The following is a 116,210-nucleotide window of genomic DNA, read 5'->3' as shown; positions in this document are numbered from 1 at the left end:
GGGCCACTACCTTTCCGAAACGGCTTTTAATTTTTAAAATAGGAATGTAAAACGAGGTCGATAATTTTGTAGAGTCGCAGAAGTTATTAACTATACGTTTACTAGCACACTTATCACCTTCAGAAATGTTTAATTAGAATAAATAAAATGTTAATTTTCATAACGCGGGTCGTTTTATGTTTCCCGCCGTCGTCCTAAATGCCGCGCGGTAGTTGACTCACTGTGCCAGACGGCAAAACAGCGAAATGAATCTCCACTGTTATCGTACATTAGACAGGAAATCTTGCATATGTTTGGTGTTTTAACCTCATCTTAAGCCATCGACATATATTTTCTTTTGTTATTAATGTTTTTAAGAAACCTTTAAATTTTGCTCCGGAAAGGTAGTGGGCCTTTAAGTGACATGTAAGTAAATAAAAAGAACATGAATGGATGGATGAATGAATGAATGAATGAATGAATGAATGAATGAATAAATAAATGAATGAATTAATTAATGAAAGAATAATATTTTTACACTGTATACTGTGATAATTTTCGCAATGACTTAATTTCAATGCCTGAACGCGTTTCCACGACAACTTATAACTTCGCGATTTAATCTCATTAAGTTTTGCTGAATCTGTGCTAGAAACAGTTCCACGATTGCGAACATTCCGCGAAATACATGACATCTAATTACATAAAAAAACAAGCTTGGTATAGAATAAACTGTTTACGTTGATGTACATGTAATAACCTGTCAGATTGCATTAATAAATAAAGGTAAACTTTTATTTACAAAGTTCTATCTGTCTGTACGTGGTGCCCTACTAACCATCCCTATCTCAGGTGTATCTAACCCAGCGTCTGGACCCGCCCTAATGTGTGGTCAGTACCACCACCAACAGGTAAATGACAGATACACGTCAAAGGGTTAAGGCACGGTCCGCCCCTTTGATGTTACCGCTACGGCCAGGTAAGGACGATAACACATGAAACACAACAGAATCCAAATGTAGAATATCATACCCGTTATCTGATAACTGGGGAATTTTCTGTGTAAGACGGTCACTGAGAGCGATAAACCTATAAAGAAAATGCCAGTTATTTCATTTCTCCTAGTTCGGCCATTTCTACTCGATGTACCATGTGTACAATCTTTGAAGTGATTGGCCGGCTTACCACACAAAAACCTCGAACATAACACAATGACAAGCCGATAAAAACGAGATTGAAAATAATTTCAAAGTTTGAGTGATAAATGGGTGTTTGATAAGTTTGTGTAGGAAGTTGAGCAGACAAAGTGGAGGCAATCGTACCATCCCATAATCCCCTGTTCAGCTATATGGACTTCTGGGACTCCGGTCAAACGCAAGTTTTGATATAATCCAGTCTACAGTATATTCAATGTAAACATTTCGATGACCCAGGTAAACGCATCTAAAACCATCCTAACACTGATCCTCTGATAGTCTCGTACCAATTCAACCTCCGAATATAATAGTTGTTCAACTAGTCGAACCAAACCAAGATAGTTCTAACTTTTGACCTTTTGACCTTTGCTTTGATGTCCATTTAATTAATAATAATAAGCAACCTTCTAACCCCCTTTTTGTTTTGATTGTTCATATATTCAGAAATTGATATGTATTAAAAAACACATCTGACCTTGGCTAGATTGCACTTGTTCATTCTAAAACAAATCATTCCAGATGTGTTTTTCATTAAAGTTCTGTATAATAAAATGATTTTATTGTTCTAAAGGACTCGCTACAGCCATGTTTCATGCCTTAATATATGTGCAAATAGGTTTTAATTATGACTAAGCGAGCTATTTGTTCTTCATTTACAGAATGCAGGGTGTCCCATGTTCCATAGTTAACATTAAGTCATGTGGAATGACTCACAATGTATTCATACATTGATGGGTTTTTTCTAGTTTAATGTTTCACGGATCTGTTTATCATAATTTGCCCACGCTTTGTTAAAAGGAATTTTTAAAGACAGAAGAAGTGAGAAAGGTAAACAATCAGTCGATTATTTCCGAGAAATGATTAACAACAAAGTAGACCTACTGAATCCAGCAATGAAGGAGATGATGGTGAAAATTGAATGGGAAGGGGTGGGGGCACTTACTGAAATGGCATTACAATAGGCTAAAACAGGATTAAAGCAGAACACATAAAACATAAAGGTTCTAATAGAAATCTACAGTAAAAAGGAAAGGATTATATTATTTTATAGGGAGAAATAATAATACTAACAAAACTGAACAGGTACCCTACTGTCTGTCTAACCATAGAAACTTATACTGAATCATTGTAGAAATCATTGTTAAATTAAGACAAGCATTCTTCCTGGCAGGAAACATGGCAGGTAGGTAAATAATGGATATAACAGACAGAGAGAAATTCTGTCAAGATTTCATTATATTGATGTGAAAATTGTCGTTATACTGTTAACTGTTTTGAACATCTGGTCCCCGATCACAAAACATATAGATAACATACTACCATCATTACTTCTAATTATATTGATCTAGTTCAAATACCGAACCTGTAAAAGCAGGCTCACAGTTATAAAATGTCTTGGCTATGCAACAAAGAATACAGAGCATAATGAGCTGTATTTCAATGATAAGAAGTGGAAGACTTGGATAGATTCAGTTACAAATGATGTGTTATCAAACGATACTATAAAGTTCGTTAATGAAGTACAATTCGAAATACAAAAACAAAAAATCAATCTATTGAATTTACAAACGACATGAAACAGCCTACCACACTCCGTCAAATATTTGAACATTTGGAGATGTGAAAATGAAACTGTTACTAAATATAATATGATTTCCTCTTACAGGGTGTGTAAATCAACAAGTAGATGGTAATGTTAGACTGGAATCAAGCAATTCAGCCAGATATGCTGGAAAGGTAGGGTATCACATGGATGACTTATGTGTTATTTTAAAAGGTAGGGCAATGTATTATATGTATCCTGAAAGCATCAGTATAATTCTCCTTATCCAATTGCAATAAAATGTCATGGAAAAATCATATTCAAATTAAATCAAAGGCTAATAAATTCCTCCAATATTGTAAACCACTTTCTTTTCGAGAAACAATAGTTTGTGTGTTTGTTATTCGCGAATCAAATAATTTACAGTATTAAGACCGATACGGTGTCACAATGTACATGAGAAAAGATAACATTATTTGTCAACACATCTCAGATCAATTTATGACAAAATGACTGAATGGAGCAATATCTTGAATTGTGAGACAGAGATAACCGTTTCATAATTTTTCAGTTATGTTTTATCTGTATAATTTTAATGCATATTTCTTTTATATATAGGGTAAAAGTACACTGCTTTCACATTTAAACTAAGTATACTTTGTACATGTATTCGCTTTTGTCATTAGTAGGGACACTTTCTACATTATCGCCAGGTAAATTTGATGACATTTATCATTGGGCTTGTATGGAGTTGACCATTGCTTCAAAGAGAGACAACTCGTACCGAAATATTGCTTTACTGTATTGACTATAAACTTCGACACAAACCAGTAAAACTCTAAAGGTCACTTCCTTCCGTTTTTGTAAGGAATTAGTTATATCAATATCTAAAGCACACATGTTATACATGTTTGATAATGATTACATTAATGTAGTTAGATTGAGACTTGTTTTATGAAACACGATTAACGTCAATCAGTAAAGACAGTATCTACAGGAAAGTTAAAGAAAACCATTCTCGATTGGTAAATGACCATGTCAGTTAGTTGATATAATATATATGATAATTGCATCTGTGGTGCAAATCTGGAGACTAAATTCCATGATTTTACGATATTCAGAGTTTCTGTTCCAATTTCTGGCCAGATGATACAATGTAGAGAGATAGGATACAATTCGGTGGTCCGGTCACGAGTTAAATTGCTTCATGCACATTAGCTAAACATAAATATTTGAAATTTTATGCCTTAATTTTTCAATTGAAGTATGCTAAAACCATTCTTTATTTGTTTATGTTTTGAATTATTTTCACTACACACATCATATCCTATTGAAAAGTGAGTGCTCGACAAATTCGGTTAAGTGCCAGATATATTATAACGAGCACTCGAGGCTCGATATATGTTGTGGAGGTTTGCCATACTCTAATATGTGGAGCAATGAACTGTGGATTGTACGAGGCGATACAAGAATAATGTTGAGACTTCGAAATATTAAACACAAATATGATGGTTTACATAAAGACGTAAATGTAGCGATTAGTGATATATTATCATAATATTAAATTCAGAAATTAGAAAAAGAGGCTTTGCAATGTTAGATGAGACATGTATGACTTTTAATGCTTTTTACCACCGGAATACTTTTAACAAAAAATAAATGTTTACTAATGATACGATGAATAAATATTCAAATTTTCTTAAGTATGTTTCGAAACGATTGGTGAACTCTCAAACAAAGTAAAGCCTAGTTCAAATTGTGATGTCTACTATAATGATTTAGTAATGGCCAGCGAATCCCCTTATATCACAGGTAATGATGGATCAATGAGTATACACCGCTGTCAGTTTACTTTCGTTTTCCATAGGATTAGTATGGATCATGCCAGGCAAACACCGCTAATCGCTGGTAAAGCCTGTTACGCGATCCGGTCAGTGACACGTCGGACAGATAACATTGACTGACCACTGGTCATAACACCTTACATAGTATAATCTTTGTCCGGACGTTTTAAAGTGTCAAACGTTCAACATCTCGTCTATTGAAATTTTGATTTCTTAAATTGTGTAAATCAGTATTGTAATCAGTTTGTGTAACTGTTCAATATGGGTCCATCTCTCATTGTGATTTTGTTTAAGAATAGTGACATAATGTCTCGTAAAGACGCCATATTATATGATTCTTTGTCGATAGCATATTGTTAAGTGAATCCTTTTTTAGACATTCTGATAATTATATCAAAGATACTTTACAATAATTTGATTTGCATAATTCCAATTCCAATTACATATGGATATAGGAGTGCTGTTTCTAATTCCTAAGAAATAAATATTACATAGATAAATTGATTTAAAAAAAGCTTTTCACGTTTGTATTTTTGCCAAAAGTTAAAAATTCAATATGTAACGCTGCTAAGCCATGCATAAATTCATGATGACAAAAATTTCATTTTTAATCAGAAAATAAGAACAATAGAATTGTTTCCTGATAATGATAGCTTTTGATAATGATATATGCCGTTCCTCTTAATAATTATAATAATATTAAAATCAAAACATATAGCTTCGAAAAAAATATGCATATTAGCTTCGAAAAGAATATATACAATATACTTCAATAAATGTTAGTTCATCTCAGCTGAACGGAAATATTTGCTAGTAGAGCTATTTAAAATAAGCGGTATACGTATACGCATAAGTATACGGATACGTATTTACGAAGGAGAAATCATTATTTTTCTAAATATGTAATTAGACTAATTATATCGTAATTTATTTGGTTGGATTTGATTGGTTGTAATTATCTTAGCGTGTATTACTTAATGTAGTATCTGGACAGCAACCTGTTTTACATAGAATGCACGATCATTGCATAGCTATCGTGTGTACCTGGGTGAACTTACATACCACCGTAAAGGAGCGGAACTGTACTGTATGGTGACTGATTTCGGTCATGTTGCACTATCGCATTGCCGACCCTGCCATGCGACAGTGCGCCAACGAAGAGCGACAATGCGCTAAGCGAAGAGCGACAATGCGCAATGCAACAGTGCGTTAAACGAAGAGCGACAATGCGCCACGTGACAAACACACTGTCGTATGGCGCACTGTTACATAGCGCTTTGTCGCCAGTCGCGACCCTGCGATGCAACAGTGCGACAATGCGCTATGCGACAGTGCGATAGTTTGCTATGCTACAGTGCGATAATTCGCTATGCTACAGTGCGATAATGCGCCATGCGACAATGCGCCATGCGACAATGTGCCAGCGACAGTGCGGTAATGCGCCAAGAGACAATGGGTCATGCAACAATTCGCCAAGCAAAGAGCGACAATACGACAGTGAGCCAAGTGAAGAGCAATAGAGCGACAATCCACCATGCGACAATGTGATAATGCACCAAGCGAAAAGGCAACTCGCTATTCGACAAACACTATCGCACCGTCGCATGGCGCATTGTCGCACTGTCGCCGAAATCTGCCATCATACTAACGACCTGCGTACGGTTTTATTCCTACATTACTATGATTAAGTTTCATATATATAGATAAACAAGCGTACATTTATGACCATGAGGCCTTATATGACCATGACACACACATAATCGTTCAATATATTTGTAAATATTTGTATAATATAAAATTTTAGACGCGAAAATATAATATCTGCAATACATAATGAATAATTATTGCTCCCCCTTCTTAAATACGTATGCGTATAATTCGTATATGTGTACCGCTTATTGTAAATAGTACTAGTAAGGGTAACGTCTACGTATATGCTTGGAATTTTATTAATAAGAAAGTCTAATTCTATATGAATATCATGTATGTTTGTGTTTTCAGGTAGATAAATGAAAAGGTGTAAAGAGCTTTTTTATTTCCTTTGTTTAAGACTACGAACAGAAAATAGTTGCCGTATTTAAAAACCTATTTCGACTGACGAAATCTGTTGATCTGGGTAGTAAATTGCTTCTATGGTCGATATGACTAGTGTATTTAATTAAAGTTTTCATGATAAAAAAATAAAATGATAGATAAAATCAATTTTATCCTTTTGAAAATGACCAAGAACTAAGAATAAAATGCTTCCTGCATTATTATTATAGTCAGTGACTACTGGTATATAATCAGAAATCAAATATTGATTTCTTTTTCATGTTTTAAGAGAAGACATTATCGAATCAACCGCAGAATATAGGGTATTGTCACTACTTACTTATCCAATGTTTCTGACTAGACAACATTTAATCATTATCTGACTATGATACGACCTCTACTAAACAATCTATCGGAGAATACATAAATACCATGTGTACCCCATTCTTAACATCGTCTAGGTATAATTACCATGTATATCTCATGTCCACAAAGAGAGAAACCGCTGTACAATGTCTTGTTTACCCCAGGTATTTAGAGTATTAAGCATCGTTGATGAGATGTATTATAGCACCCAATATTTCTATACAAAACATGACGTTAGTTTGACTGTTAATACAACGATTAAGTAACATGGTTTGATCATTGCGTTGTATTGAGGCTTCATGTTGTTTGTCAGTTTAGGATAGACATACTAAACCATAAAATATATAATATTTTGTATATATATCTATATATATTTATATAATGTATGTAATGATTGAATAGTCATTGATAATGAACATGTGAATGTATCTAATTATTCTTTTTCCCAAGTCATGTGATATCAGGTAAAAAGAAAACGTTGTTTTTAGCTTTTCGACAACATGATCTTTTTTCTATTATGTAAAAATCATATCGAGTTTATCATATCAGGTAATTTTTATTATAATGGTTTTTAATCGTGTTTTTGGAAAATTTTTTACATATTCTCAAGGCGGACTTTCTTTCGGATGGAGATAATTTATACCCACCATTTACCATATATCATCAAAATACATAACACTATTATTACTGATTAAGTTAAGATCACACTTGTCACTTTTTTAAAACAGAAAAAAAAATTGCTGGGTGGCGGAAATACGAAAGAAAGGCATTAAACGTATTCAAAGATTCAAATGTGTTATAAAAATGTATATAAAATCAATGGACATTTAAACATGACACGTGTTCGTTTTATGTCATACAATAACACGCAGTAATGGAAGAAATTTGTCTAGTATACCTGTTTTATGAAATAATTATTCGACATTAAAAGCAAAGTTTGATAATGTAATACCAAATTATCTTTTAGAACCTCTTATACCAATATGTTATGAATTGCCAATTTGGCCGATAACATAATCTAGCTTAAACAAAATGACAATTGTTAGTTCTATTATTGTCACTTTCATTAGCAAAAATACCACTAAGTGCAAAATGTTGTTGTTAAGACGTTAAGGAAATGACAGTTTGCCATTGACACAAACGACTTTTCTAATAAGAAAAAATATCAGTATTTATACAATTTTGTTGTTTACGATTATTTCTTAGGTTAAGAATCAGTTGGTGTAGAAATGTGTTGTTCTATAGTCCAAGAAAAGATTGTTGATTGCAAAACAAAACAAATTTACCTAATATCTATAAAAAAAACTTTGCCGTTTCAATAGCTGAGTATGACGATGAAAAACTTGTGCTAGATAAAACACTAGATTCATGTTGTTTAGAGACCAGATAAGTCTATATTTTTTCGATGACACAAGCGTTTCGAAACAGAAAATATATCAGTATGTGTAGATTTCTCGCGCGTGCCACACTTAAGAAGTCTCGCGACTGACACATCTTCTCCACCGGAACAACTACCACAATTTATCAATACATCCCCTGAAATTTTTGTGGTGCTCCCCATGCCCTGTTTAATGAGAGGATGTAACTACATACATCACACGTTCTTTGTTGGTACTACTGACCACTACCTGGACAATGTCCACTTAATCAAAAGATGTGTTTAAATACAGATTATACACTCGTTTAAACACATAATGAGTTTGATCAAAGCGATGATTTTAAGAGTGAATGTTTTTAAGCTTAAAACAGCCAATTCAAATATGATAAAACAGATATTTGCATAGCAGTAATGAAATTAAATTTCATAAATAAATGAATATAATCGTCAATTAAATCGTACGCCATCTTTATCTTACATTAAATTGTTACTTATGAATGTAAAATTTGGTTTTTGTTTTCTATTATTTAAACTGTTATAATTTTTGGAAACAAAATATGGATTAAAGATAAAGAATATTTAGAGAATAAAATTGTACAAAATGATGTTAGATTAAAAAAAACCCACACAATTAAGAATAAAAAAGGTACAGAATAATTCATAGCAAAACAGTTACCTTATGAAATTAAAAAAAATAATACGACATAAAAATATTATTTCTGACGGATTTTCTTTTCAAATAACAACTCATTAATAAATTCAAGAAATTAACATTTTCCTTTTGTAATGAATAAAAATTAGAATTACTTTCAATAAATGTCCTCTTGTTTGTAAAGATGTCATAAAGTAAAACAATATGATAAAATAAAAGAGTAAATATTATTGTATGTGCGACTTACCATGCTTAGCTGGCCAGGATCGTACGTCCACGGGTAAAGGTGTCCGGAACAACATACTGTTCTGCATATCGTTCTGGCCAAACTGTCCAAACAGAAGGACCTTCTTATCCTTTAATTTGAATCTTCAAACACAGTTAAGTCTTTTAAAAAGGAATTTCTATAATTTGCATTGGGATCTGTCAGTGTATAAAAAGAATGAGTGTATGTAGGGAAACCTTTGACAGATCAACCACGAGTTGAGGAAAGCGCTCCTGCGTTGTGAGGCTTCGGCGCCGTACCCAACTCCTAGATGATGGTACAGCTATTTGATAAACCCTAGAAGTGAGGCCGAAGCCAAGAGAGCAAAGTATGTCGCCGACCGTCCAGACTCGCCAACAAGCACCCATGTTACGACAGAAATTTTGAGCGAGACGAACACACTTTACTTGGAAATTTACGTCACTTCCTGTTCAGTGAATCGACGAAACCACTTCCGGGATGACTAAGACGTCACTATTGCTAAAGCCAAATCATCTTTATGTTCAGAAGTATAAATTATGAAATAATTTAATTTGAAATATTTAGATGATTCAAAACGATTTTTCCCAATTGAAAGATATAATTGAAATAAATCATACAGGAACGCGCTATCGCGAGGATTCATATATATTTTGGGACTGACTGATTTTTACTGGGACTCACTGATTTTGTCTGGTACTCACCATTTTTAAAAGTGGCGAAGAAAAAAATCCTACATAAATTGCTGATAATTGTATCTTTTCATTCATGATATACACTTTTCAGAAGGTTGTGGATTTACAAAATATATCGGTTATAAGTTGCCTCCTTGACTACGTATCGTTTGTGTAATAATTATTGACACTCGTATATCTATAACCAAACCTGCGTGACTTACAACAATACATGATATCTAAAATGTTCTCGGGTATTGACAACAAAAATGTCCTCAAAACTAACAGGAAGGGTGTCCAGATGATTTCAACTTTATTTTGAAACTTATGTAAATTTCTATTGACACAAAATCATACTTAATTCTCAGAAAAGCAGAAGCACCACATTATATCTGATTTTTCTTCCATCGACAAGTGAAAATCAGAATGTATCATTATCATGTATTATTTTCAAAGGTGACAGTCTTGTCATATCAATTTGATATATATAAGAGAGTTATCTACTCTTGAGATATTGATGGTTACGTCATTAAATTTTGTGTTACGTCATTGAGTTGCCTTTACATCGTTTTCTTTGAAAAAAATGACATTACGTTTGTTAACACATTATGTCACCAAACAATGTCTCTACCTACATTCTCTAATATAACTCTGCTATGTGGAATCCAATACCCTGCTCCTTAACCAATAGTTACCCCAGTGACCACCCCGCTCAGTGACGTCGCCATCAGTCACCGTGCTATCAAAAGGATGCGTAATTGTTGTGGTAGTACGTACGAAAGTTTCCGTCACGTGAGATAAGAGAGTTAGACCTCATCTCTCTACTCATCCCCGTGTTTGCTTTCATTAACTGTCCCCTAATTCCCTTTTTGATGTTCAAATAATCCATCTACCTGTAATACTCGTCTTAAGTGTATACAGGGATTCTACCCGTGATCTATCTACCCATCATCCTCCTCCCCCCACCTTTCATGTTATCGTGTCTCCTACTTCCCGTTTTACCGGGGAATAGTTGTTCAGATTGTACAATGTAAGGGAAATAGATCATTTAACCATTTTTTTTTAATTTTGAGATTTTTTCCAGTGAAGGTTATCACGAAGGCATTAAAACCGGTAGTTAAAGATTCTTCTGCTGTTGCTCTTACAAGCATTGCTATAGTTGTTTTATAAATTATTTTCCCTTTTGAAGTATTACTTTATTATCGTATCTAAGGCAATCTTCTCGCTATTACAATTGTTGATATGAAAGATATCTTGAATACTGTTTGAGCTTATGTTTCTTGGTATGGGTATTTGTTCAACCATAGATTCGTCGCAGAAGGCTCATCAAACGCTATCGGGTGCAATCGCGTAACATTGAAGGCAACGTTACAACTTCAATGAGAAGAAAAGTCTACGAAGATGAATGAATCACATCTACGCCTACATCTTCATCAGTCTATACATTACTGTAAGTACCAGGAAGCTATACTATATCGATTTAATTTTCGCGCATTTTCTATATATTCATTGCGAATGCATAAAATCGCGATCGAGGACTCTGACACGCGCATTTCTATATACGTTTTATACAATAATTCGCGAAACATTTGATATCGCGTTCGGACTCTGTCGCGAAGATTAAGCGAAAATGTGCATACCGCAAAAAGTTGTTTACAGTATAATATACCTCATTCTGTAGCCAAAGTTATTGTTTATTTGTTGTTTACATTCGATATATAATGGGTTCAAGCAACAAAGCTAAACATATGATTGCACAATTTTAACACGGTTATATAAATGTAATGTAAACTTTCATTTACTACTTACCGAAACAAAATTTTATCAATTCCATTCATTATGGCCTATTTTATTCATTATTGCTTGGTATGGACAAAAATGTATTTACCCATTTTGTTTCCATGTTTAGAGACATGCAGAAACAATAATTTCATTGATTGAATGTAAATAATGCTAAGGAATATCGGCATGATATTTATTATATTGTTCGTAAATTGTATCATTATTGACTTATTGTGTAATATCAATAACTTCCAATTAAGAAATGATGATATTATCCGAAGTAAGATTATCTACATTATGGTAATCCTTTAACTTTATTGGCAGGTAGACCTATAGTGTAATAGTATTTTTTTCAAATTTAAGTAGTTAAGACCTGATCACAGGATCAGAACGTTTGGTAGGCCTTAGTCTTAGACTTTAGTTTTGCTCAGCCCAGCCAAAATGATGACGGAAATGTTTTTAAACGTCATCAGCCATTGGCTTAGTCTAAGCAAAGAATGTTTAAGACTTAAGATAGTTTCATGATATTGGGAACAAATGTAACATAAATGTACATTTCATAAATCATCATAAAATTGATATAAGCCATATAACATAATACAGGATTTTTTCTTTCTCTCATTAGTTTTGCTCCCTTCTATACACATATTTAATTCTATCTAAATGCGTACCTGTGTTGTCTTTGATCGCGTGATGACTACAAATGTCTTTCCTTTAAGTTATTTTTATAGATATAATTAATATTTCTTTATAAAATTATACAAAACTTAATAACAATATGTTGGTTATGAATATTTTCTAGAATGTATGTAGATTATCCCAACTATTTTTATACCAGAGCCTGGACTATATCAGCCCCTGTAGGAGCTCCTCATGCCTGACGGACTCTATCTTGTGTATCATTCCTTAAAATGTTTTCACTGTATCCTACTTCAGCAAACGTTTGATACCAAACAAACTCGAGTATATTTTCCCTCTTCATCATACCCCGGCGTGTAAACACACACTGGCCTTATAGCCGTTTGTCACCCCGACTGTCACCGCGAGGGGGCGCCCTCCGCTCTAATTGGTTTGGTGATGTGCAAGGAACGCTTGATGGTTGTGTAAGTTCCCTCTGCATCCTAAACTTAGTCATTATTGGAATTAGGTGTTTGGGTAAATAGAAAAAATAAACCCATTTGTTACTGGTATCAAGCATTTACTTAGTATTTTTATTCATTTTTGAAGCTTTCATCTTTTACTTTAAGTATCAAACTTGAAATACCTAACTGAGTATCTTTTTAAGCTTTAGGAGGAGAGTAGTTTGATATGTCGCATTAGATTGTATATTTACATGTACCACGTATTTACAAAGCTGAAGCCAATAAATAACTTATCTTGATCTTCCATGACAATAGACATATATCCATGGATAGTATAGCAAACTTAAGATGTAGACTTGAATCAGCCAAGAGTTGTAAGCATACATGTATATCGTCAATAAACAATTAATGTCTAACCTGCTTGAGCACGTGGTTCTTGAAATAAGAAATATTTACTGTCCCATAGTACCTATGTCTGTTTGTCTTGTATTTTCAGAAATCACCTTATTTTAAATATTGTTCAACCTACCTTTAGCTCAAATGATCAGGGGTGCCAATCTACGTCATTAGGTTGTAGTATACTAAAAATGGCAGCCATTTTTCTCCACCTTACCGGTAAGTTTGCCTTATTAACCACCTTTAACAACCATCAGTATTTATTTACGTGACAACGCTCAAGGAACCCAGACAAATATATAAAACCTGTGTATTGTCTAATATACTTCGTATGCTATCTGATTTTATAGATTACCCCGTGCATATAGTAAAGTCTTGGTCAGGTTGTAGTATAACCGCATGTGGATATAAGCAGAAACGAACGTTTTCTTTGTAATGAACGCTTTCCTGACACCCAATCCTTCCTATTTGTCAATTATGCAACAACATGGCGATCACGAATTTTAGGTACCGTATTGGCGATTATTTACGCAAAATATTTTTTCAGCGTTTTTAGATATTTGCGATCTGGCTTTCAGGATTTAAATCATTATGCTATTTCTCAATATTTCACGGCTCAACTGTGTTGTTATTCATAGCAATGTCCTGCGAAATGGCGAAACAATTGTCTCCGTGAGAGTAGGCGGTGGATTGATATGGAAAGTGATGTGTATATAACACAACATTTTTGATGATCCTTGTGATCTCAAATACAACACCAATGCAGTATATGCTGACTCCAAATGTACAAGTGTTCCAAAACTATAGAGAAACCAGTTCCACTTTTTTATCCGAAATCATTAACGTGAAATGAATTGATAGAACCGTAGATATAGCTTAAAGGATGAGACTTGATTAATCCAACTGATCATTGGTTACATAATTAGCAAATGACTTGGAATTATTGTTGGAGAGGGAACGTGTCATGTAAGCTGCAGAGTGCCTCCTCGCTACGTAGCCGAAATTTCTGTATTAGCATGTTCATATAACAAGATCATGGTAACAAAACCTAAATGTAAATAGACATTGATTAATTCCTATATAACTAAAAACAGTTTGGAGCATGCTATATGGAAATGGTCACTACGCAAGATATCTTTAAAGAATGCCAATATATATGTTATTTTTACCTCTTTTTCCTGTTCTGTGTGATACCAACCGTGCAATGTTAATTCAGTTAATACTGTTAATACAATGGACAGCTAACTCATCTGAAATATATTTAATATGCGTAAAAGGAGCGGGTATGAGTGGCATGTAACAAATAAATTATACAAGTAATATAAGTAAAATCCTTTAATTTTTACATGAACACCAATCATATCCAATGCTATTGTATGGAGCACAAAATAATTTGTGAGTCATATTTGAAATAGTAAAGCAATGATAATTAAGCATTGTAACTGTTGCAAAACATCAATATGATTTCTGACATATCTTCTACTACTGTACAGGTACAGTTAAACCTGTCTATAAAGACCACCAAGGGGAACAAAAAAGGGGTCAATGCAGACAAGTAGTTCATATTCACCTGGTAAATTGTGTTGAAATCAACATTTTAGAACCATGAAAAAGCGTTCTTATTAAGCAGTTGGTCTTTATACACAGATGGTCGCTAAGTCAAGCTTTGTGCTGCTTCAAAATAGAATAACAATTTGTCCGTGGTATTATCTTAAAAGTTTTTTTATAAGAGACGCTTTGACATTTTTCTGTGTATGGAATGGTTACTGCGCACTCTGGTAAATACACTAGCACACCATGTAATGATATAAGCCAATGAAGTTGTCATTTGTAAATAGCCATGACGTAAAAATGTCAATAGAAATTGCTAAACCTGGCGCTCCACGGGGAAGAAGAACTTGGGCGTATTCCCATAACGTTTGGAGGAATTAATGTTATTTACTTACTTTGATCTCCGACACAAACAACTAATCATTCACTTATCAGGATGATGCCAGAGGAACAGTTTATAAATAGGGCAACGAGAAGCGGAGTTCGTGGATCTGTAAAATAAATGTCAAAAGGGATATCCAATACCGGTTTTTAACGTTTTTAAAGTTTCTTTTCATTAGGTATTTTCTCTGCATATCCAATGGGTATTGGCCAAACTATGTGAGGTTATTTTGATAGCAATGCTCATTTTCTAAATTTAAAAAAATGCTATGTTTTGTAACTATGACTGTAATCATGAGTACACCCCATCATATTTACAAGAACTTTGCTTCCTCCACCAACAAACTTTTTTTATTTTTATTTTGGATAGCTATATGACCCCAAAATTACAAATATATATAATTAGTGGGTTGCGCTATTTAGTTGAATCAATGGATCTGCCTGTATCATAATAATTTTGTGTTTTTGCGATCAGCATACAAATTGATATAACTCACTGTTATTTGCTTTCATACGGAATCCGACTTTCTGATTGGCAGGTTCTTTTTCGTCATATACTATGAAGAAAAAAATCAAAGAATGGCGCGAAAACCCAACGCTATCATGACGTCACAATACGTCGACGTTGCGTATTGATTTAGAAAAATAATCCATTGCAAAATCAATGGAACCGTACGTTAAAAAGTATTTTATGTTATCAAATAGTCTGGAAAAAATATTATAAGCCTTGAGGTAACTATTTTCTTACTTCATCGGGTTATGAAATAAATTTTGTTTGCAAACTGTGTGAACCCGAAAAATAGATATTTTGTGTTTTCTTTCATTGTTCATATAAAAGCGGTATAGGTCTGAGTGTAATTGTATTTTGCGTGCATTTTATTCTGTCCAGGTATGTTATTTTGCACTGTCCATTTCTCCCAAGAATACTCATGAAATGCAATGCAACATTTGCACACAAGCTCAATTTGTCCCCTACTTGTGTCCGTATGAATGTAAATAGTCATTTATGAGGTAATTCGTGCTATTGACTATTGATATCACATGTCCTGGTGTATATTTCTCAATCATCGTCTTTTCTTTATTTTTTTCACTCTTTTTAGTTATATACCTTAGATTTGTGTTTATCCTACACAACCCCATTTAAACTTAAATCGGAATAAACAAAAGAAGCGTTATATGTTAATAGATAAGTAATCTGATTTGGATTCTTAAATGTTAAATTAAGCCACAGAAGAAGGAATTCTGTTTTAGTTGCCAAGAGATAGTATTTTGAATTGTAAAACGGAGAATTTTTTTACATGTTTGCTATTTATGTTATTGTATAACTGCAGATACACGATAGACATTTAATGAATTATCAGATTAATATTACTAAACTGACTTCATAGAAACAATTGATATGAGTAAAACCAATCCCTTTTAAGGTTGAAGGATTTAGGAGTGGGCTATCATCATGCCGAGGGTTTCTTTTTATTTTATATTCAACAGCAATGTTTCAATACTGTTTGGATTAATCATCGTTTTGTGGTTTATTTTATCTTAATTTCTACCAATAAATAACGCAGAGAGCATTGAATGTCATTTAGAGAGTATTTTATGATGATCCATGTTGACCAAACGCTTGAAAGCCCCGTTTGATAGTCTGCATTACACGCCGGTAGTCGGAGTGTTGGTGTATTTATCAGGTACCGACTAATCCTTGTTCTACTGTGTGGATATTTATTGGGGGATCTCTTTAAAATCTGCACTTCTACAATACAAGACACTTCACGTAACAATGTTCGGTCCGGATTACAAACATTTGAACGACCTCGCACGGTTAAGTACATCTCTAAAATGGTACCGATGACAAACAATTCTCTTTGTGCAAATTTAAATGTGTCTAACATCTTCGTCTTCTATGCGCTCATAGTGTGATGTAAAACATGATTCCATGGCGAAAAAGTCTTATCGCATAATATACAAAAAAGGCATTTGAAAGGGTAAAACTGTTAACCAATTCATTTTCTCGGAGACTTAATTTCGTGTTTTTATTCCTAATGACATTTTTACATCAAATTCATGTCGCGATTTCTTATCGGGCGCAGAATACGCAGGAATAAATTGGATGCGAAAATAAGTTGGTTTACATCAAATAGAAGAGAATAACTCTTTTGACTTTGAATATATCTGCTTTTAGGTTGAGTTTTCATGATAAAGTCTTGTTAGATATACATTGCAAATATGAACACGCTAAATACAATCAAAAGTATTTGTTTGGAACAAGAATATTTCTTGACGTGCTTATATTATTTTTATTATTATTTTTAAGTTATTTTATTTCTTAAGAAATTATTTGTATAGATGACAACGTGGTTTGGAATATGCTTATAATTTCCATTTTATATATTAATTGGAGAAAGTTTGGAATTCAAACCTTAACATTATTTATAAAGAACACATATGGTTTAACCGTCAATCATGATTCGTAGCAAATGTATTTCCTTTGCCTGTAAATGATAAAAAACTGATGTTACATGTTTTTTCGCTCATGCCAAACGTTTATCATTCCGGTCGCCCTTTCAAATTCCAATTCAAATTTCTTAATTGAAAAGTCTATGTCTTGTGGAGGATTAAACGCGTACTTTTCCTGACCATCCGGTTCTATTGATAAGAAGGCTGCACGATTTTTTTGCTTAAATTTCATCTTATCTCTTTCATAAGATTTGCCAATGTATGAAACGTTGAAAGGCTTACATTAACAAAATTATAAACAAAACGTGCACGTGATATTTACTGCAAAACCTGGTAAGGTCTTCAAGAAGAATATTATTACTATTTGTTTTATTTGCATATATATAACCGAGAGTCTAATGAAAAATCGCACCTTGTCAATACCGTGAGTCAGCTGAAATTTTCGAGAAATATCTTTTTTATTAATAAAAAAGGTCGTATGCAATCGAGTATTAGTTTTAGTAGTTTTTCGAATCAGTCTCAAACCATTATTTCTGAGTACATAAAGTTATTAATGTGAGTTGTCTCCCTTTGATATTCTTTCTCAGCAGGAGGTAGATATTTGAAGAGAGCTTGGGAGAAGAGACATAAATCGTATGCTAGTGTTAGTGTTTGTATCTGTATTGCGTGCAGAACTGAGTCATTCCCTGAACCATATACTTTCACGAGTGGGCTGCTCTCGACATGGTGACAGTATGACTGACATATAACCAAAGTCTATAATCCACTGGTAGTTTTCCGTTAACCTGCATTTACATTCAAGATTTTATTGTTTAATAGGCATGTGCATATTTGCATGGACACGTTATCCATGTCGGGTACATTAGTTGAGAAATCAAGGGAATGGTATCAGCGTTTGTGGCAATTATTTTAAGGGGGTACGAAAATCATTTTCTTTTTGTAAATATTACCATTTATTTAGCAGACATACATATTAAAGAGGTAGAAAACCTTTATTTTTCTAATACTTCGATATAAGTCTAATTACCACTTGTTTTCTTAGCATGAATTCTCAGTTTCATTTTACGAAAAAACCCTTCCCCTTTTTAATAAGAAAATGAGAGGCAGTTGTTGAGACAAAACTCAAAAGCTAAGATCACATTTTTATTTTCTCTTCAGTTAAAGTCGGTAAGTATTTCTAATGATTCTCTTTTCGAATAAAGCATCGTATCTATTAATTATTGAATTTAACCCTTTTACTTCATCCATGAATTCCAAGCTTACATTTCCCTCCCTGGCAGCATGATACCATGATATTTATGATTGAAATGTTGACGTTTAAATGTGAAAAAAATTAAAATAAACATGCAATTTATCGTTAATACGTAATTGAAATAATTGTTATTGTTGTGAATTTTACTTACTTGCTTTGCGTGTATAGAATACTAGTGATGGTAATATTATCATATTGGCACCCCTTTATAAATATGGGGATACATGTAATTGAAATTTATACGGCATCAGCATTTAAAAAGAAATTGTTTGTACAATAAAGAATAGAAGAAAAAACTCTAGACTGTGTAATTCATGATTTTATTTATTTGTTATTCTGTTTCCCCGGAAATGTATAACAGACAAGAATTCGTGCATGAAATAAATAAGATACCACCCAATACTCTGGACCAGCCTGCGTAAAGTGTGTAAAGGGACATTACTCTTGATTTCAGAACATGACAATGGGGACAACATCCAGAAAATGATGCGCCGTGGGGCAATATGTTATTGTAATAGCTAATTACATCACTCGCGCAAAACTTGTCATTCTGGTTAAAATGGTAAAAATAGAAATATGATACTCGATCTGTTAATGAAAAAAAGACTATGTATATATTTTACAATTTAAAGATTTTTGCAAACTCAAAATAACATTGCGTGAACAGGCAGAAATTCTCTGGTATACTCATCTGAAAAATACCTTAATCAGAAAAATTGAGAAAGGGAAATATGATCATGCTGTACATAATATTACCCAGCACACTGTCGACGAATTTAGTCTAATATTTGAAATGAGATTCTAAGTTTGGAAAATAAAAATGTAGATATATACAAGCATCGATAATTTACAAGAATTTTACAAGGAAATACACTTGTAGTATACCAATCATTCCAGATGACAAAGAAAATATCAAAACTATATTAAAAAATGTTACGTTTTCAAACTAGATTTCCGAAGCGGGGAAAAAACTCACATGAATGCGTTCTGAAGCGTTCATTTCACGGTATTATATTTGAAGCCAAAACCAAAAAATGTTCAGATATATAATTTTCATGTTGTGATTTTATATACAAAGCTATACATTTAGGAACTTATTTTGAAAACTATCAATATTTTATTACTGCATTAGATGAATATCATGATAACGGATTTCAAGCGCACGTTTCTGAGACAGATTTAATATATTATGTAATAATTGCACACCCTAAGTAATAACAAGCTTTTATCGTGTAAATCTATATCAGTAAGTACATTGCACCATAGAATGAAGGTAAATTGCACATGGATTTGAAAGGACCAAAAGAAAGCACTTTATAAGAAATCAGCTGGACAGGCATTTGTAACATAATTCACATTGCAGTTATGTACAAAAAAACATCATCAAATAAAGGAACGTACGTCACATATAGATTGGTACAGAAAAATAATTGCAGTTTGCAATAACATACATGTTCAGTTTAAACAGGGGAAACATTTACTTCCGTTCTTTCATACGACATTTCCTATTCTTCTATTCTCCTACACTTATAAAATCATTTTACCTTTCTCTCTACACTCTTTCAATATTAAACGTACTTAATATTTTGGCGCAATTCAATTATAATGCAACATATATCTTAAAATGAAGTTAGCGCAATGGCGAATTTGTACATGACAATAAATAAAATACATGAACAAAATACAGAAAATGCTATAAGCAAAAGTTCTGGTGCGGAAAGCACTTTATCGAAATTAATTCTAAAGTACATATGTTCTTAGTACACTAAAACACTACACATTACGTAGTCTTGTGAAATTTAGTGAAATAGAATAGTCATTTACACAAGACCTCTTGCATATAATCAATAATCTAATATTTTACTTTACGTTTATCAACAGCCAAAGATGAGCCAATGTTACACGATTAATCGTATATACATGGATCTACAAGAGCTAATACAAAACTGTAGCATCTGAAGGTTGCGGTAACCTGCTTTCACGTGCATAATACAAAGATTATTTAGATGTCGATTCCTTTGTTTACTTTTGGAAAAATAATATGTCGAAGACAATTACCATCAAATGTCTATTTATTTTGCTTTTAGTAATTTAATAATAATTGTTTGATTAAAAGTTGTTAAAATAGAATTGTATAATTCGTAAAAATTTGATGGTAAAAACAACTGGAAAAACTATCGACAGGTTTGTCAAATGTAGAAGGAAAAATTTAATTATAAAATTACGCAAAATTACAAACTACTTCTGTGTGTATCTTTGCTTACGGTAATAATTCGTGATATAACGACAAATGACGTAATGTAAAGTTAAACGATAATAATGTACACAAATTGTAACTAATACTATAACAATTCAATTTCAGCTAAAACCGTTATAGAATAACATATACGCTATATACAAAAATGACTAGATTTGGATAAATATGATGCTTATTGTGGTAATGCAACATTATACCATAAAGACAGGCTTGGGAGATTCGGAGATTCATGATATTTAGAAAGTGTTGTGAATACAAGTTCTTATAATTCCAAGAGTTATTAGTCCTTGCAGGTAGGTGTCGATTGTGAAGTCATTATTTTCTAAAAATTACATCGACTATTATGTTATGCCGTATCAATCAACATTTACCGGCAAGGGCAGACAACTCTGTGATATACAAACTCAAAATAATAGTAAGCAGATGATAAGATACACATGTAATGATGAACGTGGGGGATCAGCTCTTACAATCTAAAATTCTATATACACGACTGCTGTTATTTTCCTGTTGTTTTCAGTGTGTCGATGAATCAGTACTGGTGATACTACAGAAAGCCGAAATGATAGATATTGCATCTGGTTATCGCATGGCCGATTAATAATGTCCTCAAAAAGTCCAAAACCTAAACAATTCGAAGAGTGTACTATTGTCAAAGTGTACTTTTTGTGCAAAATGATGCATATTGTAAATCAGGTTACATTGAAAATTATTCTGGAATGATAAATATACCAGACTAGATTAAAAAAAAAAAAAAAAAAACAAAAAAAAAAAAAATTAATTGCATGTGGAACATAGTCTAATTTTTTAAATTACGCTAATATAATACATATAGGCTTAAAAAGAACAGGCTACGTTAAGCATAATATTTACGCATTACAAATGTTTCGTGTAACAAGTCAATTCGTTAGTATAACGATGTACAGCAGTATGTACTCTATATAAATAAAAACTTTGATAATACAGCAAAATTTTACTATATTAGCGATGACCATTGAATCATACCTATTCTCGAAAGTGCATCATCAGTTTTGTATTCTTTCTTTGGTACATAATTACATATTGTTCTACCCTTACGTGTATGTATTAATTGTGAATTCATGTATTTTAGGCGAAGCGTCTGCTTTTGTAGACGAAATGACATGATTTCCGCTCAAACAATGATGACGTCAAAAAATAACCCGCAAGGTAGATAAGTGGGTATCATTCAACGATATAATAACCTCGAATTGCATAAAAGACGGTCATGGAATTGGTATATAAATAATAGTTAATGTATAAACCCGTAAACCATGGCAAGTTAGAGAAGTCGATTTTGTACACAAAGCTAGTATATCAATAAATTTAACATTCATCTGACATACAAATCAGATAACGATTGATGTCTGTAACCTGTAACTCTTCTGAAAAAGTTTTGTGTTTATCTGATCAGGTCGAATTGCTCTACTGATTACCCAAGTTGCTGTATTTTTGACAGATTCGTCCTATAAGCCAAATACAGTCTACCATTTCATGACACTATTCATTATTTTTTCGATTCAAATTGTATATCGAATGTACTTATGTGTTTGTACAGTATTGCGCTAATCAACAGCACATAGACTTGCTTTCAGTTTTGCCATCCGTTAATTGAAGTCCAACTGTTTTCACTTCCAAATCTTCGTTAGCTCTCATCAACCTGATTCGGAATAAAGAAATGTGTACATTTACCAAAAATATGAATATTTAAAAAAGAAAAAGAAAAAAAGCTCCATTATTATTCCCAAAGTAAATGTTGCAGAAATACCATTATAACAAAAATGTAATTAATCAAAACTGATGAAATCATCAAAATCAATAATTACTCAATAATATATAGATGCATTTATGCAAATGTATACCTTGTTAATTCTGTGACGGCTTCTATAATATTTGAACCATCCTTGGCGCTGGTTTCTATAAAAAGGCTATCAAATTCCTGAAAATAGACACCGCATTGCAGTTACATTCTCTGCACCAAATGAACACATATAAAATATGATACCTTTCGTGATAAAGCTTTAATCGATGAATGCATGAAAGAATATAATGGCATATTTTATATTTGATATTTTTCCCCACTTTGTTTATTTTAATAAATCAAAGCATGTTAAATTAACGGCAGAAATTAATACTTTTTTTATTTTTAGTTAACTAACTGTATATAAGAATATTTTTTCTAACCCTTGCAAGTCTTTGTCCGTCTTCATAGTGAACAACCTTCCGCCCTTGTTTCTCACTTGAATCCCTTAAATCGGTCTTGTTAGCACACAACATAACGGGTATATTCTTTGTTGCACTCTCCTTGAATATGTAAAATGCATTTCGTTACTTTACCAAAATCTATTTTTATTAATGAAGGGACATCACTAAGTTTGTATAAGTGTTGCCATTATGGATAAAAAAGCAGAGATTCCGCGTGTTATATGATGTATGCTAGTAGCATCACGAATGGCACAGGAAATTGATGTTGTAAAATTAAAGGCTTTTCTCCATGCCGCTCTAGTGAGTGATATCGTGAATATATTTGTGAACTTTCGGTTCATTTGAGTACCAATATAGCGTTATGGAAAAAATGCTTTACGCTGTTTGGAAAATACTCATCTACATGTAAGTTGCGTTTTTCAAACACTATTTCAAAAGAATCATTGCCTTCTTAGGGACCTTATTTCTATATCTACTGCCCTCTAAAGAACATCATTTCTGTATATAGTACTTTTAATAATTTACTGAAATCTGAGGATTTGTCAGCTCACCCCTATAGATTCCTGCCACTCTCGGATACTGAGGAAGGACCTCTCGTATGTACAGTCGTACAACAGGAACACACCATCGGCTCTCCGGAAGTAGGATTTGGCAATACTGCGAAATCTGAAGAAAATAAAAAATGTCCACATGAGTACATGTATATTTAATTTTTATTAAACCTTATAAATTGTTGAAAAATACACTTATTAAGTATTTTTGATTGCTGAAGATTACAACCCATTATACTTTCCTTCTATATACATAAGAGAAATAGCATCATGCTGTATTTTGAAAAGCAATGGAATATGTGTTACATTTAACATTGTCGTCACTGAACAGAATTCAATTTCAAGTAAATAAAAAGTTTTTCTGTCAAAATGAAAGTCGAATTCACTGAGTATCATACCTTGCTCCTAAAATACCCACATGTCTTTTACAGTTTTAAATGTGTCTTCACAAATTTCAACGCAAGAATGCGAACTTTTTACCGTATTGTACTCCTCTAGCACCAGTGTAAAATGATAAATGATTGCACTATAACATGATTACGCCAAATTAAGTAACCTATTAATTATCGACCATTCAAAGATGCTCCACCGCTGACAAATGGTATTTTTTCACTATCAAAAACAGGAGCAGGGGATTTAGTATTTTTCTTCATTTACAAAAGTTACTTACTTTACACCATTACCACCATTGGAAAGTTTGAGCTTCTAATTTTTCTTTATGTTTAAATTGCAAAATATAATTAATAGCATCCTAAAAAAAATTCCGTGGCACTATATCCTATATGAAATGAAGTACTGAATGCGCATGCACCAAAGGCAAAAGGTTACTGTATATGATTTTTTGTGTGTTGATTATACATATATATACACGATTAAACATTAATTATTGTTCAAGTGATGAATATCATTTATGCTCTGTCGGCGGTGGAGCATCTTTAAAAAATGTTCAGACAGAACTCGAAGACTACAATAGTTGCATAATTAAAATGAATGCAAAATCATGATTCAATTCTTGACAGATTAATTGTTACAAGAAGTTAGTAAATATATACAGAATGAAGGCTATTTTACCCAAGAAACCTTTGGAAAGATTTTCTTTTGAAAATATAAGTCCCACCCCTCGAAGACAAAAACGTAAAAATAATGTTTGCAACCTTCCATAGTTCTACTTTTACTGCCCGTGGCATGCGCTTCAAGAATTGATGTATTTGATTATATATACGCATTTCGTGTAAGTACTTTGTGACTTTGTGCTCATTACAATAAAAAACAAATAAGTTAGAAATAGTTCAATAGTTTTTTATTAATCCTTATAATTGAATAAAACAGAAACAGGTAGTGAAAAAGAGATAAGAAGCCAAAATTCCTTGTACATTCAATTGTTATAATGACGGAAACTTTCCATTTTACATCACCTTATGCTATGCAATCTGTCATCGAGCAAGTGCATATTTAGAAAACAAAAATCCAAAATTAAAAAAAAATATTCACAGGAAAAAATATTGACATGCAATAACAATAGATGTACTTAGAAAGAGGTATTTCAACCAATTCTAAATTACTCAATAGGATAAAGAAAATAAACGACGCAATATTGAAAATGCTTCAAAGTCTTATTTAAAAAAAGATACCTAACAAAAATGTATACATTAGGGGTATGGTTTAGATATATGAACGCGGTGAAGACCACGTCAACATTAAATGTTTACATGCAAGTTAAAGTCATAAGATAAATGAACACAAGCCATACATGATGCAGAGCTAATTGATAATTTTACCGACATTTATCGTTTTCTCTACACTAGTAAATGGATGTAATGTTATATGTACAAATACACATATTGATTGACAGTGATATTACTATAAAGACTAAACAACAAATATCACTAACCTTTCCTGACCGGCCGTGTCCCAAAGTTGTAGTGCTATGGTACGACCGTCTACCTCCAACACTTTCGTTTGGAAATCAACTCCTGTTAGACATAGGTAAGAAGATTTATGAATTTATCTCTACAAATGTTAGAACACTTGTTAAAAAGGCCATAAATAACATAAAATCTGTAAAATGGCACATAGTCTACAATCAATTAACGAGACAATCCACGGCATGAAAATGATATAAGACGAGCCTCTAAACTATAAATATAGCTTCACTACAAAAATAAAGCAATTAAAAAGACAATTGCAGGCAACATGTCTTATTCACACACAATAAACTATGTCTGATTCACACAGTAACAAAACTATTTGAAACTTTTAACATTCTTGAGTATGCTAGATAGAAACAGTGACACTAAAACGGACTTACCAAGAGTTGAACTTAAATTGGATACGAATTTGCCTTTGCACAGTCTCATGATAAAACTGGATTTTCCCGTGGCAGCGTCACCAGCTAGGACAATTTTATACATCCTCTCTGGTTCCCGGCTAACAGGTGGCATTACCTGTCAATTAATAATACCGTATTCGATTCAATAAGCTCCTAGGGCGGTCACAAAATTGGAAATTAAAAGGGTACTTAATAGTACCAGATATTAGCTGTTCTATCACAAAGTAAATATACTGAGTAAGCCATTCATCAATATACAAAAGAAATCAAATATAGTAACCTACACAGTTGTGTTAGTGTCAGTCGGCATCTAACTTAAAGTGAAATTGAAGTCTGAAAACGAACGGGGCTTCAAGCCAAAACTATAGATTTCTATTTACCTACATATATCTACATATTTCATTTATGCCATTTCATTGTTTGGGTGTGAATCATAGCATCGCACAACAGATTTCCTTTATCATATAAAAATTCAGGATGAGAGATATTTGCTGTTGAATACATGAGTAATTGTAAATAATTCAGTACTACACCACAAGGTTGCCCATCGATCTAATGATGTAAAAAAACCAAATGGAAATTAATGAAAGTATGAAATACAGCGTGTCTAAAATTTGAACTTCAGTTATCTTTATGACGTTAAATTATATTATCACACTATAAAGTCAGGTTATATAAAATAACACTGTCAAAGACTGCTATTTTCAAAACTGATGAAATAGCAACGAATAAGAATACAACTACTCTGAATCGGCATGTTACATATCAGATTGTTTCATGACCAAACAGCAAAGTTCTATCCAAAAGAACAAGATGTACCTCTTCTTTGGCTTTTAGCTGCTTCCTGATTGAGCGGCGTCCACCGGATCCTCCCGAGTCTCGACTGGCCTGATTATCTCGACTTCTCGATCTGGCACTTCCTCTTTTGTTCGGTGTTACTGGAAGACGGTTAGCGTCCCGATATTTATATACTCTAGGGTCACGCTCAAAGTGACCTTCGCCTTCAGAATCCTCGTCATGGGAGTCGGGATCCTTATTAACAAAATAAAAAAGGATAAAATCATGTTATAAAACAAATACTGAAATTTACCTTTATTCCATATTGGTGCGGTTTCATGACATCTTGTCACAAAACGGGAATAGGTTTTACGATAAAAGACTTATTGTATAGGTTCTTCACATAACATATTCCCTTTACTGTATATGTTTTAACATAACACTCCTTTTACTGTATATGTTTACCTCATCATCCACGTCGATGAACGCCCTCCGACTGAGTCTGTTCTTGCGAGCGTGAGTGTGTACAGTGATCTGTTCAGGAAGAATTTCTGACTCGGAGTCAATGTCGTTGTGGTCACGAAGTGTCGAGTGCCCACTGTCTGCTTGGTAACAAAAAAAGGTCAACAGTGTTAATAAGCATGAGATTTATACTTTTTGAATTAGTAATTATGATATCACTAGATGCGGTAACTTAGTTTTCCTTCTAGAATTTTTCTAGTCCTTTTCCCAAGGAAAGATACCTTCGAGATTTTGAATAAAAAGAAAACATTAAAATTTAATTGCTTTAGAGATATACGCGGCGTGACTTTTAAAGTCTATATTAGTCTACGATTTTTTTTTAATTTCGGAGATTAAATGTTTGCGATCATCGTAATGTCCCGTGAAATCGCGAAAATATCATCCCCGCGAAAATAATCGCCTTTATGGTATTTTGAATTACTATATAATACTATATAGGTACTTATACTTTCTTTGGTATTCTGTTTCAGTAACTTTACAACTACAACAGCAGAGTTCCAGAGTTATTTTACCATCATATAGAATTAAAATATCAGTCATTACCTGTCAATATTTTTGAGAAACGTTCAGGTAAAAAAAAGGTAGGTTCAAATCTCGGAGGAATGAAAACTGTTTAATGTACTGACAGGGTTTACACAAAGGTACAGGTGAGTATTGGGCACAGAGGGAGGCAGAGACAAACGATCAGTATTGGTAGTCAAACAAAGATATCTAAATGGCGCGTTAGTTTACCGATATATTTACTATATTGAAAGCGGTAAAATCGTGCAATGCGCGTATAAATTAAAAATGCAGATAATTACGACCTCTGTGGCTCTCTGTGTATCAAGTTTCACTTTTAGCTACACTTTAATGATTAAGATTGTGATTGTTTGTAGAGTATGCCGGCGACCCATTCTCTCTGAATAATGTCTTCTTGCATTATTGATACTCCTTTGGGGAAATCATTGTTTATGTATATTGGCATACACATGTAATGTATCAGCCAATGTGTACACAGACTTATATACCACTGTATGTTTGCTCATGTGTTACACGTATTGATTGAGTCATACCTCTACACTCATATATGGGAATTTGTTTTGTATAATTCGGTAAATTGAACATACAGCAGAGTGTTGTTTTTGTTACTCGTCTTTGTGTATTCACTTATCTATTAATGACCAGTAATAATATATTTCAATAATTAGGAAAATATAATTACATTATGAAATTTAGTCAAACGTGCTATAAATGACATCCCTATATAAAGAACATACACGTCAACCGCATTTGGTGCAATTAACTATATAATCGACTTCTTTATATAGGACACTTGTCTATAAATGGCACCTGTCAATAAAGAAGAGTTTTGCTGTGTCCATTTGGTGTTCTTTCAAGACAGTTTTGCATGTACCAATCTGTATAGTATTGCTATCTCGTATTGTTTTCCGATTAATGCACAAATACTCTCAAATATGATTTTATATAAAAGTATAAACAGTAACGTTACTACATAAATCTTGTTTACCTATATCATCACAAATGTTATCCTCCTCACACGTCTCCTCCCTGGGAAGTCGAGCTCGAATTATACGTGGTGACGGAAGAGAACCAGAAATGGAAACGTCGTCTTCAAGTATTTCATCTTCAGCAATGGAAGTGCCCCGACTGAGGTTCAGTGATTTCATACTGCAATAACAATCAACAGGTTCGCCAGTGAAGTTTGACGTATGACGTGATCTTAACGTTAAATTCAAACCATATTTTTGTTCAATATTGCTGTTTTAATTTGCAGTGAGCTCAACCATGGTATATACATATGTAGTTAAAGTCGTCGCAAAACGAGCAATTCAGAAGTTTAATATTTGGGCATTATTGCAATACGCGTTAACGAAGTACAGTTTCGTGTAGCAATTCTCTGTAAATATATATTTCAAACAGACATTACTGTTGTTGACAAATCGAATAAAGCCAAGTATATATGATAATTATATAACGCAACCTCTGCAATTAATGTAAATTTATAAAACAAATACAAGCGTTAGCTAAGATATTTTAATTGGCACAGAAAATTTCAATAAAGCTGATATCGTTATAGAGAAATGTGACGTTGTGATTTTAAATGTTGGCTTTTGTACTGAATGTAAAATACGTGTGGTAGCATTTGTCTTTTGTCCTGATGGCAATGAATACAATGTGAAATGAATGCATAATCACTAGCATTCAGGTTTACGGCAAAATCATTAATACAGACAAAGGACATAAATATGAAATCAGCAGTTTATATAGAAATTACCAAAATTAACCCTATAAGTGACAGTAGGATGTGCAACATATACTTACGAGGGTGGTCCACTGTGTATGTAGTCGCTCATGAGAGATCCGCGTCGTTCTCGCTCTATCATAGACGCATTGGAGGACGAGCGAGAATGGTTCTGTATCTGTATAAAGCCACAGAACGTAACATTAATAATGCAACACGACACAACAAGGTTTTACCTTGGCTGGCAGTCCTTAGTATTGTAACCAGACACCTTGACGTTTGTCTGATAGGCTAATTGATGGATATAATCACACTCCTGATATAACGTGATATTCAGATGTGGGTCGTTAGTGCAAACGACAGGTCATGCAACACTGGTTTTTCATATTGATTTTAATTAGATTGAGAGAAATATATGCATATTTGTTTTTTTATATTTCATTTTAAATTTTTTGTTTTAGTTTTTGTTGTTGTTGTTTTTCTTTTTCATTTGCTGAAGTATTTCGGAGGATAATGTCCCATTGCTCTAATAGTTAAACTTGTAACAAAAGAACTAGTTCTATTCATTGATCCGATGTCTCATTTGGAACAGCGGGAAAATATTTGGTTCATGACATTGAAAATGCATGTCAGTAAAATATCCCTAATGCGATAATGTCACGCAATTATATACCCATGTAAAACGCTTTAATGATAAAGATTAATACTTATTAACATGGTGATATTTAAAACAATTACTAAGACCTGGTTGATATAACGCCATATTTAAGTCTACAATTGTCGATATATTAATAGATGATTAAGACCAATTAACATGCAAAATTATTAAACTTTCTGATCTACCAGATTTTATTACATGCATTTCCCTTCGTTTCACCGCGACAGTACTGCCGGTGTGAAACAAAGGGAAGTAACTCGTGCGTAGTATTGGTTGATTTATAAATCATATTGATCGATTTGGCTGCTTTAATACATATCGTATTTATGTATCTTTGTTTTATTTTCCATTATAATTGCACATCATAACCAATTAATAGATAACAGTAAATTTGATAGCGATAGGCAGCATAATTACTACAGTTTAACTTTAAAATTGGTCAATGTCTAATCCGGATTTGTGCGTATTCCGGCGTAAAAAAGTGTCATTGACCTTCTTAATTTTTTAGTAAAACTGTATAATCAGGAAATTTGTTATACAGACCTAACACACCGGTCCTTGTGATACACAGAATACACAGTTCTATTGTACATACCATAGGAGTAGGGCTATATTTGGGGATAACCCGATTCACTACAGCCTCCCGTAGGTCATCATTTGTGTCGTGTAACTGTTTGTTAGCATCGCTAAAACATTAAAAAATATACTGTATAATGATCTATTAGTCATAATTCGAAAAAAAATCGAAAGAACAAAAATCCATTACTAACATTAAATAAAGTTCATCCGAAAAAGCAACGTTTTCGTTTGACAATTAATAATATATTCTTTACTGAGTACATTATACTGATAAATATAAAAATACACTGTAGTCTACTGCGCTGCTGTACGTTCAAAACATCCAATTATATTACAAGATTTTACGTACCGATTTCTTGTTGTGGTTATCTTATTTGAGTATGTCTTAGGACTAGTATAGTCATTTACACTAAAAGTATGGATCAATTAGGGTAATTTTGGCGACAAAAATATTATCACGAGTCATTTAAACCATTAAATAGTATCAGTGCAACAGTTTCACATAAAAGAAAGTGTATTCCGGTATGAAAGTCGTCTAATATATTATTGGTCTCTCTGTTATAAACGTAATACAAGCATTCTATTATATTTCGGCTCTTACATTATATATAATATGAAAGGTATTAAACGATATCAATATACAGTAATTTATATTCTTTAATCACCATAATGATTATAATTATCACTCACTGTATTATGTACATAACAACACATGCATGTATAAGTACATAATAGTAGATTACATAATATAAGTTAGTGATTTAGAAATGTGTCAAACGTTTATTTAGGAATCTACCTGCTCTACATGAAATAAGATGTCTTATCACAATGCCCATGTCTTCATCAAGTATTCGTCGATAAAATAAAATACTTGCATATACCATGTATATAGCAAACGAAATACCAAACAACAATTAAATAATATATTTTTTCTGAGTAAATATCATTAACAGATTGACCAATATAGAAGAAAGGTAAAAGACCAGGTCCTATGTATTACATTAGAGTAGAGAAGAAGAAGTTATCCATCCAAGAGATCAAGACTTCAGGTTTTATACTAGAAGAGATGAAATCGTTTGAAGTGTGGAGTAAATTGATTTTGCAATTAATTTCTATAACAATAACTGGTTTAACTGTTTCACAGTTTTTTTTTACATTGTCTGTATTTGTATTGCACACTATACGTTAGATGTGTAAAAATACCTTTGTCCAGGGCTTCAGACATAACTTCAGTTTTGGTATTATTCTGAAGTTCCGTAGTTTTTTTGTTTTTTGTTTTGTTTTTTCATTTTAATACAATTAATTTAACCAAAACAAATGTTATTTTGTTTCGCTAACAGTTAGTGGGTAGTAATGATTAAAAGTTTTAATAATATTTAAAACGTGTTACCCCGACAAAGAAAATTTCGAAAAAATATGAACAACTTCATCCCTCAAACCCCAGTTTTAACAAAATTAGACAATTCAATAGGGAGTCTGATTATGACAACATGAATAAGTGCAAAAAACCTTTTACGATTCCTGGTTCTGTTGTGATTCCTGCAATAAGTGTTAGGGAAGTGATAAGTAGATAGCATATGTAAGTTCTAATTTAATGAGATTATACTTTTCACAAAATAGACTAGAACGGATAGGAATGCTAGAATTTTTATGCCAAACATTTTGTTCGTTGGCAGTGCACACATCTTTGAAAATGCGTGTATATTGCAACATGTGTATACTATTTATTTTTCTATATACGACTGTATAACTGCTATTCATCAAGAAACCAAGATATCCTATAAATATCTGTATGGAGTCGGTAATACCGCCAGCTGTGTTACTTACTGTAGTAGATGTAGCTGTCGTGTCAGATTATCCTGTTCCTTCACAATGTCCATAACAGTCTCCTTCTCACTACAAAATATCGATTTTAGCAAAATGATAAATCGGTCGGATTTTATAATAAGAAAGTTTTGTTGGCTGATGCTAGTGGTAGTAAGGAAGGTCGTTAAGAAAGCTTCCTTATAAGGTATCTGTCCCGCGAGAACATCAATTATTTAAAGCTCATATAATAACCATACCTCACCGATACAAGTGGCGTTATTATTAGGTCTTAAATAGAGGCGGTTTATATTACTTTCAAAATGTAAATAATCGAGTGTGTAGACGTATACAAAATGCGATACCTGGTTTAATTGTTGAGCACATATAGGATACAAATTTAGAATCTCTTTATGATCAAAAGCAAAGAAACAAGACGAAGATTTGTGCGAGCACGTTTTCGCATATGTCGAGTAAATACATGGACTAAATATTTGTACAAGACATATTTACACGAAGTTATTTGCACATTGATTCCACATAAAGTAAATACTGTTTGTTCACCGGTAATCCTGTAACACATCTACACTGGTAAATAACAAATATTGTCTTTTAATTATCATTATTACATATGATTCAGCGAGTTTATTTTATAGATACTTATATATTTCTTATCATCATTTTTTGTCTTTATCGACGTCTTTGAACATATAAACATTGTAACTAAATTCGCGATAAATCATGTAGCTACTGTAAGCATACACTTTCTTTTAGTATGCATTCATGTGTTCAAACTTGTCTTAAGAGTTACCGCCCCTGAGTAGCAAACCACAACCTCAATAATGTATAGATGCATATCAGGTTAACTTAATATTTTGTTTAAAGCCCTATTATTAATTTTGAAAATAAAAGTTAAAAATAAAAACGAGTGTTTTACGATGTCAATAATTTCATGAGACGGGTTTAAGCAAATCAATTCGCAACGTAAATTAATTATGTTTTGCCTAATATTTTAACTAGCCAATTACGTTTTTATGGAGGTACCAAATAGAACTCAACCAGTGAATGTTGCAGTCTGCGTTCAAAGTATTAGGAATGATTAAATAGTTAACGGAAAAAAAATTAATAAAGTAATCGAATGGTTTGGCTGAAATACATTTAAATTTTAATTCAATTACAATTAAACTAAACATTGGTTCACATATACAAACATTGTATGTACATTAAAAAAACAATGTAATCATGTACTGTAACTAGGTTCAAAAATCGCGAAAATGTTTTGTAAATACCGTATAGATAAGGTTTCATTTAAAAATAAGTGTAAACTCGGGAATTATTTAATACCCCAAACTTTTATTATTTAATACCCCCAAACTTAAAAGCTTAGCTATTTTTTCTATTTCTCAGCATTAATTGTGTCTTTATGGCTGCTTTGAGCATTATACATAGATAAATTTACCGATTTTAAGTATTGCAACATGTGTTTCAGTGAACTTGACATTTACGTTATTTGACGTGAGGGTTAATTTGCCAATACTAATCCTTCACAGCTTGTAAGGAGATCATTCAAATCGACCGTAGCTGCTAATAGAACAAAACTTTGATAATGCCTATGTTTACGCTCAATTTCGTTATTATTAATGTTCAGACTTGTGTCAATGCTAATTTGTCAAGAAACTTGCAACATGAATGCTTAACAATATTTATTTTTGTTTGTATTAAGTATGCGTCAGAAACATTCTGATAAAGATATAATCTTTATAACTCGTTACCATAACATTTACCACTTACATAATTTACATGTAGCAAAGTATAAAAACATATATATGTAATTACAGAAAATGAAAAATCAGCGCAATTATGCGGAAATCCATCTTTAAACAATCCATTAATTACAATTTCTTACCGATTGAGTTCATGACATTTGTCTGTATAATTGTTTCGGACAGACACCAGTTCACTCCTCACGAGTGCCATGTTTGTTCGGGTGTCCGTTAACTCGCTCTTTAGTTGTCGGTTAGCAGTTGACATCTCTTCTAAACGCTTTTTTAAGTCTAAGAGTTGCGTTTCAAGCTCCTTGTTTTTCTGACCATTTCCTTCCTGATAATTAGGATGGATACCAAGTGAATCATTAGGACATAACGACTTCGTGAATATAAACAATGGAACACCAAAGCGATTATATCTTCTTAAATGTAACCGTAGAGTTACATGTTTAAGTGCATTCTTAAATATTCCGGTAAAAGGTCATCAAACTTTTAATAGAACATACATTATAATACTTTTTTTACAAATGATAAATTAAATGTTAAATTTCATAACCCAAGTCGACTTCTGCTTCTCAGCGTCGCTCTAATCACCTTGCTGTACTTGAGTATCGCTTCACTAAATTACAAATCAGTGAAATTAACCTCCATTTTGAATAATGATTTACACAGGGAGTCGCATTAGCTTGATGTCGTAACTTCACCTTAGACCATCGATATTATAATCTTAATCAACATTTTTGTTCCAGAAACGTAGTGGCATTACATTATACATCTATACATCAATTTGGGATTGTGAAAATGTTGATTATAACGTAATTTTTCTTTAATTGATCCAGCAAAGTACATTCTGCTGATCAATATATATTATTCTCATCCTTTCAACGATTAATTTCTGTAAAAAAGAAATGAATTCGGTGTACCTCCTGCATGATGGAAAGGTTTTGCTGTAATGTAATCAGCTCCTCTTCTACTTCTTTCTTAAGTTCTGCCTTCTCAGCAATAATCTTTTCCTGTTCCTGAAATGGTAAAGGTTATAATGTACTGCATTAGGTTTGCCTCTGAAACCGATTTGACCACTGTCCCTTCTTTAGCTCATCATGGGATAGTTGGTAGGTATTGGTCTTGGGTGGTGGTTAATATCTGGGAACTCAAGTTCCCCTTTACTACTAGAACCAGACAAGAACTATGGCTGATTATTGACGTAAACAGGAAAACTATCTTTGTAAGACTGAGTATGGAATAATTTGTACTTCCCAGAACTGTAGAGTTACGGTTTATGATTTGAAAGGAAAAGGCGTGCTTATAGCCCAAAGCTCTGATGCCTGTGGAACGGTTCATTGTAGTTATAAAAGCATGGTTGTAATTAAACCAATGGAACAGTGCATGAATAGATTTACATTACCAATATTACTGAAATGGAGACGCATTTAAAAAAAAGTTTATATTTTTGTTACATTGCCGAATTGAAATAAACCTGTATTTTAATGTGAAAATTCATCTGTTATCTCTACATATAAAATCGATTAGCTCGTTGACTAGTACAGTGTTTGAAAGTGCTGAATATCAGGGGGAAGTTTTATTATTGACTTTTATACCAGTGCCATTATCATAATGATTATTTTATTAAATTGTGTCTGAACCCAGACCTTAGCTTGATGTGAATGTCATTTGTCCACAATGAACACTAGATCTGCTTGATTCCTTTTTATATTTCTTGAAAAAAAATAAAGAAGAAGAAGAAGAAGAAGAAGAAAAAGAAAAAGAAGAAAGAGACAAGCATATGGATCGATATTACTTTTAAAAAATCCCGACATGACCTCAATATTATACTGTTTTGAAAGTATCAATAGGTTTATTGATGTCACACACAATTCTTATCACGAAACACGTAATGAATTCATATGTCGCGACATTTTATGTGTACAGAATTCTATATTTAGCTCGATATCAAACTTTTAAGAATATTAGCGATTTAGAGTAGAAGTGGTCTGACGTTCATTGTTGGATATGAGTCATGAGAGATACTGCCATATGTTGCTTGCTTAATCTGCAAACGTTCGCAGCTTCAGAAAAAAGTGAAAATATCCATTGCACGTCTGCACGTCATTGTAATACTGTATATGCACATGTAATTATATGTTCCGTACTTAAAACCAAATGTTAAAAGATAACTCATTTTACCTATATTCAATGACAAAGAGTTTGCAGCGGAATGCATTCAGAATTAAAAATTCCTCCGATCCCACGCACAAGAAGACGACATGGGGTGGGACTATTTTTTCCGAGAGGAAACAGCTGATAGAATAAAAGTGTGAGGACAATAACAATGGGTTATACGGTAAAATCGTGTTAATCAAGTCAATGCTGATCATCCATGCGGAAAGGAATGTATCTGGATTTCTGAATGACGTTATGTTAGGTGTACAACAACACAAAAATTCAAAAATTATGAAAAATATAACACAAATAACTTACAAATATCTTGCTTACATGAATGATGAAGTATACTTATAGGAGACTAATTGCATCTAAATTTGAGGGAAATGGTGATTCGTATAATACGCCTAATAAGTTAACAATGAAAATGTAGACCAAACTCCAGGGAAACTCAGTAAATATATCGTTTTATTATCTAATCTATTTCCGTCTACTTGAAATATTTTTACCCTCTACGAAATTGTGTAAAAATCGGTCAGTTATGTATATCGTATTTTCATATTCGACAGCTATTACTTGGACCAAAACTATTAAAGTTAATTTATATATCATTAAAAATCGTTATTTCTTAATACCTACGATATTCTTATTTGTTTGTTTTTAATTATATTTATCTTATCGCATGCACAAACCTTCTGTCTGATTTTCTCTTCCATTTTCTTCATCTCTTTTTCCATTTCTTCCTCCAAATTTCGTAAATGTTTCTCATGCTGATCTTTCTCTCTGCAAAGAACATAACAATTTTTAGAAATAAGACCTTACCTTAAAATGATAACAAATCCATTTTGACCACCTAGACGTCTCTAGTTTCCACTACTAACTAGAACAATACGTTATCAAGCGTGCCAGTAAATGTAAATTGTCCAATTAACTTGTATTTCCGATACAAATAGCCCCATTAGGGAACATGTAAATGTCATGGTAAACTGTGTTCACAAACACTACAAAGGTCACCTCCAGTACATTCCACAGATATGTGACATAATCCGTTTCTTTAAAAGAATAACGCGAGGCATCCTATGATGTGAAACAAAATTGACTTCAGGTCATTACGATGTTTTTCGTATATTTTGCGTATTCGGTTTGGTATTTTAGATTGGATGTAAAACCATTTTAATCAAAAAAGGCTTTAACAGACACAGTCAATCATGTCTATAAAGAACAACAATGGGACATAGAAAGTACATTTATTCTGTGTTTGAATAATTAAGAGTTATCTGCGCTTGCGGGTAGGTATTGATTGTGACGTCATGTCTTTGCGAGCCGAACGTCGTACTTTTCGGAAAAAAACGACGTGAATTGCGCCCACAAAATAATGACGTCACAATGGATGCCTACCCGGAAGGGAGCTAATTTGTTATAATCAAAGACGGAATAGCTAGACAGATATCCCTTATATAGAAGTAAATTATATAGTAAATGACAACAAATGGGGTTGATGAGTCCTTTACATGTGTCATTTATTCAGAAGTTTCCTTTAAGGACAGTTTGACTGTAAATATCAGACAGGTCACATAATCGTTTTGCATTGTATTGAGTTCTATAAAATCAGAAATAATAACAAAACATAATATCACCTATTTTTATTTTTAAATAATAGTCTTTACCTTTTGAAGCTCTTTTCAAGACGTTCGTTTTCCACTTTGTATCCACGAACATCTTTAATGACACCGAGGATGATGGCTTCAAAGTTCTCGAGGAGTTCCTGGTTTTCACTGGCATGGAGGTGTTGATACAGTTCACAAACTTGTTCCTGGCTGAAAAAAGAGAAAGCAGCATACAATTAACGTTCCGATAGAAATGTACAGTTTTGAACAACAACAAATTTATTTAAATGGGTCAGCAATGATGTAAATACAAATGAATATTAAGGCATACCTGGTTAACAAGTCAAAATGAGTAGATGAGTAGCCGACACGGATTTCAGATTTTCTCCAATATAAAACCTATGTAATTGCATCATACAATACATAGATAAATATACTTAATTGATATTGTTTGTAAGTATTATGAACTAGCTGGGGAAACAAAAGGCACCAATCATAATGTTAAACAAAATCAAAATTTCGATTAAGCCACATAGCTGTATACAACAAACTTTGTTGATAATACTAAACGACAAAAACTCGTATTACTGATTCCAATACAATAGCAAACAAGCAGATTACAATTATTATAAAAATATCATTTAGAATTTTGGCTCGCCGGAATACAACTGGTTTCTAGATCGTAAATTTAAACTTAATTTAAATTTTAAAAACTCCGTATTAGATGGGAATAGATACAGATCTAGCGAATACAGAGCTTTATTAGTATTTTCTTGTATGCCGTAAATGTATTTTGTATTATACAATGTACAACGTTTCATAACTATTCAAACAATAAAGCACTTATTCGCATGGATGACATGTTTAGCAATTTTATTGGTTCATCAAGACGGAGAAATTATTGAGCAAACCGGTTTGTAAAATATTCATACATGAACTGCTTTATGCTTATAAACAGGTGTATACGTAGAAACAGGTGCAATTTTGTCATTCATTTCTATCTACATAATTATCATCTGCATTAAAACACTTAAACGTAAACTTCAATTCACTACCAATCATGTACAAAGTCACTTTACTTTGTCCTGATATATTTTTAACAATGTCATCTCTCAATTTGTTTTAGCATTTAGAAATATTTCCTATAATAATATTTGCCTTACAATCAGTAAAAACAATCTTAACTATTCAATATAGATTAATATTTATCATGATAGAGTAAAACACGGTTATTAGCAGAGTTCGTCATACATATGCTACAGACATATTATAGGAACCTTGTTCTGGAAAGCACTACCGTTAAAACCGTAATTCGGTTTAAACGTGTTTATTATAAACGTGCTGTAATGTAAGTAAATTTATGAGGATGATTAAATTAGTTTTTTTGATTAATTGTTGGTTGAAAGACTGAAGCATGTTTTACTTTGATATCTATTTATATATTAGCACTCAGCAGTAAAAAAAAAATGGGGACAATACAGGATAAAAAATTAACTTGATTTATTACCATTAAGTATATAATTAATTATTTCATTGTTTAAATATCTCCAGACACAATTGTTACATGACACCGTGCTTTATTACTACCTGTATATGTATTATTCAGTACCCTACATACAAACAGTTTGTTCACCATTTCGTTTAACCATATCAATCAGCAAGTGTTACTAGAAATGTCCTTGTGTGAAGTACGTTCATAAAAAGCTAATCTATGTCAAGTCTTGAGGTTCAATTGTCAGGTAGATTTGGGTTTATGGTTGTTTACATAGATTAGGATTAAACACCTTTTTTTATAATTCATCATTGTGTTTTGATATACACATCATTAATAAAATTCATTTAAGTCGGATAAGCTGTTAATTATGATTAGAATAGTAAAACGCTATATATTTTTATGAATGATTTTGAGCAAATTTGATTTTTTTTTCTCTCTCGAAGAAATTGCATTTTAAAAATACGTTTTTAAATATCATCATTATGCTATTATAAACTATTTTCGCTCTGGATAGATAACAATAAAGGTAAATTCATAAACCGACATCTGAAGATGTACCAGAATGGTGATATGATTGTTCCAACTGAGAAAACGTCCTATATTTCATCAACGAATACCTCTTTACAAGTATAGGACAAATTCACCTAGCCAATAGTTATACTAAATGGTTATAAAGTATTGAAGTAATGTAATCTTAAACAGAAAAATCCTGATTTGGTGCTGATAAAAGAACATTAGGGTCATTAACAAATTCAGCAATAGCTATATAAGAACATTTAGATAACAAAAACATATATTGGTACAGCGTAGTTCGGCAATCATCTTACAAATCAAACAAAAACTAGTTTACGATGACAATGCATACATTGTACCTAACTTTAAATGAGGGAAATTGAACTTGCTTAAAGCAAATTATATGCAATTGGGTTATCATCAGACAAATCTAATTTAAGGAAAATGTATATACCTGTTTGAATATACCACAGATACTAGTTATGAATAATTTAATTGTCGGACGATGATGTTATCTCACTTGTGAGCCGTGACAGTTCTGCGGAATAATAAATATATATACATGTATGTCATATAAAGGCATCCTTTGTATAAAGTAAACATAAAAAGGATCAAGAAACCTTAGCTTTTTTATACAAGGGAAAATGATTTACTGTGAATCAGTCAGTATTGTTGAATTCAGTTTTCGTGGATGCTTTTTATTTTATTGAAGTTGTTGACACGACCAAAATTAGCATTAGAGTGATAAATATTTTGTGAGCTAACCTCACGCTGCCTTTCTGAAACATATGACGTTATGCACGCAAGCTAATGACGTCAAAATCGATACCTACCCGCGCAAGGGCAGAAAATTCTGCAATGTGTAGATTCAACATATTTACCAGAATGAATCATAAACCGACCAACATTGGTTTGTTGTCAGTTTACAAATAGAGATTTATGTTCGAGATAACTTTTACCTAGATTGATACATACATTTAGTCTTACCATACCAGTTTATTATTGCATAAATATCGAATGTCAACCACATGTTCGGCAATTATTTAACAATTTGTTGTTATATTCAATAGTATACATACTTGCATAGCTATAATGATACCTAACATAGTGAATAGCTGAATACATTTATCATATCCTAAATTCTATTTTTCCTGAAAGTTTCTATTCAGAAACGTATTTTTTACATACATAACATACGTAAATTTTGTAGATGTCATTCTGTTATTCTTGATCGATTGCTCTTTATGTCGTTCATTCTACTGCTACTAATCGTTGAAATTTCAACCTGCCCTAGTGTACAAATCAATATTTATATAAAGATTGCATATCATGGAAGTTGTTTTTTTCACTCTTAATGAAGAGTCTGAAATACCGCTATCATCAAGACGTCCACTAAGTTTTGATCATCGTCTTATTAATTGTAAAGCCATTCTCAGCGACAACCTCTGTATTTAAAAACCGTCTGCTGAAACAGTCTGGTAATTTCGTTTGTGTATTAAAATAACTAGAACATTTGTCTTTGTCCCATATGTTGATATTGTAGACAAATGTGACAGTAAATACATTTCCAATTGAAAATCAATCTTAATGAAGTACTTCGTGTGATTTGGAGGAATATGTTTATCACCGATTTATTCCCTAATTCGAATAAAGATTTATATCAATGTTTGTCATTTATAGACTATATCAAACTTCTCCACCTTCCAGCAATGTTATTCTTAAGATTATAATCTTCAATTCTAATTTACTGTCATAAACGTCTTGCTACATCACTAAGCATTTGTTCAATAGATAGTATATACAGGCTGACCTAGATCGCGATAATGATGTCAAAGTTTTGTAACTATATCGTCTAATCTCTCAGGCGAATTTCACAGATGATCATACGCGACTGACCATAAAGCAGAATTAGTCACAATGTTGTTACGATCAAGCCTGCGGCTATTATCGTTTTGTAAGGTAGATTGTATCTTATACGAACGTGTACCCACTATGCTAGGAAATCAAAACAAATTACATTGGAGCTGTTGTAGTTATACTTGCTACAAAAATTTCCAATACAAATCATCCAACATTATTTACTCTATGTAAAGTTTGTCTTCCATCATTTATCGTCCAAATATATGATGTTAGTAGTGAAATACTATTATTGTAAATATTTGCCTAATTCAGCAGAATATACGTGACAGTTCAATGTATACATGTCTACCTATATAACCGGACCTCGGAATCATACCACTCTTATCATGAACTATGTTGGATATGTTTTACATTCCAAATACCATTTACCACGCCCTGATAATGCTGAACGCAAATTTAAAATATAAACTATTAAAGGCATACGTCAACCTTGTCTTTAAAGATACCAAAAACACAAGAAAATAAGTTATATTCAAAGGCAAATGGTCTTGACACGCAGGTTAAACTGTGTTGAAACAGTACATTTCGGACCCAAAGAGGTCGTAATTAGAAAATGTTCTTTACGCAGAGGTGGTCAATAAGACAGGTTTTAATGTCATTCGCATGATGACAATGTCTCTTCTGACAAATGCCGTAAGAGCTATATTTGCTGTAACCTCGACTTAAAATGCATTAAAATTTAAAAGTATTTCTTTTGAAATATGACAGTCTTAAAACAAATTTATCTGATGCATATGTATATAGGGGTATCCATCCGAAACAGAAATGAGTGGGAGTCCAGGTTTTTTTTAAACATTTTACTTAATCTCAACAACATGACATGATACGTCAGACACGCAAATCAGACATATATATCTATAGTAAACCCAGACCTGATTGACCCTACTCATATAGTATGTCTATTCAAACGAACAGATGATTAGTGAACTTTATATTCATTGGGGCATAAAACAGCAATTGTCTGGTTAGAGAGTACGTGACACGACCCCCGGCTACTAACTTTTTGTACCACAATACCACCTGTCACGGTTGACCATGCTAGACGTCATTTAAAAGAAGTTCATTATTATCAGAATATTATCCAGTCTATGTATGGAATGAAAATTTATTTTACGATGGAACACAAGGTTACTATAGCAAAGCTTGATGAGGTTTTGTATATATAAACATTGATATAAAGACCTCTTTGTGTAGAACTTCCCACATATGAATAGCATGTTTGTAGAGTATTTCAATTATATAAATGTTCCTTTGTATATTTCAAATATATGTAGTAGCATAGCAAACTTAAAATCATTCGACCCAGATGGAAGAATACTTTAGATTTTATAAAATGAAAATTCAAACGTAGTCAATATTTGACATGCTCCTCATATCTACATACTAAAGCCATGAAGCATTTCTACAGTTCGTTATATTGGACCAATTATGTATATGACTTAATATGTAATTAACAAACAAGTGGTAATGCAAACATTAACATAACTATGATCATTTTTGTTTTGATATAAAACATACCATCGTGAGTTCTTACAGTCAGAAAGATCATGCAGATATTCAGAATTGCATGCTAACTTGGTGCACCGCTAGTGTTTCTAAGCCCATTAGTCTTTCCATGTATATATCCTTCAGATCTGGAGATTGTTTACATCCTTCAGATCTGGAGATTGTTTACATTGTAAACAATAATTAACTCAGCATACATACGGCATTCCGATATAGTTTCGTTATGTGGGGCTATCCAAACACTCGAAAGGAAAGAAGAGCTAACAATGGGCCCGTTAAAGATTACCTTAATTGGTTAACCCAACTGTTTTGTTAGTATCCTCATTGAGTACCTGTTATATATTTACTAAATCAGTTTTTATAATCAACAGAACACCATTTTCTTATTCTAAAAAATATTAGAAAAAGGTAAATAGATACAGTGGAACTACCATAACATAGAGTTGAAAAAGAAGCTCTAAAAAGCAGCAGTGGCTAATCCATTTTAAGCATATGCCATCCATTCCATATGAAAGATAAATGCGATAGGTGTTTATCAGGGATGATAAGTTACAAGTCAGATTATAATGTAAACACTAGCTTAGATGTTAGACCAGTGACATCATCTATCTTCTTGCAACAAGGTCATATAATAATAAGTTATAGAAGGGGTCAAACTTTTGGCATGTACTGAAAATGCGATAAATGTAACGAAGATGTAGCTGCAATAAAAAGACTGCAGTATGAGTGGCTGGGATTCATAAGCTGCGAACAACCAACCTCTGCTCTGAAAGTCCATCGAACGTCGTAGCAACATCATTTAATGAATCCACTCGTACCCTTGGCTTTGACCTTGGTGATGCTCGTGGGGACCTTGTGGAAGTCTGAAACCCAGGAGAATGCCCCGATAGGTCCAGAGCTAGGTCTTTCTTTCGGATTTTTCCATCATCGTCACTGTCGACGGCTGAGAACACGATGTCCAGCTCCGATGCTGACAGATTCAGTCGTTCAGATAGAGATTCCTTGGTAAATATCTCGTCTTCTGACTGACCGCTTGATAAGGTTTTACAGAGAAGAGGTAGACGACGATGTACGGGAGGAGTCTTGTTCTGAACTCCCGTGGACATGGGATCCTCATTTACGCGTTCCTCCATATGGTACAGGGCCTCGCATCTTACAAACACTCGTGGAATGTACTAAAAACCGAATTTATACATCACAGCGTTGTTTTAACTGCTGTCAATCGTTGTTGTTAATTTCGGACATATCAGCAAAAAGCATCCAAAGCTTCAAATAGCTTCATGAGCGTTACTCGTCCTTTTCACCTGAATGTTTGTTGTGATCACAAAAAATATCCCTGTCCCAAGACGAACCGGTATACACAATCAATCGCCCAGTGGAAGTTTTCTTAAATTACGTCTTACACTGAGCTGACATATACTATGAACTAATGCATCCTACATCGCAGTATATCCACTGTCAAGGGAAAGATAGTCCGGTCGCCATTGAAGATAAGGTCTCTATTACATTGATGATAAGCTCGAGGCTACAAGCTAAATTTGTCTATTACACTCAATGATAACATTCACTTTTCGACAGGTGCTTTCTCCGTGATGAGTAGGCGTTTTCAATAAACACCCGGCTTGTTTCCCCCAACCACGTTTCTGAACTGTAGGGGTATCCCTGGTCGTACATGTGACAAAATCTACCCGTCCTCTCTTACCTTATATATGTACCTCAGGTAGGTAAGCAATTCGCATACACATCGCTTACAATGTGAGAAAGCTACACAAAATAAGCAGTGTAAATATTAGTTTGTCTATTTTCTATCACGCACTTTAAATGTTTAAATTCAGGTGTTTGCCCTAGAACGAAAGACGTTAGCCAGTGAAGCGTAGCATCGTGATAATAATATTAGAGTAGTGTTTAGAGGAAGGATAGACGATTGAGTCGTGTCTATGACAGGTAACAATCTTGTGACACTACAATTTATGTGTTCTACTTAATCATAAGTTCCTTAAAAACAACAGAGGAATTTCTCCAACATAGTAAGCTTACTGGTAGCACCAAGGTATGGTGGACGATTTCGGACATTACTTAAATAACAAGTCTATCCAACAGGCATAACTTCTCAAAATATGATCAATCTTTTCCAATATGTTGTTTTATATGTACACGATAATCACACAAAAATGTTAAGAAGAGGGTAATATCGGAGGTTTTATAAATATTCTAATTTTTTATTGATCTAAAAAACTGACAATACTTTTAAAACACTGTTCAAGATATTAAAATCCTCGCTTGATACGCACTTAAATACACAGTTGTTACATATGTGAGATCCGGTTAGCGTACATTTAAAGGAAGCCCTACTTAGAGTTATGTAAGTCTACGAGAACCGTCTCAATCACTTAACACCATATGGAATAGGGTATTTACAGACCTGTTAACATATCTAATGTTATGTTCAAACACGATGCAAAACAATGTTGATATTAGCATTAAACTTGAAAAAATAACCACGCGTGACAAAGTTCTATTAGGTATAAAAATATCCAAATAAATTCCGATTAATTGTGTGGAACAGTAATTAAAACTAATTTAACACCTGTGCTATCTGTTCAGTGCTACCATCAGTTTTACTGAAAAACAATGTCAGCAAACATCGGGTTTTTTTTTGTCATTTAAAGGGGTTACATAAAAAGACAGGTCATTAAAAGATAGTGAACTAAAATCCAACTACATGCTAATATTTTACCCTTGCTTTGGATTGTTGTTTATTTGTATCAATTATTTTAAAAACTACTACGAAACCTACGGATTTTTCGTTAATACAAACTTGAGTTATTAAAGAATTAGAGCGGCTCGTTTTCATAGTTTAAGATTAATTTGAAAAAATTACACAATGCGGGAGTTTTAATACTCATACAAGCTTGCAACATTGCATTTTATTTTTAAGCTGATTAGCGATTACCTGTAATTTCACTAAGTAGAAAGTTAGTGATCCATTCATATTGGCAAACATACATGTGTTACATGTGTTAATTAGAACATTCATTTGCATACGCCAATATGCATCAATGACTTTGTTATCACAATGCTATTGGTAATAAGAGGTAAAGTCACATAAAATGCTGTATCGAGCCATACAATGTAAACAATATCAACATTATTGGCAAAGCAGATTACTGTAGTCGTCTGGTGTTGTATTTCACTCTCTTTTTGATATAACAATGTTACAACAATTGGAAATCCAATTAAATTTTTTATACCGAGACTAGTTATCACAACACCTAGCATATTGGATTAATAGCTGACAATAAGTGATGGGAGATATACATGTAAGTTCCTATTATTTGTCAGTGGTGTTAGGCAAACAACACTGCTGTTTTGTTCCATTAGAACTCTTCATTGATGTAGTGGACATCATACAGAAGCTTCGTATTCATACGACTCTGTACATGTAATGATGTTAAAGGGGGAAAAGGGTGATGTTGGAAAGCGATTAAAAGCGAAAATCTGTCAAAATAAAATATATTAATATTTGTGGTGATTGAGATGACGCAAAATATCACAGCATGAATAATTTGGTGTGCTTGTTTTTGTTCGTTTGTGTTTCTTTTAAACAAACTCTTTTAAAGTATGATATTGCCGGAATATATCGGAACATTGCAATGGTTGTTGAACTCTAATCCGCGAAATGACAAGTGATTGGTGAAATATGTCAGATAAAATTATTATTAAAGATTGCAAAATAACAATCATTTCTTTTGAACTTAGTTTTCTCGTTTAAGACAAATTCGTAATATTTGCAAATATAATCGGCTATAATTAAGATACCTATAGATAACACCAGTACGGTAAGTAGATCTTTGTCATTATCGCTTATTCTATGGAGATATGTTGGATGTGAATTCATAAACCAGAAGAGTGTGAATTCATAAACAAGAAGACAAACTACAATGTACATCAAAACTTTAAACTAATCAATATAAATGGCCTTAATTAACTAGATATCATTCGGTATATATCAAATTTTAGGATATTGACTATCCAGTTCATAGAATGCATACCTGTATTACTGAAATTTTACGACACACATACCACGCCTACGACTAGCCTACGCGTATTGATTTCACGACAACAACACATCAATAATGCTAGAGCAATTCGACATCTGCTATTAAATATTCAAAAATAACAAAATCATATTTTTAAAAGAAAGCATTTTCGTCATGCTTTCAAATATAACATTAAATTTGATTGATTTTTTCTGAAAAAAAATAGATGTATTGTTTATTTCTGACCGACCCATGCATGCTATCAATGTCCCTTTATCATTTCCATTCTGTTTCATCTGTATTCCTATGTGCATAAACCAGTGGTGTCAGGTTGTTTTTATTTCATTTCATATTTGTCATTGCATTCCGATGCTCCTGAAGCATTTGTGATGACCAGAATGTGTCTTGTTCCTTTATGGAAACATAAATTACAAAATTAAACAAATTCTCAAGATTTAGCCTAATTTACTTGCTACAAAATTTGATTAGACTGACAATATTATTACCGAAACTAAGATCAAAATGAAACTTTAAAGATCAATAACTGCACCACTTTTAGACCATACATCCCGGATGATTTAGACGATTGGTAACAACCTCTGGTTTTGCTTTGGCCCTTATCTAAATCATACTAATTATCCTCTCTCTGGAGGTATGTTGAATGCTTCACATTTCAGCTTTACAGTAAGAGATTGAACAGAAATATAATTGCCGGACTTGGATCTCCGATCGGTAAGGTAATCATCAGATATAAAATCAAGATTGAGGATTTCGTTATTTGTTACTTTTTTCTTCGTTTACCGTAAATGTACATGTACTTATTCTGGCGCCATCAAAATGTATCTCAAAAATAATTCTGAACAGGTTATTGCAATGATGAATATGCAAATGACAATAATGGCTAAATAGAAATATTCAGCCATAAACTGTTACCAGATTGGACATACAGTTGATATGAAGCCCATCCAGAAGATACAATGGCGCCCGCTTGGGCGTCTTGAATATTTTTATTTCTGACGGATGGGCTTCATATCAACTGTATGTCCAATCTGGTAACAGTTTATCATCTATATTTCCATTACGATCATTAAAATTCAAAAATGTACGTGTATATCTTTTGAATTTCCCACTTGCGCTAGTGTTGACGTCACCAAGTTCAATTAGCGGAACAGCCATAGCATCGATCAGCTTCTGAATATAGTTTCCCACAAAATGGTTTGAAACAATCGAACAAATGAAAAATATGCGATGACAATTTTGAATACATGCTATATTCGCAACACGATAATACTATTGGAAGACCACACAACTTTAAAACCGACCTTTTAAATCATTTGACCGTTATGTACAGGAGTGAGTAAACATTATAAATATATTGTCACAGACGCGACGGAAATGTTCAATATTCATACGCTTGACCATATGGGAGTTCATAGCCTGATATACTCCTATCTGGCTTTACATATATTGTAGATTGAACTGGACACTGAAAGTAGAATGGAAATATATAGATATTCAATTCGCGCAATATATACTCATTAACAGTTTTCAATTCTGATTTAAGCATTTTGTAAAAACATACGAGTTTCAGTCATTACCTCAAATCATCGAAACTTTTTACCCTCAGTATCATGAGTCTAAGACAGATGAAACAGCTATATGAATGATCTAATTCAATATTGCTAATTTGTCCTCCCGACATTCTATCTTTAATAGTGTTCATTTTTCATTTCAACAAATTATATTGCAATTTTGCACCAGACAAGTCATATCCAAACAAAAACTATTATGAAACAATGTTTTATGAATTTAAATAAATATATTTATTGTAATAAATAATCTCTTCAACCTATCAGACACTGTCGTGGAACTTCAATCTGATGATTACTGTTTTGGTTAATGTGTAGGGACATGTAAATAAATACAGTGCCCCACTGTTTTATAAGGCTAAAAGAGCAAGCCGGTAAATCACGAAATAGGTCAGCGTTTAGATTGCTGGCAGAATTTCTGAGTTGACGCGATTTTTCATAATCTTGATATTTCTAGAACCATTGTTTTCAGAGACTGTGTTACGACAGAAGTTAGTTTTATTAAATAAAAAAGAAGTGTTATCAATATCAATTATCTTGTGCTCAATATATTGATAAGCACACACCCATGCCAATGTACATGTATCATGCATTTTTCAGTTTTCATACCCTTATATCATATTCTCATTACCTAATGATGATATTAAATCAATATGATGACATGATATTTAATCTATTTACAATACATATGTTTCTTTGTTATGTTGATATGTGTTACACTAACCCAGATAAAATCTTTGTAGTATTTGTGTCGACCAGCTGGATATAGAGCCCGTCAATACTTAATCATCAGCCTCTCTCTATTTGAAGATGATAATTGATTTCACGATCATGTCGTACGATGTTTATTTATTTGAGAGAAGTATCATCCTCACAAAAACGCTAATCAATTATCAATCTTATCGATTCTAACACACAGTTAGGACTTATAAATGTGGCAATTTAACAATGCGCCATGTACCTTAAATTTTTCTTTACAAGAATTATCATAATGACGGTTGATTTTAATATGTCAATTTCATCTATCTTTATTTTAATTCGTCAGTCAACTATGTCCTGAACATCTGTCACCACGTTCTAAACATAGACTCCAGTGTTGATGATTTGTGTCCTCGATAATGACACGATACTGCAGGCGAATATCATATCTCACTTTCATTACCCTACTTTAATCAGATAATTACAAAAACATTATCTTAACTCATGTAGTTTTATAACTGAGGTCATCATGAAACGCCATTGAATGATTTATTCAAAGTTGTTACAAAACATAACAAAGACATTCAGATATAATATAAAAATTATGTTGCCATATAGGTCACCTATACTTTGAGGCAAATAACCATATTGACGTGGATGTGAATACTCTAATGATTATCTTTGGCTCTAAGCACATCGGGATTTATGTTCATAATATGTGGTCAGTGCAATGCATTCTATATATTCCTTTGTTTAATAAATAAAGCATTGATCTCGAAATAGTTTGAGCTAAAAAAGGTGAGATCAAACTTTTTTTCTTAATTTCTTTTAATGACATTCCAATAGAATTATTTTTACTCTCAAATACAAGTATAACTGCAAACCAAATTCCTTTCGCGTGCGATTTACTTTCGTGATCAAAGTAAATTCGCGAAAGTTTATTTCCATGAATTAACATCTATACCATATATTTGCGTTTGGAGTAACTGGTTGTCGCTCAATAGGTTAACCAAGCTTCAAACTACAAATGGTTTTGCTATAATCTATTCTATCATTTTCTTGATGTCTATTTGAACGCGCTATCTTTCCTTGGTATACTAGACGGAAAAGATTGGCGTTTCCATGTCTAGGTCATACTACGAACACGTAAAAGGCGGACGGAAATAGGTATTTAGTGGGTTCTATACATACAGGATTATTGACAGCTGGAAGGAGGAAAATAAAAACGTATTCTGTTTTTGTATATTACAGAATTATCTGCCCTTGCGGGAAGGTATCACATTGTTACGTCATTATTTTGTGAGCGCAATTCTCGTCGTTTTCTCCGAAAACATTGACAACACGCGCAACAAATGACGTCACACTCAATTATATCTACCTGCAAGGGCAGATACCACTGTGATATGCAATACAGATCATTAAGGTGTTCAGTACTCAGAGTTTTATATCTTGTTTAGTGTTTACACATTAAACATACGAGGAATTATAAAATGAAACCCTTTTTATTTCAATTACAAAAGCGTATTTTCTCAACATTTTGCTAAATACATGTAGCTTGAAGAATTATTTCTAACATATATCAATAAATTATGAATGGTAAGTATAGAGCAAAACTCGTTTACATTGAGATAGTGGAACTAAAGGGGCGTAACTCTAATAGAAAATATCAGAACACCATGTGCTCTGCCAGTGCAATATTATAAACGCTATCTATTTATGGTTTGACACGCGTCTACTTACCGATATTCCGAAGTCTATGATATGTAAACTTTTTGATTTATTGTCGGAAATCCAAATCCAAATTATTTTTATCAATCGAAAGGAATATTTTTTTCTTCTTAGTCTTCTAGACTAGTAAACTAATGGTAAGCTTTCCTGCAACCATAAAATATACAAACAGGTTTTGAACTTACCATGAGAGTGCCTTCAATCCTTCATCCAAAGGACCGACCAAGTCCTCCAGGATCCCATCCTGACTCGATGTCCGCCTCTTCTTCACCTGCCGGACACAGTCCTTGTAACTTCTTCGGAACTCCGGCACGGTGATTTTTCCATCTTTGTTTTTATCCAACAGACTAAACAAATCATCAAGTTCTGAAGGAGCCAAGTCCGGAAAGGCCACTCCTAGTTCTGATTTATCAATATAACCGGAACAGTCGGTATCCAATGCAAGGAAGAGATCGTCTGCTGAACAGTCGTCCATAGTTTAATCACAATATAATCTACACTATTGACTACGAAAGTTGAGAATATCAGAGAAATAGAATCAGTCGTCTGTCACGGGTTGGACACTACCATTCTTGCTTTCATGTTGTTACGGGTACATTGCGTTTTCTCCTTTGTCCTGAAATGCAATATTGCGTAATTATATATTAATCCCACTCAAAGCATACTGTAAACCAATTTATTTTCGCGCCGTCTTATTTTTGCTTTTCCATATGGAAAGGCGCTTGTCAAGAAGATTTAATATCGCGATATTGGGTCATGTAGTTCTACCGTTTATGTGTCCACAGCATTGACATTTGCATATTACAGAGTTAGCTCCCTTGCGAGTCGGTATCCATTGTAACGTCGTTCTTTTGTGGGCGCAATTCATGTCGTTTACTTCGAAAAGTATGACGTTATGCTCACAAACAAATGCATGGCGTCAGAATCAATAACTAGCCGCAAGGGCGAATAACTCTATAATATGCAGATACAGAATTTATTCGCATGTCAAAATAATTGCGTCTCCTTAATTATGTGTTATCAGAAAAAGATGGATTCCAGGCAGTATCCCCAGTATTGCAGTTTGGTGTATTGCAAAAATATTTGAATATGTTAAATTGTTGTCATTTTATTCTCCAATTATGATTTAGTTTTATAATTATTTAACAGTATTTAACAGTGACATAATGACTTCAAAATTCTTGTGACACGTTTGGATTTAAGTTAAGGAATTTGATGTAATTAATATAACTTATTATTTGTAATGGTAATGCAAGTATTTCCTCAAATTATGTTGGAGTCACATCGATTGATTGAACGCAGAAATTGGATTGTGAATACAATTTAGACTATTCTGAAAGCTTGTAGTGTGCAGAATTATATTAAGAAAGGAAAAATGCAAAATTAATTTAAGAGAAATATCCTGTTCCATTACACAGCCGTCTCTACCTATTATATCTAATCATTAATGCCAAGTTCAATAATAAAGCGTTCGTGAATACATACGACCAAACGGGCAAGACTTAAATGGCTGGATATGTGAAAACACCGAAATGTCCCTCTCACTAGATGAAATATACCTTGTATTTATCAAGAAACAAGGAATATTCTATTTATTACATTTTCTCTCTTCCATTTACAGAAGGCCATCACTACTAGTTCCGTAAATGATTATCCCGCCATGGCATTTTAGATTTATTTGCCCTTGCGATTATTACGTCGTATGAAGCACTGCATGATATACGTGGTGAAATAATATCTGTACCATATTTAAAAACAAATGCAAATGAACTGTTTATTTCAAGGTTGATGCTGCAGGGAACATAAATACTATGACTATGAGTCATTATTAATTTGACATACATAGTTTGACAACGATCGAAAGGTGAAATGACTGATTCGGTCACTGACCGACACAGATATTTCAACAAATTTACGATCTTTCAGATATATATTTATTGTTGAATTAATGCATTTAACGCGAATCCCATATCCAATGGATTTAATTGTGTTTTGGTGCTCATACACATAGTGTCCTGCTCACCAACAAATCAAACAATGTGACGGTAAGAAGGTTCTGTATGTAGTTCACTTGGGATTTTGGAGACATAATCTGTCAAACAGAGGGTGAAAATACATGTTATTGACAAAAGCAAACATATTGTATTCTGTATTTGCATATTACATAGTTTTCAGTCCTTGCGGGTAGGTATTGACTTTAATGTCATGTGTTTGTGAGCTTATCATCATACGTTTTAAAGAAAACGACACGAATTTCGCTCACATAATATGACGTCATAATCGATGGCTACCCGACGGGGAGGTAACTCTGTAATACGCGAAGGAAGGGAGGAATCTGCTAAGCAAGGGTATCACACTTTATTTCGCATTAACTATATTTCGCGTATTCAACAATTTAAAGATATTCGCGAATATAGTATCTAAGCATTGATGTCACTATTTCTTTAATTTCATAAAGATATGAAAAAATGTTTGCTAACTGTGTGAATCCGCCTAGCAGATTCTCAGAAAAGTTAGCAAATAATTCTTGTTTCATAACTCGATGAAAAACATAGTGAGATCAATGCTTATAATATATTTTTATGCCTACTTGACAAAATAAAATACGTTTTAATGTACGATTCCATTGATTTTTCAAGGGATTATTTTCCTAAATCAACACGTACCGTCAGTATCACGATAACCTCACGATAGATTAATTATTTGTATACACGAATTTATATGTTGTTATTACTTAACTTTAAATACAGTTATTTGTTAAACATTTTAAATCTGAATCGTGCTTGATATATCTAGGGAATTTACACGTACATTGCTATCTCGAAAATAGAGTGGTTTGCTAGAAACTTTGTCGCATATTTGGTAACAAAACAAATACAAGCAGCTCAATATATTTATAAGAAAATTTTCACTACACTTCAGTAGGCCTGAAATCTTAAATATCCGTTGCCCTTCTTTGTAGGACTATAACTACATAAAACAGAAAAAGGTAATTCTCTTAAAGTTACAATACCAGTAGTTAGATTCCTTTGGTTTTTTTATATTTTATCAATTTACACCAAATACATCAATGTTCTGATTTTTTGCCAAGAAAACGTTGCATTTTACGCTATTGGGTAAAGTTGACCAATTTGATGCATAGTTGTATAAATGTCAATATTTACGTATGTTCAGCAATTGTACAATACGGCTAAATTTATGATGTGAAATTGCTTTGTTGTGTCGTGATGTGTTCTGTAACCATACGCAAAATCACTGAAATCATCTTATGCGTTCCATAATTTCAGAGACTATATTTGGCATTTATTGTAACATGAATAAATTTAAGGACATTTTTTTTTAATCATTAATATCAGTAATATAATAAAGCCCTTTTCACACTGTAACAAGATAGAAGCACATGCTTTTGGCTCTATAAATGGATACTTCTATATAATGTGTAATAAAGTATTACACATATAGAAGTGTCCGTATATCTATAGAGCCAACAGACTGTGGTCGAATTACATAATTTTACATTTTATAGCAAATAACAACCTGTGTAATAGTCGATAGGAAAAGCATGTTGATGGGGTCATCAGTCGATATATCGGCTGAAATGCACCAGTACTCATAAGGTTTGTGTATCGCGTTACATTCTCATATCGTTATTAAATATAAACTGTAAACTTTTAATATTGATTCTAGCTGCACCTGGTGTATAAGTAATGACAGCGACGGCAACTGAGCAGTTGACTGTTCTAGTCTACATATATATTCCAGATTGATAAAATAATTTGAGTGACAACAAGCACCGTGACGTCATATTTCGTGAGGACGAATCTCACTTAAACGATGATATTTTACAATTTCGAAACCATGTCATTGCCCTGTGTGTTATAACACTATAAATATATTCACAAATATTCTAATAATTATAAATACGTCTTGTTTGAAAATCTGATTTGTCTTTTATTATATAATGCAATATGTTAACATTAAAAGAAAAATGTTGCGAGACTGTCAAAGTAAGTTATGATATCAATCCGTTCCCAAAATATCCAAGATTTCATATACATGTAAAATATACACGAACTTCCTCATGAATGTAATCCCAACTACAACTGGTTTTATATTGGTTTTATGATCCAACAAAGTAATATTAACGGAATCCAAACGTAGAATATATCACATATGAGTAAGATATCAGCAAAATACTCATTTGTATCGAATGTACCATTTGATTAGAACCAGCCGCTCGTGAAATGCCTTTTTATCATTCTGAATTTTGAATTTCCTTCTTGAACACCCAAATATTGCTGCATTGCTGCAAACATATATTTCAGTTTTCCTAAAATAAAGCACGTGCATATTTGTATGTCAAAGCAAAGCAAAATAAAACGACCAACACCAGGGAAAGATAAGGAGAATTGTTGTAAACATAATCATATTTATTGTTTTTAACATCAGGTCTATAAAGGTTACCGACACCAGATATAGAAGGTCAATACTCAGGCATGACTCAGAAACACATGTCAATTAGAGATTATTTACCCTGACCCAAATAATTAAAACATTTAAAACTTTTAAAACATCAAAGAGTTTTCCATTTCCTGATTAGTGACCCAACACCTGAGAGAGCCCACTGATAATGTGAATCCACACTTACAGTCGTTTAGCAATCCACAGAGCCGCGGAAGAATTTACACGGGACACTACCGCTTCCGGTATCAAATAAAAACAATCCAGGTATGATCCCGTATGTAGAACTTAGGAAAAGAGACAGGTAAACTCAGGTAAGAGATAAGTATGTTTGACGTTAATGTCGAGTTGTCGATAGAGCTGTTAACTGAGATGGTCGTTATCAGGAGAAATGAAATCGATATCCGTGTCACGTGACCATGATACGTATTCTGTGGAGGCAATAACGCCATATGTTGTCCCACGTGATTCTGTTCTGTAGCAATCGAGTATGTACGATCCGTATCGGTCCACATAGGTGATAACGTTAAAATTGAATTAAAGGTGCTCCACCGCCGACAGAGCATAAATGATATTCATTATTTGAACAATAATTGGTGTTTAATCGTGTATATATATATGTCTAATTAACACAAAAAATAATATAAAAATAATTTATTTTGCTTTTGGTGCATTCGCAATCTGTACTTTATTCCATATAGGATATAGTGCCACGGAATTTTTCGGGATGAAATTAATTATTTTTCATATTTTCAACATGATAGAATAAGAACCTCAAACTTTTCAATGGTGGTAATGGTGTAAAGCAAGTAACTTTTGTAACTGCAGAAAATTACCAAATCGTCTGCTCCTGTTTTTGGTAGTGAACAAATACCATTTGTCAGCGGTGGAGCATCTTTATGTTTGATGTAATATTAATTTATTCAATGTTTATAATTGTTAAAACGAAAAAATCACTTTTGTAACTACATGGATTTGATAAAAGGTATCATTTATTTTTAATATATGCAACACATTTTTGTCCAGGAATACAACCCTACTAGCCCTTTGTCTAGCAAACAATATTCCAGATATCCTATTTTTAGTAGTTGTCATTTATCCCATCAACAGATTCCCATTTACCTGTCTCTGTAGTAATTACAAACCATGTTGCTCTTTTTTCACCTGATACCGACCATGATTTATTACAATCCCAGTTGCCCGTCTATCCAGTCACTATAGACTACTATTTAGTCCTCATAATCTCGGTTGTTCTTAACCTAGCCATCATTTGGACCCACATACCCTTCTAAACAATCATTATAATCCCAGTTATTCTTCTATCTTGTCATCACAAATCCAGTAAATGCACCCATCTGTCCAGCAAAACTATCCGGGATGTTAACACATTTAGTCAGCACAAATCCAGTTACATATTTGTTTAGCTGCAATGTAGAAGCTCTAAAGACTTTTTAACAAAAAATGGTGTCTGTATTTGGCCGAAAGCTATAATATGCTGGATACGCATATTCGTTCTACCCTTTTTCCAGCAAATTCGCCAGATGTTGATATATATACATTTATACAGTCAAGACACAAATCTAAACTGTCCTTCTATCCAATCAACATAATCCCTGCTGGATCATTAGCTAACCATTTACCCGACAATCCACTCATCCTGGACCCAAATATTCACCTGTCTATCAATATCAATATATTAATATTTTTTTCAATAGCAACATATCAAAATTCCAATCGACCTGCTACCTGAACTCAATTTTATATAATGAGCCATTACAACGTCAACATCAATATGGCCAGTGTCCAGCCATCACCATCTATACGAACATTTTAATAAAGTTTCGGTCTCTTGCCATCAAAACGTAAATGTTCTGCTCGCCATTGAATCCTAGATACTCTGAAGTCCCAATGTAGGTTGCCGTTGCATATCTGGAAGAGTACACTGGCCACCAGTTGTTGATAAGACTTTCACAGCAAAGTTTTTTACTAGATTATCTCCCTCTAGTCTAGAATCATGTAGTAGAGACAAAATAATCAAGTCAATTTAGTCAAATTATAGTGATTTTTTCCAATATTCTATAGACTGGTGGCCATTCTACTGGAAGAGTTACGATGATTTTGTTTAATCAGGACTCATGTGATCTCGCCTCTGACGTCCCTAGAGAAAATATACACATAATATATAACTGCCGTCTCGTACTGAAACCTCGTACCAGGTTTGCCTCTTGCTAACGAAATTGCACAAATAATACTCATAATGCTCATACCCTAAATTAACTATATTTGACGAAAAAACCTGGGAAAACAGGAGATCAGTAGTCATTAAATCTACGGATTCAGTGAAAAACTTTGAAACCCTGAAGTCAATAAAAGGTATTTGATACTAGAAGTTGAACAGGAAAAATGTCAAATTTTAGTCCTTTTGACCTCCGTTGACCTTAATTCCTGAGGTATCCTAGTGCAATTTTCAGTATATTACAATGTTTTGCTCAAATTAATACATAATGCTTTAACACTTTTCTCCTTTAAAAACTACATGCATTTACAGAGTTTTACTCTGTACTTATGATTTTCAGACCCTGAAGAGACTATGAAGAGTTTTTTTTTTCATTCTTCTATATCATAGAATTGCGAATTACCCCTTTTGGTCTTGTTCTATAGGCCTGGGAGTAAAGACCGTACAATTTACAGTTACGACTGAATTTGGGACACGGAAGGTTTCAGAAAATTATCACTGAGTTTGGTTCAGTGGTTTTGGAGATCTCAAATGTTACGGCAAACGACGGATGATGCAGGGTGCCGGACAAGAGGAGATAAGGACGCACGTCGACGGACAAGAGGTGAAAAGGACGCACGTCGACGGACAAGAGGTGAAAAGGACGCACGTCGACGGACAAGAGGTGATGAGGACGAACGGCGGCGGACAAGATATGATAAGGACGAACGGCGCCGGACAAGAGGTGATAAGGACGCACGTCGACGGACAAAAGATGATAAGGACGAACGGCGCCGGACAAGAGGTGATGAGGACGAACGGAGGCGGACAAGAGGTATTAAGGACGCACGTCGACGGACAAGAGATGATAAGGACGATCGGCTCCGGACAACAGGTGGTAAGAACGCACGGCGGCGGACAAGAGATAATGAGGACGAACGGCGGCGGACAAGAGGTAAAAAGCACGCACGGCGCCGGACAAGAGATAATGAGGACGAACGGCGGCGGACAAGAGGTAAAAAGCACGCACGGTGCCGGACAAGAGATGACAAGGAAGCACATCGACAAACGAGTGGTGATAAGGATGCACATCGACGGACAAGAGGAGATAAGTTACTTGTAGCCTCCATAGGAAAGCAGTACAGATTTTAAGGAAGGTTCATTAACTTAATATTATTTCCTTAACTTCTGTCATGCTTTACTAAAGGAGAATCCTTAAATCTAAGGAATGTATGTAAAACTGGGCCAAGGTGACTTAAATGTGTGTTTGCTCCTTGACCATCAGATTCGGCCTCCCTTCACACTGTGTCACCATTGCCAGTATAGTTAGATAGCTATTGGGATTACAGTGCAAGGTCTGCTGGCTATGTACGATCCCGCTAGACACATTTGCCTGGTGAAACATGTGTTACCTCTACAGGGTGTTGACAAGTCGATATCAACATTAGTCGCATAACTCAACCACATGACTCACAATTACCAACGCGTAGTTTTCTGTATATTCAATATGAAACATTTTATATAACAGGCTTAAAAACTTTAAGGTATTAATTTTCGATTTGTTTACCTGTCTCCTGGCCCTAGTTTCACAAACTTCGTTTCCTTAACTCAAATTCCTCCAAAACGCATTACGGAATTAAGGAAAGCAAAGCAAGGAATTTTTCTAAACTTCGATAATATTTTAATATGGGGATTTTTAAGTTAATGTAGGTTCGTAAAACTGGGCCCTAATAGTGGAGCATGGTTTCATGTTAAACGCCTCATTAACATCCTCATCATTTCTGAGTGTTTACGATACACAAGCATCTTTTCAATTTGAAGTATTTGTGTCTTCATGTGATAGCGTGAAACAAAAGTCGACTGTAAGGAACTATATGATCACTGTAATATACTGTATACATCAAATTAATCTATCTTCATGGTCTTAAATAGACAATGTCAAAACCCTTTAATGCCTAGCTCGAACAAGAGTGGACTTGAGATATCACTTTGTTGAAGGCATAATATGGAAATAGTGTATTTGAGCACAAGCAAGTACCAGAAAGTAGAAAAATTATGTTGAATTTGGACCAGCATCATTATAAGCTTAAAGTCTAAAATGCAATACTCCGTATTTAACTACGAAGTTCAGAAAAAAAGTAAATAATTGACTTTTTTTCGATATTAAATAGATTATATGAAAATGACAAGGAACACCCAGACCTAGTCGTTAAGACATGTGAATGCTAGAAATAAGACAGCTGTTAAAGATGCTCTACCGCCGACGAATGATATATTTCTCTATCAAAAACAGGAGCAGACGAATTAGTATTTTTCTTCAGTTGCAAAAGATACTTACATAATGTACGTTACATCATTACCATCATTGAGAAGTTTGGGCTTGTTTTCTTACTTCCAGGTAAAATTATTAAAAGCAATTAATTGCGTTTCGAACAAAATGAATGGCACTATGTCCTATATGGAATGAAGTGCTGATTATGAATATACCAATAGCAATATAACATGCAATGTATATTATATTTGTAATTTTGTTTTAATTAAACACGCATTATCACGATTAAACACCAGTTATTGTTCAAATGATGGGTATCATTTATGTTCTGTCGGCAGTGGAGCATCTTTAAACGAAAAACACTTTAAAAAGAACTTATGGAAAATGCCAGACATGAACATGGACACTCAGGCAAATCAAGTGGTAAGGGAGACAAAACGTTTTCGGTGTTGGTAGATTTTCCGTTTGGGTTTACAGAAGTGGAAAAATAGACTAGTACAGTATACTTGCCATATTGGATCTAAGCACATTTGTCTTACTGGCAAAACGAAGGAAACATGGAACGAAGCTAGGGAATCAGATATTTTCAGAGAGATTATATCAAGGTAATATCGTATTTTTTCTTCCTACAGTAAAACCGAGTGCGTGCAGTGTAAATGAGTGTGTTTACAAAATAAAGTATACTTACAATTTCGTCGTTGAGCAGCTAAAGGTTTCCGAAATGTGTCTCGAACATTGTAACTGTGTACGGAGCTATCGAAAACATCCTCAATGCAAGTTTTACATTTCTCGATTCCTCCACATTTGTATTATAAGACGTTCTATCATCTTCGCTTAGAGACCAAGGGAAACCTTCCTATAAGCCATCTTCACTTGTCAAAATACATGATGGCTGTCTGTCAGGTTAGTCCTTTATCTAGAGTCCAAAAAAATATGATAGTTTGAAAACAATATCAGAAACCCTAATCAAGCTTTCGCTAATCAAAACTCAGGTGTCAGTCTGTAATAAAAAAAAATGTTTTCATAATTTGTCCTTTCATAATGAAATTTAACACAAATAGGAAGCAAATATCGAATGTGTGATTAGAAGATTGTCGATTGTCTGCCGTGTTGATGTGTGATCAGCCCTAAAATGTTGCATGTATGCATTGTATGCAAAAATGACCCGTTGGTGGGGAAACTACATAAAACAAACGTAGGATGTCACAATTTATTTCTTCTCTGTGATCTAAAGACTGGTAAGTTTTAAACTATCATAGGCCTAACTAGACAATTGTTTAAATACAACACTAACAACACAAATATCGGTGATAATATTACTGAAAATAATTAAAATATAAAATGTCAAATTCGTACATAAATGTAAATGTCATAATAATAACACATTTATCGACCTATTTTCCGCCACTTAATATCCATTTTATCGCTTCCTCGGGTTGATAGATATCTAATTTACCGTATCCAGCTGAAAATATGTCGATATTTGTATAATATATACCTTTTGAGATGCCGGGGTGATTCTTTTTAAATCCTAAAAACTCTTTGATTTCGTTGTCAGCTCAAACGATACAATTTATTTAAAAATGTATATAAATGAAACATCATCAATCTTTCCTAAAACTTTCCTGTAAGCTTTATTCAGCTTTTTACCAACATATAATTATAGTTCTCCTGTTGTTATCAATAGTTCAAACTAAGATATATAAAACTGTTCACAGTAAGAATAGAGATGTGGCAGACCCATATTTGGCTTTCCACTCTTAATGATGCAGTACATAATGTATCTCATTCTCAGAAACCACAAACATGTAATTAAGCGTAGTCTGATCCCGTGAGTGACCGAAGACTGAGTATTTAGAAGATTTTATATTACAGGAACTTTTCGAAATATCATTAGCGCGATTAACTTTCAAAATCATATCGCATAAACAATGTAAAAGTTTTAAAGATACAATTCAGTGAAGCTCATTCTGTTACATAACCACGAAGCAAAATATGGCTTAAAAGGTTAGAACATTCCTTACGAAATGAAGAACAAAAAAGATTGCCAAATTCCACGACATTGTTACGTATTTTAATTGATACCGTTGAAATTCAAAATCGTATACCAGTATAAATCTACCATTACAATATATATTTTGGTTCGCTAGAAATGTAAAATTTTGTGTTTAAATATCGCCAAATCTTGGTGTTATTCGTGTGTTATTCGTTTACATTATTCATTTTATGCATTTAAAACCATATAGAAGTTCCAGTCTAGTGCTTTTGCCACATTTTCACTCACTTAATCATTTTATTAAAAAAAAGAACTTTTTTGCATTTGGTTTCAAATTGATTTTATTTGATTAAAGTTTCAGAAATGTGGTGGGAAATGTATTTTTTGTATTTGACATACATGTATATGGTTTATTTATATATTCATGTTATTTTGTATTTTAGTACCAATCCATTTGTGACATAGTTAAAACGGGTACCTACTGACATACCAAACTATTTTTCTTACATTTTTCTCAAAAAATAACACTGACAATTTTCTTTATTTACTATTTAGATATACGCAATCTATGGTCACAAAAAGTATCTCCTATTATCTGTTTAGTTTTTTCTTAATATAATAATACCTGCTTATATCGGTGTGATCCAAAATGTACTCTAATGGTAGAATGACCCATGTACAAAATACGCAGTACTCATACCTTCACTATATGCTAATCATTATATATATAAAAGTTATCATAGATTAGTATTTTGTTATAATGAAATACAATGTATACGTGGTAAAGACTTGTTTTTAATTATGCCAGGATTTTTATGATTAAGTGGAGCAGATAAGTACAGAAATATGGCCAAATTGTGCACATTATGATAAAAGCATGAAACTTGACACAAATGAAGTGTAGGCCCCAAGAAATATTTTTGGCCACTGGGCAATCGCGACTTAGCCCTATGACGTCACTGGCAACCATTTTTTTAAGATGGCTGTTGATTTTTTTTTTTTTTTTTTAAACCTCATTACAGATCAATGCTAAGCATTGTTTACTGAATTTTCCCCCACTTTAATCATTGTTATATAATGTATGAATGAAGAATAAAAAAAATCCGTTATTGAATTTTGAAAATTAATAGAATTGAAAGACATTTTTTAGATATTTCCAAGATTGGAAGCCATTCTTTTTCTACAAAACCCCATTAGATATCAATGCAAAGCATTTTTTTTAAATTTAGGTAGTATATGAAGAAAAACAATCTGCCAACCAGAGATATGGATTTAGTAAGGAAAACAAATAAAAATTAATCATGACATATTAACCTTGAAAATTGGCATTTGTCTTTTAGAGATTTTACACTAACATATTACACATCATTTTAAATTTATCAGCTAAAGTCTTCGCTTCTCAATAACTTTGTCAAAAAGTCTAGAATCTTGGCATCTAGACTTTGAGATGACGGGAACAGTGTAACATACATTACCAGGTTTGAGATTTCCCGCCATCAACCAGACACAGGACTTTTCCACGTGGTTTTACTCGCGTCAAACACTACAAAGATGATGAACTCCTTATGTGAATAAAGCCTGTCTGGATGATTGTAAATTATTATAAATGATTTTTTTATAATTATACAATCAAATACTTGACACAGATCAATGAAATGTTGCTTAAAATCATTTAAATGTTTATCAGTGGTATGAAATCTGGTCTAGACATCAACCGGAAGTGCGATTATCATATCTTCCTTTTTCACTGGTGTCCGCCATATTGGAAGCAGCATGAGCACACCGGTGTTCATCGATTTGCCTATTCCTGAGCAGGTACTATTCCAAAATGATATTTTATGAGTCTGTGATACAGAGAATAGTTAACTTACTACAAGTCATCAAAGTAATACCGCAAAAACGCACTTAGATATGTATAATCCGTTACCATATGATACGGAATGGGGGGGGGGGGGTGAGTGGTTGTTATATATTGCAATAAACTTTAAGCTTTACTGGCAAGCTACCAGTTCTCGCCGGGTACCAATTCTTGCCATGGCATATGTACATGTACGATCACAGACGAATTTTGAGACGATTTTTGTGGAAATCAGCATGGTAGTGTCTTCTATCAGACGAATGCTTTATTGACTAAATTTGCGTGTAAATCGTATCGATACAGATGCGATAGCGAGGATTTGTACTCGGCGAGAACTGGTCGTCTGCCAGTACAGACATAAATGTAATTCTCTCTTGATCCCGTGATGATCTGATATTGTGTTTTCCTTTCCAAACGTATTCCATTGGCAAATCCACTTTATTGAAGTGCACTGTGTATTATATTCCCAGTTGATATTCTTAATAAACTGTCTATGTTACTGCGGAATTGTGCTTTTGAAATGCCTTCGTTATGTAAAATTAACTGTTGGTTTAAAAATATTTTCTCCTGGTACAACCTTGCTGTCTCTGAAAATAAATGCTTCATACAATTTGCTGCAATAAATATTTATCGCTTATCCCAATGCAACAGTAAGATGAAAATCATCCATAGAATTAAAATGATAAATTTATTTGATATTCAAATCTATCAATATTACATTGGTACCGAATATTACGATTTATGAATTTTTATGATTTTTAGGCACAGGAGCTGCGAATCTTCTTGAAATCGTTGGGAGCAGATATATCTGAGGAGTCCTCAGAAGATGGAATTCATGCAGATCTTAGGAACATCATAGAAGCTACAAATGTCTGCTGGACAGAAATCAACAATGAAACAGGTTACTACATATCATGAATCAAGTTATGGTTTGAAAATGGCTCGATGACTAAGCATGGTATTCATCTCTAAGATGGATATTTTTGTTTTTTATTGTAAAATTCAATAAGTTTAAAGCCATAAACAAATATCAAAGGCCCACAGTGTTTTTCCTGCCTATATATTTGGGGCCAGAATTCAGCCCCATTCCCAATTGTATTTCTTGTTATATTTTCCCAAATCTATGTTTAAATTTCCCAAATCAGTGAGTTGAAGCGTATTTTATGTGACGAAACCAAAAAAATCTGGAAATCCCAAGTCTGAACATTGTATTTTAGTATACATTCTTATACTTGATTCTTAGAGAAGGATAATTGTTTATTTCTACCTTTTCCAATATTTCCATAAACACGGTTAAACATTTTCCCAATTTCCTACTTTTATCGCACAAAAATTCCCAATTTTCACCAGGTGGCAATTTCCCAAAATACCCTGGAAAAACACTGGCCCACTTTTTGTCTAACATGTTTGGAAATTCAAAATAAACTTGGGTCTGGAAATAAAATGAAGACACTCTGACTAAAAGTCAAGTGTTGACTGAAAGTCAGTTAATTATGAAAAAAGTGTTTTATTAAAACCATATTCATCTTAACATTGTTTTACTATACATATTGAACTATCTTTAGCTATTTTTTGTTAATTATTGTATTGAATGGGGGGAAAAGAGGAAAAATGAACATATCACCAGTTCAAATTAACCATAAGTCGAATATGGTTAGAACTGTTCATACTAACAGACATGCATGTATCATTCTGTAACTGTATTTTGTACAGATCTTGAGATGATCTTCAACAGCATCATATCCTTAATCCTTGTCCTACCCCAGGAAGAGATGGCTGAACCTGTCACCATGTTCTGTGAGAAAGTTGGTAAACAGCAAAAAAGTGACAAAAGAGCACAGAACAGAATTAAAGTGTAAGCATACCAATTTTTAGGACTTTTATTATGTGGTGTTAACATTTCAAATACCAAATTTTTAGTGTGAGCATACTTTCGCTCTATTATTTTCGTTGTCAGGTGTGGAGTCTGTGTACTTCTTTCAGTGACTTTTCTTATATAACTGGGGTTGGTAAACAGCCCCCTTTCCCAATGCCAATCCCCCCCCCCCTATTTTCTTCCCAATTAGAATGAAAAAATTCCCAAATCATATCGCTGAAAAACGAATAAAACCCTGAAATCTCTCCCCTTGTTATTTAATCTAAAAACAAACTACTCTGAAACTGGTGTGATGGTTATCACCTTTTGATAAAATGAAACAGTTTTACAATATCTAATGACCTATAATACCATTTTCAATAATGGATAAATTTTCCCCAAAACTGCTCTTTTTTTTAGCGATTAAATATTCCCAATTTGTTACAAATTTTTTTTTCCCAAAATTCCCTGAAAAATCAGTGACTTTATGCGCAAATTCTAACTGGAAGTCACTACCTTATCCCGTTGGTGTGTTTAGGTAGATTTTGTCGTGATTTAGTGACACTAACCTTTTAAAAACATACCAAGAGATACCTGCCAGCGATGTTCTTCTATGAATTAACAACATTGACATTAGAGTTAGACAATGCTAAACACATCTGTTTTGTGTAAACTTCAAGCAGTGTATCATGCAAATGCTTGTATCGGTTATAATTGTAATTATCAAATAAATATACAAAGAGATACACAAAGTAATAAACAAAGTATTTTTTCTCAATCTAGAGAAATAAACCCTTTAACAATCTCTCCTCATTTTTACAGATTGTCCAATCTGTTTTATGGTCTTGATGAGAAGTCTGCCCTTCGTGCTGATGTGTATGTAGCTATGGTTAAATTAGCTCACCAGGCCGACCTTATACTACTGGTGGATACAGACTTAGAGAAGGTAAAAGGTCGTTCATTCCGTCTTTAGGTGGAAGATTATCCAATTATTAGCTCACCTGGTCCGAAGGACCAAGGTGAGCTTATGCCATACCGTGGCGTCCGGCGTCCGTCGTCCGTCGTCCGTCGTCCGTCGTCCGTCGTCCGTCCGTCAACAATCGACTTCTTCTCCATAACCGCTGGTCGGATTTCAACAAAATTTGGCTGGTAGCATCCTTATGGGCTACTAACTGAAAATTGTACAAATGATGGGTCTGACCCCCCCAGGGGCCTGAGGGGCGGGGCCAAAAGGGGTCAATTTGGCTATTTCCATATAAACGACTTCTTCTCTGAAACCAAGCATGGGATAGCACCCATAATGCAATGGTAGCATCCTTATAGGGTGGGGATTCAAAATTGTACAAATGATGGGGCTGACCCCCCGGGGGCCTGAGGGGCGGGGTCAAATGGGGTCCATTTGGCTATTTCCATATAAACGACTTCTTCTCTGAAACCAAGCATGGGATAGCACCCATAATGCAATGGTAGCATCCTTATAGGGTGGGGATTCAAAATTGTACAAATGATGGGGCTGACCCCCCGGGGGCCTGAGGGGCGGGGTCAAATGGGGTCAATTTGGCTATTTCCATATAAACGACTTCTTCTCTGAAACTAAGCATGAAATAGCACTCATAATGCAATGGTAGTATCGTTATAGGGTAGGGATTAAAAATTGTACAAATGATGTGGCTGACCCCCCAGGGGCCTGAGGGGTGGGGTCAAAAGGGGTCAATTTGGCTATTTCCATATAAACGACTTCTTCTCTGAAACCAAGCATGGGATAGCACCCATAATGCAATAGTAGCATCCTTATAGGGTGGGGATTCAAAATTGTACAAATGATGGGGCTGACCCCCGGGGGCCTGAGGGGCGGGGTCAAATTGGCTATTTCCATATAAACAACTTCTTCTCTGAAACTAAGCATGAGATAGCACTCATAATGCAATGGTAGTATCTTTATAGGTTGGGGATTCAAAATTGTACAAATGATGTGGCTGACCGCCGGGGGGCCTGAGGGGCGGGGTCAAAAGGGTTCAATTTGGCTATTTCCATATAAACGACTTCTTCTCTGAAACCAAGCATGGGATAGCACCCATAATGCAATGGTAGCATCCTTATAGGATGGAGATTCAAAATTGTACAAATGATGGGGCTGACCCCCAGGGGGCCTGAGGGGCGGGGTCAAAAGGGGCTAATTTGGCTATTTCCATATAAACGACTTCTTCTCTGAAACTAAGCATGGTATAGCACCCATAATGCAATGGTAGCATATTTATAGGGTGGGGATTCAAAATTGTGCAAATGATGGGGCTGACCCCAAGGGGGCCTGAGGGGCGGGGTCGAAAGTGGCCAATTTGGCTATTTCCATATAAACGACTTCTTCTCTGAAACTAAGCACGGTATAGCACCCATAATACAATGGTAGTATCCTTATAGTGTGGGAATTCAAAATTGTGCACATGATAGGGCTGACCCCCCGGGGGCCTGAGGGGCGGGGTCAAAAGTGGTCAATTTCCATATAAATGACTTTTTGTCTGCAACTAAACATGGGATTACGCTCATAATGCAATGGTAACATCCTTATAGGGTTTGGATTCAAAATTTTGCAAATGATGGGGCTGACCCCCCGGGGGCCTGAAGGGTGGGGTCAAAAGGGGTCAATTTAGCTATTTCCATATAAACGACTTCTTCTCTGCAACTAAGAATGGAAGAGCACTTATAATGCAATGGTAGCATCCTTATAGGGTTGGGATTTGAAATTGTACAAATGATAGGGCTGACCCCCGGGGCCTTAGACGGCAATAGATGCGAGGTCAAAAGGTCAATTAGGCTACTATTTTCATATAAATTACTTTGTCTCTGAACCTATGTATTGGATAGCATATTTGTATGGTATCAATAGCATCATTGTATGGTTGTGATTCAAAATTAAACTTTGGGAGTCAATTTTGCTTATTTTTCTAATTGTCTGAGTCTTGTGATAATTACTAACAAAAAACCAGGTGAGCGATACAGGCCCTCTGGGCCTCTTGTAGTACTTTGGTAAAATAACTTGTTTCAAACTTCGATCTAGGTGACCCCGAATGGGGCATCGTTAGATCTTGTATTGGAGCGCAACGTAGAGCATCGTAATGGAGCGGAATTACAAGTCTAATTTTAATTAGATTGTTTCAAACTTCTAAATATATCTGTTGACTTGGTGTTATCAGCATGAAATGACAAGGTAAAAGACTACTAAATTTGCCAATTCTTGTTCTTCATAATAATTTGTTCAAAACTTCTCTTTTATATTGTTGAGTTGACTTTATAGTCTATTAGTCTTAGGATGAGAAGGTTAAAGACAGACTTCAACTCCTGTTATTACATTAAAAATTGACTAATTCTTGTACTCTTGTAATTTAAGCTTGTTCAAACTTCCCTTAATATTATTTGTTAACTTTTCTTAAGATTACACACAGCTAAATGTTAAGTTTTGAATCTTATTAAAAAAGTTGTTCAGGATAGATGTTTGTGATTTCAAAAAAGAGAAATTATTATGATACAAGTTAGAAACGATTTCTTTAGAAATTAATTTGATTTTGTTGTCTATCATTATGCCAAAAAATATTCCAGGTGAAGAGATGGACATCTATGTGGGACATTAGCCCAAAGAAATTACAGAATCTACTGAGAAATTTACACGATGCTCTTATAGACTCAAAGTTAAGGTGAGTGAAGAACCCAAACTTTGGAAACTGATGCATGTTCTTGAAGAAAACATGAAATCATTCACACAAAAACGATGAAGAAATTCACTTATGATACAACATCATGAAAATTTCTTTTTAGTGTTATATCCAGCTTTAAAGAAAAATCAGTGATGCTATATTGAATATAAAATGGTAACCAAGGTGTTTGACAAATTATGTCAAATACTACATAACCATGTAACATCTACATGTAAGCATGATTTAGTTTTGTTTTAGTTATGGTATCTGCATTGTTATATCTAGTAGTCTGTATTATCTTCAGATTTCTACAACTATTTTGGTGTAAAGAAAATTTCCAACGGATAACATGAACTTAATTAAACTTTTCAAGGGTTTATTGATTTCATAATTCTGACATAGATTCATTCTCTAAGTTTACTACAGTATTGTGTTAAGTATATCAGAGTGACAATATCATAATATCTGATTTACTGTTCTAAAATACAGTGAACCTTAACCTTAAGTATATCAGAGTGACAATATCATAATATTGATTTACTGTTCTAAAAGTGACCTAACCTTAAGTATATCAGAGTGAAATACTAACTGAAAAGTGAAAGAACTGAACTGATTTGAAAAAACTGCCTTTATTTAAGAAAGATTTTCATGATATCATTTCTTCTTTGGGAAAAAAACATTTTAGGGTAATTTTTCTTCATTGGGAAGACTTCATAAATTGATTAAAGGCCTCTATCATGGTCTATGCAGTTTTCACAATTGTCATCTATGTTTAAGGCCAAAAAAAATTAATTGTTAGTTTTCTCAGGCCACTTTTTTGAAAAAGTCAGTGCGAGTGGCGGGAATATTTTTTATTTTTTATTTCTCTGAAAACAAATGCGGCAGATTTTATTTTTTTTCTCACTTGAAGGACATGAAAATCAATGAAAACATGTGTAGAAAATGTAAATTCTTACTCAGTCTTTAAGAACAGCTTTTAAATATCTCAATCGTAACTATATCCAAATAAAACCAGTTGAAAATACATAATCCTGGGAGGAAACATTCCTCAAATGCTGACATCGGCAGCCATTTTTTACCTGAAATGAAAGGTGCATACTAAAATTGGAGCCAATTTCCGGGTGCGTTTTCGAATGGAAATTTCGGGTGAGTTCGAATGGAAATTTGGGGTGCATTCGATGCGGCGGTCTCAATTTTAATTTTTAGTTATGGGGCATAAAAACCGTTGGTGTGGGGGGAAAATATCGATGCGGCGGGGCCTGAGAAACTAAGAAATTTTTTTTTTGGCCTAAGTAAATTTAAAATGAAAAATTCGCCAATATGTTCGGTAAATTAACTTCCAAACACATTAAGTAATTGCTGGATAAGGTGGTTTATTAATAGATCGTTAAATAAGAATATTCTGAGAATATAATGTGCATCATGAAAATTTCTCGCTGGCAAAATTTGTGGCTTTTGAGAAAAATCAGTGATGCAATAGAAAAAGTACTGGTAACCAAGGTAGACAACTCTTCCTTTGTTGGATACTAAATAAACCAGTCACACTAAATGATATTGTTACCTGACTCTCTGTATAAATGTAAATAAAGCAATTTGGACTAATGTCACACTAATAATTCTGTCATCTTACTTAAATTGTGAACTATGTATTAAATTATAACAGATATAATATACATTTATGGCCGCTAATCATTAACACTTTCTGATGTTGAAACTAAGTTAAACTATATGATGTGTTTTGTTTTACAGTGAAACAGCTACCAAAGTGATGATAGATTTACTAGGATCCTACACAGAAGACAATGCCTCACAAGCTCGCGATGATGCACACAGGTAACTAGACTTAGTGTATTATAGACACACGGTTTTAAGCAAAGATATTGTTCTATATGTATTATAGCAAAGCGAATTCCAAAATTCAAGAATTCCTCAGTTTGTAAAACTTACTTGTAAATGAAAAGTGTTAAATTTCTCTACCAAGAACAAAATCCTAATCTAGCTGCCAGGGGTGCCTTTTGAAAAATGATGGAATCAGCCTTGCTATGATACACAAAGAACAAACTTTGCTAAAAACCTCCTTTCTATGATAGAAACAAGATTTTCAGCAAAGTTGTTAACCTTAATGGTTTAAGAAGTCTAATGTTATCTTGCTACTTCAAAACTGAATCGAAATCTGCCTTTCAGCACCACATGTTGTCGTACAGAGCTGTATGATCTGTAGGACACACTTACTCTGTTAGACTGGTGCTAGATTAATGTGAGAGTATCCAAGGTGTCCGGCACTGTCTACCAGTGGATCCCATTTTGGCTCTCAGACAGTTTAACTGAAACAACAAAGTGAAATTATGTTATAAAAATTGAAGCTAAAACTAAGTGTTCATGGTATAAATAGGGCTTTGTTCTCATTTGTTTGGAATAGAGCCTTTTTTTCTCATTTTGGGAAGAAAATTGTTGAATTGGGAAAGATGTTTTGAGGCTCAAACTGCAAATTCTGAGAATTGGGCTTAAATATGAAAAAAAATTCAATTGGGTGTCCCCAAAAAAGGAAAAGTCTCGATAAATGTCTTTATTTGTTAGTGAAAGGTGAACGGCTTTAATGCCTCATTGTGTGTACACGTGTAATACATATGTATATGGACATAAAGCAAATAAAAGTATATAGCTTTCAATATTGAAAATGAAATTTTACAAGTATAAGACTACTTCACATTTTGTATACAAGATGTAACATGTACAATCCTTTGATTTTGTAGGTGTATAGTTACACATTTAGGAGACCCTAATACTTTCCTTATGGACCATTTACTTACCTTGAAACCAGTGAAGTTTCTCGAAGGAGAGCTCATACATGATGTAAGTTCACGTTCTTTTACTCAAGAATAATGAGTATCACAAGCATTGAGCGACCCAATATGAAATCCTTCTATAAATAATGTAAACATTTCATAATATTCTACATATCAAGTGACTGTTTATTTCTGTATACTTTATAGATCATTACTAGTTCAAGTTAAAGGGACATTTCACTCAGGCTAGTTCTTTTACATAACCAAGAAGCAAAATATGGCATAAATGTATTGTTCTACATTTCTTATGAAACATATAACATAAAATATTGACAAATTCCACGTCATTGTTTAGTATTTTAATTAATATCGTTGAAATATCAAATCGTTGATCAACACGATTAACAGGTACAATATGGACGCTGTACCCATACCCGAGCCAAAGTCACGCACGTTAAACAAATAAGCTACATAACCCCTGAGAAGGTGATAAAATGATTTTTAGGCAAGACAATTCGCCTAATAAGGTAAACTCACTACTGTCAGAGCGATTTTAGCAGTTCTAGACAAAAGTTGCATTACTCTACGAGCAAGGGACAGGGTTCGGCATACAAGAAGTTCGACCACAATGTGTAATGGCGGACAGCGAGCGAGTTTGAACATCTACACACATGTCACAACCACGGGCTTTTCAGGCATATCACAGTAAAACCGACTGATCTAATTTCCATTAGAACTGGGTTTTTTTTTCGATATATGTACAAATTTTAATGTTTTCTTAGACTGAATTGTCCCTTTAATTATAAAGTTTGAATGCCTAAATACCATATTGAAATAGTTAATGTCTTTAAAACATAATATTGTATTTAGTAATAGAAGGATAAAATTTATAAATGTCAGAGAAAAAGTAGTAAAAGTGTATGTGTTTAAGCTGCATATATGTGCCAATAAATTATTGATGTATTTTGCAGCTTTTGACAATATTTGTCTCTGGGAAGATATCACAGTACCAGCAGTTCTACAAAAACAACACAGACTTTGTGAAATCTCTATGTAAGTCATTTATAAAGATATTCCACTTCTAACAAATTGAAATCAACTCAGAATGTGAGCACCACATGTTGTTGTACAGAGCTGTATGATCTGTAGGACACACTAACTCTGTTAGACTGGTGCTAGATCAATATGAGAGTATCCAAGGTGTCCGGCACTGTCTACCAGTGGATCCCATTTTGGCTCTCAGACAAATGATAATTAATGTTATGTGGTGTAGGTTTAGACTTTCAACAGAAGGAAATGTACACAGTATATTTCACACGTCTTGACTAAAACTGAGGATATTCATCCTTGATACTCCAGGGGTCACTGTCACTGTCATCATATCCACCCTTGGAGTATGTCATAGCAAAATTGAAGGCACTTCAGGAGAGAAAGCAATCACAACTACAGGCCTACAGAGGTCTTCTATGATGATTTACAGAGGGAAGTCTTTTGATGTATATCAGAGGTCCAAACACCTGTAATGTCTTTTGTCACATATAGAGCCTTCAGTTTTGCTTTGACATGTCCAATGGCGGATATCACGACAGTGATAGTAACCCCATGAAATATTCGGAGTTTGAAATATTGGTGGTAACTAAACCAGGTGGAATTAATTATAAGAACATGGTACAATTGACATGCTTTTTATGGTTTCCTGAAAGTGTGTGACATTTAGCACATATCTTGTCATTTCATGGAAATAAAAAGTTTCTTTAGATAAACATAAGTCTTTCTTTAATGCCATAACCTTTAGGGCTTCAGTTTCATTGTATATAGTACTGGTAGTAATAGCCTCCAGATTATCATTCAGTGTAAAAAACTACTTCTAAAATTGTCTAAATGCTCGAAAACTCATCCAGTCTGGATTCTGGACACACAAAAAATGTGTAAATTCCTTTAAATATGGTGTGCAAGCTAATTTTAGTAATTAATGAAGCCTAGATAAAATAAAATGCCATGGCAAGGTATGTCGAAAACATGTTTCACATGAGGGAATTTAAGACTAGAGAACATTTTGATTTAAAGGGCCACTACTTTTCTGAAACGGCTTTTAATTTGTAAAATGGGAATGTAAAACGAAATTGATTATGTTGTAGAGTCACAAATGTTATTAACTTACCGTTAATACTACACTTATCAGCTCCTTCTTAACAATTTAATATAAACAAATATAATGCCAATTTTCATAACGCGGGTCGTTTTATGTTTCCCGCCGTCGTCCTAATTACCGCGCGTTGGTTGATTATCACTGCACCAGAAGGCAAAACAGTGACATGAATCTTGACTGTTAACATAGTTTACGCAGGAAATCCTGCATTTGGTTGGTGTTATAACATCTTAATATACTTTTTCGTATATTATTATTGTTTTAAAAAAACTTTTATTTTTTGTTTCCTAAAGGTAGTGGGCCTTTAATAGGGTTCTAGATTTGGATGTGTAACTACATAAATTCTCTGCCTCCAATGTTCTGTTCTTTGTGAAATTGAAAAGAGTGTTATGAGTTTACAACATTGACTTTAAACACAACCATACAGTAAAAACCATATAAAGCACCACATGTTGTCGTACAGAGCTGTATGATCTGTAGGACACACTAACTCTGTTAGACTGGTGCTAGATTAATGTGAGAGTATCCAAGGTGTCCGGCACTGTCTACCAGTGGATCCCATTTTGGCTCTCAGACATTAACAAATCACCACAATCATCCATGTAACATCATAAATTCAGGTGACCTCCACAAAGTTTTTTGTTTGAAAATGTACATTTTTGTTATGTATTGATTCTTTTCAAAATAATGGTAAAACTAAGTCTACATGTACCATAATTAACATTCTTAACAACAAAATATGGCAGTGGAATTTTAAAACTAATTTGGTCATTTACCGGTATATCTATCTGTAATACTTTTGCTATATATTAAAATTCACCATGAAGACAGAAAAGTTCAGAGCTATTAAATTGTCTTCACGACTGATTTCTAGTCTAGGTTAATCCATAGTGTGTATAAACTAAATATTTGAAATAGAGTGAAGAGCACCACATGTTGTTGTACAGAGCTGTATGATCTGTAGGACACACTAACTCTGTTAGACTGGTGCTAGATCAATATGAGAGTATCCAAGGTGTCCGGCACTGTCTACCAGTGGATCCCATTTTGGCTCTCAGACAGTTTAACTAACACTATCAATTCAAGTGACTTGCGAAGTATGTTTTTTTGAAAATTCCCTGAATTTATTGAAATTGTGTATTTTTGCTAATATATTTTTCTTCTCAAAATCTTACTGAAACTAGGCCTACATGTACTTAACATTTTAAACAGCAAAAAATGGGAGTGGAATATGATATAAGCTTTAAACAGAATTCATTTCAAATTTGAAGCCATGAAGAAGAGACCATTAGCATACTATTAAATTGGCTTCAAAATGATCTCCCAGTCTACGTTAATTCATAGTGCAAATAATCTAAATATTTGAAATAAAGTGAGGAGCACCACCTATTGTCGTACAGAGCTGTATGATCTGTAGGACACACTAACTCTGTTAGACTGGTGCTAGATTAATGTGAGAGTATCCAAGGTGTCCGGCACTGTCTACCAGTGGATCCCATTTTGGCTCTTGGACATTCATTCTTAAATTCTGTTTTAAAAAAAACCACATCAAAACAAGAAATTTTAAAAAAATGACATTAAGGTATTTGATTTATGTTTCGTTGCTAGGCCTCTCTCATGAACAGAACATGAGAAAGATGCGACTTCTGACATTCATGCAGATGGCCGAGAACAAGACAGAGATTGAGTACAGTGTTCTACAGGAGGAAATGCTGATTACTGCTGAAGAGATTGAACCATTCATCATTGATGGTAAATAGTATACATCAGAAACATTACAATTTTAAGTACTGGCCATTTCATGTTTTAACATCTCCTGATACAACAAAAATCATACAAGTAATTACTGTTAAAGATCAAAAGTAAAGCGTCTTGCAAGAGCAAAACAGAAATTCTAAATCTACGTATAAATCATAAGTGGTATTTATATGGCATCTTTTATTAGTATAAGACATTTAATCTCAATATTGAAGAGATAAAGAATCTGTCTACATCGGGGGTTTTCACACAATCATTGCAATGTGCGCTAGGTCACAATATAGAATGCTTGTCTGCAAAACTCTAGCACTGTTACAGATTTGAGATGCTATATAAAGATACCAGGTTATTCCTAATGTTGACATTCTTTACTCATTATATGGTATTAGCTAGTATAATAGAATCCATAAGGTGAAAGAGCCATTTTGACAGTGATCAGTTGACATTTCCATGTTGCAGTTAGGGACGTAATATATGGTTTTATATTGGATGGCATTTAGTACTTAGTAGCCTTAAAGTACTTCAGCTAAATTGATTGGTATAGCAAAAGTGACAAATAATTGTAGATCTTTATCTGAATTGGCATTAAATCTGTTAATGAAGGAAAAACAAAATTATGACATCCATATTATTGTCTTGTTATTTTGTTTTTGCAGTATTGAGAACGAAGGCCGTGAGAGCCAAAATTGATCAGATGCAAAAGAAAGTACTGATCAGTTCGACCACCCACCGCACCTTCGGCCGTCAGCAGTGGCAGATGTTAAAACAGCACCTCATTCAGTGGCAAGAGAATCTTAAAGGCGTACAGGCCAGTTTATCACAACTTGATCTTATCAACAATCAAAACAACGCGGCGTAGTCTCTAAAGTGGACATCGTTAGATCTCTGGTCAGATAAAACTGGGCAGCGGTCATTACCCTTTGGACTCCTGACAGCAGCAGGTGCTTGCCTTTGGGAGAGTGATTATCATCCTAACTGATCTGTGAAGGGACTGTGAGGAAGCAGTCTTCATCTACCGTGGATTCAGAATTTTAATTCTGATACACTTATTTATATTATAGGTCTGAGAAAAAAAGACTCAACAGAGAGTACACATACAAGACTTTCACCAGTGCAGGAGCTGGTGTGTAAATTCTCCTGCCACAGCAGTGGATAATCTAGGGATTTGATGGGTTTAGTATTTGTTGAATTCTAAAGGAAATTTGAGACTTTATTCTGGCATTATTTATTTTTAAAAGATCCCCATCAAATATCAGGTGTATGCTGTATGTAATCAAATAGACAACTTAATCTGATTATTTTTTTCAGTCTTTCTGAAAACCGCAATAGACATCTGTGAACGTGAAATGATTTCAACAAAGTGCAAATTTTCGAAAATAAACAATTCAACAAAAAGATATGTTGGTTATCGATGTTGTGTTACCTGCAAGTAGGAAACATTGGTTATACTATTTTGGCGTCTTTTACTACAAGCTTTTGCCAACCTGCAGCTCACACATTCCTATGGAATTCTTTCTTGACATTGAATGTAATCCGACCCATCTACCCTACATCTACGGTATTTTACCCAATAAACGCCATTAACCCATTAAACATCGCTACTTTTTTAAAGCCTCTATAACACTTATGTCACATTAAACGCAGGATCAAACTATGAATACTGTTGGTTCCCTTTTTGATTTATTGTGTAAATTGATTAATGACTAACTCTGCATCAATTCTGACATTTTAACTTATATTTGGTGCTATCAAGCGTCACTTTTTAGCCCACCATCATCAGATGGTGGGCTATTCAAATCGCCTTTCGTCCGTCGTCCGTCCGTCCGTTAACAATTCTTGTTACGGCTATTTCTCAGAAAGTACTAAAGGGATCTTTCTCAAATTCCATGTGTAGGTTCCACTAGGACCCTACACCTATACGGAAAAGTTGTACTGCCATCCGCACTCTATAGATCTGAAACATGGAACAACATCCGAACAAACGATAACGACAAACTTTCCCGATTTCAACACCTTGCAGTTAAAAAAATTCAGGATTTTCCTACGCGCACAAGATCTGACATCGCGGAGAGCATGCTCGGTCCCTTTCGTATTGGAGCAGAAATTGATAAGCGAAAACTACAATTTCTCCATCGACTTATAAAACTACCCGAACGATTACCTTGCAAAGAAAGTCTTTTTAGTGCGTGTATAAAACCTATCTAAACGACGATGTTCCGGAACAAAAAGGATTCATACCAGATATTTGTAATATCTTTTTTTTTTGTAATTTTTTATTTTTTGTCAAACAATACAAAACATCAAACAAATCAGTTTTACATCAATCACATATTCATGAATTATTGATATAGTTATCTTCCATGCACATCTTTCACTCTGCCATTCTTTCATTCATCATTATAATTTCATTGTTTGATTTTTTTTATAGAGAGAGGGGAGGGAGAGAAAAAAAAAATAAAAAAGAACAAAGAATTGGGAAGGAAAGAAGGGATAATGGGATGAACTAGAAACGAGAGATCGTGAAGTATAATATTTAGATGTAGATATATTCTTATATGAAGAATAATGAATCAACTAAATGAAAAAACCATTAAAACAAAAAACAAAAAAGTAAAGAAAGAAAAAGAAAGAAAGAAGGGGAAAAAAAGAAAAAAGAAGAAGGAGGCAAGGAGTTAGATAGTCATTCTATATTTGATAGTTACAATTGAATTAAAAATTACTGCTCAACATCCTGATCAAAAGCAAGCATGACACATGTATGTATGACAACAAATAAATATATATTCTATTTTAATAAAAGATATGTGCAACTGTCAGGGATATGTGAGTTCTATTAGCTTTATCCATTTTTTCCAATCTTTGGTAAATTTTTTAAAAGTTTTTTTCTCTCCTTTTTTATAAGCTATATATTTTTGAACATAATGATAGTCTTTAATACAGTTTAAAAAAGCCATCACATTTAAAGAACCATGTAAACATCTTGTTTTATAAATATAGTGTTTGATAAAAAGAACAATTTCATTATCGATTCTTTGATATATTCCGTTATGATTAAATTTTCCGAAAAGCATAGTTTCTTCATTAATTGCAAATGGTATAAACAGAATATCTAAAAGACTTTCAAAATTAGCTAAAAAATCCTGAACTTCAGAGCATTCCCAAAATAGATGAGTGATTGTCTCCCTTTCTAAAGCACATAACAAACAATAAGGATTATTAGAGAGACCAATTTTACAAAGATAAGTGTTAGTTGTTAGTATATAATGGGAGATTCGGAAACTGAAGCCACTGAAGTTTAGTATTATTGGTAGAGATGAAGGGTATATTATATATATCTTTCCATGTTTCTTGATCGTAGTCAAAAGAGGTTCCCCATTTAGCTTGACCAGTTATTACAGTATTGTTTTTGACAAGTGCTCTATAAAAATCTTGGACTCCACAAATGTTTTTTCAGTATAATTTCAAGACTAAAGGAATAATTGGATAAAATAGTATTTCATTTGGTAAATTTATATTATTCAGATACTTTTTAATGCTGGATATCAGTCCATTATATTGAAGATAATTACTTATTACACCATAACTATTACAAAATTCATCATATGTAAGGAATGAACATGGAGAAACACTTTTTAACAGGTCTTGTATAATTGAAATTCCCTTTCTAAACCATGATTGGTAGAAAATCGTTTTATTTCCAACAGTAATGTTTTTATTGTACCAAATTGGTGTCTTAAGAACAGAGTGTTTTTCTGCTTCTAATTGATTTATCCTTTATTCTTAGTTTGAACCATGCTGTAAATACATCCTTCCAAAAATCATTCTTACAATTAGATATAATTTTATTCAGATATTCACTTCCACAGTTTGCCAGATAAAGAAAGTTTACTTTAGTTTTTTAGAATCATTTGCCATTTACCATTTGATCTAAAAATTCTTCTTATCCACCCTATCTTTAACGAGTCTATAAACGATGAAAGATGAATCATTTTCAAACCTCCATCTATATAATTTTGGATAACTACATCTCGCTTAACTTTATCTGAGTTGCTATTCCAAAGAAAATTAAAAAGAACTGTGTTAAGATGTTTTACAAAATTTTCATCTGGATTTGGGAAGTGAAATAAAAAGATGATTTAACTGAGAAATTAAGAGAGATTTTATGATACACACTCTACCAATAGGAGATATTTTCCTTTTGTTCCATGTTTGTATTAAATTTTTTAGTTTATATAATTTTTTATCAAAGTTCATTTTTGGTATTTTATGAAGATCAACATGAAAGTCAATACCAAGAAGTGTAAATTTAGTAACTCCCCCATTGTAAGTTCATAGCTCGGAATAAGTGTATCATTACTTATACTTTTTACTGCCTATCCAAATAACCTGTGATTTTTCCTGTATTTATTTTAAGTCCCTGAAATTTTGGCAATAAATATTTAATTCTGTAACAGCTGCCTTCAAAGAGTTTTCAGATCCATCAAGTATTAGAGAAGTGTCATCTGCATATTGAGAATTTAAAAATACTACAATTTTCTATATTTTATACCAACAATGTTTCTGTTATTTCTATGACGAATAGCTAAGAACTTCCGCACAGATGATAAAAAATTTAAGGAGCGATTGGATCGCCTTGGACATACACGCGCATAATATTAAAAAATGAAGACAACATTACCTCCTTGATTAATTGCAGAGCTAGCATTATGATGTAAAAAACTTTTATCCAATTTCTTAAAACTATTTCCAAAATTAAAGTATTTCAGAGTTTTATCAATAAATTTCCAGGAAACGGAGTCAAAAGCTTTTTCGAAATCAATTATTAACAACATTCCAGGGATATCATATTCCTCAGTGTATTGCATAATGTCATAAATTGATCTTGTATTTTCTCCTAAATATCGTCCAGAAATAAAACCTGTCTGGTCTGAATTCAAAATTTTACCCAAAATATTTTTAATCCTGTTAGCTATTGTCCCAGAAGCTATTTTATATACAATGTTTAATAAAGAAATTGGACGCCAGTTTTTAATAAAGTATTTTGATTTGTTTGGCTTTGGAATACAGGTGATAATGCCCCGACGTTGTGGTGATTGAAAGTTGACCATTTAAGTACCATAATTAATAGAACAAACAACGAAAAACCCCAATTTACTCCAAAAACATTTGAAAAACTCTCAAGTGTATCCATCCGATCCCGGACTTTTATTATTTTTCATATTTTTAAGAGTTGTTGATGCTTCTTCAAACGTTATTAGACCCTCCATACTCGAAGATTCTGTATTATTTAATTTTGGAACTTCACAACCTTCTAAAAATTCTTCTAAATCTACTTCCTCAATGTTCTTGTCAACAGAGTATAATTGTTCATAAAAGGATTTAACTTCACTAAGAATTTCATCTTGATTAGTGATAAACTCTCCATTTTCTTTCTCAAGTTTTGGAATAATTTTTGATACATAATTTCTACTTTCTAGATTTAAAAAATATTGTGTAGGCTTTTCCCCTTCCTCTATCCATAAAGCTTTTGACCGAATTACACTACCTTTAAGTTTTTCCAAACGAATCTCTTCTAATTCCTTCTTTTTTCTGGGGAAAGAATCAGCTAGCCAATAGTTTCCCCCCTTATAAATATACAGTGAAGGGGGGAAAGAATCAGCTAGTCAATAGTTTCCCCCCTTATAAATATACAGGGAAGGGGGAAAGAATCAGCTAGCCAATAGTGTCCCCTCTTATAGATATACAGTGAAGGGGGGAAAGAATCAGCTAGCCAATAGTTTCCCCCCTTATAGATATACAGTGAAGGGGGAAAGAATCAGCTAGCCAATAGTTTCCCCCCTTATAAATATACGGGGAAGGGGGAAAGAATCAGCTAGCCAAAGTTTTCCCCCCTTATAAATATACAGGGAAGGGGGAAAGAATCAGCTAGTCAATAGTTTCCCCCCTTATAAATATACAGGGAAGGGGGAAAGAATCAGCTAGCCAATAGTTTCCCCCATATAGAAATAAATAGACAGGGAAGGGGGGAAAGAATCAGCTAGCCAATAGTTTCCCCCATATAGAAATAAATAGACAGGGAAGGGGGGAAAGAATCAGCTAGCCAATAGTTTCCCCCCATATAAATATACAGGGAAGGGGGAAAGAATCAGCTAGCCAATAGTTTCCCCCCTTATAAATATACAGGGAAGGGGGAAAGAATCAGCTAGCCAATAGTTTCCCCCATATAGAAATAAATAGACAGGGAAGGGGGGAAAGAATCAGCTAGCCAATAATTTCCCCCATATAGAAATAAATATACAGGGAAGGGGGGAAAGAATCAGCTAGCCAATAGTTTCCCCCATATAGAAATAAATAGACAGGGAAGGGGGGAAAGAATCAGCTAGCCAATAGTTTCCCCCCATATAAATATACAGGGAAGGGGGAAAGAATCAGCTAGCCAATAGTTTCCCCCCTTATAAATATACAGTGAAGGGGGAAAGAATCAGCTAGCCAATAGTTTCCCCCCTTATAAATATACAGTGAAGGGGGGGGGGGGGAAAGAATCAGCTAGTCAATAGTTTCCCCCTTATAAATATACAGGGAAGGGGAAAGAATCAGCTAGCCAATAGTTTCCCCCCATATAAATATACAGGGAAGGGGAAAGAATCAGCTAGCCAATAGTTTCCCCCCTTATAAATATACAGTGAAGGGGGGAAAGAATCAGCTAGTCAATAGTTTCCCCCTTATAAATATACAGGGAAGGGGGAAAGAATCAGCTAGCCAATAGTGTCCCCTCTTATAAATATACAGTGAAGGGGGGAAAGAATCAGCTAGCCAATAGTTTCCCCCCTTATAGATATACAGTGAAGGGGGAAAGAATCAGCTAGCCAATAGTTTCCCCCCTTATAAATATACAGGGAAGGGGGAAAGAATCAGCTAGCCAATAGTTTCCCCCATATAGAAATAAATAGACAGGGAAGGGGGGAAAGAATCAGCTAGCCAATAGTTTCCCCCATATAGAAATAAATATACAGGGAAGGGGGGAAAGAATCAGCTAGCCAATAGTTTCCCCCATATAGAAATAAATAGACAGGGAAGGGGGGAAAGAATCAGCTAGCCAATAGTTTCCCCCCATATAAATATACAGTGAAGGGGGGAAAGAATCAGCTAGCCAATAGTTTCCCCCCTTATAAATATACAGGGAAGGGGGAAAGAATCAGCTAGCCAATAGTTTCCCCCCTTATAAATATACAGTGAAGGGGGGAAAGAATCAGCTAGTCAATAGTTTCCCCCCTTATAAATATACAGGAAGGGGGAAAGAATCAGCTAGCCAATAGTTTCCCCCCTTATAAATATACAGTGAAGGGGGGAAAGAATCAGCTAGTCAATAGTTTCCCCCCTTATAAATATACAGGGAAGGGGGAAAGAATCAGCTAGCCAATAGTTTCCCCCATATAGAAATAAATAGACAGGGAAGGGGGAAAGAATCAGCTAGCCAATAGTTTCCCCTCTTATAAATAGACAAGGAAGAGGGGAAAGAATCAGCTAGTCAATAGTTTCCCTCATATAGAAATAAATAGACAGGGAAGGGGGTAAAGAATCAGCTAGCCAATAGTTCCCCCCATATAGAAATAAATAGACAGGGAAGGGGGAAAGAATCAGCTAGCCCATAGTTTCCCCCATATAGAAATAAATAGACAGGGAAGGGGGGAAAGAATCAGCTAGTCAATAGTTTCCCCCCTTATAAATATGCAGGGAAGGGGGGGGGGGAGAATCAGCTAGTCAATAGTTTCCCCCATATAGAAATAAATAGACAGGGAAGGGGGGGAAGAATCAGCTAGCCAATAGTTTCCCCCATATAGAAATAGATAGACAGGGAAGGGGGGAAAGAATCAGCTAGCCAATAGTTTCCCCCATATAGAAATAAATAGACAGGGAAGGGGGGAAAGAATCAGCTAGCCAATAGTTTCCCCCCTTATAAATATACAGTGAAGGGGGGAAAGAATCAGCTAGTCAATAGTTTCACCCCTTATAAATATACAGTGAAGGGGGGGGGGGGGAAAGAATCAGCTAGCCAATAGTTTCCCCCCTTATAGATATACAGTGAAGGGGGAAAGAATCAGCTAGTCAATAGTTTCCCCCCTTATAGATATACAGTGAAGGGGGAAAGAATCAGCTAGCCAATAGTTTCCCCCCTTATAAATATACAGTGAAGGGGGAAAGAATCAGCTAGTCAATAGTTTCCCCCTTATAGATATACAGTGAAGGGGGAAAGAATCAGCTAGCCAATAGTTTCCCCCCTTATAAATATACAGTGAAGGGGGAAAGAATCAGCTAGTCAATAGTTTCCCCCCTTATAGATATACAGTGAAGGGGGAAAGAATCAGCTAGCCAATAGTTTCCCCCCTTATAAATATACAGTGAAGGGGGAAAAGAATCAGCTAGTCAATATTTTCCCCCCTTATAAATATACAGTGAAGGGGGGAAAGAATCAGCTAGTCAATAGTTTCCCCCCTTATAGATATACAGTGAAGGGGGAAAGAATCAGCTAGCCAATAGTTTCCCCCCTTATAAATATACAGTGAAGGGGGGAAAGAATCAGCTAGTCAATAGTTTCACCCCTTATAAATATACAGTGAAGCGGGGGAAAGAATCAGCTAGCCAATAGTTTCCCCCCTTATAGATATACAGTGAAGGGGGAAAGAATCAGCTAGCCAATAGTTTCCCCCCTTATAAATATACAGTGAAGGGGGGAAAGAATCAGCTAGTCAATAGTTTCCCCCATATAGAAATAAATAGACAGGGAAGGGGGGGAAAGAATCAGCTAGTCAATAGTTTCCCCCATATAGAAATAAATAGACAGGGAAGGGGGGAAAGAATCAGCTAGTCAATAGTTTCCCCCATATAGAAATAAATAGACAGGGAAGGGGGGAAAGAATCAGCTAGCCAATAGTTTCCCCCTTATAGAAATAAATATAGAGGGAAGAGGGGAAACAATCATTTAGCCAATATTTCCCCCTAAAAATAAATTGTGACTGGGGAAAGGATCAGCTAGCCAATAGTTTCCCCCCTCTGAAAATATTTCGAGAGGGGGGAAAGAATCAAGCTAGCCATTAGTTCCCAACTAGAAATAAAGAGACAGGAAATGGGGACATCATCAGCTACCCAATATTTCCCCCTAAAATTAATCAAAAGGGGGGGGGGGTAATCAGCTAGCCAATAGTCTTTCCCACCCCCTTGAAATAATTCCAGAGGGGGGAAAGAATCAGTTAGCCAATAGTTTCCCACCTAGAAATAAATCGAGAGGGGGGAAAGAATCAGCTTGGCAATAGTTTCCCACCTAGAAATAAATCGAGAGGGGGGAAAGAATCAGCTAGCCAATTCTTTCCCCGGGGGAAAAAAAAAAACTAGGGGGGGAAAGAATCAGCTAGCCTATTCTTTCCCCGGGAAACTTTCAGCTAGCTGATTCTTTCCCCGGGGAAACTTTCAGCAGGGGGGAAAGAATTGGCTGCTACACACGGTACCCTTCAGCTGTCGTCTCGCGCGGATGATCTCGTGCTTTTTCCGTCTATGGACAAACTTTATAATAATGTTCCTTGGACGATCTTTATTGAATTTACCTAGCCTGTGAGCAATGTCAATGTCCTCACTCTGTACGGGAATGTTCAACTTACGGTTTACAAAAGACACAACAGTTTTAACACAGTCATCTACGGATTCGGAATCTGAGGTATCCCGGAGTCCGGATATACGGATGGAATTCTTCCTACCGTGTTGCTCTAAGTCATTGTATTTAGAGTACACTTCACATTGTACCTTCTGTAGCTCGATGATTGTTTCTTCTTGACTCTGGACTGTTTGTTTTAGTCTGTCATTGCTATTCTCTAAGTCGAAAATCCGACTCTCAAGTTTCTGAATCATGTCCTCATTTTCTTTTCTGATATCACTTTTGAGTTTATGTATCATTTTTTCCATAGTGTCACTAGTGATTAGACTCTCAAGTTTGTTATAAATATCCACAAGACTTTCCTCTACAGATTTCTCATCACGTCCTTTAGATTTTCTCTTATTGGAGTTGAAAGTACCTCTTGGAGTCGACATGACTATAGTCTATAAGTGTAAATATTATATACAGTAGGTACAATTGTATGTACACCAGATCCACTGTAGAAGTATACAGGTGTGGGTGAGTAGATCTCACCGGAGTCACATCATTGTCTCTTAGAAAAGTGTTTCAAAATCAACTTTTACGTATAAGTCTGTGCCAATTTCCACATGTATTCGTTAGAACTCTTCCTCAGACATCATACTGCCAAAAGCTGTGTAGCACATTTTCCATCAAAATATAAGAAAACATAGATCTTTATCGGAGCCCTGTACAGTGTTTGTCTGGCTCGGTCACCGTGACCTTGACCTCCCATATTTGTAATATCTTAACAAAGTACAACTTAATGGATTTATTCGCTCGTTATATCACTACCAGGACGGGAGTTTCCTTCAAAATAGAATTGGAAACTATATATTAAGCACGCTAATTAAGAAACCGTGAAACTGATCTGTGGCGTGATAGAATGAACAATCAGAGTGACTTTGACAGATTCAGATACATACACAAGCAGATATATCCACACGTATTATGGGATCACCGCAACATCCACAGCGGATCTCGCTTGTGCGAGATTTGTATCAAATTCTTGACATAACACCACAATCTTCAAGAAAAAACATGTAAAAAAATGTGGTAAAGATTCACAGATCTCATCCGCCATTACGTCAAACATTGTGACTTCCACCGTATGTATCAGAGACAGGATTCACCACACAAGATACTTATGATAATTGTGGTATTGATACATTTTTAACTGTAGATAAATTTTAAGCCACCCCCCCCCCCCCCTCAAGACGAAGAATTTGTCCCAAATTATCTCGGAAGACACAGCCTCAAACACAGATCCTAACAAAGACTTTGAATTGATGGCCACACGCTTCATCAGAGCAGCGTCCCATGCATACCTGGCGGCTGAGGACAGGTTCTAACTGAAATGACTGTGTAAATTGTTATTATTATTTCTTTCTTTTTTCGCAATAATGTTATGTGTTGAACTTTTCTTTTTCACTCTCTTTTTGAATTTATTGAACATGTATCTCTTTTAGAGGAAATAAAGAATGAATGAAAAGGACCCTAGTTGCGCATATTGCATTTTGGGACCGATCTGTCAACAAAATGGCCGACCGGCGGCCATCTTGGATTTTGATAGTTAAAGTTTGTTATCGCTATTCTCAGAAAAGTACTGAAGGGATCTTTATCAAATTTCATATGTAGGTTCCCCTAGGACCCTAGTTGTGCATATTGCATTTTGGGGACCGATCGGTCAACAAAATGGCCGCCCGGCGGCCATCTTGGATTTTGATAGTTAAATTTTGTTATGGGTTTTTCTCAGAAAGTACTGGAGGGATCTTTCTCAAATTCCATATGTAGATTCCCATAGGATCCTTTTTGTGCATATTGCATTTTGGGACTGATCAAGGAGCAAGATGGCCACCTGGCAACCATCTTTGATTTTGATAGTTAGAGTTTGTTACCGCTATTTCTCAGAAAGTTTGTTTGTTTGTTTGTTTGATTAATTAACGTCCTATTAACAGCTATGGTCATGTAAGGACGGCCTCCCATGCATGCGATGTGCTGCGTGTATGTTGTACGAGGTGTGTGTTTTGGGAGACTGCGGTATATTCATGTTGTGTCTTGTATAGTGGAACTTTTGCCCTTTTTATAGTGCTATATCACTGAAGCATGTCGCCGAAGACACCAAGCAACACACCCCACTCGGTTGTATTATACTGACAACAGGCGAACCAGTCGTCCCACTCCCTGTATGCTGAGCGCTAAGCAGGAGCAGAAACTTCCACTTTTATAGACTTTAGTGTGTCTCGGCCAGGGGACAGAGCCCAGAGCCTTCCTCACAGGGGGCGAACGCTTTTTTGAAACTCAAGGCCAAAAGTGAGGCGGTGCCAAGGGAGGCATTAGGAAAGTTAAAGTCAGTTAGAAAGAAGAGAAAAGATCATATCCTAAATTTAGTCGCCTTTTACGATCATGCTCAGTACTGAAGGAATATGTCTCAAATTTCATATATAGGTTCCCCTACTGCCTTAGTTTTGCATTTTGGATTTTGTAACTGATGATTAGTAAACAAGATGGCCGAACGGCCACCATCTTGGATTTCGATAGTTATTATTATTTATCAGATATAACTGAAAGGATATCTCTCAAGCTCCATGCGTAGGTTCCCCTTGGGCCCTAGTTGTGCATAGTATCTTTGGGACTGATTGGTCAACAAGATGGCCAACCGGCCGCTATCTTGGATTTCACCGCTGTTTCTCAGAAAGTAATGAAGCAATCTGTCTTAAAATTCGTATGTAGTATGTTTGAAAAAGTTTGAAAAGCAGGGAAAAGATCCCTCTTTCCATTGTCAGACATAGATCATTCTTTGGTGGGCGCCAAGATCCCTCTGGATCTCTTGTTTACGATTATTGGGTAGAATACTTCAAATACATGGGTGTGGTTTATACCCGATCATGTTGTCAGTTGCCAGGCGACGTGGAAATTTGTGCGGAGCTAGTTTTCAATCACATCTCCTTTGACGTAACCAAACAATGTTAGTATCGGGCGAAAACTGCTTTGTATGAGTGGACAGGATTAGCCATATCCGAGCTGCCAATTACTATATTTAAGTGGGCATTGATTGGCTGAGACGTGAGAATTAGACAGATGCATGTATGCATTACATTGTGCATGCAATTCAAAGGTTTCTTCGAACTTTCTAAGGTTCTTTAATAAAACGTGTGGATTCAAAATAGAATACTGAATTACACAGGTATTGACTCATTTTGGATAAATGAACTTCGAATCGTACTAGTGTTTTGAAGTGTTTTGGCCCAGTTCAAAAGTAATAATTTATCTATTGCAAACGTGCGAATCCGTCGTATTGAGTTTACCCTACTGAAAACCACTGTTAATTTTTCTTGTCTGTTAAATTATTTAATGGGATTACCCATTCCACCATTGTAGGTCATTCTAATTCTGAAATGCATTTTAATTTACCTATCACGTAATCGAGTATGATCAGAAATTTGAAGACGGCTGTCACCATAAGTGATTTATTTGTTCACCCTGGATCTAACATTGGATTATCTAGACATGTAGACATCTAGAAAACGCTTTACTGTATTCTGCATAGGATGCATGCATCTGCTGGAGATAAGCTGATTCGATGATTCTTTAATACGCAGATGTGATAAGGAGGATATTTAGGGAAAACTCCCTATGGTAGTATGTCCCTTATTTACTTTGCTTCCTTCATATTTACAAACCGTTCTCTATCAGGATATCTTAATAAAGAGGACCATCCATCAAATACCGCCATCACGTCCAATGGTGTGACATATTTACTCAGAAACATTTCATTATCGGATAATTGCATAACATACAACTTTTTTTTTAATTATAATTATAGATTGTTTGAAGTAGAAATAGTCGCCATTGATATTAAAAGAGTACTATTGATTACAGAGGCCATTTTAAATCATCACGATTGCGGTCAACATTGTTGTCAAGTGTTGCAATAACTAATTATTATAACTGATGCTGAAAGAACACGTATCAAAAAGACATGACCTCAGTAAGGATCGGTTAATGAATGTTCCTCATTAGTAGTGTCAGATAATCGACGTGAGTCAATGCCAGGTGAATTATTCAACAAGTACATCCATTTCCGCTCTCAATTTTAGACATTGATATACATTGATATCAGAAATCGATATTTTTGGACTTTGCTTAAATACTGCTATGTGGAAAAATAAACATTTGGAAAGAAAAGCAGCCCACATTAGCAACGGTCACACCGTTTTCATCAATAAAACATCTCTATTTGGTTTTGTTATCTGTTTCTAATGATGTCTAGTGGCTGATCAATATAACATTAGAGATTCTAATATTGACACAAAGTTCATAATTATATTTCATTCCATTAGGTGTTCCCTGTCATTAGGCAACCAGAGACACGCTGAAGGCGGATAGGGAGCAGACGACATATCGAACTAGTACTGAACCAAAGGCCTCCTTAACAAGCACGTGAAGTCAAATGTCTATCTTTCTAAACAGAAAACAAATAGTTTTCTTTTGGTTTTGTGTTTAAAGTTTTGAAGAAATAGGTAGTGCACTGTATCTACTAGAGTCTTCAGCCCTTCTTCTATCTCAACGCGAGATTTGGACTGGCTTCGGTGCAGTTACTTTACTTAAGTATTTTTCGACAAAAATATTTTTTATTGTTTGAATATCATAATAATGGAACATCTTAGAGCTGCATGTGCATTGGCACTGATGTTAACATTTGGATGTATTCGAGTGATGTGCACTAATTCGACTTACAAGACAATGCTGAACGTTGATCTGCTTAATGGATACGATCCTGTTGTTCATCCTGGGAAACAATACCAGAGTCAGGTTCTCAATATCAACGTGAGCTTTGCGTTGAGAAAAATACAGATTTTCAATGAACTCACAAGCGAATTTTCCATCACCGGTGCGTTATCTGTATATTGGGATGACGAGCGATTGAGTTGGGACCCAACACGTTACTCTAATTTAATAATAACTCATCTCAAGCAGAAAAGCATCTGGACACCCCCGCTTCTTCTTTCCAATGGATATGACGACATTGACTTGATTGGAAAAGGTGATATGCACATCATGATCACATCCTCTGGAATGGTATCCTGGCTTCTCCCGGTGAAGCTTACGATAACCTGCGATGCTGACGTGAGGTATTACCCTTTTGACAAACAATCATGTCTTGTCATATTGTTGCCATGGGGATACAATGCAGATCTTGTTCAAATCAACGCCATGGCTTCCACGCTTAATACGGCGCAGTATGAAGAGAATCCAATATGGAGTCTTGTCAGTACCTTCCAGGCGTCTTCTGTAGCTCCAGCCGCCGTAGGACTGTTATTCTCTATCACATTTAAAAGAAAGCCAGAGTTTTTCGTGATGAATTTTTTACTGCCGACCATGTTAATGTGTTTCATGAATATGTTTGTGTTTCTCCTCCCAGCTGAGTCTGGGGAGCGTGTTGGCTTCTGTATAACTGTATTACTCTCTATCGCCGTGTTTTTGTCCATTGTGTCCAGTGCTTTGCCACAGACGTCATCTCCACAGATGGCCATGTTTTGCTATCTTCTCGTCGTACATGTCATTTTGAGTTTATTAATAATGATTTGTACTATAGTAGGACTGCGGTTCTACTTCCGGTCAGAGGAAGTGGAAGTTCCCAGAAGGATTGCCAGACTGGCGCAATTCGTAAACAATATAAGGAAGACAAATCAAAACAGGACCAGTGTATCGCCAGGTTCACAAAGTAACATCACTGTAAAAGCCAAGACAGACTCTGATGATGTTCAATTGAACGAGGAAAAACGTGACGTCACCGATACTGACGTCTCGTGGAAAGAGGTCAGTGCTGCTTTAGACAAGACTTGTTTTGTGGTCTTCATGGCTACTGCCATGACGTGTAACATTTCCTTCATTATTGTTTTAATGCGTTCTTAAACATCGTGTGTACCAATGAGTTTTGAAGATCTCTTCTTTCATAGTGTGGAAATGTGTTTTATATCTCTTGGATCATATCACTGTATTGCAATAAATTTAAAATGTATAATTTAATACAGTATTTATGCCAGGCAGTTGTACCAACTAGATGAAAAATTCCGCCATTCTTTAAGGACTCCTTTCTTTACAGGCAAACTATGTCCCCAAATATTGACTTCAGATCTATATGATACGTAATTGTTCAAAGTATTTTGATAAAGTCAGTAAGATGCAATGATTGTCTTTGTGAAAAAATAAAAACGAATAATAGAAAACGTTTTCAAATCCTTACCCTAAATCAAGTAAACTTTGAGAAAGTTTGAATTTAAAGATTGTATGATAATTAGATGGTCCTTATTTCTGGAGAATGGGTAAGTTATGTGTAGATTTAAAATAGCAATTTTAATCTTAAGTGGAGGGTGTTGTCAGGATGCTCCTGTTATGTTTACTATTTTACTATAAGGTTACTATGGAGGTTGCTCAAATGTGACAGATCATTCATACACCTGTAATGCATGTGCTCTTCCCAGGTAAGTTGTAAAACTGGTTTCGCGAGGTAAGCCGACACTGACACTTCTCAGGTAAATTGAGGAAAATTAAAAATCACGTGCTGGTCATGAGCATAAGTTTTACTGCACTAGCTATCAAAGGTATGAGTTGTCAGTACCAGGCAGGACTCCGACCAGAAAGGTTGGGTGCCAAGTATAGGGCTATATAGGAGGGCTGTGTGCCTAAACTCCTACTACAGTACCTGTGAGGATGACATACAGTGTATTAACTGGGTGCTGATTATGGCTATTTGCATGTAAATATGTTATTTCCACCAAGCTGTGTGCTTCGAAGCTGTGACGTCTGTGGCTGTGTGCCCTTGGTACAGTGTTTGTAGGGTTGTGTGTCCAGTCGGGTGTGTGCCTATTTTGAAGGACTGTGTGTCCGAATGGCTTTGTGCCTATATGTTTCCGGGGACGCGGTGTCAATATAAAGTGTGGCTGTGTGTCTGTGGTAAAACCTGTATCCAGGGTTTTTCGGATTGTTTAACTTGGGAGTTGATGTGAGTATTACAACTCTGCTGGGTTCAGTGAGAGTAGAATTTAGAGAGAATATTAATGTTATATAAAACATTTCATCAGATATTGATAGTGTGTAAATATTATTTCAGGAAAGAGTGAGTTATGGAAAGCAAATGTGTGGATATTATAGCTGTCAAACTAGCCTGGATACGTTGGTCAAGAGAATTGTAGGAATTAAAATGAATGATTTATGTATATATATATTTTGAGGCTAAAACTCTTTGGTAATGACATAAATGTGTAGAGAATAGTTAGGTCCAGAATAGGTATTTATGTCATTGATTACACCTTGTAGGTAACCTCTATATATGACCTTGAGGAGTTGGTGTTCGACCTTCATGACCTGTATATAACCTGGAGATATGTTGGCCTCAGATGAACCTATATAATGACCATGGGGAGCTGATTTGACCTTGAGGAGCTGATTTGATCTTGAGTCTACATTTCAAAGGATATGTTGGGAAGACCAGTATAATCTGACCAGAGACAATATTGTACCTGTGAAAGACATTCGCGTGTGTTAATCAAAGATTATTTGGAATTGGACATGAAGCTAGTCATGCTATATAATGTAGGTTACATATCTTTAGGTGGGTGAAGTGAAATGAGAGTGGTTAGTGGTCATTCCATGATTGTGTTGTGTTTCGTTTGTAAATAAATGTGCATAGTTTTGTTATTTTGGTGTTTGTCAATTGGTGAAACAATGACGGCAAATTATTTTTCCAAAAGCTCGTGACAAAGATGAGTTCTCTTGTACCTAACTCAACAGTGGTTCTCCGCCTTTATTTCGTTGTTTTTAGTCACAATGGATGTTCATAAATTCCACAGGTAATGCGCATTGCGTTGATGTCACATTGGTAAAGTAACGAGCAGTATCGCTGTCTTACACTGTCTTACTAGAAATTGTCATTCCAATATGGCGGGAAAATGTTTACAGTTTGATTAATTGAACTATATTTTGGAGTAATTAAAAACATGTACTGACAATGACCTTTTGCGTTGTGATTTGTAATTGATTCAACTTTGCTCTAATCCTAATGTTATTATTTGACAGTACCAAATGCTAGCATTATTTAAAACGACCGATCTTTACAAAACAAAAATCGAAGCGAGCGACAGCATCAACCAGAACTCCTTTTATACTAGGCCTAATTGTATACATGTGCTAGGAGGGTCCCACATGCATCCCCCTCCAAACCTCCGAACCAATATTTTTCTTATCCCTTATGACCCACTGATTACAAATCAGAATGTTAGCATTGCATAAGTTGGGATGAACTTCCGGTTATGACGTCATGAAGATGACCGCCACCTCGAATTTCACTAAAAAATGAAAATAGTCATAATATTGACATTTTTCAACCAAAGTAGACAAATGAGGTATCAAAATGACCACAATAGAACAACAAATGCTTTCCTGAGTATAACATTGGCTATTGACGATTGATCTTAACAAATTTGAATTTAAAGTTGGCTGAATATCAAAGTGGGACTTAAAAAAAATCCATTTTCATGTTCGATATTGGGTAGCCTATAAGCGTCTCAAAATGAATTATTACAGCAAAACACCAACTAATAGATGAGCTGATGAGCCGATGTGACATTACATTACTGGGTTACCATCGTGGTTCTAACTTATCAACCGTCCATGGCCAGAGTTAACATAAGAAGCATCGGCTTCAGGGATGTGGAGCTCTTCCTGTTTCCAACCTAGTGATTTACAAATCGTATATGATGTTACAGACTTCCCAGGCATGATGGAAAAGACACCAGATCCACATTCTGCAAAGGGTTGAGCTGGTTCGTTTGAAGCACAATTCCTCATTCTTGTGAACCCTCAGTGACCATATATGGCACAGGAGGATTCTTTGAGGTCATAAATGAGGTCTGCAGTGAAGTTCTACTATTTGTCAAGTCTGGAAAGCACTGTAAAGAACTATTTTCTGGAGAGTCTTCAATGGTGTCTTTACGCATACACCAGATGTGACACAACCAACACCTTCAATGGAGAAAGTCAGACCAATGAAAATCATTTAACATTTATGGCCTCATTAATGACCTCGATGATATCACCTTTGCCATTTATGGTCGCACGAGGGTCCATAAGATGGATGAATGGTACTTCATACGAATTAAGTGCAAAGGGGAACTAATTCCATCATTCGAAGAATGTGGATCTGGTGTAATTGCCATTATGTCGGAGAAGTCTGAAACAGCATATACGATATCTAAGAATCTGAGGGAGATCCCATATCTCTCAACCTGTTGTTCCTATATGAATTCTGGCCATGGATGGGTCATGAAAGACGACAGGCTAGAACAACACTGGTAATGTAGTATCACATCAACTCATCGACATTGAAGACGACGCTCTGGCTTTCGACGAATTTGATACTGATATCTCGATTACTCTGATTTGGACTACCAGCTACCAGACATGCCGAGTCTCTTCAGTGGATAGAGCAGTGAGGCGAGAAAGCAAACGCAATGATAATGGTTATCATTAAGAACCAGTGAAAAAAATATGTGACACGGTAGTAACCATCTGACATTTTGCTATGCCAAGCATAGGAAATAAACAATGAATGTGCTCATTTTCAAAGACACAAACTTTTTTGAAATTGTTAATGATATTAACGGAAACACAGGCTTAGCTTAGGTTATATTTGTTACGCTAGGTGTTGTGCTGTAATAATTATTTTTGAGACGCTGAAAACATGAAAATGGATTATGTTAAACTGTGACTTGTCCCACCTAGATATTCTGTCAACTTTACATGATTTTTTTTTCTATTTATAAATCGTCAATAGTCAATGTTCTATCTAAGGAAAATATAATACACCAGGAAACTGTAGTGTCAACGGTTTGGAGTTCCAAAAATAGCATGTGCCCATTATACGCACCCGATGATGTTTTGTAAACATACTGAGGGTATAAAAATCGATATAATTACATAGATATTGGCGTATTTTGGATACTTATCGTTCTAGCGTTTTGAAGTGTTTTGACCCAGTTTAAAAAGTATGCTGTATCTATTGCATGCAAATGTAAGTTGATCGTTTTGAGTTTATCCAACGTAGAAACTAATGTAAGGTTTCTTGTCTGTCAGAGATGAAATATCAAAAATGAAAAAAATAGCATAAAGACACAATTAAAAAGTTTAATTGGTTACAAAACAGACATAGTAACATTAATTTCAATATAGAATTAGGTCATTCTGATTATTTGATTCCGAAACACCACGTGATCGAGTAAAATAAAAGTATTTTAAATACGACTGCCATAATAAGTGATTTCTTTTGTTCAACTCGGTACTGGGATTTGATTCCCTAGACATGTACACATCTAGAAAACGCCTAACCGTATTCTACATAGGGAGACAGAATATGTTGGAGATTATCTGATTCGATGATTCTTTAATGCATAATTGTGATATGGTGGATATTTAGGGAAAACTAATCGATAGTATGTCCCTTATTTGCTTTGCTTTCTTCATATTTACCAACTGTTGTCTATCAGGATATATAATTAAAATGAGTATTATCCGTTAAATACCGCCATCAGGTCAAACGGTGTAGTATATTTACTCAAAAATATTTCATTATCGGATATTGCATCACAAACATTTTAAATGATTGTAGATTGTTTGAAGAAGAACTCTAGCCGACATTTATTTCAAAAGAGTATTATTGATTACAGAATTCATTTTACAGCATAACATTAGCGGCCAACGTAGTTGTCAAGTGCAGTGAAAATAGAAATGCATTAACTAATTATTACCATTATAATAACCGATGCTGAAAAAACACTGTCAAATAGACATGACTTCGGCAAGGGACGGTTACCTATTGTTAGTTTCAGATAACCGGTACGAGTCAATGCCGGGTGAGTTATTTAACAAGTACACCTATTTCCGCCCTCAGTTTCAAACAATTTCGGAAATTGTATTTTTGGTGACCTTTGCTAAACTCATGCTAAGTGAGAAACAATTAGAAAGAATAACAATCCACAAAAGCAACGGTCACAAAATTTTTATCAATACAATATCTCCGTTTGGTTTTGTTATCTGTTTCCATTCATATAGTGAGTGATCAATATAACATCATTACAAGTTCAAATATTGACACAAAATTTATCGTTATGTTTCATTCCGTTAGCCGTTCCCCGTCCCCTAGAGAGACGCTGAAGTCGGATATTGAGCAGACGACACATCGAACCAGTCCTTTACCCGATAACATTAAGTCAAAAGTCGGTCATTTTGAACATAGAGCAGCTACTTTCTCTTTTGGTTACATGTTTTCAAGCTTTAGGAAACATCAACTAGAAATTTCAACCCTTCGTCTTTCTCAACACGAGCTTTGGACAGGTCACTGTGGAGTTATGTATTTTTCAGTAAATATATTTTTTATTGTTTGAATACCTCAACAATGGAACATTTAAGAGCTGCATATGGTTTGTCACTTATGTTTACATTTGGATGTATGCGAGTGATGTACACTCATTTGACTTAGAAGACAATGCTGAACGTTGATCTGCTTAATGGATACGATCCATAAAAATTGCACATTGATATCCCTTAGCGATCCCCACGCTCCATTTATTGTCATGCAGAACAGATGATCACCGATCTCGGCCATTTTTTGTCTGTCGTCTCCGATTTGAGACAAGCTCTCTGATTGGTCCACTCGCTCCTAGGAGTCAATCAGATAGCGTTCATAGTTACATAAAAACTTGCATAATTGCACATAGTTTGGAAATGCATTTTATACATCTTGGATAATATTACTGAGTTTTTGGATATAGTATAATGTACTATTTATTCCAACTCGATGAAAAATCCGGTCTTTCTTTACATGCAAAGCATGTCTCTCAATATTGACGTCAGAATTATAAATCAATTGTTCTAAATCAATTTAATTGTGATAAATTGAAAGATGAGTTCTCTTGTACTTAACCCAATCATCACTCTCCGCATTTGTTTCTTTGTTTTAATAATGTTCATGAATTAAAAGTTCACGAATTATGCGCGCTAGTGCTTCATATTGAATTTGCTTTTGTTCAGTTGGCATTCGTATTAGCTATGAATGCTAACACAAAGTTATGAACTTTGCGTTAATGACAGAATGGTAAAGCAACGTGCAATATCGCTGTCTTACGCTGTATGATCCGAAATTGTCATTCTACTTTACAACTAACAAAATTGGTGAAGGAATGATAAAGGCAATTAACAATCTAGAATCAAAACTATCCTGTGTTGACCAAAAACTGTCCGGAATGGTGACCGTAGATAGCTTAAACGAAAAGTTCAGCAAAATTGCCACAAAAGCTGACTTATCACAAGCGACAACGGAAATTGTGAATAAATTAACTGAGAAAGTTGAAATGCTTGAAAGCAGAGGTTTTGATTTAGAAACTACCAATCACGAATTGAGCAATAAAGTTTCGTCGCTGGAAAGAAATATCAACCTGATGGAAGATTCTATTGCTGAGGTTGGTTAGAAAACCAATACATAGAACTATAGAAAATCGCGTGTGAAAAGTAGTCATAATTGATAATTTGCCACAAAATTTATTCCGGGACATTTGGATTAAGTAGTGATTGTCGGTTTGTTATTTTATTATTTTATCACACGTACACTGTATATACATGTACATTGAAATGTAATGATGATGATGTATCATTTATATCATTCCATATTATACATTAATATATATCCAATGGTGTGTTCTTGTAAATTACCTCAATATCTGATATAACTGTGTATACATATAGTGTTGGGTAGAATTTTTCAGGTCTCACGATCATAATCGTGTGGTATAACTGTGAATATAATACAATATGCATCATTTATGTTGTAAATTATCACTTAAAATACATCCTCTGTGTGTTTAAATATTTATACTTTAAATGCGTGCTAAAATATGGCAATTGTCACAATTATTGCTCAGTGCCAGTGAAAACCATATTAATAAATGAGGGCAATATACTGTACCATTTAATAAGACTCATGTATTTATATATTCTTACGTATAAGTGCGTTCGGTATCCGATTGATCTTAACAGTATCCATTGCCAAACTACTTATAATTTTATTAATAATTAAAAAGTATACACTATGCACGTCCTATAAGTTGTGAATTTCCGTTATATAATCATAAAACAAAATGTAGTTACATACATGTATGTACATGTAGCATGTATTCAAAATGTGTAGAATACGCTCATATTACAGTGTCTTCTATGTTCTGATATTTATTCATTTATTATTTTTTTAATAGCGAGATGATTGAAATATATATTGTCATTGTTTACCGAATCAAATTAACGATATGATCTAGATATATTTGTAAATACCGTTTATATACTTTTAAAAAAAAAGAAAAAAAAACAGCATTTGATTACATGGTTATAGAACAATTTACATTATTTAATCTAGTCTACCTATCTATATATACATATACATTGTCTGTAATAACTAACGTACTATGCAGTACGTACATGTATAATTCATACACATATATGCGTATAAATGCTGAAATATGTAAATATATATGTATAATTATGTATTTACGTGTATTTTGTTAAAAGCAGCGTGATTTTATGAAAATGTGAAATGTATGAAAATGTATGCTCTGCTGAAATTTTGGAAATATTACCAAGGAACGATAACTCTTTATTTCCGACTTACGTTTCATTTCAAAACAAGGGACACAACTGCAATAATAAAATAAATACTAGATTTTTTTTTTTTTTACAGCCAATCTTTTTTTCTTATTTCTATATTTTTGAAGTTATTCCATTCATATGTTTATTTTGCTTCATATGATCAAATAATTCTCTCTACAGCAATCAGTCTAAATATCTACAATTCTGAATGGAACGCGTTTGTATTTTTTCATGATGGCGGCAACCATATAAAAGATACGCTTCGAATATAAAAGCTTTGTATTTTCGGTGTTAACAAAGAAATGGATATAACAATAATTACTAAATAGTTTCAGCACACATTGAAATAAACGATCCATGTAATTTTATCGGATTTAAATATTTTCAACAAAGAAAACATTCCGGTGACAAATAAAGAATCTCGTGTCCGCCATCTTGGATACAAGCGGCACGCTTCTGAAAATGAACCACTTGTACCGGTTCGATTCGGCTAGTACATCGCGTTCCATTACAGATACAGCGGGTTCGATAGTCATCGTAGATCACATGTTTGCTACCATCCCAGGATGGTAGCTTTTATAATAGGTCGTTTTGCCTGCCATGTTGTTGGGATTAAATAATTTGTTCACTTTGATTGGCTGGCCAAAACGATTTACGTGCGTTGATTGGTTACTTGTTGTTGGAGATTTCATATGTGTAAGGGGTACCAGTAGGGAAATTATTGCAAACAAATTGTCATTACATAAACCCAGAGAGGTCCGAATGTTTTTTTCTAGTTGCGGGCATTCTTCTCAGAAATCACACAAGGCAGCGCTACATGTACTGAATGGAATATAAGCGTCAAGTCTAGAGAGGTTTCAAATGTTCGATGATCAAGTGTCGGGAGCGCGTGGAGCATCTATATATAGCCTAACTAGTACTGTTAGCTAGATGACCATGATCTACTTGTAAACACTGTCCGTACATGGGAGATGCTGAAACAAAATGTTAGGCTATAGGCCTACTTAGGGGATTTTTGAGGAACTGTATGCGATAAAGTAAAGTATAGTTTTAACCGAAATGCTATGCTTGTTTATATGCGTATATCATGTATTTCACCAATTTGCCCAAGTTCATGTGCATGCATATCAATCAGTACATTGTATATTAGACGGAAAAACTTGTTAGCATTAGGAAAAGGCCAACTACATCTTCTGAACAACTTCATTAAAATAAACAAAACGTTAATTTTTATTATGCAAGTTGTATAAGTATGTTTCCCCACGTCGTCATAATTACAACGCGTAATTGACTATTACTGCGCCACACAGCAAAACTTCAATTTGTTTGGTGTTGTGACCTCATCTTTGGCCATCCTTATCAATAATATTATGTTATAATTGTTTTAAATAGACTTTTTCCCCCGTAAAGGTAACCTAGTGGCCCTTTCATTAATATCATCAAGTTGATTATTTTTTACATTGAACGTGAAAGCATTTAAATTATCATTCTTCAAAAATGAATTGGCATAAGAACTATGCCAACTAACTATGAACTGAACAATTCGTCAAACTTTCCTATAATTGGTTCCTAATAAATAATGCTGTATGGTAGCCTTCTTAGCTTTTTGGGAAGCTAATACTTGTTACAACTTTACGGTGGGTTTTCGAGTTCTAGCCTTTCTTCGTGACCTGTTTTGACTAATCCATTATGCCTTTGTTTGTATTTTTGTTTAATGTTTGTATTCGTTCGTTTGTGTTTGTTTATATGCAAAACCTAGGTCATTCATCACGCCATGCGTCACGCCCGTCGTTGAAAGTTTAAAGATTATATCTGCCAACTGCCAGCGTCTTGGATATTTCTCAAAAAGAAAAGACGTGTTTTCTTATTTAAGAACTAAACAGTACAATATTTATTGCCTCCAGGACATACATTTTACATCTGATAAGGAAAAAATTATTCGATCTAACTGGGGTTTTGACTGTGTATTCAACTCATTTAATTCTAATTCCAGAGGAACTGCTATACTTTTCAATAATAATTTTGAATATCAAATTTTACAGGAAAAGAAGGATCCGAACGGTAATATTTCAGCCTTAAATATAATAGCTCAGGAAGAAAAAAATACTTTAATTACTTTATATGGACCTAACATTGACCAACTTTCTTTTTGTGACGAAATATTTAATATTATAGAAGAGTTTGGAAATGACAAATATGTTATATGTGGAGACATTAACATGATATTTGATCCTTAATTAGATTGTGATAACTATAAGAACATAAACAACCCCAGTACAAGAAAAAAATGTTTTGGAATATAAAGACACTTTTGGACTAGTAGACACATTTAGGGAAAAGAACCCTGAGACTAAAAGATATACTTATATATAAAAATCCACACAAGCAGGCCAGATTAGATTATATACTGATTTCAGATAGCCTTTTACCAAGTCTCACTTGTTCAATAATTGAACCAGAGATTATCGTTCGATCATTCTTTTTCAAAAAATTAACTTCTCATTTAATAACTTCTGTTATGTATGACACTAAATTACATGATAGTTATGAGATAAGGGAGATAACTCTATTATCGTTCGGATCATTCTTTTTCAATAATTAACTTCTCATTTAATAAGAGCTATTGTGGACTTTATCTGTGGATTATTACAACACTTTGTGTGGATTTATTCATATTGCCTGGAACTTTACAAATCACCTGGTGGACATTCAATTTTCCTTGTGGATTTGTGATTATTGTTAATTTGAAACCTGGAAGGATCAAGGATTATACCAGGACATTCGCATACAGATAAGTAACACTTTAAATCATCGTACTAGTCTTGTACCACCACCAATTACTTTAGATATTGTAAACCATCTCTGTATAATATTGTATATATAATTAAATTGTGTTTTGAATTTTTAGCTGCTGGTTTCTCCTTTCTGTTATTCGTTAAACGTAACAGAATTGGGGGCTCGTGTCCGAGATCGATATTCAATTTGTGAAATCTAACTTTGAAAAATTAATTAAGAAATTTTCAAAATTTGTGTACAAACTTTGAGTTTACATTTGAAACCAACAGCTAGATAAACATGACTACTATGCAGGTAGAACAGTTTGTTAAAGCGCCATCCCTGGAAGTTCTTTTGCAAGTTAGTAAGAAGGATTTACTGTTATTGGGTAAAAACATTTAGGCCTTACTATCAAAACTAATTTGAGGAAAGCTGAAATTAGGAATGTAATTATAAGATATTTTGTTGACAATGGCAAATTTTGACTCTAGTGCATTAGATAGTATAGAGGAAACAGTCAGCTCAGAAATTCAAATTAGACAAATGGAACTTGAACATGAAATGAAACTAAGACAAATGGAAATAGAAAAAGAGTTAAGAGAAAAAGAAATAGACAAAGAAAGAGAGTTAAGAGAAAAAGAAATTGAAAGAGAATTAAAAGAAAAAGAGATTGAGAGAGATCAGATGTTAGAGCTAGAGAAGCAGAAAATTCAAGCTGAAACAGAACTTAGAATGAAAGAATTAGAGCTAGCTTCTCAAGACAGTTCAAGTAATCTAACTTTTAGGGGTTTACAAGGAAACAGAGGTTTTGATGTCAGTAGAAACATTAGGTTAGTTCCTCCTTTTCAAGAGAAAGAAGTTGACAAGTATTTTCTGCATTTTGAGAAAATAGCTGACAGTATGAAATGGCCTGAAGATAAGCTTACAATGCTTCTTCAGAGTGTCTTGATTGGTAAAGCTAGAGACATTTATTCTTCTTTATCTGTAGATGAGATTTCAAATTACCAAGTAGTCAAGAAAGCTATTTTGAAAGCTTATGAGTTAGTTCCTGAGGCTTACCGCCAGAAATTTCGAAACTCGAGAAAGAGAGATGAACAAACTCATGTAGAATTTGCCAGAGAAAAGGAACAATTATTTAATAGGTGGTGTGATTCTAAAGAAATTGATGAGGATTTCGGTAAATTGAGGCAATTATTGTTGATAGAGGAGTTTAAACGTTGTGTCCACACAAACATAAAAACTCATTTAGATGAGAGAAAAGTTGAAACACTTAGTGAAGCAGCTACAATGGCTGATGATTACGCTCTCACCCACAAAGGCTCATTTGTTAAAAACAGTTCTCAAGACAAAAACAGTACCACAGGTACTAGTAAATTTGGTCAGCCTAGGAACCCAACCTTTAGTGGCCCTTCCAACGACAAACCTAAATTAGGTGATAAGACTAAGTCTGATTCTAAAACAGATCATAGGGCAGGTGTGGGGTCTCCTTCTGGTCTTGTTTGTAATTACTGCAAGAAAGTAGGACATATTATGTCTGAATGTTATTCTCTCCAGCGTAAGGAGCAAAGGCGTAAACAGTCAGTTCCTTCTGTGTTAGCTATGTCAAAGCCTAGTCAGAAACTTAGTGATACTGTGGAAGATTCTAAAGTGTCTGTTGAGATTAAGAGCTCAGAGTCTGATAGCGTCTTGGAGAAGTACTCTCCCTTCATTTCTGAAGGTTTTGTTTCACTTACTAGTGATATTACCAACTTGAAACCTGTGAAGATTTTGCGAGATACTGGGGCTTCTCATTCTTTGATATTAGATGGCGTAGTGCCTTTGTCTGAGGAGACCTCATCTGGTAGTAGTGTTTTGCTTCAAGGTGTAGAGTTAGGTTTTGTTAATGTGCCTCTCCATTGTGTTTATTTAAAGTCAGACTTGGTTACTGGGCCTGTCACCATTGGTGTTAGACCGGAACTTCCCATAGAGGGCGTGTCGCTCATTTTAGGCAATGACTTGGCTGGAGAGAAAGTTAGGGTAGATCCCTTAGTGTCCAGTATCCCTGATAAAACAGATGATGCTGAGACTATTCAACAGGAATTTCCTGGTATTTTCCCTTCTTGTGCTGTAACTCGTTCAATGAGTAAGAAGGTTTCTGATGTTGCAGTAGTTGAGGATCATTATAGTCCAGGGTTAGGTGACACTTTCTTGGCTCATGATATAGAGGATGTCGGGAGCAAGTGTGATCTTTTGAGCAATCCTGTAGACTTTGATAGTGATAGAGTTGTTCCTAACAAGGGTACTTCTTTGTCTGACATGATGAGTAAATCATCTTTGTCTAGAGAGGAGCTTATAGTAGAACAGGAGAAAGATCCTGAAATCTCCTTATTGTGTAATCGGGCTTTGAGTGAGGAATAGGCTGAGAAAGTCCCGGTTTGTTACTTCCGTCAGTCAGGTGTGTTGATGCGCAAGTGGCGCCCCCCTGATGTGTCTCCCGAGGAAGACTGGAAGGTTGTCAATCAAATAGTTGTCCCACCGAGGTATAGGCAAGATATTCTAAGTTTGTCTCATGACGTACCTATGGCAGGGCATCTAGGTGTGACCAAGACTTATAACAGGATCTTAGATCACTTCTTTTGGCCCAAGTTGAAACGGGATGTGGCTGATTTTTGTAGGTCTTGTCATACTTGTCAGGTGGTAGGGAAACCTAATCAGAAAATCCCTGTTGCACCTTTGCACCCCATTCCAGCATTTGAGGAACCATTTAGTAGAGTCATTATAGACTGTGTAGGTCCTCTACCCAAAACTAAGTCTGGGAATGAGTATCTTTTAACTATTATGTGTGCTTCCACACGCTTTCCTGAAGCCATTCCACTCAGGAATATTAAAGCCCCTAACATAGTCAAGGCTTTGGTTAAATTCTTTACATTGGTTGGTCTTCCAAAAGCTGTCCAATCGGACCAAGGTTCGAATTTCATGTCTGGTATTTTTCAACAAGTCATGTACCAGCTCCAGATCAAGCAGTATAAGTCTAGTGCTTATCATCCAGAGTCTCAGGGTGCTTTAGAACGTTTTCATCAGACATTGAAGAATATGATGAGATCTTATTGTTTTGAAAACAAAAGAGATTGGGACGAAGGTATACACATGTTGTTGTTTGGCGTTAGAGAATCTGTACAAGAATCTCTTGGCTTCAGTCCCTTTGAACTTGTGTTTGGACATACTGTACGTGGTCCTTTGAAAATTTTGAAAGACAAAATTTTGGACGAAGATTCTAAAGTGAATCTCTTAGAGTATGTGTCTAACTTTAAGCAAAGGTTGACAAGGGCATGTGAACTGGCAAAAGAAAATTTGGCCGTTACTCAAACCAAAATGAAAACATGGTATGATAAAGATGCCCGTGCAAGAAGTTTTGATCCAGGTGACAAAATTTTGGCTCTATTACCAATACCGAGTCAGCCTTTGCAAGCTAGATATTTTGGACCTTATGTTGTTGAGAAAAAGGTCGATGATGTTAACTACATTGTACAAACTCCAGGGAGGCGCAAGAAAACTCAATTATGTCATGTTAATATGCTTAAGAAATATGTAGATAGAGAAGAGAGCAAGACCTCTCAACCTATTGCTACTTTGGCCTCTGTACCATCACAAAGTGAAAGTACAGCTGATATTTGTAAATTAGACTTAGATGGTGGTGTACAAGATGTAGGTTTAGACTGTGGTGTTAAGTTACGGAATTCAGATGTGCTCGCGAACTTGGACAAGAAACTATGTCATCTATCGGAAAAAGAACGCAATGAACTTAAAGATTTGATACTTGAGTATAAACATTTGTTTCCGGATACACCAGGCAAAACAGATGCTATCTATCACGACGTGGATGTAGGCGATGCGCCACCTGTCAAGCAACATCCTTACCGTGTCAATCCTTTGAAAGAAGAACACTTAAAGAAAGAAATTCAATACATGTTGGACAATGATATTATTGAACCAAGCAAAAGTGAATGGAGCTCTCCATGTGTTCTGGTGCCAAAGCCAGACAAGACATACCGGTTCTGTACTGACTTCAGAAAAGTAAACTCTGTCAGTAAAACAGACTCTTATCCAATTCCAAGGATTGACTCATGTATTGACAAAGTTGGCAAAGCCAAGTACGTAAGCAAGTTTGACCTATTGAAAGGATATTGGCAGGTGCCATTAACAGAAAGAGCTAAAGAAGTGTCGGCATTTGTAACCTCGCAAGGTTTGTACCAGTACAAAGTTATGCCATTTGGTATGAAGAATGCCCCGGCAACATTTCAACGTCTTCTTAACAGCGTGATATCAGACCTGGAAGGCTGCGATGGATACATTGATGACGTCATCAACTAGTCCAACATCCCTAGTTTAAAACTTAGAATCAGGCATGTAGTAGAGACAAAAATAATCAAGCCAATTTTTAGTGATTTGTTTAATATTCTAGAGACTGGTAGCCAGTCTAATGTTCGATGATCAAGTGTCGGGAGCGCGTGGAGCATCTATATATAGCCTAACTAGTACTGTTAGCTAGATGATCATGATCTACTTGTAAACACTGTCCGTACATGGGAGATGCTGAAACAAAATGTTAGGCTATAGGCCTACTTAGGGGATTTTTGAGGAACTGTATGCGATAAAGTAAAGTATAGTTTTAACCGAAATGCTATGCTTGTTTATATGCGTATATCATGTATTTCACCAATTTGCCCAAGTTCATGTGCATGCATATCAATCAGTACATTGTATATTAGACGGAAAAACTTGTTAGCATTAGGAAAAGGCCAACTACATCTTCTGAACAACTTCATTAAAATAAACAAAACGTTAATTTTTATTATGCAAGTTGTATAAGTATGTTTCCCCACGTCGTCATAATTACAACGCGTAATTGACTATTACTGCGCCACACAGCAAAACTTCAATTTGTTTGGTGTTGTGACCTCATCTTTGGCCATCCTTATCAATAATATTATGTTATAATTGTTTTAAATAGACTTTTTCCCCCGTAAAGGTAACCTAGTGGCCCTTTCATTAATATCATCAAGTTGATTATTTTTTACATTGAACGTGAAAGCATTTAAATTATCATTCTTCAAAAATGAATTGGCATAAGAACTATGCCAACTAACTATGAACTGAACAATTCGTCAAACTTTCCTATAATTGGTTCCTAATAAATAATGCTGTATGGTAGCCTTCTTAGCTTTTTGGGAAGCTAATACTTGTTACAACTTTACGGTGGGTTTTCGAGTTCTAGCCTTTCGTCGTGACCTGTTTTGACTAATCCATTATGCCTTTGTTTGTATTTTTGTTTAATGTTTGTATTCGTTCGTTTGTGTTTGTTTATATGCAAAACCTAGGTCATTCATCACGCCATGCGTCACGCCCGTCGTTGAAAGTTTAAAGATTATATCTGCCAACTGCCAGCGTCTTGGATATTTCTCAAAAAGAAAAGACGTGTGTCAGATTATACTTTCTTCTTAAAGGGACAATTCACTCAGGCTAATTCTTTTAAATAACCAAGAAGTAAAATAAGGCATAAATGTATTGTTCTACATTTCTTATGAAACATATAACATAAAATATTGACAAATTCCACATCATTGTTTAGTATTTTAGTTAATATCGTTGAATATCAAATCGTTGATCAACACGCTTAAGGAGGTACAATATGGACGCTGTACCCATACCCGAGACAAAGTCAAGCATGTTAAACAGATAAGGTATATAACCACTGAGAAGGTGATAAAAGGATTTTTAGGCATGACAATTCACCTAATAAGGTAAGCACACTACTGTCAGAGCGATTTAAGCAGTTCTAGACAAAAGTTATATTGCTCTATGAGCAAGGGACAGGGTTCGGCATACAAGAAGTTCGACCACAATGTGTAATGGCGGAGAGCGAGCGAGTTTGAACATCTACACACATGTCACAACCATGGGCTTTTCAGGCATATCACAGTAAAACCGACTGATCTGATTTCCGTTAGAACTGTTTTTTTTCCGACATATGTGCAAATTTCAATGTTCTCTTAGACTGAATTGTCCCTTAAACAGTACAATATTTATTGCCTCCAGGACATACATTTTACATCTGATAAGGAAAAAATTATTCGATCTAACTGGGGTTTTGACTGTGTATTCAACTTATTTAATTCTAATTCCAGAGGAACTGCTATACTTTTCAATAATAATTTTGAATATCAAATTTTACAGGAAAAGAAGGATCCGAACGGTAATATTTCAGCCTTAAATATAATAGCTCAGGAAGAAAAAAAACTTTAATTACTTTATATGGACCCTAACATTGACCAACTTTCTTTTTGTGACGAAATATTTAATATTATAGAAGAGTTTGGAAATGACAAATATGTTATATGTGGAGACATTAACATGATATTTGATCCTTAATTAGATTGTGATAACTATAAGAACATAAACAACCTCAGTACAAGAAAAAAAGTTTTGGAATATATAGACACTTTTGGACTAGTAGACACATTTAGGGAAAAGAACCCTGAGACTAAAAGATATACTTGGCGTATAAAAAATCCACACAAGCAGGCCAGATTAGATTATATACTGATTTCAGATAGCCTTTTACCAAGCCTCACTTCTTCAATAATTGAGCCAGATTATCGTTCGGATCATTCTTTTTCAAAAATTAACTTCTCATTTAATAACTTCAGACGTGGAAAAGGTCTATGGAAATTTAATAATTATCTCTTAATTGATAATGAATTTTGAAACGTTATTGAATCTACGATAGAAAATATCAAATCACAGTATGCAGTACCCGTATAAAATTGATAATATAAAAGATATATCGTCAGATCTTATAGTGTTTACAATAAATGAATAACTTTTTTTAGAAACTATAATGATGGAAATTCGGGGTAAAACTATATCCTACTCAAGTCATATAAAAAAGAAATCTAAGGAAAGGGAAAAATCTTTAATTAATGAAATTAGAGCATTGGAAAAAAACAGGGCCAAATAATGCATCAGTAGACAAGTTAGAAGATAAAAAGAAGGAATTAGAAGAAATAAGAAAGCAAAATATAAATGCCAGCATGATAAGATCTAAAGCAAAATGGATAAGGGAGGGAGAAAAACCAACTAAATATTTCTGTAACTTAGAATCTCGCAACTACACCAGTAAAATTATTCCATACATAACTAAAGAGGACGGAATGGTAATCTCTGACCAAATGAAAATTCTTGATGAATCTGAAAATTACTATAAAAACTTATATAAGAAAACACCACACTAAATAATATTAATCTTGAACAACTGCTAGAATCTTATACTGTTCCTAAATTATCTGAGCAAGAATCTTTAAATATTGAAGGACCCCTTACTCTAAATGAGTTAAAGAATACAATGTAATAAAAAAAATGAAAAAAATGATAAAAGTCCTGGCTCAGATGGTTTTACAGTGGAAATTTTGAAAATGTTTTGGAAGCAATTGGGACCATTTGTTTTAAGATCATTTAATTACAGTTTAAGAACATCAGAACTTTCAATAACTCAAAAACAAGGAATAATTACAAGCATTCCAAAAGGCAATAAACCTCGTGATAAATTAAGTAATTGGAGGCCGATAACACTTTTAAATAATATATATAAACTAGCAAAGTGCAATTGTGGAGCGATTCAAAAAAGCAATCAGTAAATTAATTAGCAATAATCAAAATTGATTTATCCCTGGAAGATATATAGGCGAAAATATAAGGTTAATATGTGATGTTATGCAGTACACAGAGGAAAATAATATACCTGAACTTCTACTCTTAATAGACTTCGAAAAAGCTTTCGACTCGGTATCCTGGAACTTCATTGATAAAGCTCTCAAGTACTTTGATTTCGGTCCAACAATAATCAAAAGGATAAAACTATTTAGAAAGAATATATAGTCAGCAGAAAATATTGGGGGGAAATCTATCCAACTTTTTCCATATAGAGCGTGGCTGTCGTCAGGGTGACCCCGTCTCTTCATATATCTTTATTTTATGTGCAGAAATTTTATCCATACTACTAAGAAATAATGAAAATATTAAAGGTATATTTATACATGAAGATGAAATTCTATTATCACAATTTGCGGATGACATGTCTTTTATTTTTTATTTATTTTATTTATGGCTCTGCAAAAATCTTTAGATCAAACTCTCAAATCACTAAATTTCTATGCTAATATATCTGGTTTAAAACGAATTTCCCCAAGACCCAGGTAATTTGGATTAGCAGTATGAAATACAGTAATGATACGTTTAATGCTAATCTTAACTTGAAATGAGGAACCACCCGGTTGAATCTATTGGGAATTGAATATGATGTAAATCTTAGCAGAATAATCCAATTGTATTTCGACAAAAAGCTTGCAAAACTAAAATCGCTAATTTCAATTTGGAACAAAAGAATACTTGCACCAATTGGCAAAATAGCTGTTAAACAAACTTTACTTATATCCCAGTTCAACCATTTATTTATATCGCTTCCTAATCTTGATAATTTGTATATGAAACAAATTAATAGTCTGTGCTTTGATTTTTTTTATGGAATGGTAAACCAGATCAAATTAAAAGAGACGTAATTATTAAAAAATATGAGGAAGGGGGGCTTAAAATGGTTTATCTAGAATCTTTTATAACTGTTCTAAAAGTTTCTTGGATTGGACGAATTTATTGTAAAGTAGGAAACTGGGATACTATTTTAAGATCTCTATTTGACAAACAAAAATTAGCAAATACCGGAATTGAACACTTAAAAAAACAGTCTAAAAATTGCAAAAATTTGTTTTGAAGAGATGTTCTAGAGGCTTGGTGTATGACTTTAAGTGCAAGTAATATTTACAAAACAAATATTTTAGAAAACCCTATTTGGTTTAATAGTGAAATCAAAATAAATCATAAAGTTGTTTTTAAGAAGTTATGGTATGTAAAGGGTGTACTTTTTATATATAACATGTTGAAAGCAGACAAATCCATATATAGTCTAGAAGAACTTCGTGAAAAGTACAATATTCAGACCAATTTTCTAGAATATCAAGGAATCAAAAACGCCATTAACATTGTCATAGGAAACAATCAACATAATTTTAACGTTGAAAAAAAATATAGCTCTTTCCAACATACCAATAAATCTCAAATTAATTTTAAATTGTAAAAAAAGGTGTTCAAAATATATATACTGTTCTTATTAAAAACGAAGTTATACCTATTGCACAAAATAAATGGAATCAAGATTTTGAAATTGATCGAGATGAATGGGGAAATATTTGTAAACACCCTTTTAATGCTACTACTAGCTCCAAGCTTCAATGATTGCAATTCCGAATTAATCACAGAATACTAACTACAAAACCAGTTTTATTAAAAATTTGTAAATTAAACAACAATCTATGCACTTTTTGTAAAACATTTCCAGAAATAATCACTCATATATTTGGGACTGTGAAAATGTATCACATTTGATTGAACAAGTAAGAATATTGATAATTACTAATGATTTAAGTCTTAGATTTGAAAAAAAAACAAGATTTTATTTTCGGCAAACAAGATGGTTCTCATTCTAATTTTCATGCTGAAAACTTGATACTGCTCCTAGTAAAACAATACATTTACCTTTTGTCAATGTTGTCTTGTGTATATTATTTAAAAATGTACAATGTTTCACAAATTATAATTTGTGATACATTGCAATCGCCTGATATCCAGTAATTTCGCCTGTGCAATATTTTTGCATATGTTACTAGTGTAATATGATCTGAAGCGATTTTCATTGGCTTAAAATCCATTGTGACGTAAAACAAAAACAATAAAATGACGTCAGGAAAAATTACGTAACGTCAGGATAACGAGGACGGCGGGAGAAATGGCGGTCTGTGCTGGATTTTCGAAATCCATTTTGACGATAAATTCTTTGTTTTACATGTTAGGTATTTGTAGATATGTGATAAAATATGACATATCTTAAATTTATGTTCTTTTCATTAGAGATTTTATGATAGTCGTCTAGAAGTTGTAATTTTCGCCTGCCTGCCTTCTTAGACTCGTTTCATAAAATCTCATATGAAATGAACACTCATGTAAGATCCTTTATATTTTTTTATTCATCTATACGTCTGTTTTCTGATAGCCAAAAATCCTGATAGCTTCGAAGAGTTACCTTTTCGAAGATACTAAATTACTTCAATCAATAGCAAGATTTTACGAATAAAGAGCTATTTAAAGCCTAACTTATAATTTATGACATCGTGGAAGAAACCGTATCTGAAATTCAATAACAGTATGCAGTATGTTACTTACTGACTATTAATAATCCCACAGGGATTATTATACATCACTTTCATTTAGAATGTTCTGATTGGATTAAACTTGATCACATGACATTGAATAAATTAGATATTTCTCCGGATTCTATTTTAGCGTTAAAAACTTTAATATTTTTGCTGAAAACTAGGATTTTTCAAAGATTTGATAGCATGAAATTGATGTTTAGTACTGCATAAGGATCTTGATATGATATGCTGAAGATGATTACATTCTAGGGTCACATTGGCTAGGTCACGTGCATAAATTAGGTCATATTCAATGAATGGTATCATCTGTCCACAAAGCATATGCTGTTTTCCCATGTTTAAAACAGGATTTTAAATTATTTAGCCTTGTTTCATGAGCTAAATTTCAAGCAACGCCTTCACTGAGGTATGATGCTAGAATTACGCCTGCTGCCTCACTGCATGATTGTGAAAGTCGACTAAATTTGGAATCTTAATTTCGCGGTTATTGAAATGAAAATGTTTTAATTTTTAACCATTTCAAAGCTTTAGAGTAATGTTTAGCACTTGATATGTATTTTGTCACGATCTGCTTTAGATAATTATATCCTAGGGTCACATTTGCTGGGTCACGTGTATAAATTAGGTCACATTCAATGAATGTTATTGTCTGTCAATTAAGTATCTTCTGAATTTTTCATGTTTAAAGCAAGTGTTTAATCTGTTTAAGTTTGTTGTAAGAGAAAATATCAAACAACACTTACATTGAAAGTATGATGTTAGAATTGTGCCTGCTTCCTCATTGCATGATCGAAAAAGCCGACTTAATCTGGTATCTCAATTCTAGTGGCTAGATCAAAATATATTGGATTTCTGTCTTAAATATCATAGAGAAGGTTTCTTTCTCATGAAAACTTTCTTATCAATACAGACCATTTAATAATAATAAGAAAATACTCTCTTATGCTGACCACTAGATAAAGGTTCCATATTTCGTCGCCTTTTACGATCATGCAATGGAGCAGTAGACACAATTCTAGCACAATGCTTGCAATGCAGTTGTTGCTTGAGGTTACCTCATAAAACAAACTTAAATACCTTAAACACTTGCTTTAGATATAGAAAATCCAGAAGATACATAATTGACAGAATATACATTTCAGTGATTATGACCTAATTAATCCCCGTCACCCAGCTCATGTGACCCTAATCTGCCATCATCTTAACCACATCATTACATAACATAAATAAAGCTCTACACGTCACACTGAAGCTATGGAATGGTTGCAAATGTAAACTGTTTTCATAACTATGCGATTAAGATTCCAAAATAAGTCGCCTTTCACAATCATGCAGTGGGGCAACAGGCATAATTTTAACATCATCTCACCTCAGTGAAGGCGTTGCTTGAAATTAAGCTCATAAAACAAGTTTAAATGATTACATAGGGGGTGTAAGACAGCTCACTCGCGCTAGACAATTACGTTACGTCGTCAAAACATGCGCCGTAACCGGGGCGTGCATTGTAGATGACGTCATCAATTTTGACGCATAACGACGTTATGCATAATGTCGCAAAGACAGCTGGAAACAAACAGGAGTTTCATCTTTTTCTACTAAGTATGTGAGAAAAAGAATCAAGCATGGGTCTGTCAAGTGGACAGGGATATCTCAACCCTCGTGAATGATTTTGGCCATCAACCCTCGGCAAGCCTCGGGTTGATGAGCCAAAATCTATCACTCGGGTTGAGATATCTCTGTCCAATTGACAGACACACGTAAGATTCTATCAATTGTCACACGAATTTCTCATGAATTTGTTATCACATGAAGATTTTTAACGTTAATTTCACGTAAAAAAATCCCCCAGATGATAAGCTACCGTTCATGATTTGTTTTTCATGTTCGGCAACATGTTTTTGAAATGATGAAATGATAATTCTGTGTCTATTAATCAGAGATCTATAATTATTCAGCGATTGTGTGTTTGTGACCAGTAAGTTAGTTAACAGAACTTGGAGACTATACAGGACAGGACATGATTTTCGGAACACAACAGGAACAAGGGCTTGCAAATTATTCATTATGTATAATAGGCGTAGTCGATATGTACGCTATATCCAAATAGGATATGACGCATGGTGTTGATACAATTAAATGACCAAATTATTACATTAACAGTATTTACATGTCCCTACGGATTATGTAGGCCTAGGTGGTATAGAAACAGTTGTAGACCTCCACTCTAACAAATTAAACCGCGTGCTTGAAATCCCATGTAATATTAATAGTCTTACATGTGTCTGTCAAGTGAACAGGGATATCTCGATCCGAGTGAAAGATTTTGGCATGTCAACCCAAGGCTTGCCGCCATCAAAGAGCGTCGCAATAAAAAATGATGACGTCATCAACAATGGTGTCCGTATGTAATGATGACGTCACGTCATTGTATAGAATGTGTGAGTTGTCTTTTTCCTACATCGGTATTAAGGGAGAGTTATCTTTTCCCTTGTAACCGCGGAATAACCCTGTCAAGTAAGGAAGAAGTTCAGATAACAGAACGAGTGGTTGTTTGTTATTGAATTTTATTTTACATACAAAATACGCCAGCTTTAGTGAGTGTCTTTTGTTACTTTTAAAAAATGGATTCCATATCAATTACCCGAGTTGTGTGACCTGTTTCTACCACAATGAAATCTTTAACAAGGAGGCCAAAATAACATTATTTGCAAAATTTACTTCCCATCAAATAATCATCAAACCATTTTAGTTAATGTCCGGCCTAGGCGAGGTAATTATTCTGATCGAATCACTCAAACGGTCCTCACGGTATAGCAAGATATACCACTAAACTAAAGACAGCTATGAATTTTCAGTCGATAGTTTATGCTACGATTGGGAAAACGATTCAAAACATGAAAGATTCCGACGTCGTCACACATCCATTTCAACAGCGATTTGTTCTGCATGCAGCCATCAGAG

At 34.3% G+C, this 116,210-nt stretch overlaps 4 protein-coding genes across 9 annotated transcripts; 2 read left to right on the top strand and 2 right to left on the bottom strand.

The window, feature by feature from the left end:
• Window positions 1-19,116: 19,116 nt before the first annotated feature.
• LOC138329302 (ras and EF-hand domain-containing protein homolog) lies at window positions 19,117-56,609 on the bottom strand. Of its 6 annotated transcripts, XM_069276202.1 has the most exons (19): window positions 56,424-56,609; window positions 51,961-52,391; window positions 38,346-38,495; window positions 37,371-37,461; window positions 35,442-35,537; window positions 34,659-34,852; window positions 32,777-32,845; window positions 32,459-32,488; window positions 30,966-31,056; window positions 29,793-29,890; window positions 28,978-29,138; window positions 27,411-27,550; window positions 26,988-27,200; window positions 26,148-26,283; window positions 25,731-25,812; window positions 23,840-23,954; window positions 23,268-23,387; window positions 22,946-23,022; window positions 19,117-22,743 (listed from the first exon to the last, which is right to left on the bottom strand). In XM_069276202.1, exons 2-19 carry the CDS (start codon window positions 52,248-52,250, stop codon window positions 22,653-22,655), a joined length of 2,244 nt encoding a protein of 747 aa, XP_069132303.1. In that variant the 5' UTR covers window positions 52,251-52,391; window positions 56,424-56,609; the 3' UTR covers window positions 19,117-22,652. The 6 variants fall into 6 exon arrangements, with proteins under 6 accessions (XP_069132303.1, XP_069132304.1, XP_069132305.1 ...); XM_069276203.1 differs by lacking the exon at window positions 32,459-32,488; XM_069276204.1 differs by lacking the exon at window positions 32,459-32,488 and having other exon boundaries at window positions 27,411-27,547.
• Window positions 56,610-64,392: 7,783 nt separating this feature from the next.
• LOC138329301 (eukaryotic translation initiation factor 3 subunit M-like) lies at window positions 64,393-78,211 on the top strand. Its single transcript, XM_069276197.1, has 10 exons — window positions 64,393-64,534; window positions 65,340-65,478; window positions 66,291-66,432; window positions 67,255-67,378; window positions 70,027-70,121; window positions 71,871-71,954; window positions 72,875-72,974; window positions 73,879-73,960; window positions 76,665-76,808; window positions 77,471-78,211. Exons 1-10 carry the CDS (start codon window positions 64,493-64,495, stop codon window positions 77,671-77,673), a joined length of 1,155 nt encoding a protein of 384 aa, XP_069132298.1. The 5' UTR covers window positions 64,393-64,492; the 3' UTR covers window positions 77,674-78,211.
• Window positions 78,212-86,279: 8,068 nt separating this feature from the next.
• Window positions 86,280-86,894, bottom strand: LOC138328982 (uncharacterized). Its single transcript, XM_069275682.1, has one exon. The coding sequence runs from the start codon at window positions 86,892-86,894 to the stop codon at window positions 86,280-86,282; it is 615 nt and encodes a 204-aa protein (XP_069131783.1).
• A 3,996-nt stretch (window positions 86,895-90,890) lies between these two features.
• LOC138328772 (acetylcholine receptor subunit beta-type lev-1-like) lies at window positions 90,891-94,494 on the top strand. The gene is made up of 2 exons (XM_069275514.1): window positions 90,891-93,487; window positions 93,802-94,494. The coding sequence occupies exon 1, from the start codon at window positions 91,135-91,137 to the stop codon at window positions 92,395-92,397; it is 1,263 nt and encodes a 420-aa protein (XP_069131615.1). The 5' UTR covers window positions 90,891-91,134; the 3' UTR covers window positions 92,398-93,487; window positions 93,802-94,494.
• Window positions 94,495-116,210: the final 21,716 nt, after the last annotated feature.

Source organism: Argopecten irradians, chromosome 8 (assembly GCF_041381155.1).
Source record: "Argopecten irradians isolate NY chromosome 8, Ai_NY, whole genome shotgun sequence".
Taxonomy (NCBI): Eukaryota; Metazoa; Mollusca; class Bivalvia; order Pectinida; family Pectinidae; genus Argopecten; species Argopecten irradians.
The sequence above is the reverse complement of the archived record's forward strand: the minus strand, read 5'-3'. Positions and strand labels throughout refer to the sequence as shown.

What these genes read in the sequence shown, in the direction of transcription:
- LOC138329302 (XM_069276198.1), bottom strand. Translation starts at nt 44,852, where the DNA reads ATGGAGGAACGCGTAAATGAGGATCCCATGTCCACGGGAGTTCAGAAC. An exon ending in CTTGAAAAGAGCTTCAAAAG is followed by an intron (nt 37,462 to 38,345) that starts GTAAAGACTATT and finishes TGTTCTTTGCAG; the next exon opens with AGAGAAAGATCAGCATGAGA. An exon ending in AGAACCAGGAATCGTAAAAG is followed by an intron (nt 31,057 to 32,458) that starts GTTTTTTGCACT and finishes TTAATGTTTTAG; the next exon opens with CGATGCTAACAAACAGTTAC.
- LOC138329301 (XM_069276197.1), top strand. Translation starts at nt 64,493, where the DNA reads ATGAGCACACCGGTGTTCATCGATTTGCCTATTCCTGAGCAG. An exon ending in AAGGAGAGCTCATACATGAT is followed by an intron (nt 72,975 to 73,878) that starts GTAAGTTCACGT and finishes TGTATTTTGCAG; the next exon opens with CTTTTGACAATATTTGTCTC. An exon ending in AGACTTTGTGAAATCTCTAT is followed by an intron (nt 73,961 to 76,664) that starts GTAAGTCATTTA and finishes TTTCGTTGCTAG; the next exon opens with GCCTCTCTCATGAACAGAAC.
- LOC138328982 (XM_069275682.1), bottom strand. Translation starts at nt 86,894, where the DNA reads ATGTCGACTCCAAGAGGTACTTTCAACTCCAATAAGAGAAAATCTAAA.
- LOC138328772 (XM_069275514.1), top strand. Translation starts at nt 91,135, where the DNA reads ATGGAACATCTTAGAGCTGCATGTGCATTGGCACTGATGTTAACATTT.